A 136,191-nucleotide genomic window follows, 5' to 3' on the forward strand; every position below is an offset into this window, starting at 1 on the left:
GAGCTAATCACCCTCCAGGCTAATGACTCCATCATGAAGGGGTCACAGGCATGAGGAGATAAGAGTTCAGAGACGGAATGACCTCATGGAAAGAAGAGCAAAGAAAGGAGTCAGCCCCTTAATAATGCTGAGTTAAAGCCTCTTCAGTGGAGCCTCCACCTGCCTCTTGGGGTGCAGCCTGCAGACCCTCCCTGCTGCTGACTCCCATATGGTAAATTGCATAAGCTGGAATAAATTCTTGCTTGGTACCTGCAGGACTCGTCTCCATTATTTCTATTTTTCAGAGAGCTTGAGAACCCAGATCCGGTAACACACCCAAAGGTCTTTTTTGCTTCCTACTGGTTCCTCGGCTGTTTCAGATGGCTGTGCCAGCTGTATTAATAACTTCTGGAGAAGTCAAGCATGACCCTAAGAGCCATTTATTATTATTCATCATAAAAGTGTCCGACACGGTTAGACCTCTCACCATGTCCTCCAAGGAAAGCTCCTGCTCAAAGAATCTGACATCTCAGTTAACTGGTTCTCCACAACTGTGGGCCTAATCCAGCAAAGGTCACACTCCAGACAGGCTACAGCCATCCTGGAAATTCAGTGCAGGTCAAATCTTCCATTTGCTGGTGCTTTGGGTCCAACAGGCTCTCCTTCCCTGGGACTGGAAGATTCTAAATTTATTGCATAATCTAATCCAGCAGGTCTGAGTGCTTGCCAGTTTCCACAGTTGTGAGGATTTCAACTTCGTGTTAATAGCTTGATAAAGACATGGAAAGCCAATGGGTAAAAATCCTGACTTTGAGTTTACCAAGAAGTCATTTAGCCTTCCCATACACATTCTATCAGTCATCAGGAAGGCAGCAGTAGACAAGCCACAGAAGTGAGGAAGGAAGCAAGCAGAGGAGGCTAGCCTCAGTCCCACTGGCTTCCACCCCAGAGTGGCCTCTACCACCACCTGTTGCCAAGCAAACTCATTATGTTTTCTTCCCCTGCATGGGTATAGGGTCAAACAGTTCATTGTTGATTAAAGGAAAGAAGGGCCAAGGGGCAGAACTCAAGCTTCATCCGAAGTCAGCCCAGGGCCTCCTCAGGTGACCTGACCCCAACCCCACCCTGGGCAGGTGATCAATGGAGCCTTTTTGGATGCAATTTTCAGTGTGCAAAAGGAGTGATGATCTTAATGCTCTGCTCACAGCACAGTGCGAGGCCTCATAATTGCTGTCTGGGAAAAGCGTGTATCTTTAGATGAAAGCACTTAAAAGTTTTGAGCTCTGTTCTCAGCTGAGTCTTTGTCCAGTTGGGTTTTCCTGACTGCGGCAATAGCGCATCCTTAACTTCCCTTTGGAGAACTAACTCTATAACTCTAAGTGCCATGGTCAATGGATGCTTTTAAAAACTTTTTATGCTTTCCTCTGACTCATTTTCCATCTCATAGATGAGCAACACAGACTCCTTCAACTCTAAGAAAAATTCTTTGAAAACTTTTTATTCTAAAAATATGTAGTATACACTGGATTTTCCTAAATCAAATTGTACAGTAGCAAATCTGGCTTGCATACAAGTTTCAATTTTTCCATTGCATAGAGGATTATGTTTTTCAACAGGAATAGCTATCTTCTGGTATTTTACCCTTCTATGATCCCTTACCACATCCTCCTTCCTCCCTAGTTTGCACTTTCTAGAATTTTATATAAATTGAACTCCAAAGTATGTGCTCTTTTGTCTAGATTCTTTCATTCAGCATAATTACTTTGAGATTTATGTCATGATATTGGGTATGAAAGTTCGGTCCTTTTCAATGCTGAATAGTATTCCATAATTTGGATATTCCACATTTGTTTCTCTTCATTTGATAGACATTCAAGTTGTTTTCATCTAGTGGTTATTACAAGTAAATTACTATGGATATACAAATGTACAGCTCTTAGCATGGATATATTTTCTTGCCAATACCTAGCTGTGGAATGGTTAAGTCATAGAGTACAATATTATCTTCTGAGTATATCCTGAATAACTAGATATTGTGCTTGGCAGAAAGCATGACACACGCTTAGTGTTTACAATGGGACCAAAAGAATTTACTGTTTTCTTCTTCCTTTATATTTGGATAATAGAAAGAACTTGCTCCTGCTTTGCACAGTATACTTTTAAAAATGCTTCTGTAAACATATCCTTACAAGTAATTGTTTTCTCTAGCTCTGACTCACTCCAATTGTCTCCCTAGAGAGCAGTAATATTTCTGATACTGAATAAAGTATTCTAGAATGTTCTCAAAAAAGTTATATATCCAGACTTCCTTAATCCCTTGTTTCTCAAATGGATACTCTACATTTCAGGGGGAGCGAACCCTAGATAATCCTCCCTTAACAAGGAAGGCATTGTCCCCACCTCAAAGGTAAATTGGCCAGGTATAGACAACTCCTCTATTTTCCTGCTCTTGGCTACTGTCTTCTTTCTCTCATTTCACATATCTGCACTCATCAATCACTAGAGCTGCAGTTAATGCCTTATAAACTGTATGCCTTGACTCCAATTCTTTCACAGATAAATCCCCACTAAAAAAGACACATTATTTCTTTATAATTTCCAAACTGAATCAAATTACATGGTATTTAAGTTAGAAATAGTATTGTTTGGGAGATACATTTGAAAACCAAAGGAGTTTGTCACTGTTTTGTGCCAGACATAGCTTCATTCAATTGTTCCAGAAACATTTTAAGGAGGCCCTTCAAATCTTCACTCCAAAAATCTCAACCTGTCTTTCTTCACCCTCTTCTGCCCCACATCTCCAACTTCTCTTCATGGCATTTTTCTCTTCGCTCTTCTGTTTTCTTCTAGGTATTGGAGAAAACTATTAGTCAAACACTACAGGGAGTAACTCCAAAAAGCAGTGTTTGATTTCGCTACAACTAATCTCCCACTGCAAAAGTTATGTACTATCCCTCCCAACACAAAGATAAAACTTAAAAGGGATTTAAAGAATTATAAATAGAACTACCAAAGCATGTAAAAAATAGAAATTTTAAAAGTCATTTTAGAAAGGGAGAAGACTTCCAAAGCAAGACACAAAATCTAGATTATACACAGAAAAATTAGTGATAGATTGATTATGCAAATTTTCCATTTCTATATGGAACACATAGTAACAAAGTTCAAAAATAACATGCAGATTGGAGAAAATATTCACACTATGTAAGAAAGGGAAAAGAATACTGCTCATAATACATAAAAAATTTGTCCTTACAAGTCAAGAGCGTATGGTGGAGAAAGGAAAATTTCTTCAGCAAATGGTATTGAGAAAAGTGGACAGTTACACACAAAATCATGAAACTGGGTCACTATCACTTCACACAAAAATTAATTCAAAATGGATTAAGGATTTGGAATGTAAAACCTGAAATGACAAAATACATAGAAGAAAACATAGGTAATATGCTCCAGGACATTGGCCTTAGCAATGTCTTTGGGGACAAAAATGTAGTATCAAGGGAAACAAAAGCAAAAATACACAATGGGCTACATCAAATTAAGAAGCCACTGCCCAGCAAAATAAATGATGAGCAAATAAAACAAACAAAAAAAAATCCTAGCCATTGGGAGAAGATTTTTGCATGTCACATATCCGACCAGGAGTTAATACCCAAGATTTATGAAGAACTCATACAACTTAACAGCAAACAATCTACTCCGAAAGTGAACAGAAGATCTGAAAAGACACTTCTCAAAGAAGACATACAGAAGGTCAGCGGGCATATGAAAAGATGTTCATCATCACTTACTATTAGGGAAACACAAAGCAAAGCTTCACTGGATACCAACCCATGATGTCTATTTCAAGAAGAGTATGACAACAGCATTGGTGCAGGTGACAATGTGGAGAAAAGGAACCCTGGTACATTACTGGTGGGAATGTGCATGAGCCCAGGCTCTACAGAAAACAGTATAGAGGTTACTCAAAAAAATAAAAATAGATCTAGCATATGATCCAGCAATTCCCTGCCAGGGTATCTACCTGAAAAATAGAAAAATGCTGATTATAAAAGATACATGCACCCACATGTTCACTGCAGCAGTATTCATGAAAGTCAAGACATGGAAACAACCTACATGCCCAATAACAAGTGAGTGGACTAGGAAGATGTGGCATATATACACAACTGAACACAATACTATTGAGCTATTAAAAGGATGAACTCTTGCCATTTGCAACAACAAAGATGAAACTCAAGGGGATTATGCAAAGTATAAGAAGTCAGAAAGAGAAAGACAAGTGCCAGCTGATTTCATTTATATGTGGAATATAAAGAAACAAAGGAAATGAACAGACAAAATAAAAGTCCTTGGATTCTGACAACAGAATCTAGATTACCTGAAGGAGGTGGGAGCAAAGGGTGGAAGGGGTCCAAAGGGCCATGGTGGAGTGTGATTAGTACTCTGGTGCTGGGCATGGTATAGCAGCACATATTTAAATGAGGGCCTCCCTGGTGGCGCAAGAGGTTAAGACGCAACCTATGAAGCTATTTGAAGCCACTGTAGCACGAGTTTGATCCCCGCCTGGGAGCTACCCACCTGGGGCAGCAGACTTCTCCTGGCTCGCCCACTGCTCCCCTTGGCAGTGTGTTTCAATGAATCTGTCTGTTCTGTTCCCCACTCTGGTGAGTCTTCTCGCCACCCCCCGCACCTCTGGCCTGTACCCGAGTTCTTGTGTGCATAAATAAATATATTTTTTTTATAAAAAAAATGAACCTGTACTCCTAAAATATAATAGTGTGTAAACTGATAGTACATCAATTAAAAAATATATATTTCCTTAAGATTTTTTTTGCATTCTACTATATGCAGTTTGCCTCAAAAAGGAAAAGGCCTGTAAATAAATGTTAAATTCTGTTATCGAGGGCCTCCCAGGTGGCGCAGCGGTAGAGCGCTGGGTTGCGAAGCTGCCCGCGGCCTCTGTGGCGCCGGTTCGATCCCCGGCTGCTCCCCGGCCACCGGAGGAGGGTCCCACATGGCGCGCAGACCTCTCCTGCCGCCCGCTGCTCCCCTCAGCAGTGTGCTTCGGTCCTTTTGCCTGTTCTGCTCCCCGCTCTGGCTCTGGTGAATTCTCTCACCCTCCCGCGCTTCTGACTGTACCCAGTGCATGTATAAACAAAACAAACAAACAAATAAATAAATAAAAACACGCCTCTATAAAAAAAAAAAAAATTCTGTTATCGATAAATACCTGAAGTATTTAGTATGCTTACATATGCAATTTACTTTGAAACACACAAAAGTAAGGTGGGTTGATAAATTAGTAAAGGGATGGGTGATAAATATAGCAAAATGTTAATTATCGGTAATAAAGGGTGGGTGTGTGGATATATACTACATAATTCTTTCAACTTTCTTTAGGTTTGATACTTTGCACAACAAAATGGTGAGAGAAACCCTCCTAAAATTAATAAGAAAATAGGTATAATGCCTGAGAAGAATAAACAAAATAGGTGAACACAACATTAAAAGAAAAACAAATAGACAAAGAATATAAGAAGGGATATTCACTTTCACTTTGAATCAGCAAATAAGCTCTATAACATAACAAAGATATGTGGAAAAAATTAATGTGTAAGGACATTTATTGCTTTTTGTGTTTTTTTAAAGACATTTATTTATGCATATAAGATCTGGGGTACAGGCCAGAGATGCGGGGGGGTGGGGGGGTGGGGTGGTGAGAGGATTCACCAGAGACAGAGTAGGAAACAGAACAGGCAGATTGACTGAAATACACTGCTGAGGGGAGCAGGGGGCAAGGCAGGAGAGGTCTACTGTGCCAAGTGGGGTGCTCTCTGGCTGGTGGGGAGAGAATTCGTTCTGCAGAGGCTGCAAATTGCTTCATAGTGTGGTGCTTAACCCCTTGTGCCACCAAGAAGGCCCTATTGCTTTTTGTTTTAAGATAGAATATGGGGGTGGGGGATAAAGGGGGAAAAATAAAAGAAATCCAAACATCCTCCTTGGAGAAATGGTTAAAAAAATGACAGTGTGCCCCTGGGGCAGAACTCTACACCACAGAGGGAAAGAGCAAGGTGGTTCTGTGAGTCTGGACTTGAAAGATCCTCAAGGCCTACCATTCATTTAAAAAACAGGCATCACAGAATGAATTGCATAAAATGACCATTCACATAATATTCGAACTGTGTGTGCATGCAAATGCACAGAAAAAATGTCACAATACACACATATTCAATCCATGAATTTATCTTAGGAAAGAATGTCATTGGAGAGAGATGGAAAGGAAGCGAAAAGGACATTCAAGTTTCTACCCTGTAGACTTCTATATTACTTGGACTCTTCACAGTGATCATACAAAATTTGGTAACTTTTTTTAATTACCTAAATTGGCCCAAGATTCTAATCATGAATATTAGTCAATATCTTGGGCCTCCCTCGTGGCGCAGCGGTTGAGCGCTTGGTTGCGAAGCTGCCCGCAGCCTCTGCCCCGCCGGTTCGATCCCCAGCCGCTGGGCCAGGATCCCACACGGCCCACAGACCTCTCCTGCCACCCACTGCTCCCCTCAGCAGTGTACCTCGTCAATCTGCCTATTCTGTTCTCTGCCCTGGCTCTAGTGAATTCTCTCACCCTCCTGCACTGCTGACTGTACCCAGTGCTTGTATAAAGAAATAAACAAATCTTTAAAAAAAAAAATCTCCAAGTCACCATGTAATAAATGCAAAATTCCATCAAGAAGCTACATAATTTTCCTACCTAACATCAAAAGCATAAAGTCTTGCAGACAAGACATCTGGTGCTCTTTTATGGGATTTTTTTTTTTTTACTTTCCATTTGAATATCTCAGCATTCATGTCTACTAAGCCAAAGGGTCACAAGTTTATAAATCATGTGAAAGTTCTTTCTTCTCCCAACTGTATCCCCCTAGGGCTTAACCCAACTCTGGATGCAGAGCCTGGGCCCAATAGAAGACTCATTGAGAGAAAAGAGCTCTGAAACATAATGGAATATCTTTGAAAATGCCAGCAATTAGTTGGATCACGGAGGGGAGAATTTTATAAAAATACTGCAAGCCAAAGAAAAGAGGGGTAAAGATGGGAAGGAAGAAAAAGCAAAAGGAAGAGCTAGTTGGAGGGAGAAAGAATATGGAAAGGGTTTTGATATCAAAGTTTGCCAAAGTCTGGGCCTCCCTGGTGGCACAAGGGGTTAAGCACAACATTATGAAGCTATCCAAAGCCTCTGCAGCACGAGTTCGATCCCCGGCTGGCCAGTGAGCTACCCACGTGGTGAAGCAGACCTCTCCTATCTCGCCCGCTGCTCCCCTCAGCAGTGTATTTCAGTCAGTCTACCAGTCTGTTCCCCACTCTGTCTCTGATGAATCCTCTCACCCCCCACACCTCTGGCCTGTACCCCAGTTCGTGTATGCATAAATAAATAAATCTTTAAAAAAAAAGTTTGCCATAGTCTGACCCATGGGAGAACTCAGAAGGAATTTCACCAATGAGGCATGCACATGCACATGCACCTGAAGTTAGCTCCACTCAGGAATCCAAAAGAGACTTTCAGGAGCCAGAGAGAATGGGAAATGGTTCCTTCAAAGTGAAAGCTCTAACTTTCCAAATAGGCAGAAATGGAAAGAGGAAAAAAGAAGAGTGGAGTCGGGATATACACTCTGAAAGATCATATGCCTGCAAGAAACAAGATCCTGCCCATGGAGAACCTCAGAGCATTTTATAGACATTATTGTCATGAGTGGGGAGGGAATTTGGCTTCCTGCCCACTTGTGGCTCCTTGGATGGGAACTGGATGACTATCATCTGGGAGCTTTGAGCTGCATTTTAAAAAAAAGTACCTGTGTCCAAATGAAGATGCAATGTAACCAAGATCAGAACGTGGTCATAGAGCATGTTCATTACCTTGTTGAAGGTAAAATTCCCCTGTGCTTTTGAAGGAGGATGGGGTGCCCTGCTCACCTATGTCCACATTTTACATGGACAGTTCACTCAACATACACACACACACACACACACACACACACACTGGGCACTTAATAACTGTGAGATACTGATTTGCAACAACACATGGCATGACCCTGTTCCAAAGAATCTCACAGCCTGCTGGGTAAATATTTATGATATGATGGATATTTGTACAAAGTCAACAGAGATCAACTGCTGGGAAGGAAAGAAACCAGTCCAGATTCACAGAATGTGAGCTTTGAGCTGTGTTTTAAAAGTGAGCAGGAATTGGGCCTCCCCAGTGGCGCAGCAGTTGAGCACTGGACTGCGAACCTGCCCACAGCCTCTGCAGCGCTAGTTCGATCCCCGGTCGCCGGCAAGGGTCCCACATGGCATACAGGCCTCTCCTGCCGCGCCCGCTGCTACCCTCAGCTGTGTATTTCCTCAGTGTGCCTGTTCTGTTCTGGTGAATTCTCCCATGCTTCTGACTGTATCCAGTGCTTGTATAAATAAATAAATAAATCTTAAAAAAAATAAAAATGAGCAGGAATTCAGGAGAATCTGAAGATGAGAAAGACTGGGAGAAATTATTTGCAAATGACTAATCTGATAAGAGACTTCTATTTAAAATATAAAAAACTCAACAATAAAAATACAAATAACCTGACTGAAAAAATGGGCAAAAACCTTGCCAGACACTTCACCAAAGAAAATAGATGGATGGAAATAAGATGTGAAAAGGTGCTCCACATCATTTGTCATTAGGAAATTGAAAATTAAATAATAGGATGAACTGGAAGAATTAACATGGTTAAGACGACCATCTTACCTAAAGCAGTACACAGAATCAATGCAATCCCTGTTAAAATCCCAATGGCATTCTTTAGAGAAACAGAACAAAAAAAATCATAAAATTTATTGCAAATACAAAAGAACCAAATGACCAAACAACTCTGAGACTAAAAAAAAGAAAAAATGGAGGTATCATATTCCTCAAAGTATAGTACAAAGCAATCAGAATCAAAACAGCATGATATCAAGTAAAAACAGACACACAGATCAATAGAAATGAACTGAGAACCCAGAAATAAACCCATACATATATACAGATAATTAATTTATGGACAAAGGAGCCACAAGTATAAAATGGAGAAAGAAAAGTCTCTTCAGACCTCCTAGAATCACATCCAGAGAGTGGCTAGTGTTCTTCCAGCTTCAAATGCAAGAGGTAAAACAAATCTGGCAGGGATACCCATTCCATTCCCAGATTTTTCAGTAAATGGTGATTGAAAGATACTCTGCTCTGTGCTCAAGGAAAAAAAAAAAAGGAAAATCTCTTCAACAAATGGTGTTGGAATAACTGAATTCCACATGCAAAAGAATAAAATTAGACCACAATCTCATACCATACACAAAAATTAACTTAAAATGGATTAAAGACCTGACTGAAAGATCTGAACTATAAAATACATAGAAGAAAACATAGGTGATACACTCCATGATATGGGCCTTAGAGATGACTTTGGGGATTTGACTCTACTGGCAAGGGAAACAAAAGCAAAAATAAACATATATGACTACATCAAGCTAAAAGGCTTCTGCACAGTGAAAGAAAGTATCATCAAAACAAAAAAGTAAACTACTAAATGGGAGAAAATATTTGCCCACCATACAATTGACAAGGAGTTAATATCGAAGATTATATAGAACTCATACACATCAGCAACAACAACAACAACAAAAAAAAACTTAATTAAAAAATGGGGAATAAAACTATAAAACACTGTTAAAAGAAATAGAGGGCCTCCCCGGTGGCGCAGCGGTTGAGCGCTGGGTTGCGAAGCTGCCCGCGGCCTCTGCAGCGCCAGTTCGATCCCCGGCTGCTCCCCGGCTACCGGAGGAGGGTCCCACATGGCGCGCAGACCTCTCCTGCCGCCCGCTGCTCCCCTCAGCAGTGTACTTCGGTCCTTCTGCCTGCTCTGCTCCCCAACCTTGCTCTGGTGAATTCTCTCACCCTTCCGCGCTTCTGACTGTACCCAGTGCATGTATAAACAAAACAAACAAACAAAACAAAACAAAACAAACAAATAAATAAATAAAGCATGCCTTTATTAAAAAAAAAAAAAAGAAAAGAAATAGAAGAAGACACAAAGAAATGGAAAGACATCCCCTGCTCATGGATTGGAAGAATTAACATTATCAAAATGGCCATCCTACCAAAAGCAATATACAGATTCAATGCTATTCCAATAAAAATTTCAATGACATTCTTCAAAGAAATAGATCAATTATTGATCAAATTCATATGGAATCACCAAAAACCCCAAATAGCCAAAGCTCTTCTGAAAAAAAAAAAAGAAGGAAATGGAGACATCACACTCCCAGACTTCAAACTATACTACAAAGCCATAACCATCAAAACCATAGTATTGGAACAAGAACAGACACACAGACCAATGGAATCGAATAGAAAATCCAGAAATAAACCCACAGATTTATGGTCAACTGATCTTTGACAAAGGAGCAAAGAATATGCACTGGAGCAAAGAAAGTTTGTTCAATAAATGGTGCTGGGAAAACTGGGTCGCTACATGCAAAAGAATGAAGCTTGACCACTACCTCACACCATGCACAAAAACCAACTCAAAATGGATTAAAGAACTAGACATAAGACCTGAAACCATAAAATACATAGAAGAAAATAAAGGCAAAACACTACATGACATGTACCTCAAAGACATCTTTACAGACACATCACCCAAAGCAGTGATAGTGAAGGCAAAGATAAACAGCTGGGACTACATCAAATTAAAGAGCTTCTGCACAGCAAAAGCAACTATAACCAAAACAAAGAGAAATCCCACTGACTGGGAGAACATTTTTGCACACAACACTAATGATAAAGGACTGATCACAAAAATCTACAAAGAGCTGATGAGACTCAACAAAAACAAAGAAAATAATCCAGTCAAAAAATGGGCAGAAGAGCTAAAAAGAAACTTCTCTGAAGAAGAAATGCAAATGGCCAACAAGCATATGAAAAAATGTTCAACATCACTTGTAATCAGGGAAATGCAAATCAAAACTATAATGAGATACGATCTTACACCAGTGAGAATGGCACATATTAAAAAAACTAACAACAACAAATGCTGGCGAGGGTGTGGAGAAAAAGGAACTCTCCTGAACTGTTGGTGGGAGTGCAAACTGGTCCAACCACTATGGAGAGCTGTGTGGAGATTTCTTGACCTACTAAACATAGAGCTCCCATAAGATCCAGCAATTCCACTCCTAGATATTTACCCAAATGACACAGAAACAGTAATTCCAAGGGGCACCTGCACCCCTATGTTTATAGCAGCACTATTTACAGAAGCTATGCTATGGAAACAACCCAAATGCCCAAAAATAGATGACTGGATCAAGAAGATGTAGTACATATACACCATGGAATATTATTCAGCAATCAAAAAAGATAAACACATGCAGTTTGCAGCAACATGGATGGAGCTAGACGGGATCATGCTCAGCAAAATAAGTCAGAAAGAAAAAGAAAAATACTGGATGGTCTCACTCATAGGAATTTAGAAAACCTAAACAAGAGACCAGGAAAAAGACTAATCAATAGAAAGTAAATATCAAAATCAACAAGCAACTGTAAACCAGAGACACACTATGGGGGGGCGGGGATTAGGGAGGGGCGGGGAGAGGAAGAACTAGAGTCAAAATAAGGGGGGGTGCAATTGTACGGGGAATATAACAAAAATGAAAATGCACACATTGTGCAAAGATGAAAAAAGATGTAAGAATTATATAAAATAAAATATTTAAATTTTAAAAATGGGGAAAGGATATAAATAGACACTTCTCAAAGAAGACATACAGATGGCCAACAGGTACATGCAAAGATGCTCATCATCTCTTATCACTAGGGAATTGCAGATCAAAACCACAACAAGATATCACCTCACACCTGTGAAAATGGCTTTTATTAAAAAGACAAGAAACAACAACTGTTGAAGAGGATGTAGAGAAAAGGGAACCCTAATACACTGTTGCTTAGGTACAACCAATATGGAAAACAGCATGTAAATTCCTCAAAAAATTCAAACTAAAAATACCATATAATCCAGTTATACTCACGGGTATTTATCTGAAGAATAAGGAAACACTGCCCAGTGAAAGAATCATCAAAACAAAAAAGTAAACTACTAATTTGAAGAGATATCAACATCATGTTCACTGCAGCTTTATTCACAACTGCCTAGAGTTGGAAACAACCTAAGTGTCCATTAATAAATAATTGGATAAAGAATATGTGATATAGGGCCTCCCCGGTGGCGCAGCGGTTGAGCGCTGGGTTGCGAAGCTGCCCGCGGCCTCTGCGGTGCCGGTTCGATCCCCGGCTGCTCCCCGGCCACCGGAGGAGGGTCCCACATGGCGAGCAGACCTCTCCTGCCGCCCGCTGCTCCCCTCAGCAGTGTACTTCGGTCCTTCTGCCTGCTCTGCTCCCCGCTCTGGCTCTGGTGAATTCTCTCACCCTCCCGTGCTTCTGACTGTACTCAGTGCATGTGTAAACAAAAAACAAACAAACAAATAAATAATAAATAAATAAAAAAAACCATGCCTCTATTTAAAAATAAAAAAGAATATGTGATATATCTACACAGTGGAATACTACTTGGCCATAAAAAAGATAAAATCCTGACCTTTGCAACAAGGTGGATGGACTAAGAGGGTATTATGCTACTGAAAAGAGTTAGACAGAAAAAGACAGACACTGTATGCTTTCACTCATTGTGATACATAAAGAAACAAAATATATATAAACAAAATAAAGAAATGAACCAATAAAACAAAAATATGCCTTTAGCTATAAAACCAAATTAGTGTTTACCAAAAGGGAAGGGAGGAGAAAGAGGATGGGTAAATCAGATAAAAGCAATCAACTTTTTGGTGAAGGATGGAACTAGATGCACACCTGAAAATATAATTTATAATCCAATGTTACTTCAATAAAACACTCCTTAAAAAGAAACAAAACTAATGAACATACAAAAAAAATAAAAACACACTCAGACTATAAGAACCAAAAAGTAGTTGCTAGAAGAAAAGGGAATGAGTAAACTTGGGTAAATGGGGCAACCATATGTTGGAGGGAAACTCAACTTTTGAACATAATGTTATATATAGATGTTGGTTTATAAACTATACACCTGAAACCTATATAATGCTATAAACCAATGTTATGTCAACAAAACTGCTTTTAAAAAGAGGTCAATAACTACTTATTATTAAATTTAAAAAAATAATGAGATGACATTGCACATCAAATCTAGAACACCGATCAAAGAGAATGGTCAAAATCTAGAACACCAGCAACACCAAATGCTGCCAAGGATGTGGGCAAGGACTCGAATTTATTGCTGGAGGGAAGAATATGGAAGATCAGAGTCACTTTGGATGCTGTTTGGCAGTTCTTTTTTTTTTTTTAAGAGTTTATTTTATTTACACAAGAACCGGCTATAGGCCAGATGCCCGGGAGGGTGAGAGGATTCACCAGAGGCAGAGCAGGGAACAGAACAGGCAGACTGACGAAATACACTGCTGAGGGGAAGCAGCATGCAAGACAGGAGAGGTCTGCTGCACCATGTGGTTTGCTCCGAGGCTGGCCGGCATGGAACCAGCACTGCAGAGGCTGCGGACAGCTTCACAGCGCTGTGCTCAACCACCTGTGCTACCAGGGAGGCCCCTGTTTGGCAGTTCTTTACAAAACTAAATCTGTTCTTACTAAGTGAAGCAGCATCCTGCTGCTTGGTATTTACACAAAGGATCTGGAAGTGTATCTTCCCATGGAAACCTGAACATGGGTGTTTATAGCAGCTCCATTCATAATTGCCAAAACTTGGAAGCCACCTAGATGTCCTTCATTAGGTGAATAGATATATAAACTTTGAGACAGCCAGTGGGTTATTATTCAGGGCTAAAAAGAAATTTACATGGAGGAATTTTAAGTGAAAGAAGTCAATGTGGAAATGTACATAGTGATTCCAACTATATCACATTGTGGAAAAAGCAAAACTGTGGAGCCAGGGAAAAGATCACAGGTTTCTAGTGGTGAGGGATGGAAGGAGGGGTGAATAGCCAGAGCGGAGAGGATGTTTAGGATGGTAACACTATACTGTGTGACTCCACATGGGGCTACATGTCATCATATGATTGTCAAAACCCACAGAATATACACCAAGACTGCACCCTGCTGTAAACTACAGACTCGGTGATAACAACATATCACTGTTGGTTCATTGATTGTAGCAAGTGGAGGAGGCTGTTCGGGGGGGATAAGACATGCATGGGAACCCTCTGTGCTTTCTACTTGGCTTTGCTGTGAAACTAAAACTGCTCTAAAAAAAAAAAAAATTCTATTAATAAGAGGAAAAAACAAGGTGCAACTCTGGCTACCACACAGGTCAACATGAGCTCCCCCTGTAGGTAAGAGACACAGGCAAAGCCAAGCCCTCTGGATTACAAGTGATGCCATCATGTGAATAAATATAAAGATCTATTTTAAAGGATCATAATTATATTTGATGAGCTCACCAAGAGATAGAGGCTGGCGAAGGAAGATTATGAATGTAGAGCACTGAGCCCCAAGAATGGCCTAGTGTAAATCCCTGTATGTGGTGGCCAGCATGATGGCCCTCCATTTTGTTGTCTTCGTTGTCATCATTGTCGTTATCAACAGCATTCCAGGAAGAGCGCACACGCCTAAGGCACGGAGACAGAAAACCCTATAAAGGCGCTGAGTATTCCAAGTGCCATGTTTCCGGACACAGGAATTGAGGCAGGGAAGAGACAGGCCAGGTCTTGCAGACTCATAATTACCCCCAGAGGACTGTGGGGATCATGTTGTCGATAAGGAAATAGTCATAACCAACAGAGTGCATGGGATAAGATTCGTGTTTCTGAAAGGTTGGGGATGGGAGCCAGCCTGGAGGTGACAACCAAGGTCCGGGAGAGGAATTATGCTGTCCTGGACCAAGCAGCAAGGGACAGAGGGGTGGAGATGGACACTGAGTTGGGAGAATTGATGGACTCTAGTGACCTCAGATGTAGGTGATGGAGCCGAGGAGAGAGAGGTCTAGGATTGCATTTGATTTCTAGTTTTAGTAAATGAGAATGGTGGGGACACTTAGGGGAGGATGGAAGAGGCAGCGAGGGAAGGAGAGGCAACAAAGCGCACGTGAGCAGTCCCTCCACACTACTTCCTCCTGGCCATGGGCATCATGGCACCACCAGCAACTGCACTGGAACATTCATGAAGCACTAAGTATGGCCTAGCCACTGTGCTGAGCCTTCTGCATGCTTTGTCTCATTGAATGCTTCCAACAGCCTCATGCTACAGATACCCTGGTTATCATTATCCTTGTTTTCCAGGAGAGGAAGTGGAGGCTTCCAAACACGCCCAGAGTCACACAGCAAGTGGCGGGGCAGAAATCTAAACCTGTGCCTCTTTCTGCAAAGCCCACATTCTCCAAACTGAAACAATCACTGAACCACCACCACCTCCAGCCCCTTCTCTGTGTGACCTGGAAACAGGTGACCTTGTCTGCCAGCACAGCCAGCCCCACAGCCAGGGACCCTCAGCAGGGACCCTCAGCAGGCACCTGCCCAGTGTCCCTCATTTCCTAAGCATAGCTCCCCTGTTCTCCCCGGAGGCAGAACTGGGTGGATCTGAAGAAACCCTAAATCCATGACAGGGCTCAGCTGCCCTAGGGAGTCAGGTCCCACTCCAGCCACATATCCCTGCCCAGAGGCTGGGTCCTTTTCCACACGAGCCTCCACCTACCCTGCCTGAGCCGTGTGCACAGCCTGGAAACTAAACTAACAAGCCACCACGACAAGATGAGGTTTTCATTTAAAAAAACAAAACAAACAAAAAAAGAACTGAGGGTAAAATTGGACCAAAAAGAAATAAAAGATGCATGTGTGTTGGGTAGATTTGTCATGAAAACCTTTGCAACTCTAAGACCTGCCTTCCTCAGCAATGAGAAGCACAGGCAAAAGCTCCAGTTAATTCACAACTGACTTTTAGCATCACAGTTCTCGGGCCAAGCAAGGCGACAGTAAAGTGTCACTGCAAGATGAAATGAGAAAAATAAGGGCCATGTGACATGCCTGCATGTATGCAGGTATAACAGATATTCTAGAAATAGGTACATAGCGAATAACTTTTTTTTTTTTTGAGAACACCATATTTTCTTTTTTTTCTCTTTTAAGATTTATTTATTTATTTATACAAGCACTGGGTACAGTCAGAAGTGCGGGAGGGTGAGAGAATTCACCAGAGCCAGAGGGGAGAGCAGAGCAGGCAGACTGATGAAATACACTGCTGAGGGGAGCAGCGGACGGCAGGAGAGGTCTGAGCGCCATGTGGGACCCTCACCCGGTGGTCGGGGATCAAACCGGCGCTGCAGAGGCTGCAGGCAGCTTCACAATCCAGCGCTCAACCACTGCGCCACCGGGGAGGCCCCCAGAATAAGTTTTCTAATTGCCTTTCTAGGGAAGACCTCTTCCTTCTTCTGAGACGATCATCTTCCCATGTTTGGAGTAATTCTTACATTCTAAGCAGCAACTCCAAAATTCTAGAACCACTATTAAGGCTAGCAAACCTAATTGAATGATTTAACCAACATTTCTCAAGCACCTACTTTTTGTCAGGTTCTGGGGATGTCCCAGAGAACAAGACCAGAGATTATGCAGAGGGAAACAGGCAGTTCCATGACAGAGCACAAGGAGCCTGTGTTGGAGAAGCCCAGAGGGAGGAGGAGCACATGGCAGGCAGCATGGCTCTCTAGGGGCATCCGGGGAGACTCCCCTCAGGCATTGACGATGAGCCAACAGGATGAGCAGCAATAATTTAAAGGAAGGAGCCTGCACGGAGGCAAAAAATGGGGACCCGAAGAAAGGTGGTGAGGTTCATGTGCAGAGGCTACAGCTACATCTAGAGAGACTAAGGCCACAAAAGCCAAGTCCCCAGGATAAACCTATCTGTGTCTCCAGAGGAAGCTCCTGACAGCTTGTAGCAAAGTCACCCACTAATAAATCTCTGACGGCCACTGTGAAGCACTGTTTGATAAATAAGTGCCCAATGAGTGAGATTTGCTCACTAGCTGGCAAAGTCAGGCAAACAGGTCACTTGGCTAACTGTTCTGTGCTTCATTTTTTTGTTGTTTTATTTTTTTTATTTTTATTATTATTTTTTAATTTTATATATTTTTACATCATTTTTCATTTTGCACAACACAACGTATGCATTTTCATCTTGGTTATAGTCCCCATACAATTCCCACCCCCCTTGTTTTGATCCTACTCCTTTCTCCCCACTCCACACTCCGTAGTGTGTCTCTGGTTTATAGTTGCTTGCTGATTTTGATTTTCACTTTATTATAATTAGTCTTTTTCCTGGTCCCTTATTTAGGTTTTCTAAATTCCTGCTATGAGTGAGACCATCTACTACCTCACACCATGCACAAAAACCAACTCAAAATGGATTAAAGAACTGGACATAAGACCTGTGCTTCATTTTCTTCTGTCTAAAATAAGAGGGTAATAGTAAATAAGTTCTTGCAGGATGAATATTCCATATGATGAAGGTATATGAACTACCATTTATTGAGCACTGAAAATCTGAAGTCACTATGCTGGATGTCATCTGTATTATCAACCATCCTCACTGCAGCCCATGAGACAGGCATTATTATGACCATTTTATAGATGAGGAACTCCGAGACTCAGAGAAGCTCCAAGGTCAGGGCCTCCCTGGTGGCGCAAGGGTTTAAGTGCAGCACTATGAAGCTATCAGCAGCCACTGCAGCACGAATTCGATTCCTGGCCAGAGAGATGACCCATATTGTGAAGCAGACCTCTCCTGTCTCTGAGGAAAGCCCACTGCTCCCCTCAGCAGTATATTTCAGTAGATCCACCTGTTCTGCTCCCCGCTCTGTCTCTGGTGAATCCTCTCACCACCCACACCCCTGGCCTGTACCCCAGTTCTTGTGTGCATAAATAAATAAATCTTAAAAAGAAAAAAGAAGTTCCAAGGTCAGAGTTCCATGCTTTCTCCATCTGTCTGTGCACACGACCATGAAGTCTCATGATGCTCTGAGGTGCTGACATTGTGTTCGACAGGTATTCTTCAGCCTGGCATTCAGGGTCCCTTTGTGCCACATTTTCCTTGGCTCTAATCAGACTGCTCTCCTGAGTGGTGCACTGTGCTCGTCTCCCTACAGCACAACACTTATGCTGTTCATCTTGATCCTCCCATCACCATCATCCTCTCCCACTAGAATGAAATCAAGAAAGCAACTGGACAATGACCCAGCAAGAAAGCACACTAACGAGGGCCAGACAAGCACATGGGAGTAGAAGGGATAGGACAGGATATCTGACATCCAACTGAGCCTGTGGGAAAACCTTAGAACAGTAGCTGGGATAACAAGTTAAAGGTTATGGTGCTATGTGAGCATCAAGGAGCTCCTGTGAGTGTGATGGGGCACATCTGGGACAGAAGACACAAAGATTCAGGCTGATGCTGGCCAAGGTGGTCCAGGATGTACCCGGAATTCCTGAGACTGTGGAACTATGCTGAAGACCAAGCAGAGCACTTCAGCTCTGAGGAACAAGACAAGAAGCACCTCAAGAATGGAGTTGAAGATTGGGGCTTGGCCCCAAGGAATGAACAAGGAACCCCAAAATTGATGAGGGATGCCTCAGATGAGCCAGGCCAGCAATGAAAGTTTTCAAAGTTTTATATATTTATATATTTATTTATTTATTTTTAAAGATTTATTTATGTATTTATACAAGCACTGGGTACAGAAGCGCGGGAGGGTGAGAGAATTCACCAGAGCCAGAGCAGGGAACAGAACAGGCAGACGAAATACACTGCTGAGGGGAGCAGCTGGCGCGGCAGGAGAGTTCTGTCGCACTATGTGGGACTCTCGCTGGCGGCCGGGGATTGAACAGGTGCTGCAGAGGCTGTGGGCAGCTTCACAGCCCAGCGCTCAACCGCTGCACCACCAGGGGAGGCCCAGTCTCAGGTTTTTAAAGTACATTTGCATCTGTCTTGGAATCAGAATCAGTGAGATTAAATTTGTCTTGGCCTGCTCTGGTTCTGATCCCAACCCTGATGCCTTCTAACTGGGTAACCTTGAAGAAGTTGTTTGGAGACAGACCATTTCCTATGGTTCTCTCACAAGTTGACAATTGTTATAAGAAAGATATGTAGTACTCTTCATTTCAAATATTGATAAATATCTTATCAAGGATATTTGTATAATAAATAGCCTTGGAAGATAGTATCTCACTTTGGAACAAAAATCAGGAAGAAGTACTGTCCATTATAAGAGATTTGGGTTCCTTAAACTCAGGATTCCTCTTCTGTAACCAAACTTCCTTCCCTGGCAGATGCCATCTGGCTCACTTTGCATATTTACTCAACAAATTCAATTCCTTCCTTCCACCACCCACATCAGAGTGATGATGCAGAGCTGATAAAAAGAGCTCATGCTAAATGTCAATGTACCCCATTACCAATAAATTAACAAATAAATATTAATAATACTAACACTACACCTTCTTCAAGATTCCATCTCTGCAAATCAAAACCATAATGAGGTACCACCTCACACCCACACGGGTGAGAATGGCCCATATTAAAGTATCTGGCAACAACAAATGCTGAAAAGGGGGGGTGGAAATGCAAACTGTTTAGCCACTATGAAAAGATGCGTGGAGGTTCCTCAAAACTCTAAAAACAGCTCTACCGTATGATCCAGCAATTCCATTCCTGGGAATCTACCCAAAGGACACAAGACACTAATTCAAAGGGAAACCTGCATCCCTATGTTTATTGCAGCACTAATATTGCAGGGCTAAATGCGCTGAAAAAGATGATGGATCAAGAAGATACAGTATATAAACACAATGGAATACTATGCAGCGATCAAAAGAAGATAAATTCATGCCATTTGCGGCAATGTGGATGGAGCTGGAAGGGACTATACTCAGTGAAATAAGTCAGAAGGAGAAAGAAAAATATCAGATGGTCTCGCTTTTAAGAGAAATATAGGGAAACTGAACAAAGGGTCAGGATAAAGACAAAACTTGCAGGCTGACCATAGGTCTGAGGCATACCGCAGGGGAGGGAGAGGGAGAAGGGCCAAAACAGAGGAGGGAAAACAAGGGGCTATAGTGATGGCTCACGAGTACATGGTGACTATGATATGGGCACTGCACCTGGGGGAGAAATCAGTATTATACAAAAATGAACAACAATGTAAGAAAATTAAAAAATAAATTAATAAACAAAGATTTCAGCATTTCTTCATCTCCATGATGACCTTTTGAAATACTCCAGGACAGTGGTTAATCACATAATTTATACATACTCCCCCAAAAAAGGTACTTGTATTTCTTGCGTGTTATTTTTAGCATCCTGACTTGATAATTAGTGTTTGAGGGCAGGGACCATATCTCTCTCCCCTTCTGGATAGGGCATCCACATTTAACTTTATGGTCAAGATGCCCAGTAAACACTTGTAAATTGACTGAGTCTCATATGTCACCTTCTGCATAATGATTACCAGGAGAAACTTCAGAAAAGTCAATAGGAAGGAATGTTAATTGTTTTTAATCAGTTTGACTGTCTCTGTGGTACAGGCTTTATAGCCTGGAGAGAAGGCAGGCTGGTAAAAGCTGTTTGTGGGATGGCCAGCCCATTGACTAATCTGAAAGGCTGATCGAGCAGTTCATAGATATTTGCATCAAGTGTATTATTAAGCACAGACTTACGTATTTATAGATGCAGAGCATTCTGCAGTAGTTCACATGAGTTATTTCCAGCAACTCATCATGTAGAACAGGCCATCTGCCCACCCACAGGAAACAGTAGGGTCAAACCTCAGAAGCCACATCTTCACCCTGTTCCTGGGATCGCTGAGCCACAGAGCATGTTATTTATTCCAAAAAGATGCTAATGGAATTAAGTTCTGAGCTATTATGGTCAGCAAGCAATAATTCTTATGAGCAAAAGCAAAAGCAGTAAGAACCAGAATTAAACTGATAGGACAAATAATTTGCATGCTCGTGCCATCTCTACACATTTGGGGTACACAGGCGGTCAATTTCCTCGAAGGTATTTGTCCTGCAAGGTGGGCAGTGGTCAGTCCTCATGGTCAGTCCAACCACTTTGGGTCTGAGACACAAGGTTACCTAAAAGCTAGGCAGGCCCTTCAAGGAGTTATGCTGAAAATGCTTTGGTTTCAAGAGTCACCAGTACAAATCCCCAGTGCTACTATCTTTGGGTCTGACCATCCACAAGGTGATAGGGCCCATCATTTCACAAGCTTGCCCATAAAGATCTGCCCTCCCCAAGGCATGCCAATGCAGAAGTCTGCAGACCTGACAACATTTTCACGTTTCCATCTCCTGTGTCCTGTGACTAGAATGAATGGAGGGGGGCACACCAAGAGAATTCCCCCATGCCCTCACCAGATGTGTTCTGATCCAAGCACATTTTACCCACCATGAGCCTTAACATGGACTTTAAAATAAATCCAGGGATCTCAGGTAACATGACTACCTGTGAAAGGCAGTGAAATTATATGTAGGCATCTGATCCATTATAAGTAGTCATTGAATATTAATCCACTTCTCTCTCGGGCCTCCCCTAGTGGCACAGCGGTTGAGCGCTGGGCTATGAAGCTGCCCGCAGGCTCTGAGCGCCGGTTCAATCCCCGGCCCCCGGGCAAGGGTCCCACATGGCGCGCAGACCTCTCCTGCCGCCCGCTGCTCCCCTCAGCAGTGTACTTCGGTCCTTCTGCCTGTTCTGCTCCCCGCTCTGGCTCTGGTGAATTCTCTCACCCTCCTGCGCTTCTGACTGTACCCAGTGCTTGTATAAATAAATAAATAAATCTTTAAAAAAAAATGCACTTCTCTCTCCTTCTACCTATAAAAAAAAGTAAGTGCCACCAAATCCAAGAGGGCAGTGGCAGCAAGAGACCGCAGCCAGCTCCATCACATGCTGCCCCATCCAGCCCGTGATGTCGTCTGTGGGGCAGAGGACAAGAAACCAGGCCTCTGCTGAGGCTGGAGGGGGTACACAGGGCAGCAGAACCTGTGCAGGGAGAAGGCCATCAGAGAGTGGGTCCTAGTCTTCCTGATAGATGCAGGTTATATCCAGGGGTAGACACACCTGCAGAGAGCGCTCACCTGGGGAAATGGAGTTTGGCCATCTTTTTTTTTTTCCCACTAAAACCTGAGGGATTTGCAACCTGATGGAATGCTAATGGGCTAACCAGACTCCAGCTCTGAGAGAGCCAGAGGCCTCTGTGCTGTCGGGTCACTCCAGAACCAGGACCAGAGCACACCTCCAGCCCTTCCTGGATTACGAGTGTCCCAGAGTTCACTAAAAATCAGAAACAATGGCACTGATCTCACAAACCTCTATTCTTGTTGTTGTTTATACCTCAGAGGTGAAACTCTAACCTTGGGCAAGTCAAAATACACTCTCTATAAATTAAGTACAATTACGCCCTACACCAGATCGCAGCTCTGCCCAGACATGGAGCTTTGGCTCTTCAGATCAAAGGCTTAGTTCTCTTTGCCATTTGTGGTGTCATTAAGCAGGAATTTGGCCTTCTTGCCCTATTCCCAAGGTGCCTGTGCCTCCACTTCCCCATCTGAGAAAACAGAGCAGGAGGCAGTAAGTGCTCAGGACCTTTGTGGCTGGTTTAACAGGAGAGAAATTAAGGCTGAGAAGGAGACTCAGTGAAGCTCTGAATTTAAATCACTGAAATTTAAAGGTGACTTGAACAAAGCTAATCTCTCAGCACCAAACCTTCTGCTGAGGAGCAATTTTCTGGGGCCATATCAGATGGACGTGTGCCTGCCATACAAATGCTAATGTCTTAATGAATGTTTTTGCTGCTTTTACTCAAGGGCCTTGGAATTCTGGGGATGAAAGCTTCCAAGGGAGCCTGAAAGGGGTTAATGATAGTCTGTGGGTGTCATTATCCTCCTACAGAGACACCTGCCATGCAAGGCCAGAAGGGGACTTTGCAGCCTGAAGCACTCAGGTGCCTAAGTTTTTGCTGCTTCAGAAAACCGCCCCCAGGAGGGACCACAGCACAAAGATTAGGAGAGAGCACAGGGCCAGAGCAGGTGACAGAGAAGCTAACAGGAGCGGCCTGGTTAAGACTTAACTAGGAGGCCAGGTGCTGCTCTCAGTGCCTTTCATTTCTCTCAGACAGTAACACTGTACATCTTTCAGATGAGGAAACTGAGGCACAGAGAGATGAAGTAACCTGCTCAAGTTTAAACCTATTCTAGATTACACAAGACAGGGCTTGAATCCAAGTAGTCTGATTCTGGAAAGCAAGCTCTTGAGAAAAAGAGAGACAAAGTCATGGAGTTCTGGCCACTTTATAAAAGACCTGACCAGCCCAGGCAGGAATAGGGCCTCATGCTCCTACTTTGGCTGTATCCCCACTACCCTTCTCATCATTGATGAAAGCACCTCCTGTCAGCTGTGTCCCAAGATAATATGTGGACGGAAGCTTGAGAAAGAAGGAGGTACCTGCTGAGTGTCTGTTTCTGGAGACTAAGAAACTGAGAGAAAGAATAGCTAGAGGTGAAGGAGAACTGCACCTAGGAGTGGGCCTGCCTCCCATGCCAAAGTGGAGATCTTCCAGGCCACCCAAGATGGTGAAAGAGTAAGGGACTGCCCAAGGCGAGGAATGGCTGAAGGAACCAGAGGTGTTTGACCCGGAGAAGAACAGACTCAGGAGACAGGAGCACTATCCTCCAGCACCTCACCTGTTCTAAGGGGAGAGGGAGGCAACCCTGCCTGTGGATCCCAAGGAGAGCACTCACACAAAGACCTAAAAGCTATACTCGGCTGATGCTCAGAGCCATTAAAATACGATGGTGGGCCTCCCTGGTGGCTCAAGGGGTTAAGATGCAACCTATGAATCTATCCGCAGCCTCTGCAGTACGAGTTCGATCCCTGGCCAAGGAGCTGCTCACATGGTGCAGCAGACCTCTCCTGACTCACCTGCTGTTCCCCTCAGCAGTGTATTTCAGTCAGTCTGCCTGTTCTGCTCCCCACTGTCTCTGGTGAATCCTCTCACCCCCCACACCTCTGGCTTGTAACCAGTTCTGGTATGCATAAATAAATTTAAAAAAATAAATTAAATTAAATACAGTGGCAGCTGGGTCTTAGTGAAGATGCTTCAGCACAAACTGGAAGACACCAGGTATCCATAGCACTGACACAATCTTTCACTCTTAAGAGTCCCATGGGGTGAAGACGACTGGCCACAAGAATGGGCACAAAGTCCCTCAGCTTGGGGATAGCATGTGTAGGCCTCAAACACCCCAGAATGCAGAGTGTGTCCTTTGTATAACTGCATATCTAGGCTTTTTCAAGCTAATGGTCCAAGTCACAATTTGTCACTACAAGCTTCCCTCTTTGTGTCTCCCTGTCCATCACCTCACATGCTTGCTCCGCTCTCCTCCATCCGTGACCCCAGGCGAGCAGAGTGAACCAGCCCAGGAATGTTGTACTGGATGGAAAAGTACTGTTTGACTTGGAAATCCGTGGCATGCAGCTGGCAGGGTGGAGAAGTGGCCAGGCCCTCCGAACAGCCTGTTCTTCAGAGCCCAGAGAACTTGATGAAAGAATCCAAGTTCGAAAGGGAAGGGAAAAAGAGAAGGGGCCCGGCCTGGTGTCCCTCGCGGCCAGGCGGGACAGAGCTCTGGGACAGAGCTGTCTTTTCACATGATGGCTCTGTCGTGTTCTGCTTTGTGCTTTTCACTTAACAAGAAAACAAATCTCACACACGTGCACACACTAAATGCATCACAAACCTAGGGGCTAAACTTGTTAATTTTTGACTACCATGTATAGAAAGGGAGGAATTAAGAGAAAACTCAAGCCAAAAAAAAAAGAATGGAAAAAAGAAAGACTTTTAGAGCCCTCTGTAGAAGACAGTCATGTAAGGAGACATCAATAGATGCTCATCCAGAGTGGAAGCCAGGTCGGTGCTGCCTTAGTCAGAGGACAGAGCTCCCTCATGGCTCCTTCCAATTATGATGCTTTGATTGCTGTAAAGAAGGACGTCAGTCCCACGCAGCTCAAGAGGACTGAGAGCACTTGGCTGGGAGTCACCTGCCTCCCTGCTCAGCAAAGGGACTTTAATCACCTCATATCTGTGAGCCTCCAGGTCATGGGCCCACGTGACACCCATAGGACAGGAGCTCCAGATTGAGCTGCAATCTGAATTTTTCTAATTCAGATGTTCAATGACTCCATAATGAAAATCTAAAGGAGTTTATAATTGCTCTGGAAATGTCTTTCTCCAGGTAGAGTAATAAAATAGAGAAAAAGAGCAGGTGGGAAATTTGTCAGGAGCTTTGGAAGTGTTTATGAAAAGCAACAGAGGCAAGAAATGTAAGCAAGGAAGTTTCTAGATTTTTCCAAGGGATGCTTGGATGCTCCCTATCTTATGATTACCAATGGATGGGCAAAGCAATCTTAGATAGTCCCCTCTCTTCTGAAAATCTTGAAAAATGAGGGGTGACAGAGGGTCATGGTGACAACTGACAGTGCTCTTTCTCCTGAGAGGCAGAGGAGAAAATGGGACACCTATGTGGCAGCATCAATGATTCTGTCACCAGGCTTCAAACCCCATGGGCCAGGAGCAAGTGGGATCTAACACCATGAGCTATAGCAATGACACTAGAAGAGATCTAGCAGGAGAGATGTCTGCATAAAAGATGCTGAAAGCCAGAACAGTTGGGGATTGGTTACCTTCCCACAGGGAAATTCTGTACTAGGGTCCTCACCAGCACCCCAAACACAGCCAGTTGCCAGCTAAATGCCTGTGCATAGCCACAGGGCTCTGGGCAGAATAGCAACCAGCCAGGGCAGACACGTGATAGCTCCCGGCACATTTCCATTGCTTCAGAACAGCCAGGTTTGGGTCTGCCCTGCTCTGGAGCAATTGACACAACAATTGCTGTGAGCTGGGAAGCCAGGGCTGCTAAGGGGGCACACCCCCAAAGTGCCCTGGAAGCCATCCCCCCTAGAAGCCAGTGGAGTCTGTGATGCTTCAAATGTAGCTGATCATCATCTCTGGGCAAGAAACCTCCAATAAAGACCCATGCCCGCAGGTGGGTGACATCACCATAAAACCCGTGTATCAGGCTTTACAGCGCACACAGCTTTCATGTATGCTATCTTATCGGATGCTTACGACAACTCCATGATGTAAATAAAACTGATATTATCAGCCTCATTTTAAAAATAAGAAAACTAAGGCTCCAAGTGACCTAATGACATTCACGCTCCCACAGCTAGGAAAGTGTCGTGGTATAAACCGTGGAGTCTAAAGCCATGAGCGGCAGTACAGCAGAACCTTGACCAACATGGGTTTGAACTGCAGGGGGTCACATCTAAGTGGATTTTTCCCAATAAGTACAGTTGGTTCTCCTTATCCGCAAGCATCCATGAGTGTCTTCTTATCCTTGAATGTCAACTGGTCAAATCCGTGGATGCAGAATCTGTGGATAGAGAGGGCCAACCAACCACAAGCAATTGGTACCCGCAGGTGTATCCTGTCATGCCAACCCCCTGGGGTAGCAAGGGCTGACTCTACTTCAAAAGAGCAAGAAAGAGGCCACCATCAATCCACTTTGCTTGGCTCCAATTAGTACTTAAGGTACTAAACACCCACAAAGTCCTCACTAAGCCCTACAGGACTTGACAGTCACAGAGAAAATGCTCTTTGTTCTCAAAGAGTTTACAGTCTTAAGGGGAGTAAATGTGTATCAAGATCTATGTGGCATAAAATGCTTGACAAAATGCTGGGATTAATAGGAATCCATAACTAAGTTTAAGTGGACAATGTCTCCACAAAGGAAAAATCAATAGGAGTTGGTCAAACTAATTACCTGAATAAGCATATTGGCCTTGCTCGCTGTCATTAGTAAATAAAAACATATTTACATATTTCCAAAGGCATGCTTGGATTTTGCTAGCCTTGCATCTACTACTGCACTAATATACTGCACAATTCCTTTTAATCTTTGTAATTCCTTTTATGACAGCTATGATGATTAATAATAATAGCTTCCATCAAATGAGATGTGTATTCTGTCCTGGCATTATTAAATGAGCTATGTTTGCTATCTCATTTAATGCCCTCTAAGGAGACCGTAGTTACTATCTCCTCCTCAGATACTAAAACTGAGGAATAAAGAGACTGAACAAACTTGCCCAACGTCAAGTGGAAACACCCACACAGTCCTCACCAAGTCCTGCAGGACTTGACAGGCGCAGAGAGTGGAAAATAGAGGAAAGGTAAATTTGAAACAAGATCTGTTCTGAACTCAACGCTCCTAAGTTTATATGTCCTCATTTTAGCATGGTAACATCCTTATGGAGTAAGTAGGAAAGATTTCTTTACTCCATTCTGACAATGAGGAATGAAAATCATCCAGAGTCTCAGAGACTTAATCTCAGAGTATTGGCAACCTCATTCTCCTTACAAGCCAGCTCAGTTGCTGCAGGCCCAGCAACTGCTCACATAAGAGGGGAAGCTAGACTATCATAATTAGCTGTGAGCTTAAAGTATAAGCTGGAGTGTCGTGCACACATTTTTAAATCGTTCTTTGCTTCATGGGTGTATCGCATCCCACTGTTAAAATCACTACCCTTTACCCAGGAGAGAATGCGGATGGTTTGGCATCTTCAAAGCCAAGCTGGAAATGACCTACATTTGGACAGGTAAAAACTCCTGTCCTGGATACTCTCAACGTCAGAGATGGATGGAACCTGGAGAAGACGCCCCTGAGCCCCCACCGACCTAAAACTAGCAGTTATGTGGGAACTGCCAATGACTCAGCACACTCCACTGGATTTCCTCTCTGTTAGCCTCCACGGATACTCACGTACCCCGAACTTGTGCCATAATTGCTAAACATCCCAGTAAACTGGACCAGTATATGGCCAGGCCATGGTTGCATAGAACTCCTCTCAGAACCGCGATCCAGCTGTCCAGTACCAGAAAGTCGGGAACTGATGGGGGGAAACGATGTCCTGAGCAAACTCCATACAGGCTTTGTGGACTCCACCCCCAGGACACTGGGAACTACAAATCCCATGATCACCAAAGGGAAGGTTGTGAGGACCTGAGTTAAGCAAGGAGGCTCTCGGTTTGGGTATTTAACTGGCCATGTGGGGGGTGGGGGGGGTCGCTGGCTTGGCCACTAGGCGTGCTAGGTTTTTGCCAGCTCAGCAGGTCACTGGGATTCCAGTTCAGCTGAATGGGTGGGACGCGTTTACTAACTTATCTCCCTCTTTTTCTCCCTGAGTTATTCATTTCCCATTTCCCCTTCCCTTGTAAATAAACCTTTTATCAACCTTTTGTGTGTGTCTGCAGTTTAGCATTAATAAGTTCCCTTTAAGCACACGGGTGAGGACCCACAGTCCGGCAACCCCATTTTATATCGGTGTTTGGCCTGTAACAGTATCACTATCTATAAAGCCAATGCTCGGGTTCTTCAGGGGTAAAATATGTATAATAAACTCTGTATCTGCATGATAGGGATTCAATATTATAATAATCAGTACTGACGAGGAGTTTAAGTATATTCGATTTAGTTAAGGAGAATCTGACTAATCAATACATGCCACTGAATTCTTTTTCTTAACCGCAGAGTTCCTTTCTCAGCCAAACAATGATTCAAGAAAGAAAAAGAGGTAGAATAATTCACAATTTTCATTGCACTGTGCCTATGATGTCTGAATGGTTTGGGGGGGGAAAGACAAGGTTGAGAACCACCTACCTTCATGGATGAGAGAGGGAGGAAGAGCTTGCAGGAAGAGGCTGCATTTTTCAGACATTTGCTGTTTATGCACAGGGTCCCCCCACACACACACATACTGGCCCATGCAGTTTCGCTGGAAGTTCTTTACGGCAAACACTTTTGTCGCAAAACTCATTGCCGTAAGGCACTTTTGTCGTAAAAGGCCTGGCATCCCTGGCTGGCAATCTGGTCTGATTAGTTTCAACTGAGGCAGTACTCCCATGCTTACAGGACATACGTCTTAGCCCTTGTAATGGTCCATTCAGTCATTAGTAGCAGTTTGAAAATAATGGCTAGTTAAAAAAAAAAAAGGCAACATCTATCAACTTGATAGAAAATACAGTGATGAAGCATACGAGAAGTGTGAGGTAAGCGTGTAAAGCCAGATTGCATACTGCACAGAAAATGATGCCATGTCAGTTTGCACGTCCTTCTGTTACAGGGCAACCCCGATGTGAAATAGGTTGCCCGACCATGTGGGTCCTCACCCGTGCACTTAAAAGGGACTTATAATAAGACTCAACTGCAGGCACACACAAAAAGGTTAATAAAAGGTCTATTTACAAAAGAAGGGGAAATGAAGAAATGAATAACTCAGGGGGAAAGAGAGGGAGATCAATTCGTGAATGCCTCCTATAAGTTCTGCTGAGCTGGGACCCCAATAGCACGCTGAGAGCTGGTGAATAACCAAGAGACCCCCCCAAAACCCACATGTCTGGATTTATACCAAACTTGGCTGCTTAACTTCACCCTCAGGTCCCAGCAACCCTCCCTTTGGTGATGATGACATTACGGGATTTGTAGTCCTTGGTGTCTTGGATCTCTTTGGTCTGGAGTGGGGGTGGGGTCCATGAAACCCTTTTGTGGAGTTTATTCAGGACATCCTTTCCCCCTAACACTTGCATGAGTACGGTTGTCCCACCCACGGGTCAAAACCCAACATTTACCAAGGCATGGCAAAAAGTTTTGCCATGAGCCTGTACATATTTTAAATGTATTCCACTCTTTTATTTTCTTTTTTTTTTCATTTTGTTACTGACTTTTCATGTTTCATTGTCTTTTTTAAATAAGTGTCACTCTTTTTGTGATTTTTACATATTTCTACACCAAAATTGCCTTATAGCCAAATAATCATGCAGTGAAAATGCTTGGGGCAAAGAATATAATATGAATCTACTAGACACAGTTTCTACATGTTCAAGTTTTCATCTGCGTGCACCAATTAATCTTTTTTTTAGCAATGGTTTATTATTCAATGCTGTTTTTACTTCAGATTTCAAACTGTACCAGATTCAGCGTAAAAATCCCTTCAAGGAGATATCTGTGTTCCTTGTAAATGCCCCTTACCAATTTTTTTCCCTAAGGATTTCTTTACTTTCTGGCATAGTGTTCCAAGTTCATCTTTTACCTACCTTGACCCAGCTCTAGAATAAGCCATTTCTTTGAGAAGTTCTGGTTTTAGAGGGCAAGATTAGGTGTTCATTGGTTCTGGGTAGTCTTTGCTTGGAGGCCCTTCCAGCAGACAAAACTGGGGAAAATATGCATGCATTTATACATGTGCATACAAGTATAAAATACATACATACATACATACATATACATACATGTGTATTCATGTGGATGCATGGATAGAGATAATCATGAGTTCACACTCATGCCTATAATTCCAATCTACCCCTTCGGGTTCTTCTTGCTCCCCCCCATCCCATATTTCAATGCCCTTTCCCATATAGGAATTCCAGCACCCCCCTGCATTATCCTATTTCTTCATTTGCCCACCATACATCTAAAATAGTTTGAAAACTACTTAACTCATTGGCCACAAAATGAATATGTATATACATTTAAAAAGAGCCCAGGAATAGACTGCAATTCTCCCCCACAAACCTGGCCTAAGGCCGAAGGTAGATCGTGAAACATGGTGTCATGAGTTTCTTGCATTTGTCGTTCCTTTTGCTTTTTCCCTTCTCCTGGTTATAGTATTCACTTGAAATACATCGAATTCCTTTGTTTCCATTTGTTTTTAGTTTTAGGTTTTTCCTTTCCCTTCTCATCTTGTTTCAATTTATTTTTTGAATATGTAGAACATTAACAAGCTTTCGAAAGTCAAAACTGTACAAAAATATTCTCAGAGAAGTGACACTCCCTCCTGAATTGCTTCCATCCTTTCCCTCCAGTAAGTAATCAGTTTCATCATTTTCTGGTTTATCTTTCCTGTGTTTCTTTTGCTAAGGATAAACAGACACATGTATGTTTCACTTATCCTGCTTTCTCACACAGAAGATGACATACCATATATCCTCTTTGAATTTTCCATTTTTTTCAGTTACTATTTCCTGGAACTCATTCCCTATCAGGTTAGAAAATGTCCCTTTTTTTTTTTTTGGTATAGCTGCACAGAACTCCATTGTGTGATTGTGCCATGAATATTCAACCAATCTTATGCTTGGCGATTCATGTAAGTCTCCAATATTTTATAATTACAATGAAAGCTGCAATTAATAACATTGTGAATATATAGTTTCATACTATTGGAATTGCATCTGCAGGGCAAATTCCTAGAAGTAGAATTTCTATGGTCCAAGGATAAACGCACATGTACTCTTGTGAAATGTTGCCAAATTCTGCTCCAGAAGGTGGGACCATTCTGGATTCCCTCCAGCAGTGAATAAAAGCTCCTATTTCCCCACAGCCTCAACTGTGGAATATATTGTCAAGCTTTTTAATTTTTCCAATATGATGAGAAATGGTAGCCCATTGTAGTTTTCACTTGTATTACCCTGTTAGTAAAGTTAGACATCTTTTCTTCTATTTAGGGCCATGTCCAAGTCTCCTCTTGTGAACTGTATGGTTTCAATTTTTACCTATTTTTCCATAGGAATCTTGATATTTCCCCCCCTCATTAAAAAAAATACTTTGTATGTTCGAAATATTGGTCTATCATTGTCTTATTTATTACATATATTTCCTCCAGTTGTGAGTGGTTTTTTAATTTTGTTTACAGTGATTTTTGCCATGCAGAAGTATTTGTTTACCATTTTCAAATGCACCAACCCTTTCTTACCTATAGCTGGATTTTTAGTCATAGAGTCTTCATTTATACCCAGGTAGTAAGAGAATTTACCCTTTCTTTCTTCTAGTACTTGTATAATTTTCTTTTACACTCAGATCTCTAGCTGTGTGCAATTTATTCTTGGAGATGGTATAAAAAGTTGATACGATTTCTATCTATTTTTCACCATGGCTATCCAGTTTGTACCCATACCATTTGTTAAATAGATCATCTTTGCCTGGGGGGCTACAGATAGCACCTTTATCATATACTGAATGGCTGTGCATGACTGTGTTTATTTCTGGATTTTCTCTTCTATTCCACTGGTGGGTCTGCTGGTCAAACACATGCACTACACAGGGTTCATTATAGAGGCCAAGTGGCAAGTCTATCTGTTGGGGCTGGTCTCCTGCAGAGCCTCTCCTTTCCAGTATTTTCCTACGTGGACTTGTGCATTTATTTTCCCATATGACTTTTAATATCAACTTGCCTTGTTCTTTAAAAATGTCCATTGGGATTTGTACTGGGGTTACATTAAATTTATAAATTAACTTACAGGCAAGGACATATTTTTTTTTCTTTTATTTTTTAGCCTGGAACAGTTTATTTATACCTGAGAATAAAGGACAGGAGAAACATTCTCACCAACCATTTAGCCTATCCCCTCTAGCCAGATCATTCTCCCTGGACCACTACAGGCCAGGAACAAAGCAAATTATTCCTTTTGTTCAAGTTATTGATACTTTTAGTTTTGATGTTCTCTCTCAGATACTATTTACCTTAGTTCATTAAGTAAAATATTTATTGAGCAACAGTACTATATTATGCACATGGAAGTGAAGAATTATTTTCTGTCCCCATGCAGCTTCAAATTTTATGGAAACATACTGATGAACCTCAAGCAAAGCAAGAGTTAAGACCCCGTGTTAAGAAGTGCCCTTTGTATAATCCAGAGAGAGCAATGAGGGCTGGAATAATAAGGGAAGACTTTTGGCTGAACTGAAATTGGAACCATGTGCCCTGAAGGGTGTGTAGGATTTAGATGGGGTGGTAAGGAAGAGGGAGGAATTTCAGTGAGGAGCACCCAGGTGAAAGCTCAAAGGAAGACTGACTGGGCCACATCTCATCGGCAGAATCCTAGAATCCAGAAATCACCACCCCTCTCTGAGAGCCCTGACTTGAAGTCAGAGCTCAGTGTCAGCAGCTCTGTGTGGTGATTAAAAGTATGTTAGTGAGCATGTGCTAAGTTTCCAGATACCAGTCAAGGAATGTTCTCTACTGGTATGATCCCACATGGTAGCTACTAAGTTCTTGAACCCTAGTAATATGGCTGGTACCACTGCAAACTCAATTTCTAATTTCACTTAATTTCAAATTTTAAAATGGAAGCAGCATGAACTGTCATGCTTCGGAGGAGGAATACATCTTACTTGAACTCCTTCAGGGAAGGACTACCTCTTAAACTGTGTAAGACTTTATAAGACCTTAAGATTTCATGGTCACATGGCAGTGTGTGTGCACCTATTGCTCTGTTTTTAACGTGGCTACTAGAAAATTTTCATTACATATGTGACTCATACTATATTTCTCTTTGGCAGCACTGGGCTAGCACCTGACAACTCCATGTGGTCTACTCAGCATCTTGGGGAGCCCCCCACCCCCGGGCCTTCAAAATCTGCCATTTTACTAAGATGCCTAGGTGAAGCTTCTGCACAGTAGTAGAAGCATTGACATGGATCACTCAGAAGACATCCAGGCCTCTGGTCAGTCCCCCAGTGAGACCCCCGTCCTTCTGGGGGTGGGGAGGGAGCTCCCTACCTGCCACTGTGATGTCACAGAGCAAACCCTACGTGTCAGCCAGCCCCACCCAGACTGGCGCTGGACATCCTTTCCAGCCTCTCCAGCCCACCCCACACCACCTCACCCCTCTGCTGGCAAGAGGGGGCCTGGTTCATCTTCACACAAGATCCCCACTCCACACATCAGATCAAGATAGAGCAGAGTAGAACTGGGACATCTCTGCCTCAGACCTTCACAAGTGAATGAGCATTTCCTCTCAACTGACTCAAAATGTTTGTCTCACCCCGCAGGTAGGTGTCTTGACTCCTGAAATCATGTGAGTATTTCATGGGAAGGAAGTTTAAGGTTGTGTTGGTCATACAGGTTATAAAAATTCACCAATTTAATTTATTTCACTGGAACCCATTGTAGGATTATATGAAATGGAATAAAAATGAGTTACCCCAGCCTAGTTTTCTGGGTAAACCTGGTGATGTCCATACCTTGATCTCACTTTTTCATCTTCTTTTATTAAAATTTCCATTTCTTCTTTAATCTTACTTTTCCTCGCTGCTCTCAGGGTAGCTTAGAGCCCTGTAGCAACTTTTTTCCCCTCCACTTGTCTAATTCCAGTTGACAAAATCTGGTCCCTGGTAAAAGGCCCAGATGTAACAACAATATGTGCCCCTCAAGTGAACTAGAAGAGTAGACTTTCAGTTGTCAGAGAATGGTGAGGCATCTCCACTGTCCTGCAGGAAAGCAGCGCTGATCTATATATAATCTGCTAGAAATAAGAACTAAGAGAGCATGAATACAGGCTTTTTCTGGTCTCACACAATCTAGGAGAATCCATAGAATACTTCCAGACCCAGGACAACTCACACAGCCAGCAAGGATGTCTCGATTTGTTTAGGGTAGGGTCCACAGCTGGAAGTGACTTGCCTCCCATGTGAGAAAGTTGGGCACTGCCAACTTCCAGCTCAAAGGGTCACTTTAAAAAATCAAATATTCCTTCTCCTCTATCTTGCCTTTCCCAGGAGAGAAAAATTAAATAAGCTTACACCCACATGCACACACACAACAGAGCCAGGTGTTGTGCTGTTCACATCACCAGAAGTTAGGGATCTCAGAAGTTAGAACCCTTCTGGGACTCAGAGCAGAGCTAGTGGTGCTGAAGAGCCATCAGCATCAGGGCTCAGCTAGCTTCCTCAATTCAGAAAAGTGATTGGGTCATAACTACAAGAACCCTTAGAGTGGACATGAACATCATAGAAAAAGCAAGCTATTGCTCAGAATAATTTTGTGTAATTATTAGTTTAGTTGCCACAGAGAAACACAAAACACAGGGGAATCTGTGTTTCTCACTGTGTATCTGGGGAGCATAAAGTACACTTAATCCAGCTCCTTATTCCATGAGTTTCTAGAACCTGGCCTGCAATCTGTGCCCTGTTAAAAGTGTCTGTACCTCCCCTTTACTAAGAAGCAGCCTGGGGGGTTGTTAGGGGTGGTTTTGAGCATTGATGGCACCGTTTACTAGCATTGTGGCCTTGAACAAATCAAATGCTCTGAATCTGATAGAAGAGGCCACAATTTGCCAGTCTAGTGAGCCTGTGGGGCAGGTGCAGCTCCCTCCTCCACCCTCCACTTTTACCCTTTTGATCCTCTCAGCTGAACTGTGGAGGTGGATTTCTCTCTCCTGACCGGTGGTTCAGGAAGGTTAAATCACTTGAGTTATTTAAACAAGTCAGTAGACCCGTGGTAGGGGGTAGAGTGGTGACCACACCTCAGAGTTGCTGAGGGCTTCCTGCCTGGCCAGAAACTTCACCTGCAGGTCCACAAAAAGGGGTGAAGGCATGGCCTTATTTTACAGCAGCTTCGGGAAGCTGTCCCTGGTGGGCAAGCGCAGGCGACAGGGAAATAAATGTCTGATTGGCTTCCACAGTCACTGGCACCTCCTGACCTGGGTCTGAGGAATTTATCAGGGGCCAGTCTCCACAAGTACTAGCGCCAAGCTCGGACTTCAGCCCCACACTACTGGGACCCAGCTCCTCGCCCACAGCAGCGCCGGGCCTCGTCCCTGGCCCCACCGGGCGCCATCCTCGGCAGGGGAGCCTCTCCCGCTCCCTCTCCCTCTCGCTGGGAGGACCCCGGGACTTTGGTTCCCATCTAGGCAGGAAGACCGCGAGGAAGCAAGGCCACTGCTCGGCCCCCCCCCCCCCCCCCGCCCGGGACAGCCCGGACGCCGGAGGCCAGGGCGGGGCCCTGCCAAACAATCAAAGCCGCTCCGGGCCCGTCGCCCTGGCAACGCGCGCCCGCTGCTAAGCAACCGGGCCGCCGTAGTAAATAGAGGGTGGAAGGGAAGGCGGTATTACTCAAGCAGGAAGGGGGCCCAAGGGGAGATTGCCCAGACACTCCTGGGCTCGGGCCCCTCCGCAGCCAAGGGGGGTAGGTAAGGGAGCGCAGGAGACTAAGGGATCCAGGGGGCGCACCCCAAATGGAAACGGGGTGGCCAGCTGCGCCCGCCTGCGACCACGCCCTAAGCACCAACCCGCCCCGAGGTCCCCAAGCATCCCAGCCCCTGCCGGTCCCCAGGGCTCTGTCACCCGCGCGTGAGCGATTGCCCCACAGGATGTGCTGATGTGGCTGCCCCCCTGATTCACTCCAGCTGCTTGGGGCATGGAAGAAAGGCGGCTTCCTCTCCTGGAAATGACTGCACTAGCAAAAGCCCTCCAACAATTCCATTAAACAGCGGAAAGGGAAAAGCGACCAAGAGGAGCGGCCCCCGACCCTTTCTTTGGTCTTTCCCCCTGAACCTACTTCGAAGTGTTCCCAGAACCCTGTGCTGGGAAGACTGGCGTGGTTTTGATTCTGTGAAGCTAGGAAATCCCAGAGCTGAGTGTCCCGCAGTGATGTTCATATCGTGGACCCTGGGATTTGGGAGGCAAACCTTCCCTTCAGGGCAGGGAGGTAGAGACCTGTGTGAAGACATTCCTTATCTTCATCAGTGAATGAGTCAAACGCGAGGCAGTGAAGTAAAAAATGTAATTAGGGCTGCCAGATCTCCCAGCTTTCAAGACACATCTTGCAAAGGAGCTCTATCACTGGGGGCCCTGGGGACGGACAGGGATGCTTGCAGTATGTCACAGGCTCTCCAGCTGTCTATCCGCACCCTGGCCCCTGTGAACTACAGATAATACTGTGCATGAGATCAGTGCTGTTTTGACTTGGCTCATTGAAAAGCAGGAATGTTTCCACAGGTGGGAGGAAATGGATTCAGAGCTGATCTGTTTGATGAAACTAGGGGTCTCTCTGGATCCAAAGGCACAGGGCCTGTGGACCTAGACTCTTCCTTGGGTTTCACTGCTCTTGTCTAAGTGACTCAAGAGGAACCTTCTCCTTTAGCCACAGACGAGTAAGGGACACTTTACTCAAATCTTTACCCACAGACTTCCTGATTGTATCCAAGAGGCTCTTTTCTATAATATGCCTGGTTCATTCCCTCTTGTTAGTGCTAGGCTCTGAGGATTAACAGTGAATAAAAGATCCTGCCCAGTCACACATAGTTGCTCTATCTAGCAACTTAAAGTGAGCAGAAGAGACAAGTCACAGAACATGCAGGAACAGAGAACAGGGGCTTGCTACCTCCAGCTGGGTGTCTACTAAGTAACAGGGGTTAGTTAATAGGGCATGTCCCTCCTGGAAGAACCACAGAGATAATGCCAGGGAGGACAAATGAACTATTCTTGGGAGAAAATGCCAGTATGGATGTGGGGGAGAAGAACCCAGTGCATCCCTTAACCCCAGGCTTTGACATTAGGGAAGGGGTGGGGTGTGCTGAAGGATCTCTGCTCCACATTCTTACCCATTGTTTAAACAGCCTCCAATCTACGGTGCACTCACAAAACAAACTGAAATCCTGTTTACTGAGTATGTGTGGATGTCCCGGGACCATTGTTTCTCCTCTTCCACACCTAATAGATGTGGTTTTGTACGGTACAGGGAACCATGACTAAGAATCCAGCAAATATAGGTTAGTCCCAACCCTTGGCTTTGTGATGTCATGAGTGTTGGGACGCATGTTTGGGAGGGGGAGTGGGGGGGGATGCTGAGGTAAGAACACAGCACCATACTTAAATACTGTTTAGACATGCGGAATCATCTTGTCTGCTGAGTCATGAACTTCTGCGCCTAACCTAATTATATTTATGTTGCATTGACTAGCAATTACTTTTTCTGTTCTAAGAGAGGACAGAGAAGAAAAAACATGAACTTGTCCAAATTACAATGAAAGGAAGTGAGTGGGATGCTGCTGGGCTCTGACTTTTGCAGCCAGGCAGTAAAACTCATGTTTTGTTTTGTTTTGTTTTGTTTAAAAAAAAAAAGGAAATTAGAATTATGAACCAGGGTCCTTCGAGAGGGGGGTCTCAAGATTGGTCTCAACTAGGAGGCAGTCAGCCTGCCAAATACATCGCTTCTTAAGGAGTAGATTCCAACTTTGGGAACGCCAAAAATAATACAATTTTGGAGGTCCTGCTTAAGAAAAATAAAATGACAAGTACAAATTAGGGAACAGGGTCCTGGAAGGGGCCTGCGTAAGTGGGGGGCCACAAAGCTGAAGTTTCATTAGCCTCCCTCTAAAATCCACCTCTAAGCCTCCTCACATAACCCACTGAAGACTGCCGCCCCCTCCCCTCGCCCGGAGAAGGGGAACTTCAGGCTGATGGAGCCGCTGGGGGTGCGGTTTATGAGCAGAGGCAATAAAAACCCAAAACCCAAGACTGTGCCAAACGGTGACTCAAGCGGGATATGAGACGTGTCTGCAAGTATTTGAAGGGTGTAAGCACAGAGGAGAGAAAAGAATTGTTCCCTGTTCTTGGGTGAAAGGGGACTGAGGATACGATTAAGGAAAGAAAAATGTGCACAAAACTGATGCGGAAACAAGCTATTTTCTGATACGACAGCTTTGCATTCCCCATGGGAAGTATTTGAGGATCTATTGAGTCACAATTCTTCAAGATGTCCTAGAGGGAGAAGCCAAATGCCCCCAAGTTCATTCCAGCCGTGAATTCCAGGAGGCTGACACACGGCTTCTATAGACTAGCCTGTGGGGTGGCGGCCAAAGAAGAAAAAAGTGCAGTCCTACAGGGAAGGGCAGCCACCTCCACCCACTTTTGCTCTGGGTAGTAAAGGGAGGGGCCGGGGTGCCTGGGAGCAAAGCACATAACTGAAGAGGAGATGCGTGAGGACAGAGCGCCACCCAGCGTTGAGGTGAAACCAAGCCTGGAAACCAACAGCCATTGCAAAGGTGAAAAGTGAACACAAAATTCCTGCTCCCTTGGGATAAGGGAGTTCTGGCACAACACATCAAGGATCATTAGGCTGACACAGGAGCAGCCGAGACATAATGCACATACATGGGCATCCAATCTCCTGTTAACATCTGTCTGAGAATAGAGACATTGGGTGACAGAAGCAACATCCAAAAGTTGGCAAAGATGTGGACTAAACCAAACACTGAAGTTAAGGGGAGCTGAGTCCCTAAACTAACTACACAAAGGTAGTGAGAAAAACAGGACCTAGTGGTGAATCTGGACGAGGTATAAGAAGGGTAGGGCAGAGACAGAGGATTTCAGTAAATGTTAAACCCAAAATGAGCCAAACAGGTGTCACTGATGGTATGGTGATTCTCTGGCTACATATTAGTTTAGTCTCTTTCAAATTTTTACTTGTTAAGTCAGAGGGTGACTTTCAAGCTTAGTACATCTAGAACCGGAAACCAGAAGTCCATCCCTGGGTGTGTACTATGATTCACACTTTCTAAAATTAAAGATTCCTGGTCTCACCCTGGAATTGTGATGGCGACTTGGGGTGGGGCCCAGGAATCTATATAATTTCCTGAAGTTCCAAAGGTTGTTGTGATGTGCAGTCAGAATTGAGAACTACTGCCCTTGCATAAAAGAGAGGGCTTAAAGGACATTACAATCAAGGCAAATAACTACACTGTAATATGGAAGTGACTATACTGGGATGTAGAAAGTGTCATGAGAGGAGCAAAGAGTGACAAGGACAGAGGAGTGAACTGTTCTGTCATAAAGAGAAACATTTGCAAACAATGAGTCATCTTGGCAGGTCACTGGGTAAGAAGAGATTGACAGCATCCAGGTAGAGGAAGAGCACCTTATTAAGGATGATTAAATCTCTCCCCTCCACATGGAATTCTGAGAGGGTATCCAGTGGGCATGGCATGGGGTGATATCACCCCCATGCCATGCCCACTGGATACCCTCTCAGAATTCCAAGCATCATCAAAAGGCGCCAGGATGAAAGTCCCTGGGGTGTCAAGGGAATCACAGGAAGCTGCACAGCATCTCACACCCATGTCATCCCAATTAACTGGCACAATTTTTGAGAACAGAAAGCAAAACCATGCTTCTAGATGACAAGTAGCAAGAAGAAAGGCAATCAATCCTGTGTTGATTTGTCTCATTATTTTTTCAGGTTTAGAAAACTTGTTTTTAAAAAATCAGATTGCTCTTTCTTTTACCTGAAGACTGGGATAGAGATGATGTCCAGCCAGAATTTCCTGGTGAATTTTCTCTCCACTCCTACTCTGTCTATATCCTCACCCCCATGTCCGCTGTATACCCCCTCAGCATTCCATGTGAAGGGTAGAGATTTAATCATCCTTAATAATATACCAACTGGAGAATGGAGACCACCCCTGGCCCAAGGACGCTGCTCCCTCCACATATCTGTGAGGTCATAACACTGCAGAGTGGAGCTGATTAAAAGAATGGAGACCCCACTCAAGGGAATGGGGACTTCTGTGGGAATGGCAACCCTTATAATATTTTCTGTGCCTGCCCTAAAATCAAGCCCACTCTATTCACACCAATCACCCAGGGAATGGCAATTAGATGGAAACTAATCATGTACATTTTAGAGAACTCACCTCCTTGAATGCAGGTCCTGGCTGCCTTGTGCTTATAATCCCGGCTCCCCATTGGCAAGCTCTCCTGTGTAATCTCCCAGAACAGCTGGGCCATGACTGCATTGTCAATTATTAAATGCCCAAGTTCCCTGAAAAGCAGCATTTAATCATGAGGCACTCCCAAAACTCTAAGATTGGGGGAGGGTAGGGGGAAAGCAATCTCCATACCTTTAACATTAAATCAGAGGGATCTGGAGCACAGATGACACCTCAGGGACAAGCTGCAAGACACGGACATGGCCAAGGTAACCAGCTTCCCCCTTTTATTGTTCAGAACATAGGTGCCACACTATCTTGTACCACATTCTTTAGAGGTGTGCCTGTCTCATCAATGGGTAGCCCTCACTAGCCTTTGTGAATCCTGTTTTCCTGTCCACCTGTGTAGATGGAAGTCTCGGTGATACTTCAGCACCTGTGCACTTCCTTATCCTCTCAGCCCCTAAGTATCAGAGCAGCTACTCTGTCCCTTTTCCAAAAATAATCACCTTGCATGGGGCTGGTCAGCATATGCAAAGAAATAATTTTTCTCAGAGCTTCCACATCTTCATGATCATCCTAAGAAAATCACAGAGAAATTGGAAATTTGTTCTTCCAATTTGGCAAGTATCTGGATCCTGGAAAAAAAAAAGTATGTTCGGGGGAGAAATAAAATATGTAATGAGAAAAATTCTTGAAAGGGCTCTTGATGGGATTTCCATTCCATTATCCAGATAATTCTTGAATGACTGAAGAAGGTTCTTGGGTCCATTCTTGGTGGGCACTCCTGGATACAGCCGCCTTGAGGTTTTTTTTTTTTTTCCTTAGTTTCCTCGTTTCTTACAGTTCCTCTTCCTTAAATTAGTTCTCACCCTGGAGCCACAGAGAAGTTGTACTATAGTGTGTGATTCATTTTTATTTCTGAATGACCCACCAAATAACAAATATGTGTAACTTGAAATGGATTGGAGTTAAGAGTTAAAATCTGTTATGATATTTCCCTCATTACAAGTGATGTTGAACATTTTTTCATATGCCTGCTGGCCATTTGCATTTCCTCTTTGGAGAAGTTTCTTTTTAGCTCTCCTGCCCATTTTTGGACTGGATTATTTTCTTTGTTTTTGTTGAGTCTCATCAGCTCTTTGTAGATTTTTGTGATCACTCCTTTATTATTAGTGTTGTGTGCAAAAATTTTCTCCCAGTCGGTGGGGTTTCTCTTTGTTTTAGTTATTGTCTTTTTTGCTGTACAGAAGCTCTTTAATTTGATGTAGTCCCAGCTGTTTATCTTTGCCTTAAATCAAAACTACAATGAGATACCATCTTACACCATTGAGAATGGCACATATTAAAACAACTAGCAACAACAAATGTTGGCGAGGTTGTGGAGAAAAAGGAACTCTCCTGCACTGCTGGTGGGAGTGCAAACTGGTCCAACCACTATGGAAAGCTGTCTGGAGGTTCCTCAACCTAATAAAGATAGAGCTTCCATATGATTCAGCAATTCCACTCCTAGGTATTTACCCAAAGGACACAGAAACATTAATACCAAAGGGCACCTGCACACCTATGTTTATAGCAGCACTGTTTACAATAGCTAAGCTTTGGAAACAGCCCAGATGCCCAAAAATAGATGACTGGATCAAGAAGATGTGGTGCATATATACCATGGAATATTACTCAGCAATCAAAAAAGATAAACTCATGCAATTTGCAGCAACATGGATGGAGTTATAAGGAATCATGCTCAGCGAAATAAGCCAGAAATAAAAAAAAAAATACCAGATAGTCTCACTAACAGCAGGAATTTAGAAAACCTAAATAAGGGACCAGGAAAAAGACTAATTATAATAAAGAAAAAATCAAAATCAATAAGCAACTATAAACCAGAGACACACTGGGGGTGAGGAGGGGAAAGGAGGGATTAGGGCCAAAATAACGGGGGTGGGAATTGTATGGGGAATATAACCAAAATGAAAATGCATACATTGTGCAAAAATGAAAAATGATGTAAGAATTATATAAAATATAATAAAATGAAATTTTAAAAAATCTCTTATGATAAATTTCCAAGTTATATTAAACTAAAAATAAAACTGGAAATTTTGAATTGCCTAAATGCTTAGTTCAACCATTATACAGAATAATTAGTGTAAGGTGGTGTAGCTGGAGTACATTTCCTATTCAAGCAACATATATACATATATGTATAATTATAAAGGATAACTCAAATTGACTAAAATCAATAGCGATTTCCTCACTAAAAACAAGAGAAAAACACTCTTTGGAGGGATAGCAACATGACTCCTGCATCTGGTCATATAAGATCTTTTCTCCTTCTGGATGTTACGGTTTTTCAGTCCTTATTAAGTTCACCCATAGTCTTCCATGGCCTGACAATTGTTGGTGGAGTTATTTTGTTGAGTGCCTTTTTAAAAATCTTATTAGTAGATTGCTTTCCGGAAGTAGTTTTATCCTGTTTTGTGTATTTGTTTTTAATATATATAGGAACTTGTGTATTATTGCCGTGAATAATATGCACTTTGTCTCCGGTATGCCTTGTTTTAGTCCCTGGAAATTCTCAAGAACAAAACGTAGATTCCAAAGATAAAGTTTTCTGTTAAATGTAGAAAATGTTAAGCTAGAGATGATGAAGAAAGAGATTTGTGAGCTTGTCCCACTTAGCTATGGTTTTATTTACTTCTCTTAAGCTAAGCAGATTTAGGTCTGATTAACTCTGATATGAGATCCCCCGGGAAGCTCAAGATGGTATACTTTAGGATGCATCTGTCAGAGTCTGGGGATGGGCTTCCTTTCTGTTCAATATGTATTAACATGACAGTATAAACTGCTCCGCTACGCTTAGTGCAGAGACCTGTCACACTTCATTTTTCTAAAGCAAATCAAATCTGGCACAGCTGCCACTCACAAGTCACTGAATTGGAATGTTAAATATGATCACTTTTCAGCCCTCCCTCCTCTTTGTTAAATGACCAGGGGCAGGAGCTCCAGCCAGAGCCACAGAGACCGTAGTCTCTACTGCTGTCACACACTGTACCCACTGTGAGCCAGGCACCCTCAAGCTTTCTCTCCACCGACCAAGGGTATCCTCCCTATGGCTCCACGGCCTTGACACTGAGCGTCCAGCCTCCATGGGCACCACACAGCCACCTCCAATTGGAGATCAGTAACAGCTGCTAGAAGCTGAACCCAGATCACTAGTGTTCCACTTCTCCAGGGTTTCAACTGCCTCATATCCCAGTTGGTCAACTGCCTATCCTCAAGCCCCCAAATCCTCTATCTGCACCCCATCCCCATTTCACATAGTGATTCCACCTAACAGTCATTAACAAGGCATAGCCCCCTCTCTCCTCTTAGAGGAAGTAATGGTTTAGGGAAGAGGACACCAAAAACCTGTCACAACACCAAAGGCCTTAGCAAGGAAGACAAAACCAAAAATCATTACCTCGCAAGAGCATTTCGAAGGCTCCAATTCTGTTTCTCAACCTGATCTATGCAAGCCTCAGTGGCTCCATTCATCACCGTGTTCCCTCGCGTAACTCTAGATTTCATGAGCACAGGGCTAAGGGTCTAGCGGGCACCATGCTATGCTAGACACTGGGGGAAAATAAGCGAGGAAAGGGTGGGCAGCTGGAGCCTTGGAGGGGCACAGACATGAGCACAAATAGAAGTGATGAGCAGGCCAGTGAGGAGGGAAAAATCAAGAGTCCTTGAGGCCTTCCAAGCTGCACTTCCTGCGGGAAGTGCTAGTCGGCAACAGACACTCCTGATGCAACTGGGCATGGAGGAGGCAGAGCCTGGAGGAGGCAGAATGTCAGCAGGCACTGGCCAGCAGCACATTTGTAGAGCTCCTCTCTCATGCTCACCCCCTCCCAGCCTGGGACTAAGGGTTCCGTTAGCGGTTACAAGCAAATCCATCCCCGCTCTCAGAACACAGCCATCACTGGGTCACAGTAGCACCTTCCAGACTCAGATACAAGTACACTCCCTAGAACTTGCCGGCTGAAGGCCATGTAGACACCTGTCTCACCTCTTGAGACAAAAATGGAAGATTTCAATATGGAAGCTCCACTTCAGGGTCACTTCTGCTTCCCTCTTCAGAGTTGGTTGTCTGGTGGTATCCCTTTACTCCTGCTCATGTGGGCACTGCGTATCATACCCAGGGCTCAGTTCTTTCATTGAGAGACTTCCACACACCACCCAAGGCTATCTGTGAGGAAATGTGACTGGAGTCCGGGAGCCGCAGGGGAGGGTGTTCAAATGTCCAAGGTAGCTCTGAGCTGAGGCTGCCCCCTTGTGCTTGTCTGTTGCAGATGGAGCTCCCGCAGGCCTTCTCTGACCAGCGAACCTTGCTATATGCCATCCTCAACCTGCTATCACTCAGGCTCTTCACAACACCCCTGCTCATCAGCTTCCGGTTTGTGGACACACAGAAGGTGCCCGAGCCCCTGCTCGGGAAAGGTCTGGCAACCAAATGCTTTGACATGCCGATGCCCTTGGACGGGAGCAATGTCCACACATCAGCCCCGGAGGTGGTGCGACACAACCGGGAGACTGGGGATGTCCACTTCTCCTACCATGCCTTCCGCAATGGCATGTGGCTATCCTGTGAGGAAATCATGGAAGAACCAGGTGCCTCCTCACCCTAGCTGCCTAATTTCCCCCCAAGGAATAGTGTATGGGCAAGGAACCCCACCCTATCCCACCTGGCCTCCCCCCAGGCTGCCTCAGTATCTCCCACCTCATTATGTGCCCCTTCTCCACAGGACACCCCTTTTAATAAGATCAAAAGTCCATTTGATCTTAGCAGACTCGCTAGCAGACTCACTGGTGTAAAGTAGCTTTACCCTTCATGAGTTTCAATTAGACTTTTGACATGATGCGAATTTCCACTCTAGCCATTTTTTAAACAAAACAAGGAGAGATGAGTATGAATGAGAAGACTGCCCAGCTTATATGAATCACTTCTAGAGGCCTTGATTTTGCATTTATGAGATGAAAGGATCAGAGCAGATGACCTTTAAAGCCCCTTCCACCCCCACCCACCTCCCCAAAGGGGTGTTCCCATTCTAGGTATTACTGTTACAACTTGAAAGGGTTGGGGGGAAGAAGCCCAAGAAGGGGAACTATTAACAGATCAGGTAAGGACGCTGAACAGACCTCCCAGAAGGTCTCTTGCACTCCGCACACACCAACAAGGCGACATGAGTCACACACACTAGTCTGTCGTCCTTGGAATGGAGCCACGGACTGAGGACACCTCCTGGCCCTGCCCAGAGCATTTGCATTTACCTGGAGGTCTGGAAGGAGCACCTGGCAGTAACGTTCTCTCAAGCCCCTAATTGGGGTACAATGTGTGATCTGCTCCTTCTCCCAATTTGGGCTAAGGAAGAGGAGACGGATTTACTATTGTACCACTAAGGTTTGCCTCAAGCCCAGGCCTAAAACCATTCAGTACCATTCAGACCAGTGGCAGCAAAAGGTCATGGTTAAAACTAGGATTGATTAACCTCTCCTGACCCAGGAAATGGGAACTTGCCCTCTGAGGGTTGTCCCAGAAGACGCCACATTGCTCATTATCGGGAACTGAGGACAGAGAGTAACTGATGACCCTCACCTATGCCGTTCAGTCATCCACGTATTCTTTCCCGCTTTCAAAGGGAGATATTTACTCGCTGCCTACTGTGTGCTGGGGCAGCGCCTGGCGTAGGGTAGGGAAGCTTTCGGCCCAGTTGCCCAAGGAAGCACAGCCCTGACCTTGGACCTTGTCTGTGTTTAGGGGAGAAGTGCCGAAGCTTCGTTGAACTCACACCACCAACCGAGAGAGATGAGGAAGGACTACTGGAATTTGCCACGTTGCAAGGCCCACGTCACCCCACTCTCCGATTTGGAGGGAAGTGGTTGATGGAAAAGGCTTTCCTCTCCCACCCACCTTCAGGGCTCGTGGCAAGTACGTGGGTTTGGTAATTTAGCTGCCATTGAGTTGGGCCTTTCTGGGTCTCTCCTGTCCTGTGATCTCCTGCCTTTCTCTACTTCTCATCCCTCCTGCGTGACTAACCCTCCTAGAGCTGACTCACGTGCATATGCAGGAAAGAAACAGCAAGGATGGATAAAGCCCACAAACAGGACACCACCAAGCTCTACCCCACTCTTGTCGCCAAGCGGCCACGTTGAAAAGCTTAGTTTTTCCCTTTCTTCCTATGATTTTTTTTTTAATGTAAAAATGGAGGAAGGAGGGGGTGGGGAGGGGTAGGGCAGGAGGGTGGAAATGAAACATTGCCAAGTTAAATAAGGAAAAAGTGAAACCAATGTGACAGCTAGCAAAGTTATATATCCCTGCAAGATATATTTGAAGATTGAACCTGTTCAACCAGTACATCTCAAATTTCCCTGACAGTATTTACAGTCAAGTTTACTAAACTATCTGTTGGGTCCTGAGCAGAGTGGGAGTTGTGGGGTGATAGCCAGGAACCCCCAGTTAAGGACTGTTCCCAGCGGTTCGGGCTTGGTCTCACCATTTGCCTCTCTGGTCCTGCTTTTCACTTCTGAGGGGATCCTCCGTCCACCACTGGTTCAGTTATTTGGCTGTCAGGCAAGGGCTCCTTCTTCCTCTGGTTTCCGACAGAGACCCTATGGCTATCGCTGGGATCCCGAACTGCCCCCATTGGACTTGAATTCATCAGCTTTCTCCGGCTACCGATGGACTTGCTGCCAGCCTGCGGGCTCAAGCTGAGCAACTTTGCAGCCCTTTCCTCTGTGCTGTCAGGTGGGTGCTCCTGTCCATATGGGCGGGGGGAGGGGGCATCCTTGCCTTTGTAGGGTGGAGCCTCTGTCCTCAGGGAGTGAGGGAGGCCCATAGGCAGTACAGAGAACAGAGGCAAGAAACCCTTGAGTGAGGTGCCTGTCATTGTAAGGTGAGATTGTCCATTCGACCATTAGGTCTTTGACGATACCACTTATGTCTAGGTTCTTGGCAAGTTTCCTCAATAGTTTGGTTTACTTCTCAGTTGTGACACACACACACCTTTTCAAGACCATGGCTGCTGGATAAAGGCAGAGATGCGTACATGAAATCAAGAATAAAGTTCACGTCAGGGGAGGGGAGAAGGGCCATGGGTGTGATGTGGTGACAGGCAGCTGAGGAGGTATGAACCTGTACCCCTAAAACATATAGAGTGTTGTGAAATTACCTCCATAAAAATGATTTCAATAAATTAAAAAAGAGGCCTGAGTCCAGCATTGACTCAAACCTTCCCCACATCTCCAGTTTTTCTGCTGATTTTCTGCAATTGCTTCTTCACCTGATGTGTAGTGAGACTGATTCTGTGGCTTATGGAAATGCTGCTCTGTATTATATATATTTACGACTCAAGGTACTAGAGGGCAGAGAAATGGAAAATTAGCCTTGAAATTTGCATTGAATTCCTCCTTTGCTTGTGAAGGGCTTACTCTTGCCGATAAGGAAAAGTGCCAGCCTCCTTTCTCCATTCTTATTTCCCACCAGATAGTGTTAGAAATAAAGCTTACCTACCAGTCATTCTCTAATTCTTGAAAAACTAAGGGGTTAGATTTCTTTCAAAGAGAGCTAAGCAGCCACTCTGAAAAAGGAAATATGTTCAAAGTAAATTATTTCCCTTAAGAGTTCTTCACTTTCTCCCTTGCGTGGGTGCCAACCTGGGTAAGTGCTAAGTCCTTTTACAGTGCTGCAAAGACACAGCCTTGGGTTCACTTTTCATTGTAAAGGAGGCTTTATGGAAATACGTCTTCCGGGAGATCCATCCCTTCTCCCACTATAGTACCTGCTGTTTGATTCCAGGTCTTTTGTCCACTCTTCTGGCCATAGTTTAGCTCCCTACCCATCATGTCTCACCTTCTGTCCACGTTCCAGCTGTTCCTGATATACAACTGCAGCGTTCTGGCCACAAAGCTCACCCCTGGAGCATTCCCAGCCTGAGTCTCCTTGGCCCATCAGAGGGAACAGCTAGAACATGCAGTCCCAGCATGCGGCTTGGCTTTAACCATCATTTGGCCTCATGAAATCCCTCACTAACCTCACACAACTTCCTGTTTCCTGGGCTTCCCAGAATTGAAAGATTTGGGGGTTTGACTTCCAGATTTACAGGAATGCGTGTGATATAGTTCCCTGGTGTCTTTGCCTTTGCTGTTCTTTTTGAATCCATCCAACTTCTTTTAATTGTCAGCTTCCCTTACCCCCATTATGAACTCCCTTAAGAGCCACAATGTTTACACACCAAGCAAATGCCACTTGCGCAACCTCTACACAGCTCCCGCCCCCTCCAGATTGTAGTACATGTTCCTGAACAATTTGCAGAGTCTTGACTTTGTGGGTGCCAGGTCTGCTAAATCCAAAGCAGAGACAGAGGGAGGCTAGATGATCGCTCTTGGCATCGAAAGCATGTGAGGGAAGGAAAATCTTGACTCTCAAAGCAAGAGGGGAAGGAAGTGGTGCATCGGGCTATGTCTCAGGCTAGGGACTCTGGGAGACAACACAGAGGTAACCACAGGCTGAGCACTGAAAAATAATCAAGTCACTGGAAAAAATCCCATTAAACTCCTAGTCTGATGTCAACACAAGTGTTTCTCATGACTATGAGCCATTCAGAACATACCCCACAAGATCACATTCTCTTGCCCGCCCCCCACCCCCTGTTCCTTACCTGCAACATGACAGATGCAGCAAGCACACAGGCCCCTAATTCCCCAAAAGACAACAGCCTCATGTACCCTGGGGAAGGGGTCAGGGTGTTTTTCTTTCAACCCTGTAAGAAAGACTCTCACTGCCCGATTTTCTGTCTGTTTGTGCCTAGCATGGCCTGGATTTTCCTTCACCTGTTGTATGGCTTCAGCTGTCACCACCTTCAATAAAAACACCAAGCTGCTGCTAAAGGTCAAGTGCAAGCACAGCAAAAGCTTCTGGGAAACCCTGAGCTGCCTGCCATATCACCACCAGTGTTACCTGGCACCAATTACAGCGGGGTTACCAATCACTAGCCACCCCCAATACCTCAATCCGCCCATCCGTTTTGTCTCCGAAGGAGTTGACTTCTACTCAGAGCTACAAAACAAGGGCCTTCCACCAGGGAGTAACCAGGGCCTGAAGGAAGAGGTCTCAGGGTCATCTGTAAAGGAAGAGCAATGTTAGAAGAAAGAGCGTTTGGAGAGCCGGCTGAACCACCTTTCCGTGTTTGCTTGTTACCAACAAGTGCTTAAGCCAAACTGTGTGTCCCGAGCATGGTTTTTGGAGGCAGAACAGGGGTATCTGCATGCCTGGTGTCACTGCTCCCTCCTCCTCCGCTGCTCTCAATCTCTAGTTCACGCCCCCTGAAACCTCAAGCATGTAAAACCCCCGGCTCTCCTTCAGCTGGCTGGTTCTAGGGAAGGTCTGGGCTAAACAGTGTGTTAAAAAGAGTAACACACAGTTCTTGCTGTGGAGGATACCTGCCAGGATACCTGTTTATTGATCTGGGCACCCATCTGGGATTTGGAGGAGGGGAGGTGGACAAATCAGCAATGATGACTTGGCTCCATTTTTCCCTGGCACACTGGAATCCTCCCGGAAGTCACTACTGGGAGCTCTGGTATTAGGCAGATGTGTCACAGTGTCCTGCATCCCCTGGGGGACCCAAGGGATCCTAGATGTAGTCCTGTCTGGGATGAATAATCCTGTCTAGGATTACGTTTATCCTAGATGCCCTTAAACTAGCACATCTGAGAAGGCAGATGCAAGGAACGGGAGGGGAGGGGACAGGTTTGCTTCCTGAAACGGCCCTCAGAGGCTATTCAGATAGAACAGCGCTTCCCCAGAGGAGACCAAGCTGGAGAGTCCCACTTCCTCATCCCAAATTTTCCCAAAATACAAAATTTCTCTTTTCCATAAGGAAAAAACAAACCAGCCTGGATGGCTAAGGATGACAATGGCACACGCGTGTGTTCCTACATGTAGCATTTATTTGTTCTGTAACAATTCACATTTTAAATAGTGCTTCCTGACAATATACCAGCTGGCTCTCCTTTAATACGGGCAATAAAGATAGCAATTCACATTCAAGGGGGTTGATATCACCAGAACCACATCAGGAGGGCCAGCACATGGTACCTTCTAGGGAAAGGGGAGGGTGTGCAAGGAAAGGGAAGAGGAGAGACTGGGAGGAGAGAAAGAAAGACCCTGGCATTTGCAGAAGTCACTCCTCTAAGTAGTGGTTGTTGTAGTTTTACGGGCAACTTGTGCTGGGAGTGGGAAGAGAAAGGACCACTGCCTATCCTCACTGTCCACGAGGAGAAGGAAGTTTATTAGGGACAAATCTGACAAAAGGCCAGCAACTCGCTGGTGAGGTGAAGCTTCCTCGGTCTTTAGCCACTATTTGCACCCATTTCAAAAGAGACAAGGAACCCAGAGTTTGTATCGTGTTTAGCAAGGACAGATTCAAACGCCTCTTGTTAATGCGAAGTTAATTTGCCAAAACACCCTGAAGAATTTAGAAGCATCATTTTCTTCTAGGTTCCCCTTAAGTGTTTCTAGGGCTCCCTGGCATAATAGTCTTTACCCTCAGAACAATTCCCTGAGGTCAGGCTTTGAAGAACCGACTTTGCATTTGGTTCCAGCCTAGAGTGGCTGGCTTCCCTGGACATGCAGGAGAACCAGGATTAGGCCCAGATGGCTCAGCCAAGCTGCAGGACCACTACCCAAGTTTCAGGTATTCACCTAACTATAAATTAGTCCTTAGAATTCTCTACTAGACCAAACTACACCCTAGGTGCTTCTCCCCAGGTAGATTCCAGTCCTAGAAATGAATCTGGAATAATCCCCAAACTCTTGGGAGATCCTAATTGCCCCACCACCACCACACACATACACACACACACATACACACACAAGGCTACAATATGCTGGGCTCTCCTGAAGGGCTGAAACTGATTTTTCAGGGATTTAAGGTAAGGGGAGGTGGGTGCCCCCAAATCTGGCAAAGCCAATCTGCAAGGCCAGGCAACAAGCCTGCTGGAGCTCTTTTTATCAACTTCCTATTACAGCATGATGCCTACCAGTGGGCAATCAATATACGTTCCTTTAAATTTGGAATCCCTAACTCTGGAATCCTTAAATTTTCTAAAATCCCTTTATTAACACAAACTAAAAAGATACAGCCCCAAGTAAAGGGAGAACCCACTGTCCGCAGGGATGACCTAGGAAAATGGGGAAGAAAAGCAGCTCTCTAGCAGCTAATTTAGGGTTTTCTGCTATATAAACAAGACCTGGAAGTTCAGCAGAGAACTCAATAGAAGTAATTTTTGATAGAAAAAGGGAGATGTAAGCACTAGAGATCATTCTAAAGAACTTAACCAATTATAAAAGAGTATTTACAAAGAAATTTTTCCAAAATACAACACTTCAAAAGTTCTATAAGGAAGGAGATGTGCAGGGAAAATGGTTGCATACCAGGCTCAAGTAGCAAGAGGAAAAGTCCAGAAACAGCTTTGCTCTCATGCAAGCAAAGCAAAAATATCCCTGAATAAAAAAGAGCAGAGAGAGAGAGAATGAGAGAGAGGGAAGGAGGATACACCCGATAGGAACATCTGCTCAGAGCGCAGAGTAGGGACAAGGGCAGCTGCCTCTAGCATGCCTGACTCCCTGCCTCTAAGTGGAGAACATGAGCACTTCTGAAGTTACTGCAATAAAAAGGACCAACCGATAATCAACAGAAGAACCACCATAGAACATGGACTTTGCCAAAGGAGGATTGTTTTACCTCTACTTCTCTTCGGATAGGAATATGGTTATTCTTAGGTCACTAAATCAATACAGATGCAAAGTGTGAGGAGCCAGGATACCTAAGACAGGAGATGAAAATGCTGGGCTCCTCCATCTCCCACATTCTGTAAACCAGTCAGATGCACCTCAGAAGGGACAAGACAAGTCCCTGTCTGAGGACATATCTGGAAAACACCACAACACTGAAAAATACACGCATGTGGCATGATGCAGAACAAAATGCTCCCTAGGTGTGGGGCTTCACGGGGATTCCCCAGAAAGAGTTCATAAATTAGACACACCAAATTTAAACACTTATTCACATTTCCAAACTATCCACAGAGTGCCTACAGGGAGGTTAGTGCGGGGAGACCAGAAAGGGAGGTGAGATAGCCAAGCCAAATGGACTGCACTGTCATGAGTGGAGAACTCCCAGGCACCTTCCCAAGCGCCTCGCAACGATCCGCAGAGGTGGTGGACGAGGCTGCTGCAGGCTTCCTTCTCTCCAAAGAGACGGCAGAGAGACAACATTCTTCCATTCACTTCTTCTGAAACTGAAGAATCTATCAGACTAGATCTAGGGGGAAATGTGCTGCTATCAGTGACTTTAATTCTTTTCACGGTAGAGAAACATCTAGAGAAACCCAAAGGTCAGAATATTCCTTCTGGCTAGCCCCTCTATTCCTAAGTGTCCTTCTGGAAACACCCAAAGACTTTCCATGATAAGCTCCTGAACAGTATGGGGTGGTCATAGCACCCAAGCAAGGCAATTCTTTATGTAACAGCAGCCAACTTGCATGATATTAGCATCACTAGGCCCCACCCAGAAAATACAGCAGCATCTGCCCTCCTCAGTTGCTGTGACAATAAAAACCATGACCCCTCCCCCCATTTCCATATGTACCCAAGAAAGAAGGTATGTTCCCAGCTGAAAATAACTGAGGTTCAACTTCTCAGTGGTCATGAAGCCCCCCTAGCAAACACTGCTGATCCTAAGCACCCACAAACCCTCTTCCTAAAGAGCAAAGTCAGAGTTGGTGGGATGTGTCCTAAACCCTCAGCAGGAACCCATCGCTCATTCAGAAGGTCCTCACCTGGTAGGGAAAATCAACAAACTTTATCCTGGAGAGGAATCTCCGCAGCTCCCCACGGCCAATTTTGGGGGTGGCCTCCTTTAGCTGGACCACTTGGCCCTCCATCAGTGCCCACCGCAGACTAAGCTTGCTGACCACCAGGGGCGCTGGATGGCCTTCGGAGCCTGGCCCTGCTGTCCTGGTAACATAAAAGGCATCTTTCCAGAGGTCGTTAATTCCAACTGAGGAAGGATAAAAACAAGAGCAGTCAACAAGGACAGAAAACTTCCATTCACAGGAGAATGGGTTGGCTCAGCCACTACACTCATTCATTTACTCCATTAATTCCTGCAATAAGCCTACTGAGCCCCTCTCAAATGCCAGGCACTTAGCTGGGCAGTGGGTGCCGAGCAGTGACTGAGTAGTTGCCCACAGGCAGCCCATCCACCTGGGTCCCTGAAGCAATGTCTAAGGAAACCCCAAATCAAAAACAATGATGAGAATTCAGCAAAAAAGGTAGCACAGCAAACCAGAGAATCTGAACATGCTAGACTGTCAGGATATGGTGCACATAATCTATTTCCCTGGCTGGTGGTGCTCTAAGTCATCTTTAAAATAGGCATAACAGAAAAAGGTCTCAATTCTTAGTTGCCATTATTTGTGTTCACGGAACACAAATAATATTATTCCATTTTTTGTGTTCACGGAATATTCTATGCTAATACTGAAAAACAGCTCAATCAGCTAAAACCTCCCCACTCGGCTCCCACCTCAGATAAGTGTGCCTGCAGATTATAAATCAGCTCTTCTTCCCAATGTAACCCCAATAAACTAAGAGTCACGAGCTTTAACTTCCAGGTAAATGAGTTTGTAATCGGAGAGCAAGAGACTGTAGAAAGGAAATAAGGCCGCTTTGGTTGTCCCTCCCGCCAGCAGGAGCATCAGGCTCCCTCGGGCCAGCAGAGGCAGGCACCTCTGAGGAGACCATCAGATGATTCCAGACTAGTGGGCGGCAGTGGCTACGACTGTGGGGCCTGGTTTCCTGAATTACAGGTCTCTAATATGTGGTCCCAGCTTTGCTGCACCGTGTTATTTAGAGGCGTATGTGAAGTAGACGAATCCTTCCAAGATGTGCACAGTGGTTATGAGTGGTCAGATTATGGCTGAGTTTTTTTGTTCCCTTGGTTTTTCTCCTGGCTCCCACTTCCATGCAAGGGCCATGTTTACTTTTACAGTGAAAACAAAGTCTCCGCTGATCCTAAACTAACACTCTGAGAAACGTTATACCTCCATCATTTCCCTCAAAGTTAATTCCAAATCCTGAGCTCCCAGAGGATGCATTCCAGCATCTGGCACAGGGCCTGGCATGCAGCTGATGCTCAATAAACTGAGCAAGTGCCAGCAAAGATGCCAACACTTTAGGGCCCCCTAGGAACCCGGCAGCACTTTCCCTCAGCTTTCAGCATGTTCACAGGATAGGGATCCCAAGTATGGGAGCCTGCTGCTCCCCCCAGAAGGAGCACCCCTGCAATGGCCCCGGACACCAGAGACACCAGGGATGTGCACAGGAGTGGTCCAGCACACACATGCCTCTGTCATCTGAAAGACATCCCTCCCTTGGTTGGTCACTGGCCGCCTTGCACAGCCCACTGCCCCACCCATGCCTGCCCCAGCACTGGGACTCACCCTCCGAAGCTGTGACCGTGCCCGTAGCATTAGCCAGATCCAGAAGAATGGAGGGGAAAGCTGGATGCAGGAGGTAAAGATGGTAAAATCCGGGTGGCTCGGTTCCGAGGGTGCCCTCCTGACCCTGGGAAGCAAAAAGAGCAGAGGTGAGGCTATATCCCACACACAATAGTCCTCAGATGAGAAGCAGGGGAAGAAGTGCTGATCACCCCCTCCTCTCAGAGCTAACGCCTGAGCCCAGCTCCAAGGCTGTGTGCACCCCCATGTCAAAGAGCTCAAAAAACTACCGCCTTCAAACCACTATTGCTAGAAAATGCTCTCTACCTTTATCAAGGATTTTTAAGGACGAAAGGAGGAAAGTCTGGTGGCGAGCCCTCCCTGTGTGCTGCAAGGGGAGCACTGGACACAGGCCACCCCTGGATCAGGTGGCTTTGTGAAGACAGAACTGTATGTGTGACTGCAGTGATCAAAGGCATTTCCTCTCACTAGATATTAAAGCCAATAGCAAGTCTCAGGCTAACCATGACAAAAATCTTATTTCCTAAAATGCACAGAACACTGACCAAGCAGAAGCAAATCATTAACTGCAAAATAAAAATGCCTCGGCCTGAATGTCAGAGTCAACCCGTAGACACACCCTGGAGCTGGCTGCATGTGTGACATTGAGTGGGGGTGACACTCGTGGACACACACGTGGGCTGCCATGCTGTCCACAAGGACTGGAAATATCAGCCAGGGGTCAGGCAGTGACTCTCAAGTGGGCCCACCTGGGCCTCCCCCATGGAGGAAATGAACTCCTAAGGGATAGATATCACCCTTGCTTGCATTATCAGCACTGGAAGGTGCCCACTAAATGAAGAGAGATAGCCAGAAAGCTTGCCACTCACACCTACCACAAGTCACAAAGCCGAAGCAGGCTCTCTGCACACCACCTCAGGACCCAGAGCCAGGCCTATGGGCAGGATCTGTGCTGGAACACAGGCAAACTCCTTCCTCACTGCCAATGAATGGCACCCAAACTCCTCAGCATGGAAACCAAGTCTGACACCATCCAGCCAAATCCGGCCCCTTGCAGCCTCCTGCTAGAGTTACTGGCCCCAGACCTGTTGCTTCAGGAGGCCTGATTATTACCTAAATACGCTTCACTCTGCTCCGCTAGCCTTGGCCAGTCTAACTCCCCCCTCAGATGCCTAACTATCCTCTCCTGTCCATCTCCACACATTAAGACACCTCTCAATCTTATGTCCCTGGCTTGCACACCACCCCTTTTATGAAAAGCTCCTTCATCACCCCAGAAAACAGGGTATCTCCCTCGTCTTGTGCTGCCATTTAAACTTCATATTTGTACCTCCACTAGAGCATTTGTAACACACCTTTGCTTTGCAGTGATGTTCTTACATTTGACAGTCATGTGGTCTGGTGCAATCCCCTTATTTTATTAAATGAAAAAGCCAGGAAGTTAAATATTAGATCAACTGGCCAAGGCCAAATGTCAGGACATAGCAGAGTTGGGTCTTTGATTTAGATTTTAAGTAAATCTGATCCTCAAATTGAAGGACTACTGTCGCACGCCTACTTATGAATGAAGAGCATGAGACTTGGAAAAGCTAAGTGATTTTCCAAGAGCACATGGTGGATAAATTCAGGACTTTCCCTCCTTCAGGCTCCTCTGTCATCTGGGACCATCTGTCCCCTCCACAGGACTGGTTCTGCTTCCAGTTGATTCTTAAGTTGCTACAAAGAACACTAAGTGCCTACACATAGTAGGTGTTGTCAAGATGTGTTTAATAGCACTACGTCAGAGTGGGTCTTAGTAAAACTTAGTACAAACTTCCTCCTGGGAAGGCAGCATAAGTGGCATCAGCCTCAGCAACCCTAATCAAATGCTGTGGGGAGCATAAAGACTTGGTAACACCTGCCTCTGCATATCAGACCTCCTCTCCCATGAACACCCCGGGTTAAGGCTCAACCTCGGCCTGGTAAATGGCACTCCCTGTTCTGCCATGCCTGTCCCCACCCATTTCTGCAACTTCAGTTTATTCATCTTGAAGCTCAGCCTCGCACCTGCATGAAACGCTCCCAGCCCACCGCAGACCAGTCATAATTGTTTCTCTCCTCAACAGTGGCAGCACACATGAATCAGCTAAAAATATCGACCCGGGCCTCCCCGGTGGCGCAGCGGTTGAGCGCTGGGTTACGAAGCTGCCCGCAGCCTCTGCAACGCCGGTTCGATCCCCAGCTGCTCCCCGGCCACCGGAGGAGGGTCCCACATGGCGCGCAGACCTCTCCTGCCGCCTGCTGCTCCCCTCAGCAGTGTACTTCGGTCCTTCTGCCTGCTCTGCTCCCCGCTCTGGCTCTGGTGAATCCTCTCACCCTCCCGCGCTTCTGACTGTACCCAGTGCTTGTATAAATAAATAAATAAATAAATAAATAAATCTTTAAAAAAAAAAAAAAAAAATATCGACCCGACATCTGGAAAGGATGTTTATCCTTTAGTGTCCCAGGGCTGCTAGCCCATGACGAGGGGCTGCAGGCAGCTCCATGCTGCAGGCCTAAAGGTCGCAGCTGGAAGCAGAGCTCAGGACCAAGCATGGTTCCTGCATGGTACTCCCAGCTTGCTCTGTTTCTACCTACAACCTCCTGGCTGGCCACATAGCCCTCCAGACCCCAGTCTGCCTGTCGCATAGCTGCCATTTGACAGTGAAGAGACCCTCCTGGCTCACTCACAGAACTGGGAGACACGGCTGACAGCCCTTCAGCCCAGAAGAGGAAGACAGACTTCCGGTCGGAGGTGACTGCTGAGGTGGTAGGGGTTTCTTTCATGTGACATGGAACACTGTAACTCCAAGCAACAGAGCCTGAGTCCCCATCCACCACCATGATCTGCAAAAAAGAAGGCAGAGAGAATGAGAGAACAGCTCAGCTTCAGAAAGGCCACAGGCAGAAAACATACACGCACATACACAAATATTCATATAACATAGAGTAACAGATTAAGCTTTCTAGATCTGAACAAACTGGGCGCTCAAAGAACAACTCTAGAACAGGACACAATTTTCTGCAGCCTCTGTTACTGTTCATTGTTTTAAGAACTAGAGAATCCGAGTGGGAAGAGGACATGAGACATCATTTGGTCCATGTCTCATTAGACAGATGAGACTATGAAGGCTCAGAAACAGGAAGTAATGAGGTGGTTCCATGCTTATGACAGTCCTCAGAGCAATCACTATGAAGAGGGGCCCCAAAGCCAGCTGCCCAAAGCAGCACCTCACCCCTGCTCTTTCCTGCCTGCCACCATGGCAGTCACCTAAGATACTGATTCTGTGAATGCTAAGGCCCCTGCGCTATGCTGAGAGGAGAGCATGTGCATTTGACTGCTGATGTCTGCACCTGTATCTATAGCTCAGGCCTGCGGCCACCTTAGATATAAAAGAGCACAGCCCTCTATTCAATCCAGTTATCCCACTTGTGGGTATTTAGCAGAAATACACAAAGAGGTATCTGCACCCCCATGTTCACTGCAGCACTATTTACTACAGCCAAGAGTTGGAAACAGCCTTAGTGCCCGCTGGCTGACGAATGGGTAAAGAAGAGGTGGTCTACATGCATAAAGGAATATTATACAGCCTGCCGTTTACAATAATATGAATGAGTCTAGAGAGCATTCTGCCATAAAAATGTGAGATGAAGAAAGACCAGACACTGTGTGGTTTCATTCATATGTGGCCCATAAAGAAACAAAACCTTGGCACTGTGAGACTGACTAATGGTGACTGCAAGGGAAAGGAAAAGGGAAAAAGGGACAGTGGTATGGTGAAGCATAGAACTGGACTTTTAACAGTGAACTTAATTCTCAATAATGCACACCTGGAAATTATGTTATAATGCAAACACTGAATTTTTAAAAAGTAAAAATAAGAAAATGAAAGAGCACAAGCCAAAAAGGCAAAACTCACTCCTGAGTTGCATCTCTCAAAGGGTAATGAAGGAATTTGAGTGATAATCTCTGGTAGCCTTTATATTTCTTTTCATCCCAAACACCTCACACCTCATTTCTAGAGTTTCTCATTTGCCAAAATTCCCAAGAAACTCCCCCTGTATCCCTCCAGCCCCATGTCTACTTCTCTGTTCCCCAGCAGTGGAGGGGCTGCAGTGACAATCACAGCTCCCGCTCCCTCTCAGTCTCAGGTCCTGCCCTTGTCTGCCCACACTGAGACTGGCCTCACAAAAGGAGCAGGGCCACCTAAAGAGAGAAACAGGCTAGCAGGGCAAGGATCCCTGTGGTAATCCTGGGAAGCAGAGAAGTCCAGACACACGGCACCAAACATTTTATTCACACATATTCTTCACTAGACTGTCACAATATATCTATGAAGTGAGTCATTTCTGTTACCCCTGTTTTACAGAATGCAGAAACTGCTAGTAGGCAAATTTATGTAATTTGCTCAAAGTCACCAGTAATTAGGGGGCCCTGATTTAAACCCAGTTCTGAAACCCTAAGCATCTCAGCTCTTAATGAACCCACTATATACCCTTATTCCTTAACCCTCCTAAGAATGCCAATGATAATTCCAATCTTTATCTGAAATTCCTTTCAAGTACAATCTCAAGCACAATCAGATACTGCTTCTTTCGGAGAAGCAATGCTAGAAGGCTCTCCTTGAAGGGCCGTTTGTTATCGGCTGTGTCCTCTCCTTGTGACCAAAAACCCCTACTGCCTCCAATCCACGTTTCCTAGCATGCCTTCAGAGCCCTCCATCAGCTTTCCCTGGTAGGAAACCCCTCAGTCCACCCTCATCAATCCTCCGCTCTCGAATTTCTGCTCCTAATCCCTGATCAACATGAAGCCTCCCTTAATCGAACCTGGGGGAAAACCAGAGTGACTCCATCTTGTACAGACGCCACTTCAAGCCTAGAACAAGTAACTTCCCTACGCTAGGAAGACAGCTGACGTTCCACTGTTTCTTTCATGTACACTAACCTGTATTCATTAATCTTAGCAGAACAGACTTTCGTGGCATCCCCCCAGATATCTGGCATCACTAGTCTCACACAATGACCACACATACTCAGGCAGGGTATAGGAAGACCGCTGGCGGGGTGGGCGGTGTGGCTCCTGCCTCGACCCAGAAGACCTGATTGGAGCTGACAACTCCTGTATGTAAGTTGCCCTGAAACTTTAATTGTGACTACGGGTGTGCCTGCGTTGTTCTTCGGACTCAAATTACCTTCTCAATTTAGAGGCACTTACTCATTCCCACATAGCCCACTCCCTGCACTGGCCCTCACCCCATCCACTACAGAGGTCAGCCCGCCAGGTGCAGCAGTGTGCACGCAGGAGCCAGGTGACCAGGAGCCACACAAGCTGGCCTGACTTCACAGATGCTGTGTCTCCGCGGACGGCCCCTGTGCAGCCAGCACGGGACTTGCACACATCAGAGGCAAGGACCGAGAGCTGTGTTCACTCTCAGGGGACAGTGTGCCATAGATAAATACATATTTCATCATACAAACTAAGAACCTGAGTCAATTATTACAAAAGGAATTTAAAAAACTGCCTGTAATGTCAAGGGAATGAAAACTGCTCTCCAATCATTATATTCTTACAGTATGTGACCTCATGTAGAATTAGAAAGGCCTCTTCAGCAGCTTGGGAACCCTCTATACCCACCTAGCTCTGGGCTCTGGTCTTGCTGTCCTGCCTCTTCTGCATATAAATACAACTCCATCCACTCATTTTTCCCAGCTTCAAAAAGGCTTCCACAACAATCCAGCTACCCTAGATAACCCACCTTCTCTGAAATCTTAAGTTCCCAAGAATTACATTTATTTATACCCACCATTTCCCACCATGGGACTTCAGAGGCTCCGAATGCCTCACTGTGAGTTAGAAATCCAGAATGAACTCCTAGTTGGGAAGGACGTTAGCTAGAAAAGCCTCCAGTGCTATAGTCGTAGCACTGAATGGTGAGTTTACATTCTCCCCATTCTGCCAGGGTTGGAGTACTTTAAAGGAAGAAACTATATTTTAGATTCTTATTTTCTACAGCACCTGGCACAGGCTGGGTACAAAGCATCTATCCACTTTTTGTTCTGATAGATTTGAGCCCCCAAGTTTTACCTTTTTCATCCCAACTCCATCCTGGATCTGCAGAAGGAAGTCTAACGTCTGATCATCCGTGAAATACCCAGGAGTAGGCTGGCTGCGAGTGAGGCAAAGGAAGCAAGTGAGGTGAGAAAGAATAGGAGCATAAGGGGCTCCCCCGCCATTCTCGTGCACAGGCCCCAAGTATCAAGCGATTATTTGGGGCAATTTTTAGACATAGGGCAGGGGCTCAAAACAGCAATTGTGAGGAGGAGTACACTACAAACCTGTGCAGGCCTTGAAGACTCAATGTCCAACAAGGTGTGAGATTCTGCCCCCGGAGCAAGACCAGGCTTTGCGTGGTTGTAATCAGGAGGTTGCTGCAGTTGGAATCTGGCGCCTTCACCATCTGGAGTAGCTCAACACCGTCACTGATCAAAGGAGACCCCAGTGTTAGTCCCTAGTGTGGATGAGATTCCTCACCCATGTCTGTATATACTTGTTTTTCTTTTTCACTATTATGTACTTAATACTTAGAATTTAACAGGTACTCAAGAGCACTTAGTGAAGGAGTGACCTGGGTTTTGTTTAATTGTCCTTTTCCAGGGCTTTTGTGAGCTCTCCAAGCTAAATCCAGCATTCACATGTGCCTTCCCCCAGATTTCGTTTCCCACCCTGCATTCCGATCTTTTACTCTTAATTTTTTTATTAAGAATTATATCCAAATACTCTCTTCTTTTGGCCAATAGTATCATAAACTGTTCTTTCTTTTTAAAATTTGTTTTCCGGGCCTCCCCGGTGGTGGCGCAGCAGTTGAATGCTGGGTTGCGAAGCTGCCCGCAGCCTCTGCAGCACCGGTTTAATCCCTGGCTGCTCCCCGGCCACCGGAGGAGGGTCCCACATGGTGCACAGACCTCTCCTGCCGCCCGCTGCTCCCCTCAGCAGTGTACTGAGGTCCTTCTGCCTGTTCTGCTCCCCGCTCTGGCTCTGGTGAATTCTCTCACCCTCCCGCGCTTCTGACTGTACCCAGCGCTTATATAAATAAATAAATAAATAAATAAATAAATCTTTAAAAAATAAAATAAAATTTGTTTTCCTCACCACTATCCTTTGTACCTTTTCGGCCCTTTCTCTCGCTCCTCCACCTCCTTAGGCTCTGAAACCTCACCTCACTTACTAGCATCTGCTAGTGTTTATAAGTATTTTGCTTTGATGGCTCATCGCTATGTAAATGCCCAATATTTGTCTTTGTCATTCTGATTTGCTTTGCTCCACATCATTCCCTTGAACCCTTTCATTTTGCTATAAATGGCAACATTATGTCTTTCCTTATGGCTGAGTAACATGCCACTGTGTGGCCAGACCACATCTTATTGATCCAAGCCTTTATCTGTGGGTACTTGGGTTGTTTGCAGGTTCTATGTCCTAGCTATTGGAGAAAGTCCTGCAGTAGATACTGAAAAGCAAACAATTCTTTGAGTGAATGGTTTCATGTGCCTCAAAGTGGCCGCAGCAGTTCCCATCCATGTTGGTATGTAGTTTTGTATTCTTTCCCCACCGTCTCTTATCAACTGGGATACTCTGTCTTTCCAATTGAAAGTCTGGTTCTGGACCTTTAGAAACCAAGTGTCCCTAGAAAATGCATTGCAAGTTCAAAATGAACCCAGAGAAGTGCTACAGAGCAGAGCTCTCACAGAGGGCAGTCTGGGAAAGGTAACAGAGTTGAGGACAATGGGGTAATGGCAGGGAGGGCAGATGGGGATCTGCAGGGAGGCCTGAAGGAGTCATGCCTCTTGGCATCAACTCAAGCCATACACTTCATCGAATTATTGGGTTGTCAGAAAAGTCATGACATACTTTTTCTACAATTTTTGTTGCAAAAAATGCACCATGGCTTTTCTGACAACCCAATATCTTTCTAAAACGGGGACTATTCAATCTAATATCTGTTGAATTCACCGAAGTAACATGATATTGCCTAATAAAACGCTCAACTATGATTTGTACTTCTGGTAAAAAAGAATGAAGACAATGATGACTCAGCCTGGGGTTAAATGTGTAAAATGACACACTTTTAGTAAAGAAATAAACAAGTGGGGAAAAAAAAAAAAGCAAGGATGTTTGCCTTGTTTCTGCCAAAATGATGCTTCAAACTACCAGAAAGATACAGGAGAAAATACTAACAGATACTTCAGCTTGGCTTTATAAGCAGTTATTTTAAATAAATCTATCTCCCCAAAGAAAGGTTCTCCAGTCTCATCCTGTCCTGATCTCACTTGGAACCCTAAGTAAACACCCTTCCTTATAACCTATCTGTAAAATGATCACAGGTCTCAGTCATCAACACAGATAGCAACACATTATATTACCAAGAACAGAAAATTCTCACGCCCATTAACCAGACCACACAATGGGCTATGAAGGCTAGCACTGCTTTCCCCAAACCTCACCCACATATTCACCAGCCCACCCACACTCAGACACTCCAGGGCACCAGGATCTCAGTGTGACAAGGTCAGACACCTGCCCTACCTGTAAATGTCAATGAGCTCAGACAGGTTGATGGATCTCCGCTTCTCCCATTCTGGTTCTTCTAACTGCAGAGAAGGTGGTGAGCTGTCTCGATTTTGGGCCTGAACAAAAATGTCCCGCAGGGCGACAGCTTGAATATTTCCTAGCACCACAGGAAGAACCAACACTGAGAAGCTGGATTTAACAGAACTCTCCCAGGTGAAGATCTGAGCAAGAGACAGGGAACCTGATCAGAAGGGTCCGATTCCTTCTGACTGGGGCAACCCGGAGTGAGTGGGGAAATGAGTCAGTGGACTAAACAAGGAGTCATCTCTTTGGAGAAGGCAGCAAGGGAAAGCAGAGTTAATAACCTGCAATGGGTAGGGGGAGGGAGAGGCCCCTGCCATAGAAGGTGACAAAAGGCCTGGTGTCAGCAAGTCCTATCTAACTGTACACCAATGGGGACTGGGAGCAAAGCTTGCCTTGCTTCTTACCAAAGCCAAACAGGATGTAGACAGCCCCACTGGTGGTGATGTAAACCTGAGGGCCAATCAGATTTCCCACTCCCACGATGTTGTACTTCACAGGTCGGCCCACTGGACTCCCTGTCCGGCCAGACACCAGCAGAAAGCACAGATCTGGCTGAAGACATGAAGAAAGGTAGTTGAATCAATAGAAGTCCAATCATTTCCTAATCAAATAATTTCTCCCAACAGTCACTGTTCCTTACTAGATAGGGGTTCAGAAACACTGAACCTTCTCCCAAAGTTGGAATCACAAAGCCCAACCTGCTTCCCTGGAAATAAGGAAGTGAATCAACCTTCAAATGTCCTTGTCAGACACTAGCAAAGGGCACCTTCAGGGATACCTCAGGCAATTTCTCTGAATAGGAGTCACTGCTGAGCAGACTCCAGAAGTACAGATTTCTTGCTAGAGTTAAACAGAGGACAGCTGACCTCTGGGTCTACTTTCATCCCCAGAAATCAATGCAGGCAGCACTCTCTTATCATAGTATTAAAGGTCTGGTGTGACACTATCAACCTTACTTTCAAGCAGAGATCAGTAAACGTTGTCTGTGAAGATGGTAAATATTGTAGATTTTCCAAGCCACTCTGTGACTAGTGTGGAAGAAGCCATAAATAATACAAAAATGGATAGGCGTGATTGTGCCCAATAAAACTTTATTTATAAAAATAAACCATGGGTGAAATTTGGCCTGCAGGCCTTGTTTGCTTTAGAGCATTTTCTTTGTAGAGCCTGCCAGTTGGGAAATATGGGGACTGTACTGATAGATTTACATGGGTAAAGCTTTAGATAAAGTTTATTGTCATGAGTTCCTAAGGGACATATAAAGTGGTATGTTTTTCAGTGTAGCCAGAGAAAGATGTCAACCCAGAGTGAGGTTTATAGTGGGAAGTCACTGCACTCTATTGTCCCATTCCTAGTAATCATTTTTTTTTATTTATGCATACAAGAACTGGGGTACAGGCCAGAGGCATGGGGGGTGAGAGGATTCACTAGAGACATAGTGGGGAACAGAACAGGCAGACTGATTGAAATACACTGCTGAGGGGAGCAGCGGGCGAGGCAAGAGAGGTCTGCTATGCCATGTGGGTAGCTCCCTGGCCAGGGATGGAACTTGTGCTGCAGTGGCTGCAGATAGCTTCATAGGTTGCATCTTAACCCCTTGCACCACCAGGGAGGCCCCCTATTAATCATTCTTATCAAAGACATGAATGAGCAGAATTCAAGCTTATCACAAAGCTGAGAAGAGTAGTGAATATGTTGTATAATATACTCAAAACTGAGAACAGTCTTAGGCTAGAAGATGGGTCAAAATACAGAAGAAGAAATTAGACCACTGATTAATTGGTTATTTAAAACAATGGTGTTTTAAATGATTACAGACAGTGATTCTTGGGAAAACTACAACTTTGGCTACATCAAAAGAACTAACCTTTTCCTTACATTGACATATCTCATTACATACAAACAGAGCACTGTCTTCAGACATGGGTGCCACATTTTAAAAGACATCTGGACAAACTGGAGCACAAAGCGAAAGGAACCAAGGAGGAGAAGGGTCTGGACTTTATGGTGCATGAGGAACAGAGTAAGAAACTGAAGATTATTTATTGCTGAGAGTGAGCAACAGGCTTAAGGGGACAAGGTTAATGGCTAAAGGGCTTTTATACAGAAAGAGGCTTAAATTCATTCATAGTAGCTCTGAGGGCTGAAGGGAGACTAATGAATGGAAGTGATGAGAAAGCAGATTCTCATGAATATAACAGAATTTTCTACAGCTGACCAAAAATGAACTGGGCTCACAAATGAGTGCTATTCCCATCAGCGTGAGTCCTTAAGGAGAGAATGGGGCCAGTGTGTCTGGAATACTGCATCAAGATTATAGTATGGAGGGAGAGGGTGATACATGGCTTTCAAGGTTCTTTCCACTAATGTTCCAGAACAGATCAGTTCCTCTAATCCCAAACCAGCTCCCAGCCAACCCCACTCCACCCCAGCTCTAAGAACATAATCACTTTAACTCATAAACCTAATGTGCTTCATTGCTGGTGAAGACAGCTTTCCACACTGGCAGCTTACAGTAACAGGCTCCACAGATTCTTTGTTCACAGAGAGGTCAAAATAGGTCAGTACAAAGATGGAGATACTGCTCTAAACCCAGAGCTTCAAGATTTGTCTAGTATAGTTTACCACTTTTCAGGCAAATGGAAACTGTTCCATATCTGTACACTATTGTGCAAAGGACTAAACTCTATGAGGCAAGCTAGATAATCGCTGACTTTATTTTCTGGTGGAGACAAAAAAAAAAAGGCACAACGTAGAACTTGGTAAGAAGCCAATTCCTCTAACAAAGACCCCTACAGAGGGTCCCAATCTCCACGGATTGTCCCGTCAACCACAAAGAAAAGAAGCTAGATGGCGTATTGTTCAGGATAAATAATTTGTCTAGTTAGGCTTCTGCTAATGGAAATTCCATTAAATAGAATCCCTCCCCCTCAGACTTTCCATGTGGATGAATGGAATCATCACACCCTGATGGACGGAATCACCGAAATTTTCATAGAGTCAGGTCTCCATTCACAGTAACTGGGATAGAAAAGACTGCTAATAATGGCTGAAGTCATGGTTCAGGTCTACTTTGAGACCAAAGAGATGAAGAAAAACTTACAGAAAATACCCTAAACACTGATATGCCTCATTATGTATCTTCTCTAATCTCACAAACCTAAGAGGGGTCTCCCGGTGTCTGAGAGCAGTACTCCTCAACACTAGTGAGTGTGGGGCACCTTGAGTTAGCGTGTGCTGCTCTTAGCAGAAAACCATAAGACATTGATAGGTTTAATTCTATTCTAAAGCATTATATTGGCAGGTTTTATAATTCTACTCTATGTAGGCATTGCAAAAAGCAAAACAGCAAACACAGGGTCTTTTAAAATTCTAAATAAGCTATCAAATGTGGCAAAATGATCTTTATCCACATGTTCCCACAAATATTCTTTGCCAATTGTTCATTTCTTTTGTCCACAAGCATTTCCAGGCCAACTCACACCAGGCAGTCTAAGAGAAAGTCTTAGAAAAGCTTTCACAGAGCATGGAGAAAAACTTCAGCAATAAAAACGTTAAGATGGAGATAATTTTGTTCATGAGTGTATCCTTTCCTGTGATTTAGGGGAAAACTACTATTATCTGTGCACAGAAATAACTAGTTGCAGTGTATGGGGGCTGCAGCAAAACATCCTTGAGAAGCCTGTATGAGACTCAAAGTCTAAACTATGACTCTCCTTTCTTCATTGTTATGACTTGTTTCAACTATAATTTTTTCTATATATATTTCATAAACTTTCTATCATTTTAATTGTTCATGATTGAATTTAAAGTTAAATATATATATATAATAAAGTAGAACTAAAAATACACACATGGTAAAAAAAAAATAGGCATTACTCTAGGCACTTAAAACATATTAGCTCTAACTTCTAGAACAATCCCGCCAGTAGATACCACATTTCCATTTTACAAAGAAGAACCAGGTGCCGGGGTTTGCACGAGGCCACAAAGCTACATGAGGCAGAGCAGAAATTCAAGCATATACCTACCTGGCTCCAAAGTTCTACCCTGCCAGTCAATGGAATCAAACCAGCCAAGAAGATGGGTTTGTGATGGTAATTTATTTATTTAATGTCATGAAGAGAACTGACTTAAACTGAAGTGCTTATAATAAGGTTTCAAGCAGCATTTATAACTGTACTAGGAGCTGGGATAACTGGAGTTGAAGCTTCCCTATAAGAAACAAGAACCACTCCACAAAGAGCGTACCTGTGAGTCCCCAATGGCCAGAACCACAAGGTCTCGAACGCCGTCTTCATCCACGTCAGGCAGCACCACACCTGGGGCAGCCAGGGTACCGTTGGATAAGTAGTTTGAGTTTAAAGTCCAAATGACTTTCCCTAGGGAAGGACAACAGGCTTACACAGTTACACCTTTCTGCCTCTGCAAAGGGCAGGTGCAATGCTGAATGACAGCAACCCCTACTGACTTTTTCCTTTAGTTTTTATCTTACTGAGGAGAAAGGGGCAAGGAGTGTGAACTGAAATCCTCACATATCTGGGTAACAGAAACAAACCCATGAAATAACTTCACATCTAGATTGTTTTAGATAGAATAGAGGTGCTGAAGTCTTTCCAAGAAACAGGAGCCTACTTGTCTCGGGCAGAGCAATTGATCTGTTAGAGATTATCACAAAGATCAAAGGGCCACAGAAGGGCAGCCAACCAAAATCCAATTCACTTTCCTTCTAACATATGTTCCCACGAGTAGAGAAATTATGGGAGGTTTTCAAGATGACTTCACTTCTTGAGTTACTTCACCTCCAAAGCATCACATTGCCAAACTCCAAAATCTAAAGCTAGAAAGAATGATCTTTCTTCAACTTCACTTGAGGCCACAGAGCAATATTATCAAGCATATTGGCAGGATATGTACAATTCTGGATGAAGCATTCAGTATACTGGATTCTTTTTCATTCCTTCGGTCATGCATGTCTAAATGCAGTAAGTCAAGGTCCAATCAATATGACTCCACAGACTTCAGTTTCTTCACTGACATGTTTAAGTAGTAACAGCCAAATTTTCATATGGACACCACGCAGATCAACTAGGAAGAGACAAGCCTTAGCTGCCCTAGTACTAAGAACAACAGGGACACTGTTTACAAACCTAAGGCCTCACTATTTACAAACAGTAGGGACACTATTTACAAACCTGGTTTCCCTTTGGATAACTCAGTTTAGCCCCATCTTATTACCAAACAGGTTGAACTATAGATGTATTATTCAATGTACTCAAACCCTTTCCCTTATTTCCCTTAAATCCACCTTCCAGAGTAACAAATCAGACTTCCCACCAAGAAAGGGGAGAAAGGTCCTCTCCCCACCAGATTGTCATGATGGTGATGAGGGCTCACTGTAGCTGACAGCCTTTGTGGCAGTGACCTTTACCTGATGTCGCATTGAATGCACTGAGTATCTTTTGTGTCCCTGTCACAAGGCAGATGGTTTCAGCACTGCTTCCTGGCATCAGATCCAAACATGTGATATGGCGGGCCTCCTCAGGGAGGGGACTGGACCAGAGCGTGCTGCCATTCATCCCCGACAGGCACACGAGCAGAGCAGCTGGCCTCGGGGCACCTAAGAGTACGAGAGAGACAGGAAAGAAGAGGAGGGAGAGGGGATGAGCAGTAGGGGTGAGCTGCAGACTGGAAAGCCGCCGAAGTAAACAGTGTAAGGCAGCAGCTCACACCTGTGCATTCAGCTCCCTTCTGTGTTTCTGGCAACAAGGTCTGAAAAGAGTACCTGTCACAGCTGTTCTGTGAACACAGCTCTCATGGAAGACCCTGTGCTGTGGACCTCCACAGCAACCTTGACATCGTTTCCAAGCAGTCACTCAGCCTCACTAAATAGGGACAGCCTTCAGGATAAAGACAGTAGCTTTCATTCTATATCATCAGTGTTTTGCAGGGCACCTAGCACATATGGCAATGATTAACAATTGCTTGCAGAACAGAAGACAGGAGCAAAATCAAGACAAGGGGAAAGTGATTGCTGAGAACAAGCAAAGCAGGAGGAAAGGCCTGCTCAGAAAAGCAAGACTGGTCTAGGATGTGTGCAGAGAGGGAGCAAAAGACCTGAACACTTCACTAGCAAATCTCCCTGCGGGCAGAAAAGCAATTATTTTTAAAAATAAACCTGACGATTATACTTAGCAAAGATCAGCAGGTCTTTCTGGTCCAGAGTGGAACAGAATCGGATGATTTGGCCCCAGTATAGAGAAAATAGGAAAACTTAGCACCTATATAGCAGGTAAAGGATTAGAATAACACCTCTTCAATAAATAATCCTTTGTGTCATTTAATTAACTTGTCAGTATAACTTCATCCTCTGCCAGTTTTACATCCACTGTCAGGAGAGGGATACTGATGCATGGCACTTCCAGCAAAGACCAAGGAGGTTCAGGAAATGTAGGTTTTAGAGCCTCAATGTATCTATTCCTCAGTGCTGCCAACTAAATACACAAGTGACAAACTGGTTGTTTGTCTGTTTCAGACCTTGTTGCCAAAATCAACGATACTCAGGACAACCCACAGTTAACAAAGGTAACTTCCAGACTCCCAGGGAAGCTCTCATTAAACGTCCTGGGCTGTGCTTCCTCCGTGAGGGACCTTGACTCCTTATCAATCCTCTGACTCATCTTTTGCCAGGTGGTGCTGACTCTCCCTTCCCCACACATCTGGTTTAGCTCAATGTAACAGCCCAGCTCTAGTAAGCTGCACACCAGACCTTCGTCACATGACTGTTGAATGAATGGAAGAATAAACGCACAAATAAAAAACAATCCTTCCTATTCTCGGTGGTATAGATTTGAATCCACTGGCTAGGGTTATGGGCACAGTGGATTGACAAAATGTCAAGGACATGACCTTGAGAGTCAGACTCCCAGGACTTGGGTCCTGGGAGTAAACAGCTCTGCTATTTACCATCTTTGGGACTTTGGGCATCATGTCTTTTTCCACATCTGCAAAAGGGGATAATAATATTAGTCTGCCTCATAGGATCTGCAGATAAAGTGGTTCATAACAGTATTACAACAGTGCACATCATATAGAAAGCACCAGATGTTAGCTATCATTTTTATAATCTGTGCTGGTCCATCTTGTGTCCTACCCCATGGCCTTGCCATAATGAGTTCTGTTACACAGCAAATCATGTAAAATACCAAATGACTAAAATAGCTCTAACTTTAAAAGTGGATGGGGAAAGTTTTTATTCCAAAGGCTAATGAGTCACAGGCAGGGAAGAAAAAAAAAGTAACTAAGGTCCAGTTGCATATAAGTCAATTTCTGGGTGGAGATTTCTCTATAACAGACCTATCTCCAAGCTGCTTCTACATACTGCACCAGCACCAGAAAGGTATTTCTAATAACATCAGAGACGTTGCAGCCTCAGAATTCTCTAAAACATAGCTAGATGTTCATTCCAGGACCTGAATGACTAAAAAGCAGGTGTTCTCATCCTCAAACTGAAGTTCCTGTATCCATTCACAGACTGCAATTCGAATGTACTTTAATGGAGGCTGCAGGACAAACCCCAAACCCCATGGACCTGTGCTGAAAATACCACACTCTTTCTTTTGCCTCATTAGCTTGTGGAAGGTTTAATAAAGAGACTATTTACAAAGACTACTCAGGGTATAAAGAAATCACAACGGACATGTAGTCCCTTGTGTACTACATGTGTACTACCACTCCCAGGCCCAAAGGGACAGAGGAGGAAAAGAGGGTCCTGCGAGAGGACAACCTCGACAGGAGCAGTGACTGGTGCCCAGGGTGTAGCCAGCCAGCGGGAATAAGGACCCACCCCTCGCCCCTCCTCTCCTCCAGTTTCTTGCCTCTGCTCCCCACTGGCCAAACCCAGCTGAACTCCATAAGCGAGGGAGCCTGTTAACATAAACCACACAGGTCAACCTCCCAGAACAGGATGGAGAGTGGAGACAGAGGAAAACAGCCAGCCCCGATGTACATGTGTGAGGTATGTGTGAACATTAAGCTCTCGGCTAGGGTGAGCGGGGAAGGACAGAGTCAATGAATTTTAACTTAAGAGGCAATGGAAAATTCACCAGGACCAGGCTCAAGAAGCCTAAGATACCCAATGTTCACTGCAGGTATGCGGGCAAGTCACTTCCTCTCTCAATCGCAGCTTCCTCACCTGCCTCCCTGACCACTAAAAATTCCTGCCAGCAATGCCGCTCACTGATTTCTTGAAACGAGGTTGATTTGCAGGCGCTCTTTCATCGGGCTTATCATGCAGGCCTGGATTCACTGCAGACCCTTTTCTACAGGGTACCTCGGAGCCGACTGCCCCTCCGTCAAGGAGCTTCTCCTGCAGTCACCCCAAGACACGGCTCTTACCAACAGCGCTCCCATTCCTTGAGGTCACAAAGGAGAGAAGCACGTCGCGCAGGCCGTCTCCGTTCACATCGGCCAATTCCAGTGGAGACAGGTCCCCGCCTGATGACATATTGAAAAAAGAAAGAAAGTCCTGAGCAAGTTCCCCCAAACCAGTGCTCCACTCCAGGTTAGAAAGGGGGTGGACGCGGAGCACTGCAGCACCACCATAGAGAGTAGGCAAACGTGCGGCCCCTTGATAAGGTGGAGTAGACAGCCAGGCCAGTTCCCACACTAGGAACAGCTGGCGAGCTGCCATGTATACAAAACAAAGAGAAGACTCTTAAAGGTGGAAGAAAGAGGCAGGCCAACTAGGGACCATGAGACCCCAGGAATGACAAGGTAGGGACTCCCTTGGTGTTTTTTTGTTCCATGTATCTGAGATAGGATATTGGAGACACTGACAAGCCAGAAATGCCCACAGGAATAGATAAAAAACAAAAAAAGCCCCAAGAAAAGCTGGGCCTCTAGTCAAAGGGCTGGGAAGGGCATGGCCTAGCCAGACAGAAAGGCTTTAGAGAATAACTGCTCTGCACCAACCAAACACCATGGATGACACCGTGGCCCCATTCCATGGCAAAGGCCAAGAGGGGGGCCTAGACCTCCACTCTCCCCAGGCTATGACAGGCACCCTTTCTCCCCCACCAGAATCAGAGAAAGCAAGGTAGGGAGGCAGGGTGCCCCCCAACCCCCACAACCTGGCACGAGGCCCTCCACACACAAGGTGCTACAGTTGTAGCCCCAACCCAGAAAGAATGAGGCGGCTTTCCCACACCCCACCTCCCACTCCCGCAGGGCGGTGGCAGCAGAGGCCTAGCAGGAGCCTGGACTTCCACCTGTCAGTGACAAGGTAGCTAGTGTCACACACACACTCTCTCTCTCTCTCTCTCTCACACACACACACACACACACACACACACACACACACACACACAGAGTAGAGTCAGAGGATGCCTGCAAGCTTTGAAGAAAACTCACATCGGGCCAGCAGAAAACAACTGAACAGAAACTGCTAGTCCTCAACAGGCACACATCCGATGAGGCAGCAGCTTCATGCCGAGGTTTATGCCCTTAAGAAATTCTTACAGCCTTTTCCGTACAGGACTCTTCATCACAGCATTATTTCTCTTTTTGGAAATGGAAGCTGCCTAATGTTTACCATGGATAGTCACACCACAAAGAGATGAAAATGAATAAAGTCCAGCTATGGATGAACCTCAAAAATAGTATTTTAAAAAATAAGTTTTAAAAAAGCTAGTCACAGAAGACTATGATATATATAAAATTCAAAAGTAGGCAAAATTAAAGAATGTATGATTGAGAGCTCTATGGTTAAAATTTTAAAGACAAAAAGAGGCACAATCAACCCAAACTCAGGACTGTGGAGTCCTTTGGAGAGCATAGAGGACAGGACTGGGGGGCTATGTCTTTATAGCGTCCTAATTCTTAAACTGGGACGTGGCCACACTAACAAATTGTTATTCTTTATACTGTAGATAAATTGTATAATATCTCACTTAGAAAAGTCAAAAAGCAAGGAAGAGGGGGAGAGCTATTGCTCATGATAAGCCCATATGTAGCATATGCTGCATCCACCCATTTCTGCCTAAAGATGAAGTAGAAACATGAACTCAGCACACACCAGAAGCTAAGTCAACCAGAATCAGAGGAGTGGCAGGGAAAATATTTCTAGATCAAGGTAATATAAGGATCTGGGAAGGGAAATTTTCTCTTTGGAAACTCCCTCTTAGGATTTCTAGCTGGGACTGTGATAAGGCAGATGACCAAGAGAAAGGATTCAAGTTTTATTGAATAAAATTGAACGTGTACATGGGAGTCCCCATAGAAAATGCAGGCCCAAATAAGAGGCCAGGCCCAGGTGCTTATAAACTAGGTTTAACTATGTAATCAAAACAGATGAGGAGCCTAAAGGAAGAGAGGTCATTTTAACAATGTGGGTTTGCACAGATTTCTCTTGGTCTCAAACCCGATGCACAGATGACCAGCTTCCTCCCATATAGAGAGGCCACCTTCCCCCTAGCAGTTTCATCTCCCAATTTCAGCAAGAACTGAAAGGCAGAGTCCTTTTTGCATCTGCTCTTCCTCAAGTTCCTTTAACCCCAAATAATCATATGCCAAAGCGGCCTATTTCAGGGTGATGTGTTCTGAAACCCTTCAGTCTAACCTGCTGACAAGAGACAGGACCTCTCAGCACTGAGTTCAGACACAATTCTTATTCTTGACCCAGTGTAAGCTACTTTAAAGAAACCTGCTCCAAAGTAGACAAAATCATCTTTAAACTACCCTAACCATCAGCGCAAGAAAGAAAAGTTGCTGCAGGAAAACAACTCTCTTTTGCTTGAAATGAAATTATTTTAAAATTCAAATTCAGCCAATTTCCTTTCAAATCTAGGTCTGGCTATCATCTATCATCAGGAGTGCTGGGGGTCCTATCAGCCACTGGCCTCTGGACTGGCCAGGCCTGAGCTTCACTCTTCTCTGAAAATGGCTTTCCCACAGCTCTGCACTCCCCTGATTCACTGTGGGCTGCTTAGCAGATTCCAGCAAACAGTGCTCCATCCTATTTGCATCTAATCAAGACCAAGGCCAAAAAACCAACAGGCAGTGATCTTCCCAAGCTTCTGGAGTTGCACCCACCCATCTTTTTGTTGCATTTCTAATCTCAGTCCCCTAACCACCACCACACACACAGGGAGGGAAATACCATAGAACACAAATTTATTTTAAAGAACCGGAGGAGACTTTTACATAATCAGAAGTTTTACAGAATTAATATGTAATGATGGCGACTGAGAGAAATGGGAGTGAAAATCCTGCCACTCACCTCCTTGGGGGCCCAAGTGGCGACTCCAAGTGCTATGCAGGTCCCTAGGGGGACAGGGGATCAGAAAAGCACAGACGAGCACCAGGATCATGGCGATCACCACCGTCAGCAGGAAGAGAGAGGTGCGTGCATAGGAGGCAACAGAGGAGGCTGCCTTCTGCTCCAGGCCCCCCAGGGGTTCTGAGGGGTACCCCTCCGTGGTGACCTCTGACAGATGTGGCTTTGCAGCCCCTGCGACCTCGGCATCCGAGTCGGGCTCCGGGGCATCCCCCAGAGGACTCTTGCCATTTTTGACCCCTCCATTCTTCTGTTGCAAGTTCAAGTTCAACACAAGATCATCTTCACTTTCGTCACTGTCCGCCTGTGTGAGAGGGTCATACTCCCCCAGGTCTGGGCTCTTCTTCCCTGAAAAGACAGTAAGACAGCCCATCAGGAAGCAGGAAGGGTTAGCCACTTGCAGCAACATGGATGGAGCTAGAAGGAATTATGCTCAGTGAAATAAGTCATAAGGAAAAAGAAAAATATCGGATGGTTTCACTTATAGGAGGAATACAGGGGAACCAAATAACACATCAGGGGGAAAAAATAACAACAATACAAAATACAACACAACAGACAATTATAAAACAGAGATATCCTGCAGAGGAGGGAGGAGCACAGGGAAGGTGATGGTGATGATGCATGGGCACATTGGTGAAGGAAATTCTATGGGGACTACACCTGGGGGGGGGGAAGGAAACATTGTTTAAAAATGAACAATAATGTAAAAAAATATATAAATAAAAATAAAAATTTAAAAAATAAGTAGGAAGGAGAAGCCCTGGCCAGGTATACAGAAGCTGTAAACACCTAGAACAGAGGAAACAGCACAAAGTGAATGGAGGGGACAAGGCTGGCATTCCTGGCTATCTGTAAGCCAGTGCTGTAGAATTATTGTTTTCAGGAGTTTAAAAAAATTGAGAGCAAAGAGAAATTTCAGCTATCTTTTTAGTTAAAAAAGAAAAAAAAAAGTTCTAAATGTGCCTGAGTCTCACTCATGAAAAACAAGCAGTCACAGCCGCTTCCCACCTGCCAGGGAGCACGTCTCCTCCCATGTTCTTGAGTGGATCATGTCTCCATCTTTCCAGGGACTTCCCTAAACTTTTAGAACCACTGTTCTCTATGCTGCTTCCCACAGCCCATTATTTGTGGCTTCGCGGTCGTTTCTATGGAAATAGCTTAGAAAGTTGAGCACTCACTGTCATCTGCACACATTTTGCTGCAAACTCCCTTCTGACAATCTGCTTGTGAGTCAAATGCACCAGGAGTGGGGGTTTCAGTAAACAGTGTTTACCACCCCCACAAGGCTCCTGGGACCTCTTTGCTGGGAGGGCAGGGATAGAGCAGGATGCAGAGGTGGGAACGGGACTGGAACCTGGTTTACACAGCAAGCACTGGGATTTTACTTAGCACGTTTATTTGGGGAGGCTGAAAGGTGAAAAATTATTGGAAGGCTGGTGCAGCCAGCCTCCCTACAGCCCTGCTGTGAATGACTGAAAGATTTCATGCTTCTATTTCACACTATAAGCAAAAAAAAAAAAAAAAAAAAGTCAAGAAAAAGTTTCCATTTTTGGAAATTACCTGTTAAAATGTAAGCTCTACTGTTAGTATTTTGTTAAGGAGAGTATGAAAAAATATATATAAACCAGCTAATTAAAAAGGAAAAATAAAGAATTCTTGATACCAACCTCTGCCTCCCATCATATGGGTGACAGCACTTCATATATTAGGTCTCAGTTTGCTTGAGACATAAAATGAAGCAGTAAAACATGATGAGACCAACATGGGAAGTAAAATCCTTAGGGTAAAGTTCAGTGTTTGTTACATAGAAAGTCAATAAACGTTTGATTAAAAAACAAACAGCCCACAGAAGTATTCTACAACATAAGGACTCTGCAAAAAAACACACAAAAGATACAAGAAATCTGGCATTCTATTAACCAGAAATTCCTATTCATTGTCATTTTCAGAACTATTCATTTTGTCTGCTAAATACTGGATTTGATATTTTTTATTTTTTATAAAGATTTATTTATTCATATAAGAACTGGGGTACAGGCCAGAGGTGTGGGGGGTGAGAGGATTCACCAGAGACAGAGTGAGAACAGAACAGCCAGACTGACTAAAATTCACTGCTGAGGGGAGCAGCAGGAGAGACAGGAGAGGTCTTCTGCACCATGTGGGTAGTTCCCTGGCCGGGGATCGAAATCGTGCTGCAGTGGCTGCGGAGAGCTTCATAGATTGTGTCTTAACCCCTTGAGCCACCAGGGAGGCCCCTGGATTTGATTTTTTAAAGGCACACATTATAAGAAAATAAACCCACCACTAGAAATTTAATTCAAAACAGTACTTCCAGGATGTGCCACATGGTCAGCACAGATTCAGGCTAGACTCCTGAATTCTTTCATTCATTAGGGCACACCAGTCTCTAACCATCTCAGATATTTTCATTTATAAAAATATGTAAACATAATAATAGGTTGTTGTAATAATATTGATTCTAATAGTTTTTAAGTGTTTTTTTTTTTAACTTAAAGAGGACATTAACTAAGAGGATGGTTTAAAATGCAGCATATACATTCACTGGAGTATTTAAAAAATCAGGCAATCCTGACTTGATACATCACAGATGAACCTGGCGCACCTTACACTCTGTAGGAGAAATCAGCAGGTCACACAAGGATAGGCATGGCAGGAGATTCTACTCATATGAGAATATAAAGCTGTCAGTTCACAGAAACAGAAATTTCCAGGGTCTTGGGGTGGGGGCAAATGGGGAATTAGTGTTTAGTGGATATAGTCTCAGTTTTGCAAGATGAAACATCTCTGGATATTGGCTGCACATCAAAGTATATATACTTGATGATACTGAAATGATTTCAGTACTGTTTAAAATGATCAAGACAATAAATACCAAAATTTTAAAAGTTTAATTAAAAAAAATACACCTCATAAAGATGAAAACATACGTAGCAGCCCCAAATCTCAAGGTTGGAAGAGACTCTGAAGATCACATTGTCCAGCTCCACTCCTCTTCCAAACTTGCCTCTCCTGACAAACATGCACCAGGCAGCAGGCACTCAGCTCACACCTGTACGTGAGCAGTGCTGGGGAATTCGCTGCCCCCAATCTAGAAAACAGTCCATGGAGAATCTATATTGGGGCATTTGCCAACTCTGCACTAGCTTTAATTTCTGGGACCCTCTTCTGCACGCAAGTCCTTCAAATATTTGGAGATGCCAATCACAAGAAACTGATGATATTAGAGCTCAAGTCTTTACAAGTCAACAAAAAAAGTCAAAGCTTGGCTCTCTCTTTTATTATGTGATCGCAATTAAAATTCTCCACTTTAGTAAATCTTAATTTCCCCACTTAAGAAATGGGATTGTTCCTATTTCATATGCTTGTCATGAGGAATGAATAAGATTATAATGCCCAGTTCTTAGTGCCTCGCTTATAGTCGCACCCAATAAATTTTAGCATCTATTGCTATTGTTGACATTGTATCTCCCAATTACTCTCCACCAGCCTTCTCATCTCAAGTTAAAAGTCCCCACTACTGGGCCTACCCCTTGGCATAGCAGTGATGCGCGCTGGGTTGCGAAGCTGCTGCAGCCTCTGCAGCGCAGGTTCAATCCCTGGCCACCGGGTGAGGGTGCCACATGGCGCGCAGACCTCTCCTGCCGCCCACTGCTCCCCTCAGCATTGTATTTTGTCAGTCTGCCTGCTCTGCTCTCCGCTCTGACTCTGGTGAATTCTCTCACCCTCCCGTACTTCTGACTATACCGAGTGCTTGTATAAATAAATAAATCTTAAAAAAAAAAAAAGTCCCCACTACTTTCAACCCATCCCTTGAAGAAGTACTGTCTCACGTGTCCTTGACTCCTGGTCACTCTCCTCTGATCACAAAGTGCCACTCAAGAACAGTCTCCTGGTACTGGATTCCCAGAGCGCAGTCTGACCCGTGCAAGCGAGGGCAGAGTGGGGCCCTCCCCAGCACAGAGAGTTTACTGCAATTCAATTAACTGTAAGGTGGAGCTTGCCAGCTTTCTTGGCAGTCAAATCACACAACTGATTGAACTCAAGCATTTTCTACACATACTCAAGCCACCCTATTGCTGTACAACTGGATTTCTAGCACTAAGTAAAAAATTTAGCATCAACACTAATAAACTTGATCTTTCTAGTCAGTTTTCATCTTGCAACAAACATATCAGCCAAAAACAGTGCCTTTGGCACAGTAAAATCATTACTAAAATACTGGCTAACAAGATAGTTCAAAAGAAATGTACTTTCATATCATACTAGTATGATACTATCATATCATATCATACTATCATACTAGTATGTGATATGAAAATACATTTCCTTTGAACTCTTGTTAGCCAGTATTTTAGTAATGATTTTACTGTGGCAAAGGTACTGGTAAAATCTTTAATAAATTGATAAAAACAAATTGCAAGTATTCTTTGAAAAACAACACTTCTATTGTAGTTAGTAAGAGGATATGTTTCTAAATAATGATGGCAAAGAAAGGCAATTCTGTCTCTCTCTTCCCTGAAACCAGGGGGGAAATAAGAAATAAAAATAGAACAGAAAAACAGGAAACAGCCACACTTCCAAATTACAATTTATAAAAAATTGCTGCTAAATGCAGTGAACACTGTATCCAGTTGAGGGAGTACAGTAAGAGTAGACACCTACACCTCAGATCTCCAGCAATGTGCTGGGTTCACAGAATTAATGACAACAACAGTACAATAATGATGGTGACAATAACTGGAAATGTACCTAGTCCTGCCACCCCAGGCACTGGTCCAGGCACTTGCATGTATTACTTCACTGAACTCCAACAACACTAGGAGGTAGGTATTATAATTATCCCACTTTATCCACAAGAAAACTGAGATTTAGAGAGTCAAGTGATTTGTTACACACTCTTCCAAACTGTTCCAAGATCACAGTGCTAGCAAGAACAGTCAGCAGTCAAGGCCAGATGATTATATTACAGAGTCCATCGTCCTAATCAATAAGTCATTCTATCTCCCTTCTTCCAAGGGTATATAACTAAACCAGAAATCACTTACTTGGAAAGACAAAGTGTGGGACCCCAGAAGCACCAGTGAGCCCCATTCAATACCACAGAATCAAAGGTAAGGAAAGATTGCATGAGAAAAAGCAGGAGTCTATATCTTTACAAGAAGCAGGCTGTCAGCTGGCAGGTTAGACAAGTACTGCAGGCACAATCAGTCCTGACAAGGCTGATTTTTTTTTTTTTTTTTTGACAGTCTGGGTCCAATCAGACAGAAACCAGACAGAAATGCAACGCTTAACGTCAAAGAAATTATTTAACAATGATAACAGAAGAAATATAAAAATGGGACAAATAATGAGTAGATACTTCCCATGGAATCCGGTAAATAGTTTTTGTGAAATAAGAGCTCATAGAAAGAACTATACTTCTAAGTAGAAATGACAATTCAAGAAAAGATGAAAAGTTAACATGTAGGTCTCAGGAAAACGACCAAAGAAAATAATGAAACAATTGCTGAAAATATAGCCCTTTGGGGATCAGTAAGAAGAACAGATATGCCTAAAGAGAAACTCAGACCTAAAAGATAGACGTGAAAATCAAGCAAAAAAAGAAATGGAAATAACAATCATGGCTGGTAGTTTTAAGCACTTACAATGCAGAACTCTAAACCCTTTAAACGTCTTATCTCAATAAATCTTTATAACTTTATAAAGTGTCCTGAGCTTTGAAGCATGAATTTGATGCTTCTCATCCTGAGTGTAACTTTAGGCAAGTCAGTGTGCTTTATATTTCACTCTCTCCTGTCTTTCTGTGATTAGGTAGAGAAAAAAAATCTTTACTTAGGAGTTCTCTAATCAAACCTCAGTCTGTAATAATTAAGCTGAAGTTTGTCTTTGCGCTCTCTGAAAAAATGCATGTTAATAATGTGATAGTAAATATTTATCCTTCTCAAGAGTTTGCTCAGGAACTGATCATAGTCTTTTATGATCTTGTAAAGAAAGACTCAGAGTAAAATAGCCTGAGAAAGAGGTAGAAATAGAGAACAAATGTAATCCAATAAATGCATATCTGACAGAAAAGAAAATGGAGTAAAAAACACACCCAAAAGCCCTCTTCTTCCTTGAGGGAGCCACATAATTATCTCCATTTCAGAGATTAAAACGGAGAAGTTTAGAAGTTTAAGTAACTGGCCCAAAGACAAGCAGGTGATCGTGCAAAGATTCAAACCCAGGCAGTCTGGCTTTGAGTTTGTACTAACTATGTATGTTGCCTCCCCCCCATGGAAAAGATCAAGGCTTTCAAAGAGCGAGAAGCACAATGGACTAGTACTCAGCTATTAAAGATGAAACTGCCTCTTCTGGAACAACAAGGATAGATTTCAAGGTGGTATGCAAAGTGAATGAAGACAGACAGTGAAAGACCAATATTGAATGACTTAACTCATTTGTGGTAACATAAATAACCAAAGAAAACAAACTGGCAAAACACAACAAAAATAACCCCTAGACTCTGAAAACTATGGTGGTCACCAGAGGGGAGGGGAAGAAAGGTAGCAGGGGCAATGTGATCCGGCACTGGCACTGGAGTTTTGCACGTGCACTTACCAAGATGTGAAGTTGTACTCCCAAAACTACATACATAGTTATAGATACAGTAAATCAATAAAATTTGATTAAAAAATAAATAAGAGGATGAGAAAGAGATAGATATTAAAAAACAAGGTAATCCAATAAATGCATAACTGAAGAAAAGAAAAGAAAATGGAGTAAAAAATAGTATTTAAAAAAATCCCCACAATAAAGCAATACTGAAACCTGCAGAACAAAGGCCATACTGAGTCCCAAGAAAAATTGATACAGACTAATCAATACTGAAATATACCTGGTACAGACACTGAATGTCAAGGACAAAGACATAAAAGCATTCAGGCCAAGGGGAAAAGACTCAAGTCACTTAATGATAGGAACAAAAATCAGGCTGACTTCTTCCCAGTGACATACATTTTAAAAATTACTGAAAGATTATGGAGCAATATAGAGAAAGTCTTCAGCAAAAACAAAGGTGCAAAGTCCAAGAACTCAGGCTATTTTACGCTAAGTCTTTCTTTACAAGATCATAAAAGACTATGACCAATTCCTTGGCAAACTCTTGAGAAGGATAAATATTTATTTTCACACTATTAACATATATTTTTTTTTCAGAGAGACAAGGACAAACCTCAGCTTAACTATTACAGACTGCGGGTTTTGATTAGAGAACTCCTAAGTAAGGAGTTTTTCTCTACGTAATCACAGAAAGACAGGAGAGAGTGAAATACAAAGCACACTGATTTGCCTAAAGTTATACTCAGAATGAGGAGCTGGACATCAAATCCATGCTTCAAAGCTCAGGACACTTCAGCACTCTCTTCTCTGCTGATTTCTGCCACCACCCAGATTGTTAATCAATGAAAGATTTTCAAAGAATAATAAGAGAGGGCATTGATTTCATAACACATCAATATAAATTAACTTCCCACAACTACATCACTTTCCCATTTAGAAAGACTGAAGATTCTGAAGATTTAGCTTCTCCTAAATGGCATAGTGAATGCATAAATAGAGCTGCAACTCAAATATACAGGAAAATATACTATACTGTATATTATTTTATAACACATTATACTTTACATAGACTCTACACTCTACTGCAATTAAAGGCACAGTTCACATCAGGGATTAGTTTAGGCAGTGGAACATAATCAATCTAACTTACACATAATAAAACAAGCCAACAATAAATTATGCTCTGATAATCACTTCAGTGTTTGACCTTCAAACTTTTAAAAGGACTAAAAAATAAATATACTTAAGAGATAAGGTGCCCAAGCTGCTTTATGAATACCACATTGTCTTTCTATTATTAATTAACCCTTCCATACATGTGAGCCAAACACTTTCTAATTTCCATGATGAGCTTAATGGAAAGGCATGTAATACATCACAACAACTGCTTTTTCTTCAGGGAGTAGTCCATCTCTGTCATTAGTCCATATGACATCAGGCCTTCCTGCAGGTATCACACTGTGATAAATGATCATGGTGCTAACAGTGATAATAATAGCAGCTAACACAGATTAAATAATTAACATAGGTCAAAAGTTAACAAACCTCCTAAGAACTTCCATCTCTTGAAACATACCAAATAACTCTGCAAGGCCAACATGCAATCATGTATATGTACATAATACATGCTCCATGACAACATTATTATTATTATATTCAAGTCAATGGATTTGAACTCAAGCCCGCTCTTAGTCACCATCGTATGCTGCTTAGTTTCATGTAAAAATAGTGAACGTATTGGGCCTCCCCTGGTGGCGCAGGCGGTTGAGCGCCGCGCTGTAAAGCTGTCCACAGCCTCTGCAGTGCCAGTTCGATCCCGGCCAGCCAGCCAGGGTCCCACATGACGCGTCAGATCTCTCCTGTCATGCCCGCTGCTCCCCTCAGCAATGTATTTCTTCAGTCTGCCTGTTCTGTCCCCCACTCTGTCTCTGGTGAATCCTCTCACCCTCACGCGCATCTGGCCTGTACCCCGGATCTTGTGTAAATGAATAAATCTTTAAAAAAAAAAATAGTGAACATATTAACCAAGGTGACATGAAGTAGTTAACTAAGATGACATGAGTAGTTCAAATAGACCTAATTAGAGGATATCCAAAAGAGCCCTGAGAAAGCAACTTCTACTAATATAAAAGTTAAAAAGTCTACTTTGTGTGGGAAGAGGAAAGGCACTGGGACAGGGAAAAGCGAAAGAGTACAGGGAGTGGAGGGGAACCCACATTACATAAAAGAACATATGGCTATAGTAGCTAGGCACAAAACAATGCCAAATGTCCCCGAACATTCAGGCTCAAGCTACCTTCCAACTGCTTTTCAAACTCCCCTGTCGGCTGACCAAGTTGCTGCAACTGAGTATACACCCAGAAGTAATAACACCACAGACTCATGATGTGAGAATGCAAAAAAGCTCAACAGTTCCAAAAGCAAGATTTTCTTACATTCCCATCCTAGGAGAACAGTAATTACCTACTCTGAAAAGAAACAACCAATCTATAAGAAAAAAAGAAATACAGCTTAATGTCTGATATGACACCCATGGGCGCTAACTGTCTGACATCTCATCACTCCCCCTGGGAGGCTGACATTCTACATTAATGATACACAAGGCACAAACCTTGTGTAAAGAATTACACAAGAATTACATTAATTTTACGTAAAATTACGTTAAAGAATCCCAAGGTAAAGGTACATTTAACTCCAATGTTCCATAACCATAAGATAGATATTATCAGTGTGTTCTTTCCAATGTTCTAATGAGCCAGTGTACAACAAAATCTGAGGTCATAAGGGGTGGGGACAGAAATGCATATTCCTATCAAATTTATTTCCAGCCTGGTTTCATCCAAGCCACAATGCACAGACTGGAAGTTTCCTGGGAACAGGGTTCCCAAGTCCCCCCCAGCAGCCTCATGCTGATCTCCACCAAACACCCAACCAGCCCTTTTAAACAATGCCACTGAAAGCAACTTCTTTTCCTCTAGCATCTTATCTATCAGAAACAAATGTTGATAGCTTGAAGTTTTCAATTTATTGATGTAGAACCCTAAAAAAAAAATTAAAACCTTCAAATTTACTTGGGCAAAATAAACAAACTTATGAAGAGCAGTATTCTAGCAGCACAAACCTCCATTCTGGAGGTTTAAGGAGAAGAAGGAAAAAAAAAAAAAGAAAAAGAAAAAAATAAAACTTGGAGCTGCTGCCCAAAGTACTGAATTCGATCTGGAAGTTGTCATCACCACTAGTGCCTCCTCAAAGAATATCCCACACTTTACCAGCAACTGGCAGGGCCAAATCATTTCCCTCATACATGCTTATCCTCCAGGCTGACCCGACAGAATGAAAAGGCCAGGATCTAGAGTCTGAAGCCCCCCTCAAGGCGTTCCAGTCCAGGCTTTCCTCTACTCTGTGCGACCTTGGAGAAGTCAATTAGCCAAACACCTACCTCTCATTTTTCCCTTTCTGCAAACTAGGAGGGGAAATGCCTGTGCCACCTACCTCAGGGCTGCGTCAATGCTGTCACCGAGTGGAGAGGCTGCTCCTGGAGGCCACTGTCCGACCCGCGGCTCCCGGCCCCAGCCCAGGTCCAGCCCCGACGCCAGGCGCTGGACACCCGCGGCGCCCGGTGCGCGGCTCTCGGGAGGATGCTTCCCTCCCCAGCGCTGCCCTGGGGACGACGACGACGCGCGCTCCGACATTCGCCGCGCCCGCCCGCCCCGGGGCCACCGGCCCGCGCCCTCCAGCCGCGCCTCCCCGGGCGTCCCCCAGGCTCGCCCCGCGCGCGCGCCCCCCGACCTGCCGGGAGCCCCTCTCGCCCCCTGCCGGCGCCCGGACCCCAGCCCGCGGGGGCTGCACCCGCTAGCCTCCGCGCCCCTGCAGCTCCGCCCGAGGTGGAGCCTCACCCCCCCTCCACCGGCTTCTCCCCCAGACCCTAGTCTCCGGGCCTTCCCCGGCCTGGCGCGGGTGGGGTGGTCGCGAGACCGCGGCTCCTTACCCGGGAGCTTGAGCGCCCTGGACAGCACGGTCGCCATGGCGGAGGCCCCAGTGCGCGTGCGCGCGCCCGCGGCCTGCCGGGAAGTGTAGTTCGGCGGGGTGGGCGCGTGGCCGCGACCTGAGAAGGTGGGAGTCGCCCGGCGCCCACGTGCGCGGTTCTGCAGGCGCTTCTCCTACCTACTCCAAGCCAGATGCCCTGCTCCCGCCTGTCCCTTCGCCTCTAAGTCTCACTTTCCTCCGCAGTTGAAGGGGGAAGGGATAACCACCCCACAGACTTGTCGTGGAAATGGAAAGAGATGACAACTGTGAACGCAGGCGGGGGTTGTGAAATGCCTGTGGGCTTTGGAGTGAAACTGGATTTGAAGCCTGACTGCATCCATTACTACCTGGGTCCTCTTGGGCAAGTCTCCTGGTATGACTAAGCTTCAGCTTCAATTTTTAAATGGAGACAATACTGCCCACTTCACAAGCTTCCTGTGAGAATTAGATAATCACTTAAAAACACACAGCACTCAGTAGGCATCTATTACAGTAACTATGTTTAGGTTTCTTGGTTGCGCTTTCCTGGAGTTCTAGAGTCTCCTCTTGTTACTACTACCTCGCAGCTTTATTTATTAATTAATTTATTTATTTAATATATTTTTACATCATTTTTCATTTTTGCACAATGTATGCATTTTCATCTTTGTTATCGTCCCCGTACAAATTTCCACCCCCTCCTTATTTTGATGGTAATCCCTCCTAGCCACCCCCCCCCGTGTGTCTCTGGTTTATAGTTGTTTATTGATTTAGATTTTTCCTTTATTATAATTAGTCTTTTTCCTGGCCCCTTATAGCAGCACTATTTACAATAGCTAAGCTACGGAAACAACCCAAATGCCCAAAAATAGATGACTGGATCAAGAAGATGTGGTTCATATACACAATGGAATATTAGTCAGCAATCAAAAAAGATAAACTCATGCAATTTGCAGCAACGTGGATGGAGCCGGAAGGAATCATGCTCAGCGAAATAAGCCAGAAAGAAAAAGAAAAATACCGGATGGTCTCACTCATAGCAGGAATTTAGAAAACCTCACAGGTTTTTGCTGGAAGTTTCTAGGAGGCAAACTGAAACGCAGGAGTGCAGAAACGCTGGAGATGTTACTGATCTTAGAAGTGGAAGGGATGGTGGGGACCATTTCCTTCCACCCTCCTTGTTTTTACTGAAGAGAAAATGGATCTAGAAAGGTGATGTGAATTTTAGTGTCAAATAAAAGCTCTTAGATAACTCTCACTGGAGGCCCATGAGGAACTGTCAACACTAACCACCCCCCACCCAGTGTAACCCAAGAGACTCCAACAACCATTCCCACACCCCATTCTCCATGAAAACCTGTCACAGACCCTGACAGAGCCTGGCCACCTGAGTTCAAACCCCAATTCCACCACTTGCTGGCTGTCAGACCTATAGGGTAGTTGCTAAATCTCTCTCTGCCTCAATCTCACCTGTAAAATGGGGACCAAATCATTCCTATTCCATAGAGCTGTGCTGAAAATTAAATGGATACATGCAAATACTGCCTGATAACTACTACATGTTTTTAAAGGTTAGCTCTTCATTTTATTCATGATTTATTAGTGCTTTACAATTTAATAATTTAGCTTAATAGCAAACTTAGTAATAATTTAATGGGTTAATTGTTTATACAGTGATTCTATCAGCGTCTTACAACACTTGAAATTCCTCCTTTGCCACTTCTCTGGAGATAGAATTAAAAACCATATTTTACATCTATGTAGGTCATCATGTAGGAGAAATACTGCAAGTCACAGCTAGCCAGTAGTGTTTTGCCATGGGCAGGTTGCCACACATTCTTGAGATATGAAGACAGAAAAATCACCTTTAAATGTGATAAGGTATAGGAAATATTGGTTAAGTGATTGAATTTGCATTTCTAGGAGAGGGTGTGGCTAGACTGGAAGAATCAGGTTATACAGGGCAGGCAGAAAAGAGAACATCTTTCCAACTTTTCTGAGATGGGGTATACTCTAGGAGAGTTCCTTTTTAGGGGATACATTGGGAGTAAAATTAAATTCTATGAAGTTTAAAGTTTGATTAAAACTTTACTTCAAACTATATAGTTACCCAGAATGCCCATGTGGGTACATACACTTATAAATATGTATGAATGGGCATATCCCAGAGATGTGTCATCTCTAACCCCTCAGACGCCAATGTCTGTCTCTCTGTGGCATTTCCACTCTCCCCATAACAACCCCAGTTTTTGCTGATGTTTATGATTTCAGAGAGAAGGAAGCAGATGCCTCCCTCCCAGGTCCCCCTGTCTCCCTACTCTTTGCCTGCCTTGTCCCCTCTGGAGACCTCTTCCATCCCTCAATCATTTTTTCCATGTTAACACAGCAACTGTAGTACTTTTAATTCAGTTAAAAGGAAATACTCTAAGCAGTCACCCAATGAATCAGGATCCTTGCCTGCAAGTTCCTCTTCAGTTACCTGGTAGCAGGTGAGTACATTGGCTGTCCCAATACCTGCTGTGGAAAATGCAAATGCCTGGGGCTTCCTGCCTTGGCTTACCTCCCCTGCTCCTTCTCCAGGAAGCAAAGCCAGGGTGGCTGGGGAGAGCCACCTAGAGACAGCCTTGCCTGCTGGTTGCTGTACCGGTTATAAAGACAAGAAATCCTTCCTCTGAAAGTCTGTTCTTCCTACCCTGATCTGCAGTGGGAATATTGTCCCAAACTCCCCAGCTGCCAATAGTAGAGGAAATCCAGATTTGCTGCTTATTACCTTTGTGATATCCCAAGTATGACTCAAAATTTCTAAGAGTCCTATGTGGGCTCTTGATCACAACTGCTCATGTGATACCATTTCCTGGACCCAGTGGCCACTTCTGCTGATTCTGGCCCTCCTGCTAGCTTTCCCTGCTTTTTCTTGGAACCAGTACCATCATTTCCTTTCCTGGTACCACCGGGACTGCCAGGCCTCATGGCTGTTTCTGCCTCCCCTCTAATAATGCTTACTTCTTCCTGTATCACCCACCAGCCAATGCCATTTCATACCTTAGTGCTCTTAAAATGGCAAAGCTACCTCATAGATCCAGTAAAAGGGTAATATCCAAAATATGCAAAGGACTCAGAAAACTCAACAATAAAAAAATAAACAACCCATTTCAAAAATAGGCAAAGGATATGAATGGACACTTCTCCAAAGAAAATATACAGCTGACCAACAGGCACATGAAAAGATGTTCATCTCTTATTATTAGAAAACTGCAAATCAAAACAGCAGTGAGACTGCACACTATTTACAGTTGCCAAAATATGGAAACAAGCTAAATGCCCCTAAGATGAGTGGATCGAGAAGATATGGTGTATACACACAGTGGAATGCTACTCAGTGATCCAAAAAGGTAAACACATGCCATTTGCAGCAACATGGAAGGAGCTAGAAGAGATTATGCTAAGCAAAATAAGTCAGAAGGAGAAAGATAAATATTGGATGGTTTCTCTTACATAAAAAATATAGAGAAACCAAACAAAGGATCAGGAAAAAGACAAAACTTGCAGCTGACCATAGATATGAGGCATAAAGCAGGGCAGTGGGAGAAAGATGGGTCAAAACAGGGGAGGAAAGAGCACAAGGGACCATGGTGATGGATCACGGGTGCTGTGGTGTTGGGAGAACCATGGGGACTACACCTGAGAGAAGAAATCAGATACTTTCCAAAAATTAACAACAATGTAAGAAAATAAATTTAAAAAGCAATGTTTTTTAAAACATCTAATAAGTGGCAATACAAAAGCCCAAAGCATCGGTAAAAATCAATTTAAAGTATAAATGAAGTTTTCTGAAAATGTTATTATAATGCAAAATTAAAATGAAGTTCAGGGCCTCCCTGGTGGTGCAAGGGGTTAAGATGCAACCTATGGGGTCTCCCTGGTGGCACAAGGGGTTAAGCACCGCACTGTGAAGCAATTTGCAGCCTCTACAGCACAAGTTCAATCCCCAGCTGGCCAGGGAGAAACCCATATGGCACAGCAGACCTCTCCTCTCTCGCCCGCTGCTCCCCTCAGCAGTGTATTTCAGTCAGTCTGCCTGTTCTGTTCCCCGCTCTGTCTCTGGTGAATCCTCTCACCCGTCTCTCACACCTCTAGCCTACACTCCAGTTCTTGTATGCGTAAATAAATAAATCTCTAAAAAAAAATTAAACATAGGAATTCCATTCGAATTAGTTATCCCACTTATGGGTTTTTAATCCCAAAATGCAAAAAACTAATTCAAAGAGATATCTACACCCCCATGTTTACTGCAGCACTATTTACAATAGCCAAGAGTTGAAAAGAGCCTAAGTGCCTATTGACTGACGAAGGGGTAAAGCAGATGTGCTACACATACATAATGGAATACAGTTCTATAGAATTAGTCCTTGAACAAAAGATGAGGTCATGCATTTGCAACACCTGGTGTGGCCTCAAGTGCTTTATGCTTACTCAGACAAAGACAAACACTGTATGACTTCACTCACATGTGGTATATGGAGAAACCAAACAAACAGATGAACTAAATTTTTTTAAAAGTGAATTTGGACTGTAAGACCTATGAGTGGTTACCAGAAGGAAATGAGGAAGGGGATGGGTTACCTCTAAAAGTCAAAATCTATCCTTCCTCTTGTCATTTTCCCCTTTTCTGAGCCATGAAATTGTTGAGTTCCCTTGCCCTAGTTTTAAAGACCAAAAGTGAGTTGCTTTAAGACGAGATTTTACATAAAGGTAATCCCTACTTTCCTGAAATAAATTGTCTCATTTTATTTCTTTTTCTGACTTATAAAAATCTGAGTTTTGTTCTTTACCTGGGAGAATTTTTGTGGGTTCTTATGAGCTAGCTACTATTTGGCCACTCATGGGCAACTGTAACCTATTTGCTATCTGCAAATCACAGCAGAGATTCCTTGACTATCTACGTAGTACAGCTCATATCACGAGGCAGGCCCAGGGACACCAAGGCCGCTGTTGACCCGATTACGTGACTATCTCCATGGTGGTCTCAGGATAACTCTGCCTGTGATAACATCAAATACTTCGCTGACGCAAATGGACCATGATATCCCCTTCCCTGTCCCTTGTAAAACTTTGTCCCCCATTCCTACCCCAGCCTCCGAACTTTATTCCTTATACCACTTTGTCCATTGATCAGCATTTACTAGCCTGTGTGCTTTCAATAAATGGCACAAGAACTTCTGCTCAAGTAGCAGAGTATTCCCTTGCTAACCTGCTCTATGACTGCTGTGTCCCTCAAGTGGCAACAAAGTTACTGCAACAATTTTACAAGAAGTTGATCTTTTCCTCTACTTTCCCTCTCTTCCAGCCTGCACTGATCCAATTTTAGATGTTTTGTAATGGGTTTTTACATTTTCCTCCATCGCTTTTGGGGGAAACACTTATTCAACAATTGTCAGATTTCCATGGGCAGGGTTTCCACTAGAGAATCATGGATGAAGAAAGTTTTCTGATTGGGTCTCCCCTGGTGGCGCAGCGGTTGAGCGCTGGGCTGCAAAGCTGCAGGCAGCCTCTGCAGCGCCAGTTCGATCCCCGGCCACCGGCAAGGGTCCCATATGGCGCCACAGATCTCTCCTGCTACGCCCACTGCTCCCCTCAGCAGTGTATTTCATCACTCTGCCTGTTCTGTTCCCTGCTCTGGCTCTGGTGAATTCTCTCACCCTCCTGCACTTCTGACTGTACCCAGTGCTTATATAAATAAATAAAATTTTTTTTTAAAAAAAGAAAGTTTTCTGATTGGTGAGTTCAGAAGGAAGAAGGATATGCTTAGCATCACTGCTTCCTCTTTGAGAATCACTCATTCATTCATTCTTTAAATGATTTGTTCCACAAATGTTTGGATGAGCATCTGTTTCTGGGCCCTAGTCTGGATACTGGGATACTGGGAAAGAAACAAAACAGGTACAAATCCTTGCCGTTGTGTTGTACAATCACATCAAGCAAGGGAAAAGATAATTAACTAAATAAAATATATTCAAATCAAATGATGGTGTCAAATGATGATGAATGTGATGGAGAAAAATAGAAAAGGGAAGGGGAAATTGAGGGCGTTGAGGGTGTTGGGGTGGGGCAGGATGTCCAATTTTAAACAGGAGGGGAAGAGAAGGCCTCGGTGAGAGGTGACAACTGAATGAAATGTATGAATAGCAAGTGAAAAGCCTCAGAGGCAGGAGCAAACCTGGCATGTTTGAGGACCAGCAAGAACGTTGCTGGAAAGGGAGGTTTTAGGGAAAAACGCATAAGAGATGAGGTCAGATAGGAACAGCACAGGAACAGGTTTTGTAGACTTGGTAGATGTAAGTAACGCTTTGAGTTTTGATCTAGGTTAAATAGGAAGCCTTTGAAAGCTTTTGAACATGGAACTGCTGACCTGACTTAGATTTCCAAAAGATCCCTTTGGATCACATTGCTGTTCTGAGAATAGACTATGAATGTGGTAGGGTTGGTGAATAGCTTTGTGGCTATTGCAATGGTCCAGGCAAGACTTGATGGTGATGGATATGAAGGTGGCTGTGGATTTGGGGCGAAGTGTTAAGATTCATAATTTATTTTGAAGGTAGAGCCTGTAGGATTTGCTGGCAAATTGAATGTGAGCTGTAAGAGAAAGCGGAATCAAGGAGACATTGAGACTCTTGCCTGAACAACTAGAGAAGGGGAGATACAGGAGCAGCCTAGAAGGGGGAGACCAGGGTGTGATTTTGGATGTGTTCAACTGGACATCCAATTGGACATACAAGTAAAAATGATGAGTAGGCTATTGGATATAAAAATCTGAAGTTTAGGGAGAGGTCTCAGCTGGAGATTCAAATGTGGGGAATCATTAAACTAGAGCCACATTTGAATGAAATCACTAAAGGAGTGAGTGTCCTGGAGGACAGCAGGGAAGGGGATCAGGGAGAGTGAGCCCCACTGCATTCTAACAGTCAGTGCAGGGAGAAGGGCCAGCAGAGGAAACCAGCAGGAAGAGTCAATGACATGAAAGGACACCCTGGAGAATCTGATGTCCCTGAAGCCAAGAGAAAAAAGTGCTTGGGGCAGGGCATAATCAGTTGTCTGAAATGCTACAGGAAGGTCAAGGGAGAAAAAGCAGGAGTGAGCTGCTAACCTTCAAGTATTTTGGTCTAGTCTGCTGTGCCTTTAGGGACCTGTGGTTGTCAAGCTTTTCACCAGGCTGGAAAAGGCTCTAATTCAAAGAATATGAAGGTCCTTTTGGCCACAGGTCTAAATCATGTCATTCAAGACCACTTTCTTTCAGTAGTAAAGCTCATGTTTGCATCTCCATCTGCCCATTTCTTTGGTCTAGTCTCCATTCAAGAAGAGCTATGCAGAAAAAATGGGTATTGACGTTTTGAACACCCTCAACCCGCAACAATCATAAATATTCCTTTTTTTGTTTTGGTTTTCTTGTTTTAGTCCCTTTACAATCATAAATATTCTTTTTGTGTATCTCTGCATAATAAATGTGAAGTTTTGTTCTCCTATAGAGTGGATTTTCCTCATGACAGTTATGTTCGCTTCTTCCTTGCGCTGTCTTAGGGGGTCTCCCCAAAGCTAATTTCTTCTTCTCTAGTCCAGCCTTTAACACCTCTCATGGAAGTTACAGAAACCCTGATGTGGAGACAGAGCCCCCAACACAGCCATGTAGTGATTTTTTCTTCTCCCAGGAAGCAGATGGGATACCCAGAGCACTACTAATTATCGTTCTTAACTGAGGAACTGTAATTTCCATCTCTTCCCAGAAGCCAGGCTGTACAGCTGACACAACGAAGAAGGTAAAATTTTTACAGCCTCACCCTTCAAAACTCCCTCTATAGAGAAACTGTGCCTCTGTTTTCATGTTTCTAAGGAGATGGGAATAAATGTGCCTCCTGGGACCCAAATAAAGTAGAGGCTATGAAGAAAGATCTCCATGAAGCCACAGTATCTGCTCTGAGCAAAGTAACTGATGGCATAAAGACAATCCCAATCCTTGGAAAACTCACCGGGTCACATCTGCAGACATTCCATTGCAAGGGGATGGACAACTCCTCTGTCTCATGCATGTCCTGACAGACAGACTCACCCAGTCTGGGCTCAGGGCCTCTGGAAGTTGTAAGACAGGCACTGCAGGCAAAGGGCAGGAGCCTCAGGGGAAGTCTCTGATGACCTCTGGCCCTTGCTGTCTGAAATTTCTCTCCAAGATCAAAAGCTTCAAGGTACAGTTAAGCAGACTGCCTAATTTTGGCAGACCTAAAAACAGAACCAAGGAGGATTTCTTAGAAAGAGAATGGGGCATGGAGCGACTCTTTGATGAGATTAGACATACATATTCTTCATTCTTTCTTTTACCTGGGAGTTAAAGTCGTTTTACATTTGTTGTTGTTTGCCTGATTAATAGCTTTAAAGTGGGATCCTTAGATTTACATGAAACCATTTTTCTTATTATCATCAAATATAGTTTATTGTCATTCTACTGCCCTCCCCCACCCCCAACACACACACATACACACTTGGAGGTAAGAGTTTATTTTTCTATTCAGGACACTGTACTTGAAGTTACTTTCTCATCCCTGTGAAAAACACTTATTTTTATGTTTCTTTTTATACCTTGGCCCTAAAGTAGTGAAATTCTATTGTCATATTCTAGAGATTTTTATCTACATAAAACTACTTTCTCTTTCACTCATAGAATCTTTAAGAGAAGTAGGTTTCTGATAAAGGATGAGTCTCATAGCATTAAGTTGCTTCTTAAGAATACACATTTCTTTTTTTCTCAGCCTAAAATACTTAATCATCAGAGTCTTTATTTTGTTTTTGTTTTTGTTTTTTTGCATACAATAACTGGGGTGTAGGACAGAGGTGCGGGGGGGATGAGAGGATTCTCCAGAGACAGTGTGGGGAGCAAAACAGGCAGATCTACTGAAATACACTGCTGAGGGGAGCAGCGGGCGAGACAGGAGAGGTCTGCTGCGCTGTGTGGGTAGCTCCCTGGCAGGAGACCCAATTCAGGCCTCAGTGGTGATAGCATTGAGACTTAATTCCTAGGCCACCAGGGAAGCCCCTGGTCAGGCTCTCATTCTTTTTTCTTAATTTAATTTAATTTTATATATATTTTACATCATTCTTCCTTTTTGTACAATGCACGTTTTCTCCTTTCAGGTGTAGTCCCCACAAAATTCCCATCACCATGGTTTCACTTATAGCAGGCATATGGGGGAACCAAATAAGACATCAGTATAAAAAAATAATAACAGTACAAAACACAATACAACAAAATGAAAACAGACAGTTATAAACCAGAGACATCCTACAGGGGAGGGAGAGGGAGAGGTATCAGAGGGAGGGGGTAGGAGCACAGGGGACTGAGGTGATGGTGCATGGGTACATTGGTAAAGGAAATTCTATGGGGACTGCACCTGAGCTGGAGGAAGCAAATATTGTTTAAAAATGAACAATGATATAAAAAATCCCCATCATCAATTCACCAGTAGTCCCTTATGTAAGAACACATTCCCTTATTGAAAAAAATCTATATGCATCTTCTCTCTTTCACCTTCAAACTGTAGCTAGAAATATTAGACACTAAAGAATTCATTACCCTTTGGCTTTATTTTAAATAATTCTTTCCAAGTAGAATGACTATTCAATTTTCAACCTCTCTTCCATTACACCATTATCTCAGGGCTCCCCAAGCTTTTGCAGGATCTTCCTTGAAATGTTCTAAGACCCTTCCAGACCCTGCGGCCAACTGGGGGGTGGCGTCTGGGAGGTGGAGGAGCCCCTGCCAGCTCCTCTGTCTGACCCCGTCCCCACCCTGAATTCTGCACGACTTTAAATCAAACTGTTTGTCAATATAAAACACAACAAAACAAAAACAGACAGTTATAAACCAGAGACATCCTACAGGGGAGGGGGAGGGAGAGGGATAGAGGGAGGCAGGGAGGAACACAGGGGACTGAGGTGATGGTGCACAGGTGCTTTGGTGAAGGAAATTCTATGAGGACAACACCTGAGGGGGGTGGGAAGCAAATATTGTTTAAAAATGAGCAATGATGTAAAAAATAAATAAAAATATATATCAAATACCTAGGAACCAACCTAAAAATAGATGTATGTGGTCTATCACACAGAAAATATTAAACAACTTTTTCAAATAAAAATAAATAAATCAAACTGTTTGTATTGATGAGGATCTGCTACAAATACCTCCTAAGACACCCCCCCCTACCCTGCTGAAGGGGATTTGAATACATGTGTCTGTTTCATTTAACAACATTGCTAAAGTGTTGGAAGAGACAACATATTATTAAATGTTCTGGGAACCCCAACCCTCCCCACTCAACAGACAAGAGAGCAAAGCCATCTGCATGGATTTGAAGGCCCTAAAGCAGTTATGCAAAAATGTGCTTCCTGTGAGTAAATCAGCCTTTCAATCCCCCACTGATGAGGAAGGAGCTTGAGGCAGAAGATTGAAAGAATGGGTGTGGCCTCCACCGCCTCCACTGTGCCTTCAGAAATCAGAGAAGTAGTTCAGACCCCAGCATTCTCCTTCCTCTATACATAGCTAGCAGCTATCCTAAGTTAGGGCAAAATAATTCAGGACCAGAAGCCCCCTCCTCAAGAATAATTACATTATAACATCTGTTCCTCATCGTTCCTAACTGTATAAGCTAAACTCAAACTTGTGATTGTTGGGACAGTTCTCCCAGAATGAAATCTGTTCCCTGGAGTTCAAATACACCTTTTGATTATCTAATAAACTCTGTCATTGAGATTTTCACTCCAGACAACAAAAGGGATCTCAGAAGTCTGCAAATCTTATCCCCATCAAATGGGAATTGCTTCTGGGATCCCCAGCGGCTAATCTCTGCTTAGATAGTATTAGCTCCTGGGCTCATGCTATGTAGCAAATATTCAATGTTAGATGATAAAGCTGTGACCATCACCCAGCACGACTAATTCTCTCCTCCAAAGCCAGGGGACCATAGTTCAAAACGCCCGCCCCAACTCCAACACCCCAGTCCCACATGGCAAATCCTTAAAAATGCCTGAAACACTGAGGCTGGGTTCTTAAGAAATAATATTTAAAGTCACTTCCTCTTTTTTGTCAAAAATATCTTTGTTTGTCCCCCCCCCCCCTTCCTTTCCCTTAACTACATGAAGTTTTGTCTCCTAATGCAAGAGATTTTCCTTTGATATTTTTTCTCTATGAGCAATCAAGCCTCACATTCCTTACAAAGTTTTCATGGAGTGAATTCCTCCTTCCTCTCAGAACTTTTTTTTTGTCAATGCACAGGCTTATGTTTTTAAAAACCTTAGCTATATACTCTAAAGCTTAAAAAATTTCCATTTCTACTAGTAGAAGCTTAAAGACCAAGAATCGCTTGTTTTTAGAAAAGGGAACATACCCAGAGCTACTTGGTCCTTCCCATTATAGTACTCACTCTTGCTTCCTGCTCTTTCTGTGCTTCCCTCAAAGACTGAAGCTTTGTTCTCATTTCTAAGAATGAAACTCCTTTCTCCTTTACTAGGTCAACCTGCAAGAAGAAGAAGTACTTAGAGAAAGAATTTTTGCACGAAATTTTTCTACCTATTCTGTATAATCCCTTTCACAATCTTTAATTTTTATCCTACACCTCTGTTCTTTTATCAGAGAAATTGTTGATTCTATTTTCTTATACTTCCCAGTTTTAAAGATCAGAGATGCAAGAGTACTTGCTTCTGTTAGGAATGTATTGCTTTCCACACCTTTGTCGTGTATGTGGATTTGTTCTCCCTTTTCATAAGTGGCCACAAGAGATACAACTGGTGATACAGCAATGAAGGACTTGTCTCTTTTTCTGTCCCACCAGATAAATTCTACCATTTCCTCTATTTATTCTCTAAGCTTAACAAACTTTGCATTCTACATTCTGAGGGAAAAGAACATCACTAGGAAAATAACATCTGAATTGCTGACCACCAGGTGATAGCAAAAGCAAGCTGGTGTCATCCAAAACATCCAGATTCCAGACCCTGTGTTGTAAGAAATTTCTTTTGTTTATAAACCAGCCAATCTCTGGCAAGCTCTATTTCTTTTTAAATTCTATCTGAATGGACTATGACAGAAAAGATAAATACAGAACTGTACAAAATAGCTCTCTCTGAGAGAGCTGTGTTTTGTCCATGAAAAGAGAGAATTGTCACAGGGGAACTTTCACCTACGACTCCATATTCATTTATACTATTGCACCATAAGTATAGGTTTCTCGTGGAACATTTTAAGAAGCCACCAGGACAAAAATAGACAACAAAAAAGAAAATATATTAAAGACATAGAATAGATGTTAATTTCCATCCAAGTACTTTTCTAATACCTATTTAAATCTTACTAAATGCAATGATCTCAATGATCTTGTCTAGCTTAATTTTATAGTGTTATAATTTTATAATACTTTTACGTATCTCTCCTGTTTATGTTGGTGGTATGGAACATTAATTGTGTTAAAACAAGATAAGAGGTCCAAAATGGAGTCACTGAGGCCAAGCCTCAGCTAAGTAAGAGGTAATCACTTTTGGCTTTCCTGGAAATGGTATCTCAAATCTGTCAAGCAGGAATCTTCTGATTACCACCAGTTAGATCATCTTCCTGAGAGATCCCTGGCAGCCCTTAAAATCCTTAAACCTGCCCACTTTTTGCATGGTACAATGTCCTTGTTCTTTTTACTTTCCACCTATAAACGCCTTTCATTTTGTACAGCTCCTCGGAGCTTCTTCCTACCCACAAGACTGAACGCTGCCCAATTCATGAACCATTGAATAAATTCAACAAGGTCCTTAAAATTGACTCTGTTTAATTTTTTGTTTTTTAACAATTGTGACTTTCCTCTGAAACAGGATGATCTCTGATATGGCTCCTTTTGCAAACAGTAGACTGGTATTCTCCTAAGGAGTCACACTATACATATTTACCCATGGTAGAATTTCAGTTTTTTGTATTATAACATTTCTGTGGAGAGAATACTTTTATTCCCCTAGCATTTGCCATTTTTTTAAAAGATTTATTTTATTTATTTATGCATATGAGAACTGGGGTGTAGGCCAGAAGTAGGGGTGGGTAGAAGGATTCGCCAGAGACAGAGTGGGGAGCAAGACAGGCAGATCTACTGAGATACACTGCTGAGGGGAGCAGCAGGTGAGACAGGAGCGGTCTGCTGCACCAAGTGGGTTAGCTCCCTAATTGAAGATAGAATTCATGCTGTAGTGGCTGGTGACAGCTTGATAGCACTGAGTCTTTTACCCCTGCCCACATTCATCATTTTTTGTGTGTGTTATCTCATTCAGCATGCTGTTCCCAGTTTTGGTGAACTGTTAGTGGGCAGATTGAGGGGCACCTCAGGATCCCCAAACTTGCATGCTCTAATGGGGTTCTTCCATCTGCCCAATACATACCAAGCATACTCTTAGTGCATAAGACCTTTAATAGAAAAGAACATTAATAGGGCCTCCCCAGTGGCACAGCGGGTTGAGCTCAGCACTGTGAAGCTGTCTGCAGCTTCTGTAGCCTGGGTTCGATTCCCGGCCGGCCAGGGAGAAACCCACCTCTCTTGTCTCGCTTGCTGCTCCCCTCAGCAGTGTATTTCAGTCAGTCTGCCTGTTCTGTTCCCCACTCTGTTTCTGGTGAATCCTCTCACCCTCCCACACCTCTGGCCTGTACTCCAGTTCTTGCATAAAAAAAATAAATAAATCTTAAAAAAAAAAGAGAGAGAACATTAATAGAATTAGTGTGCATAGAAAGAGAAGAGAAAAAATACAGTTTCTCAATGAATTACCCAAAGTTACCCATCCCCTCAAGGGTAAATGCCCAGCCAAGTCTAAGGCACCTTCTGGCGGGGACCCACAAGAAAGGGACAAAAGGAGCCAGGCAAGTCTGGGACAAAGGAAAAACCCAGTGTGCATGCTTTTGAGAAAAAGAAGTGGGTGACTAGAAAACTGGCTGGATGGAAATTCTTTCTGATCTATCCTTCAGTACATCTGAATTTTTGAATGAATATTTTATTCCAAAAAGATGAAATGCTAAAGTTTTCCTCTTGTCTCCCCCCACAAATTCTGACTTGGGGCCAAGGAATCTGAATTCCTAACAGGCTCCCCCAGTGATACAGGAGCCTCAAGGCTAACACCGAAGTTTTATAAAAGAGGAGTCACAAAGCAACGTGGATGGAGGGAGAACAAGGTGACCTCCAGATTTTGACTTCTATCGAATGAAGAAAGTATCATCTAGCTTTCAAAAGATGAAATGGAAGGGAATTTTCCAAAACAAAGGACCTCCCACCCCTATAGATATAATTAGGAAGTGGGTGCTTTTGGCATTCTAAATGCAATCATGCAATCTCAGGAGACACTGTGTCACCAGAAGAACAGCTGACTTTATAACAGAGCGATAGTCCTATCAGTAGATTTCCTCTCTTTAGATTCCTCTTTTTCTCCAAAAGTGCTGATTTGAGTTTCAGCTGCTGATCAGTGATGCCAGGGAAACTGACTCCCTGGACAAAGGACTCAGAGCAGGGCCAAGTGGGTTGTCAGCCTTTGAGCCAGGGTTGACGATGCAAACCGTTTGCTTTGGGGAAAAATGTTAATTTTCCAAGTGCGGATTTAGACTGTGCTGTGGCTAAAAATGAGTGGTCCTTGGAGGATGAAGGGTGATTATCTGAGGCAAAGAAGAGAGCAGGAGAGACAGACACATCAGCACCCTGAGCCCAGGAAAGTGCCACATAGGTCACCACTGCTGCTGTCCTACATATTGTGTATTTAAGCTTCTTTGTTCTTCCTGGTGGTCAGATCGAGCACCTAACAGTCATCCTCATCACCTCACACTCCCTCTCACCAGCAAACTCCTATTAGTCATCCTCCAAGTTCATCTAGAACCAACAAGTTCTCGCTGTCTCCACAGTCCTGACTGCAGATGCCTGTCTGAGCCATAAACATCTCTCACCTGCACGGCCTCAAGGGCCTGCCCCGGCTCTCCTTGCTTTGCCCTGGCCTCTGCCATCTCTGCTCAACCACACGGCAGCATGAGAGGTGCTGCTTTTAGATCTTTTAGACCTTCCCAGGGCTTCCCATGTACTCGGAATAAAGATGAAGTCCATATGATGAGTGACCCACCACATCCTACAAGGTCTCCCCAGCATCACCTCATCTGTATGAGTCAGGGCTCTAGAGAGACATACATAAACATACATGTGGCTGCATATGTGCATGTGTATGCATGCATGTGTATACATGCATATGTAAATTTATATGCAAATATATTTAAAAGAACAGGTTTATGTGATTATGGAGGCTAAGTCAGCAAGCAATGATCCAGAAGAGCCAGGGGTGTCATTCCCATCCAAATCCTGATGCCAGAGAACCAGGAGACTCAATGCTGTGAGTTCCAGGTCAAGGGCAGAAGACCAGCCCCCCCAACATTTCTTCCCCTTACTTACTCTCCATGAGTGAAATAAACCCATCCACCTTGGGGAGGGTGATCTGCTTTACTCTGAGTGCTAATTCACAGCTCAATCCCATACAGAAACACCCTCTTAGACACACCCAGATTAATGTTTACCCAAATATTAGATTGCCTTAGGACCTGATCAAGTTGACAGTCATAAAATTAACCATCACCCCATTCCAAGTCATTACCCCTCTTTTTTGTTTAAGATTCACGTACAAAGCACTTGATGTGTGTCAGGCACTGTTCTAAGGACTTTACAATCGTTCATCTTCATAACAAGCCTATGATACAGGCATGATCCTTAGCCCTAATTCACAAACGAGAACTCTTAGGCAGAGAGAGTGCAAATGACATGCCCCAGATCACCCAACTTGTAAGCAGTAGAACTGATTCCCAAATGCATTTGCTACTTGATCATGCTGAGTAGTAAGTTCCTCTTCACAGTACCCTGATGAATAACTGGAGCAGATGATTAGATCTATTATCAAGAACAGTTTTGTTAATCATTTCACAGCTATTGAGCAACCCCTGAATTGGTAAGTGAGGGAAAAGCTAAAGAAAAATAGATATTTGCACTTAAGAGATCAGTTTGTAGTAAAGGAGGCATGGCTATACTCAAGGACTCTTCTTACAAAGCAACATGCAATCTCTTATGACGCATAAACTGTGCACTGTTTCACATTTTAATGTCTCTGGACACTTCCAAATCTATTGAATGGCACTGTTTACTTGGTAGCATTTGCTTTCTTTTTGGTAGCCCTTAAAATAGCAGTGTCTCTTTAAGTAACAGCGTCTTAGAGTCAAGAAAATATATAAAATAGAAAGAAAATATATAAAAATAATTAAATGGCCATTTATTTTATAGCAACAAATATTTACTTGCCAAAAAGAAATCTTCCTGTAGATAGTTAATAAAGTTACTCTGTTACTATAAAACTAGAGGTCACCATTATCACCACTACTGATTCCCACTGCCTGGTTTCAGTTCAAGGTCCCCTTGCACAAGCATCTTGTACAGCAGGAGACCCCTCATTGTGGGTTCCTGCAAATTAGGTTAACAAGTTCAGATGACAATGCAATTAAGGGGTTACACATGCATAAAGAATCCTCACACAGGTAGGACATTTGAATATAAAACTTGGTATGTGAGTTCAGGCAGGAGGATTACATAGAGTCCTGGAGACTCAGTCAAAGGTGTACTTGCAGTGAAAGCAAATTTCCAGGGTTGGGTTAGAGGGGGAAGAAACCCTGATAGAGGAACTAGGGTAACACAGAGTAAGAAACTCATAGAGGGTATTTGAGGGCAGTGCTGTATTGGGGCGGTATTTAGATCTGTCAAAGGTCAAGTGATAGGGTTCAAGAAAGGTGTTATGGTTACTGACACTGAAGTCATTTTTGGAGACATTGGGTTCAGAGAGCGGGGTCCTTGGGTTCACTCTGGGAAAATTTTCACCAGAGCTCCCCTTTCAGCGACAGTGGCAAGTTTCCCATGGCACAGAGACCTTAGTTATCTGAAAGTGTAGGTTTATTATGAAAAGAGAGGGAAGGAAAAAGACACTTGCATAGACATAGAGGGCAGAAAGAGCTACCTCTGAAAGGGACAGGTTGGCTAACGAAAGGCCTGCTTGGTTGCAGGTGGGCGGCCTTGCAGAGAGCTGCCTCTGCTGAGGGAGGTCAGTGAGGAGAAGCCTCTGCCTGGTACAGATCATGGGCAGGCAGGAGGCTGCTGCCCTGCAGAGGGACAGAGTTGGTGAAACGAAGCACCTGTACAGGCACAGGTGGGCAGAAGGACTGCTGCCCCGTGCCAGTGCAGAGATTGCTCTGATATAGTCTTCTTCTCTTTGGGAGGGGCTCACACCTTTGTGGGATTGTTAAGTGCAGTTAAATTAAGTTTTTTTAGGGTTGGCCTTAAAGATTCTTTCTCTATTTGCTTAGACTAGGTCAATTGGGAAAGACCAATGATTCTTTTACAATGGCCCTCAATCTCCATAGCCCCACCTCCAGTCTGCGCCTCCGGATTCTTTACTTTTCTATATAGTTTGTTTAACGACTGTGTTCATTATTTTTACCCCTATCTCCAGCTTCTGGCCTTGTGATGCCGTCCTTCCAACTTTTCTATTCCCATCCTCCATCAACACCACCGACATGGATTCAGACCCTGACCAAGCCTCACACTGGTTTTGGACCTTCAGAAAGTCACTTAATATTTTGGATCTCTAATTGCATCTTTATAAAATGGTTATAAAATATTTTTGTTTAATGTCATAAAGAGCAGAGATAATGTTTGTAAAATACTTGGCAGAGAGAGCAGGCACTCATGAAAAAGTGATGCAAGAGGATAGAACAAGAGTGAATGAGCAGAGCCCGCTTTGGGAGATTAATGTGGGACATGTGACCACAAGGATTGGAGGGAAGTAGTCAATGGGAAGTTAGTTAAGATGCTTTTCAATTAGGGCCTCCCTGGTGGTGCAAGGGGTTGAGCACAGCACTGTGAAGCTATCCACAGCCTCTGAAGCACAAGTTTGATCCCCAGCTGGGCAGGGAGCTACTGGCATAGTGCAGCAGACCTCTCCTATCTCGCCCGCTGCTCCCCTCAGCAGTGTATTTCAGTGGATCTGCCTGTTCTGCGCCCCTCTCTGTCTCTGGAGAATCCTCTTACCCCCCACACCTCTGGCCTGTACCCCAGTTCTTGGATGTATAAATAAATCTTTAAAAAATATATTTTTTAAAGATGCTTTCCAATCATACAGATGAGAGTTAACGGGGGCAAGGGATGGGGTCCTAGTAGAGTACCCTGAAATTATGCCAGTGGGGTGGCTGCAGAGACCCTAGGCTATGCGGGACCTACAGCCTACAGCGCTGAGAACACATTGTAAAATGTTCTGGGAACGTCCCCCACCCCCTGACACCCCCATACCCTACCACAACCACCCCCAGCCTGTGTTCTAGCAGACAGAGAGCAAAGCCATCTGCTAGACTTGAAGGCTGTGAGGCAGCGATGCCAAAACCCACCGCCACAAATGACCAAGGAGTCAGATAAAGATTTCATCCATGGGCAGTGGCCTCTCTGCACACTGTGGTGCATTCTTCAGAAGCACAGCCCTGACGCCACAGCATTTGTCTCCTTGCCTAGACAGCATCAACATATCTTAGGGCAAAATAGCTTAGGACCGAAAACCATGAAATAATTACATTTCTGACATCAGTGCCTCACTATTCCTAACTCTATGAGTCAAACGCAAATTTGTGGTTGCTGGCACCTTTGCCACAGAAGGAACTATCAGGCTTGCTTCCCCAGGCTTCAATCCTCACTTCCATTATCTAATCAACTCCCCGTCTAACAACAGTCCAAACTTTTATTCCAGCCAACAGAGCCTTAGAGTGGAGGCTCAGGAGAGCACAGATGAATCTGGGGGCTCTGAAGTTTGGTGCCCAGAAGTTTGGTGCCCAGGTTCCCCACCCCATCCCCAGAGAGGGCCAGTAGTGGACCCCTGAAGGGGGCTGGTTTAGTAGGACATTCTCCACCGCCTCTTAAACCTCATGCTTGGGAGACTCTGCTTCCAGCCGCCTCCCGCCTGCAGGTCAGACTCGGTGCAGGTCCCAGGGCCGCGGAGCCCGAGGGGTGCGGAGGGCGGCCGGGAGGAGGTGGCGCGCGGCGCCCGCACTGCCCTCCCCGCCGCTCCCGCGGCTCCGGGTCGCCCCGCCCCGGGCCCGCCTTCCCGTGAGCGCGATCAGGCCGGGCGGAGCCCCGGGAGCCCCGGCCCGCCCCTCCCGCCCCGGCGCAGGCCTGTCGCCCCTGTCGCCAGCCGCCCCGGCCACCCCGCAGCCGCCGGTGGGTCCGGAGTCCCCCGCAGGCGTCATGTTGGGCGTGATCAAGAACTCGCTGTTCGGCAGCGTGGAGACGTGGCCTTGGCAGGTCCTGAGCAAAGGCGGCAAGGTAGGCCGCAGCCTGGCCAGGGCCTGAAAGGGGCCGGGCCCCGCCCCACTGGACCTGGTGGAGCGGGTTCTTGACCTGGAGGCGCAGGAGCGAACTTGCCCCGAATGTGCGCAGGCTCCTACCGGGCGGCCCTCCAGAGCCCGGGCTGGGTCCGGGAGGCGGGGAGGCGGGCGGAGGAGGTCTGTGGAACCTGCGGCCCGAAAGGGGTTCGCAGCGAGGAGCGGGGACAAGGTGGGTGGATTTGAGGGGCGAATCCCAGCTTAGCAAGATTGAGGCACCTGCTGGATGCATGCGTTCATTAACCGTTCCAGACATTTGTTTGCCGAGAGACCTTAGGTTGCAGGAAGACTAAGTTCTTGTTCTTAAGAAACGCAGAACTGGGGCCTTCCTGGTGGTGCAGGGGGTTAAGCACCGCACTATGAAGCAATCAGCAGCCTCTGCAGCATGAGTTAGATCCCCGGCTGGCCAGGGAGCAACCCACATGGCACAGCAGATCTCTCCTGTCTCCACCGCTGCTCCCCTCAAAGTGCATTTCAGTCAGTCTGCCTGTTCTGTTCCCCACTCTGTCTCTGGTGAATCCTCTCACTCCCCACATCTCTGGCCTGTACCGCAGCTCTTGTATGCATGAATAAATAAATCTTTTAAAAAAAGAAAAGAAAGAAAGACAGAAACTCAGAACTCTGGGAGCAGTGAGTGTAAAACAGCAGGATCTGTGCCCCGTAGGAGTAAATGTGCAAGATAGGGAGCATGGGGAGGGATCATTCCCTTCTGCCAGCCAGTGATGAGAGGGCCCTTCCCAGGGGAGTGTCCTTGGCCTGCAGGGATGCGTAGGAATGCAGAAAAGAGCACGTGCGGGGGCCCAGGGCTGTAAAATGGCTTGTGGGCCCAGCGGCTAGCTCCTAGGGTCCAGTGTCTACAATGCAGTGAGGAAGTCTCAGTCGCTCTATCTTCCCAAACTGACATCACTGCTAACACAGGCATACGGGGCCTTCCTCCTGAAAGCAAGAGTATGAAAATCCATGCAGACAGACACTTTGAAACTTGGTGATTGCTCAGCTCCCAGCTCACTGCCTCATTTGTTAAAGGACTGTGTTGTCTGGGGGTCCAGTTCTGGTACCACGTGCAAGGATCACACAGAAGCTCCCAATTCATCTCCTCCAGTGACTATAGCCAGGTTACTTCATCTGTCTGCATCTCAGTCTTTGCTGTAACAGAAGACAGCTTCACCTTGATGGAGGGGAACATAATCAAATGCCTAGGAGCAGCCAATGCTAGTGGAAGTGAATGAGTCTGACTTTTAAATAATAAGGCAAAGGAGGGGGGGTGCTGAGGGAAATCAGAGAGAGCTCTCAGGTCCTCCTCTGACAGCTGGTGCCATGTGATGATATAGATCAGTTTGGCCAGATTTTTAAGGAAAACCAGAAATCCAAGTTCTTCATGTGAAATCTCCAGCTTAAAATCCATTCATTCAACAAACACCTATTTGTTAGCACCAACCTCATGCCAGCCTCCCTTCTAGACAATGGGGATAGAGCAGTGCACAGATCTGACCCAAAAAAGCCCCTGTCCTCATGGAGTTTACATTTTAGTGGTTAATGCACAAATAGAGACCTCAAATACATTGTATATCAGTTGGTGGGAAGAAAAACAAGCAGGGAAGGGGAGGAAGGAATAGGGAGGGTTTGTGTGAGGCCTGGAGTTGAGCAGGGCAGCTGTCTATGTATACTAGAGCCGGAAGGATCTGACTGTGGCCAGAATGCAAGGTGCCTGTGCCCATGCTGGTTTGTCAGCTCACCTAGATGATCTTGAGGCCTCTTAGTGATTGTTGACCTCAAACAGAAAGCAGCCAGTTATTTCACCAATAAAATGGGTTTGTTGGTAAACAGCAACAAAAAGGCAGTTTGGAAAAGTACATTCTGGCAACGACACACACATGCATGTCCCTAGAACAAAAGCTAGTACCCCCTTTTATAGCTTTTAGAGAGGACGCTCTTGGGACAAGAGGCTCCTCCTTCTTCCCAACTCTGGGGCCTGGAGGCAACATCACTTCCTGTGAGAGAGACAAGGCATGTTGGGTCCTGCAGCTTGCTGATTGTGCAAGAGTGGAAACTCTTTTAGCCTCCAGATCTCAATTAAACAGGGTTTCTGTATATGTGTTTTCAAAGATCCATGTAGCAAGTTTCACATTATATTGAGTGCTGCAGTTCCCATCATTTTTAAAGGACAGAGGGGGAAAATGAGAAATAATGGCAAATAAAATATTGCAATCCACCATCTCAGAACATTTTTAATGGTGATTAGAGCTTGGAGTATTTGTTGCTGTTTTATTTTTTTTAAATGCTACAATTTCTTTCCTTTTTCTCTCTCATGTTCACATTAAAAGAAAAGTTAACAAACTCTTATAATTAAAAAAATGGAAGAATCCAGGTCTTACCAAAGCTCCCAGAGAGCTTTCCTTTCTGTAATGGAATCAGGCTCACTTAGTTTTAAATTTTGAGCTGATGGCCTTTGCCCTAGGTCCCTGGCCTGCTCGCTGGGGTCTCACTGCTGCCCCCTGCAGGCAGGTTCCCGGGCACCGGTGTCAGCTGGTCCCTTAGCGGTTGACCCCGCCGGAGGCACCAGTGGCAGACCTGGTCCGGGTAAGAAAGCTCCTGCTCCTCTCTCTTATCAGGTAGCTAGCACCATAAGCTTCCCTGTGGCTTCAGCTCTTGCTGGTCAGGTCAGCGTAAGTTCCAGTTTCTACCAAGAGAGCAGGTATCTGAGCTTAGAGAACAGATAAGCCTCCTTCCTCTCCCTCCTAGCATGCTTGCTAACCTCTGAGCTGCCCCATTGTCCTCTGGCATCTCAGCCTCTATGATCTATGAAATCAATCCCTTGTCTCAAGGTGCCTCTATTCAAAAGAGCCCAGTAGATTTTGTTTCCTGTTAGACCCTTAGTGTCACCTGCCTCTGGTTGGTGCCCCAGGGATAAATGCAGTTCCCAGAGAAGCTCTTCCCTCAACATTTCATGGAAATAGGGGACAGAGGGAGTATTCTAACCAGGCTGAAGCAAACATTTAAAGCGAATGAACCTCAGTTTCTGTGGTGGTAGTATGGGTATAAAAATATCATTCCTTTCGTCTCCCAAATACTACAAATATTAAATTTTTAAAAATGAAAATGCTTTATGAACTAATATGCCATGCACCTGCAGTAACACCCTTATGTTCCAACTCATCTCAGCCCTATCTCATCTTTCTGTGTGGTCACTGGTAACTTACTGAACCTCTCTGAAGCTAATCATGAGGAAAAAATAACGATTCATATCGAATAAGAGTGTTTTAAAGTTTACATGAGATAACCAATTGTCAGTTGTTCAACAGAATCCCTGGCAATGGTTGGCTAGTAACTGTTAGCTGGCCCTTAGTTTTACAGGTCCTTTCGGGTGAGCTACTTAATCTCGTCATCAGTCTAAATCATAAAATTCCTCAACTCTAAGATGCCTCTGTGCCTCTGTGCTGATTAAGTATTAGGTGTTACTTGTCAACTTTTCTTTTTTTTTCTTAATGTGCAAATTCAGTGTATTCTTATTTTGTAGAACGCCTCTCTCTTCAGTTATCTCTCTTACCCTAGAGAGTCTGGTCAGAAATTGTCCATTCTCCTGAGAAACAGGTGGCACATGGCATACCTCATGTAGTGTGGGTTCAGGCTCAACAGATGTTCAAGATGATTCCTGGCCCCTGCTAAGGCAGGACCTTATCAAGGGCCTTCAGCACTGCTTGGGGAGGAGGAAGACGCACAACTATCTGGGTTGGGTGGGCCGTGTGGGTGCTGGGAACAGGGCTGATATTAAATAACAGATAGCATGGGATCTGTGACCAGCCTGTACCCATGGATTAGGACCCAACCACCCATTCGGCCCCATTGCTTGCCCCCAACAACTTATAGATCTTACTTAACCTCTTGTGCTCATTTCATCTGAAATTGAAGATAGAAACACTAACTTCTTTACTAGATGATTGGAGGGATTGAACAAAATGAATCTAGGTGAAGTGTTTAAAATAACACCTGACACTTAAAAAGTACCGGGATGATGAGGATGATTTTCTTATAATAAGAAAGCTGGTTTCCAAAATCTGTGTTTAGACCCATCACATCAGGTGACAAGGAAAAAAATTAATCTTGCAGAGGTCCCATAGCAAAAGACATTCTTGTAAGATCTGTCTGGGACCTGAACGTGATCTGGGCATTGAAAATTGGTGTTGTGGCCACTGGCCAAATCCTCCTCTGGCAGGTGATAAGAGCATGGGCTAGCTGGGCAGGAGCAGATCTGTTACTACTATGTTCCATGTAACCTGAAAACCCTAACAGTGTTAAATTTGAAGAATCAAGACTACATTAACTTAGGTGCTTTTTTTCCTGCAAAAATAGACCCTTATTTAAATTCTGTTTCCTGGGGAACAAGAACTATTGTGTCCATCTCTCAAGCCTAAGTTTTCACAGTGATCCAGAGGTTCAGGTAAGAGGCTCTGGACACATGTCCATGGAGAGGTGGGCACTGCAGTAAAACCACTTTAAAACATTGTGACCCAACTTTTCTCCAGGACAGATGTAATCAGACTAGGTTCTTGCCTGGCCACCCAGCTATGGCTATTGTATTCCTCGCCATTATCGTAAAACCAGGTTCGTTTAGTGCCCTCCTTTCTTACAAATACTTCTGAAATGCCCAGATGCCAGAAGCGCTAGATGCCAAGAGAGATGCATGGCAAACAATATAGGGATCATCCTGACTTCATTCCAACCATAAACCCCATGGAGGTTAAATACATTAAATCATAATCGCAATAAGCACTGTGTTGCAAAAAACACAGGGGCCTATAAAAAAGATCTTGGGGAACCTGTTTTCAGTTAGGATCATGTCAGAGGAGCCTTGGTTTAGGATTTAGGTTGAAACCTAGCAATTGAGGAGGGGCTCCTCAGGCACCCAGGAGAGGAATCCTCTAGGCAGGGGAAGTTGTGGGTATAGATACCCTGGGGCAGGTGTGGCCACGGCATTGAAGGAAAAGGCAAGGGGCCAGGAGGCGGCACTCGAGGTATGGCAGGTAACACTGGCAGAAGCTGGGTATTACCTGCCTCTTGTGGGAGAGGGTAAGAACTTGGTAACAGAAGGCTGTTAGCAGGGCATTAATTACATGATCTGATGTATAGAGAATGCTCTATAGATGTAGCTTGGACAACCTCATCTCATTCACAGTTCCCCCTTATGCTGACAACTCCCCAGTTTCTATTCCTGTGCTGGTCTCCTGTTGAGCTCCAAACCTGGGCGTCCAGGGGTACCCTGGAGAGTTTGTTCATGTCTAGCAGGAGGCAGCTGAGCTGATGGACACACAAGGCAATTCTGTCTCCAGAGTTACCTGACTTTGGGAGTTCACAGGAGGAGGATGTGAAATTGAGTGAAGGTTTAAAAGGCTGGTGGGGGCCTCCCCGGTGGCGCAGCGGTTGAGCGCTGGGTTGCGAAGCTAACCGGCCTCTGCAGCGCCAGTTCGATCCCCGGCTGCTCCCCGGCCACTGGAGGAGGGTCCCACATGGCGCGCAGACCTCTCCTGCCGCCCGCTGCTCCCCTCAGCAGTGTACTTCAGTCCTTCTGCCTGCTCTGCTCCCCGCTCTGGCTCTGGTGAATTCTCTCACCCTCCCGCGCTTCTGACTGTACCCAGTGCATGTATAAACAAAACAAACAAACAAACAAATAAATAAATAACATGCCTCTATAAAAAAAAAAAATTAAAAAAAAAAAAATAAAAAATAAAAGGCTGGTGGACTCATCAGCTTGAGTCTCTCAGTCAAACTGGGTTATTTTATTGGCTGCCTTTCTTTCCTTGCTGTGGACTCTGGCCAGGGAACAGGCTGAGCACACAGGTCACCTGCACAGCCCCCAGAGTGCTCTTCTGCTCCAGGGACTCTCCCCCTCAAAACTCAGACACACTAGCCAAGCCCTGGCTTTAGATCACACGAGACAGCTGAGCTTATTTACAGTGGGTGTGCCTGACCTGCTTTCAGGTCCTCCTCCTTGGACTAGTGCTTACAAACCCAGCTCCCAGAACAGCCTGCAAGTTCTTCTGGGATCTGGTCAGACACTCTGGCCTCCTTGCTTGCTGTGCCCTGCTCGCCAGGCTGCTCCAACCACTAGAAAGCACTTGTTGCGGCAGGCTGCACCTCCCATACTGTCTCTTGACATGGTCTGGGCATTGGGGGAGACTCCCGAGATGCAGGGAGTTCCTGTGCTCCCCCGAAGAGGGAAAGTTGTACTTCCCAGAAGAGGGGAGTTCTTGCACTTCCCAAAGATCTGAACTAGGGAGTCTCCATGGCAACGCCTGCTAATGCTCTCCTCTTTGTTCTTGGTTAATGCAGAAGTTAGTTAGTCATTAATTGGCATATGAAAACCCAATTTGGACCTAGACGTTAATTGATTTGTTATTCTTACACTTGAATCAGTATCAAAGAAAGTGAAAAAATGCTAAAGGTGTAGCTAGGAAAGAAATGTTCAGGCCCTGAGAACTATGGAGAACAAGCTGCCCTGAACCAGCTGTGCTTGGAAGCCATAGCCTAACATGGAGGGGGGTGGGGTCGGGTGGTGGTGGAGTGCATGTTTGGGGCAGCAGTACATTTCCTGGTATTTGCAAGAGGTCAATAGTTCGCTGGCCGTGTGGAGGTTAGGAATTTCTAGTTAAGAGTTAGACTTCAGTAGAACTTACTTAAATTTGATGAGTTGTTTCAGACCACTTTGAAGTAATCAATATATTAGCCAAGTTAATTGAGTGCTAGGAGATAGATTGATTTTAGTAATTGAATATAGACTAGGAATTTTATACCCACTTAGTAACTGGGAAAGTTTAATTGTTGCCAAATGTTGTGCTGTCCTGTGTGATTGATCATGTTAGTAAATGAGCTGTACCTAGGAAACTCATTGTTCTTAAGGCTACCAGAGAATTGCCCTTTAGGTGTGAAACCTAGTCTTTGCTTGTTCATGAGAAAATATGTATTGATTGTTTCTGTTCTGCCTCAAGGCTTACACTGATGTAATCCCACCGCTCGCCTTAAGATATAAGACCCGCTGAGACCCTCAGCAGGAGATACTTGCACGAAATAAGGTGTCTGTGTCTTCCTCACTCCTACCTCGCTCCACTTCCCCTCAGCCCTCCGAGAGAAAAACTTCACCGACTCCGTCCTCTCCTTTCTGAGATCCCTGACACGACTTCTAGCTGGCGCTGGTCTCCAGCAACTTGTAGTCTTCACCATCATCCTGCTGTTCACCCCTCCTCCTCTGTTCTGGGGTGTCCCTGGAGCAGTGCTGTCATAACTATCCAAGCATTTTACTGCATTGTGTAATAATCCTCCGTGTAACTCTCCTCACCACCTTCCATCTAGACTTCATGTAGTCTCCAAGTCTGTAGCACCTGCCAGAGGTTTTCAATAAATGTTCTTTCCATAAATGAAGACATCTGAGCCTCCAGTTGGATGATCTATAAATACCTCAATAAGCCTGATCTACTGAAATGTGAACATACCCCCCACATTACCCCAAACTAACCTAAGTAGCCTTCTCATGTGCTCCCACACTGCCCAGAGAATCCTCGCCTCTTAAGCCTGTCATCAGGTTAAAATCTGTTTTCCTGACAGCTTCTCATGGGACCACACGCTCCTCACACCAGAGACATCTGACCTCAGAGACAGGGTTTTCATCTCTGATCACAGAACCTGGCATGATGCCCAATGCATAGCAGGTGTTCAATAGTTCAACAGAAGGAGAAAGAAAGACCAAAGGAAAGAGTCAGCCCAGCAAGGTCTTCTCTAATAAGATCTTATTTTTGGTTTCTCCATTGTCAGAGAAGTAGCTACATTAAATGACTTTTGATGCCTCTGTCCTGAGTTTGACACAGGCCTATGAATGTCTGTCAGAAGTAACTAAATGACTGGCTAAAGAAAGAGGTAAAAGTGCTCCCTCCACCTCCCACAGCACCATGGGGTCTGGAGACAAGGATTAGACTGGGTTTGGGTACTGGACTCCTGGCGCCAGTGTCACCATGCAGTAGCTGCGTGATCTTGGGTGACATACCCAATCTCTTGATTGTTCTTTTCCTTTCTGGTAAAATGAGTTTGATTAGGTGAACTTAAAAACTCTTTTCAGGTCTAAAATTCAGTAATTCGTAGAATGGCATTTTGGGAATTCAAAACATTGCAGGTGGCAAGACTCAGTGGGGCCGCCACTGAGGGACACGGTCTAGAATTCTCTGTTGTGACACAGCCAGAGAGAGCAAACACCCAAGTTTACATAAAACACTTGGCTACTAAAGGCTCCCTGGAAGTGCTAGACTCTCCACAGGCCCTTGCAGTTGGCAGGCACTGTGTACCAAGGTCAAGGCCGATTTGTGCTCTGGATGCTTGATCTTAGTGCAGCTTCCCCCCTTCATGTGAAGGGAAGTTTGGCATGCAGGGGAAAGTCAATACACTGCTCCAGAGTCCTGGCCTCCTCCAGAAATGCATTATTCCCCCTTGGGAGTCGAGAATCTTCCATCTTGGATGCTTCAATAGACCAGCTTGGGGTAGCCGGTACCTCTGCCGTGTCTACTTTTCACAATCAGTTTAAGGGAGTCAGTCCTTTCATCCATCGATAAATAGCTCTGTGGTATAGTTCCTGTCCACAAAGACTTCACAGCACATTTTTCAAATTGCACTTGTGTTCTGTTACCAGGGAGTAAAATCAATGTAGAGCAAGTTTTGCTTTTTTTCTTCAAGGGAATAGTATAAAATTCAGTCAAGTAGAAGTAAGCAGGATAGAAAAAAAAAAAAAAGCAAGCATGAGAATGTACCCTGTCCGTAAAGGTAAATAAAGTGCTGTTTTATGAATTCTTTCCATCGTGGTTATGTTCACAATGGGACACCAGATTAGTTGTGACAACGTGGATGGGCCGAGAGGGGATTAGATTTAGTGAAATAAGTTAGAGGGAGCAAGACGAACACCATAGGCCTTCACTCAGAGGTGGCACTCAGAGAAACCAAAAAAAAAAATCAAACAAAAATAAAATTTTAGATTATAAGACCAATTAGTGGTGACCAGAAGAGAAAGAGAAGAGGGAGGGAGTAATTTAGGTCAAGGACTCAAGGGTCTGGCACAGGATGGGAGTGAAATGGGGTACAAGAGCCAGGCCTGGGCCTGACAGTTTATGAGAAGTAGATTCCGGGATTACCTATGGAGAGACAGTGGGGAAATTTTATATAATGGATATTGCCAGAGAGGACATAGGATACTGCCTCCAAAGTCATGCAGACTACCCTCAGGATGCTATGCAATGTGGGACGTTCATAGATCAAAGAGTTCTTGGAAATGAAACATAAAACAGAAATGAAAAGTCTGGTAGAAAGGTTGGAAGATAATGGTCAAGGAAATCTTTTAGAAAGTCGAGTAAAAAGGCAAAGAAGTTCAAAGAGACAAAAAAAAAAATCATAGGATCTAGCAAGGAGGTCCAACATCCAGAAAAAGAAGGAAAAACCTGGAAAGGAGGAAATAAAGAAATATAATAGCAATCCGCATGGACAGTGTCCTCGCTGTTTGTGCCTCTTGCAGCTGGACTGTGCTGCTTCTAGTGATGGTGCGGGTCACTCCTTTATCTCCTCAGCGCTGTTGTCCCTTGTGTCTGTGTCTAGGAAGAAGTCTCCTATGAGGAGAGGACCTGTGAAGGTGGCAGGTTTGCCACTGTGGAAGTGGAAGGAAAGCCAGTGGATGAGGCTCTGCGGGAGGCCATGCCCAAAGTCGTGAAGTACGTGGGAGGCACCAATGACAAGGGTGAGTGTCCCTGAAGGGGGTGGCTCTGGTCTCAGAGGTGAACTAGTGCAAAGTCACTGCGTAGGAGACATCACATAACGGGGATGGGGAGCAGGTGGAGGGGAGTAGCCTGAGTCTGTGTGGGTGGCCTTGGAGGTCTCACATCTCACATCCGTGGGGCGCCCGTCCCTGCCTGTTTCAGTGGCATGAGGACTTGTGTGCTGCCTGAGCCAGGAAGCTCTGGGGAGACCACAGTGACTGCTTCCCAGGCTACCACTCCCTGGATGAATGAAGGTGTGAGATCCTTAGGTAGCCAGCTCTTATTAAAGACAATGACCCCTGCTGGCAGCCTCTCAATTGTTAAAATGATAGGTACCCAGTGGGCTTTAAACCGTATTTCAATATAAATTGAATTCCAGAAGCTCTATCACTTGGCTGACATTTAAAATCACTGCAAACCCAAAATAGTTCAGAAAGCCAGGCGAGAAAAGAGGTGCCATGTTTAATATTTAGGCTATTTCTCAAGCAAGTCGTTTAGGAAGTTAGAAACTGGGATAAACTTTAATGACATTTATTAGGACTAAAGTAATCAGGCTTTGGACAATAAATCAATCAGGAAGGGGTTGAGAAGAAATCTTTTCTTTCTTAACACTGTAAATATAACACTTCTTCTAGAAGAAGAAAATAAATATATACATACAAATTATAAAACTTCTTAAAGATAATGTGAAAATATAAAACTGCAGCCCTAATCTCTTTTTTTAATACAACCATTGTCTTTTGAATGTATTTCTGTATGGCTTTTTCATAGACCTTTAAAATCTAATACCATTTGTACCTTTGTCACTTATTATTTCATAATTATCTTTTCACTGTTGCTAAAGACTCTTAAGCATTTTTTTAAAGATTTATTTATTTATCCATACAAGCACTAGGTTCAGTCAGAAGCGCGGGAGGGTGAGAGAATTCACCAGAGCCAGAGTGGGGAACAGAACAGGCAGACTGACGAAGTACACTGCCGAGGGGAGCAGCGGGCGTGGCAGGAGAGGTCTGTGCTCCATGTGGGACCCTCGCTGGTGGCTGGGGATTGAACCGGCGTGGCAGAGGCTGTGGGCAGCTTTGCAGCCCAGCGCTCAACTGCTGCACCACCAGGGGAGGCCCAGCATTGTTACTAATAGTTACATTACATTGCATCATTGCCTGACATGTATTTAAACATCTTCCTATTTTGAATATTTGTATGACTCCCAGGTTCTCACAATTATAAATTCTGCTGCAATGAATAACCTAGTGCCTAAAGACTTTTCTGTCTTTCACATTATTTTCTTAAACTGGATGTTTATATAGGAAGGCCATAGTTACTGTCTTACTATATACACTACCAAATTTTTTCTCCAAAAGTGTTGAATCATTACACTCCTATGTCCAGTGCATACAAATAGTTGTTGTGGCTGTTGTTGTTGTTGTTGTTGGTGGTGGTGGTGGTGGTGGTGGTGGTGGTGGGGTGTGTGTGTTTGTATGTGTGGCCATATAGTTTTCAGACCTGGAAAGTTTACTAGGAATTTCAAGAACAAACAGCCCGTCTTGGAAGGAGAACAAAGAACAAGCCCCGCAGACCCTCCCTGCATGTTCAGCATGTTCTGACCCTAACTCAGTCCCTCACTCTGGGGGGGTGTTTCTACCTGCAGGAATTGGCATGGGGATGACAGTGCCCATTTCCTTTGCTGTGTTCCCCACTGACGACGGCTCCCTGCAGAAGAAATTAAAAGTCTGGTTCCGGATTCCAAGCCAATTTCAGAGCGACCCGCCTGTTCCCAGCGACAACAGCATTAAGATCGAGGATCGGGAGAGCATCACTGTCTACTCCATGTAAGAACACACTTCTACAGGTGCCGGGGTGGGCCAAGGAGAGGGGCCCCGTAACCACTCCTGAATCGTCTCCAGTGAGCATCACCACTGAAGTTGTATTGTTGATGAATTAAGTTCAGTAAGAAAAACTGAGTCCTGACAATTTCTCACCTTCATTCCTTCAGCCTAAGCCCACGAACGCAAGCACTGTATCTGAACCCTGTGCCAGCTGACTGAGTGACTTGGCCCTAGAGAGTTTGCCCTGGGCTCAAATGGAACTCCTGCCTCCACAGTCATGGGAGGGTCCCGGGAGACCTGGAGAATGTCAGAGTCATGCTGTGGTTTGGGGTCATGGATTCATAGGAAGCTGGGGCTATGTCATTTCACTCCTACTCCCCTTGAATGCCAGAAGGGTAGGAAGCATTTGCCAGTGCCTGGCTGCCACTCCTTAGTTGTCCCTGGTCTATGGGCCCTTGAACAGGTATAGACATACCCTGCTATCATTCTAGTCATTTTTACCCTATTTTGGGCCATATTTCCTTGATGCCAAACAATAATAGCTACAAATCACTGCCTCCACTCAGAAACCAAGTGTCTTTTAAATAATGAGTGATTCCCCATTTATTAAAATCCTACTGTGCAACAGACACCCAAACACACACAGGCAGAGACCAGAGCTTCCCCACTAGGAACCAGAGCACAGGTGGGGCTTTGATTCCCTTCTGGAACAACCTCATGAAAAATAAATCACAGGCAACTTTGCACTGGACCAAGCTTTTGTCCGTTCCCTCCGAACTTAGTTATCTGGCTGCCCTGCTCCAATTCTGCATCTGAGTCAAGTGCAGGCTTCCCTGGAGCTAACACAAATGCTGAGCAAGTTCATTCAGCTGATGCTCTGGGCCATCCTAGGTGATGCAGTGCCCCCCAGAGGACATCCAGTGTACTGCAGCTCAGCCACGAGAGCCTCCCAGTCTACTCCAGTTCTCTTGATACTTCAGCCTTCACTGCAGAGGCTGCAGAGAAAGCAAGTGCTAATGAAAAATATATCTTTTCCCAGGGCAGGGACTAGCATGGAGAACTGAGGTGCCTGGATGCCAATGTGAGGCACTGACTCTCTCAGGTGTGCTGAGAGGGCGCCCCTCCTGAGAGATTGCCTCCCTCTCCCCCTGCCAGGTCTCAGCTGTCTGACCCACTTCCTGCTCTGTCTTTTCCATTGTCTTTCCTGGGTCTTGGGAGGCAGGCTGGTGTACGGTAGTGAACAAGTATATTTTGGTTGAATCCAGCTCCAGGATGCTGTATGGGAAGTCACTTGGTGGCACTAAGATTGTCACCCATCTCTTAAGTCCTGATGATATATCCTGCCTCTAGGATTACTGTTAGTAATTACTAAGATGCTATTCATAAATCAATTTATGACACAATTCATACATTGCGTAGTTTATGGCATGTAGTAGGTGTCAGCAATTATTCCTTCCCTTAGCCCCTTCTTCCTTCACAAGGAATGAGGTTGACATGTAGAATCAATTCACACGAGACTTCAAGCAGATGGGCTAGTTTCTAATCACTTTTCTAATCCAGACCAAGGATAATGAATCAATACAGTATTTTCCTTTTGTCTTTATCTTTTTAGTGTAGAAATTTTCAAACTTTCAAAGAGAGAATAGATAATGAAACCTTCTGTCCCCAGCACTCACTTTCAACGATAAAATTAACTGGGGCCCAATTTGGCATCATGTTCCTTGACACCTTCCACGGAGTGGAATCCAATCCACTGGCATTATTTTTAAGTGAATTCCCGGTAGTGTTTTATTTCATTCAGTGTGACCACTGAAGACTTTTTTAAAATGTAATCATCCTATTTTATTACTCCTAAAATGTTAACAGTCTTCATTAAGGGTGTTAATACCTTAGAATGTCCAGTGTTAAGATTTCTTTCATTGTCTCAGAACTTGTTTTGTACAGTTTGAGAGAATCCCTCCCCATTTCCAAAGTAAGGCAGTATTGAACTCTGTTTTTTGAGTATCAGTATACTATCTGTAAACACAATTGATGTGTTTTCGTTCTTTGCTTTTATTTTTCTTATGCATGCTCAAAAATTGTCCCATCTTTGAGCAGTGGGAGCCTCTTCAAGTTCATTTTTTAGTCCTTTGGACATGACTCTGAGGCCTACCGTGGCTTCCTTGCTTTCTGGTGTGACAACAGGTCTCAGCACAGCTTGACATTTACTCCAGATAGAACTGGAATTAGCCATTACTCTAAGGAACCCTGGTTCCTGATGGTAGAAAAAGATACCTAATTAAAAGGGACCATTAAATCAAGGCCTGTGGAAGTTTCCTTTGACTTCTCTGAACTCTAGACAGACGAAAGTAGCAAATAGGGTGTCTAGACAGTTTTAACCTCATGTACTGTCCTGAATTAGCACAGGGTCATTCCTTAACTTGCCACCTGGTGTCGCTGCCCCACCAAATGTGCCTCTAAAACTACCTTGGGTGGAAGGCCGTTAAGGAGGTGTGGCAGGCAAAAGGCCATTTCAAATACACAGTGAGCGCATTACATGACAAAGTAAATTCTAAAATGAAGGCCTTGCATCCTTAATTCTGTCTTCCTTTTTAAAATAACCTGATGGGGCCTCCCTGTGGCGCAACGGTTGAGCGCTGGGTTGCGAAGCTGCCCGCAGCCTCTGCAGCGCCTGTTCGATCCCCGGCTGCTCCCCGGCCACCCCGGCTGCTCCCCGGCCACCAGAGGAGGGTCCCACATGGCGCGCAGACCTCTCCTGCCGCCCGCTGCTCCCCTCAGCAGTGTACTTCGGTCCTTCTGCCTGCTCTGCTCCCCGCTCTGGCTCTGGTGAATTCTCTCACCCTCCCGCGCTTCTGACTGTACCCAGTGCTTGTATAAATAAATAAATAAATCTTAAAAAAAAAAAAAAATATTTAAAATAACCTGATGAAGGGAGGGTCACAAAGGGAGCATGTGTTTATTTGCAGTATTAACTCCACGTGCTTTTGTGATGATTAGAAGGGTATGAAAAAAAACATGCAGTCAGAATATTCTTAGTATTCACAAAAGGCAATAGAATCATCACCAGATCCAGACTGCTGTCCTCCCTTATGTTCTGTAAAGTCCACCCACCCTCCTCAGCGTCTCCATAAAAGGCTCTGTAGAATGGAGAGACATGGGAGTGATTTTTTTTTTTTCATTTTAAAATAATAGAAGTGCACAGAAGAATTGGGGTGTAGGCCAGAGATGTGGGGGGTGAGAGGATTCACCAGAGACAGAGTGGGGGCAGAACAAGCAGACTAACCGAAATACACTGCTGAGAGTTGCAGCGGGTGAGACAGGAGAGGTCTGCTGTGCCATGTGGGTTAGTTAGCTCCCTGGCCAGGATCAAATTCAGGCCATAGCGGTGATAGTGCTGAGACTTAACCCCTAGGCCACCAAAGAGGCTCCTGGGGTGATTTTAATGAAACTTTCAGTTTTACTGAAATGCCTGGGTATGAAGGAAAGAGTTGGCAAGGACGAGGTCATTGTCAGGGTGATCTGCGCTTGATCCCAGCTGTACCATTTAATGGCCACAGGACCACTGTGTGTTACCAAGCTTCTCTATGCCTCAGTTTCCTCCTCTGGAAAAGGGGGCTAAGAGTACCTTGCCCTTTGGGTTGCTGTGAGGATGAAATGTGTTACTGCAAATGCTCCACAATTAGTGTTAACCTGTTCTCTTGACCTCACCTCCCTCTGAGAATTAGATCAAGTTTTCTTAGCATGAACAACTAAACAATCAAGAGACTACAGATTCGAACCTCAACTCTAATAACTATGAGCTTTATAACTTTGGGCTTTCTGAGCTTCTGATTTTCTCATCTGTAAGTAGAACATAGGACGCTTTGTGGCCAGGTTCCAGTGAAGTTGCATGTGTGGCAGAGCTTTGCAGCTCTGGGGCAGTTAGGGTTGGCGGATTGATAAATGAATGAATGGCTTGGTCCTCCCCTTCTCTGAGCTCCTCTCTTTTTTGCTCTCTTCCCTAAAAGTTTTGCTCCCCCCTCCCCATAACTTCACTGTCACTCTTGTTTCAGCAATTCCCCAAGCTGACTTCTGTCCAGTGCCTTGAATGTCCTCTCCCTCATCAGACTCAAGGGGAAGGCTACGGCAAGGCCATTCACACACTCATTCATTCATTCCCCAAAATCACATATTTATGACCCACTCACTCTGTACCAAGAATCATTTTAGGTGCTGAAATTACAGCCAGAAACACATAACGTCTCTGCTCTGGGAAATAAGGGAAACTGTTCAGTGGCAGGGGGAAACAGACAAAACATAAATATCTCCAGATATTTCAGGGCTGGGTTTTTCCAGAGTTAAGAAGTGGTGTCCTTGGACTGAAATTACAGGGAAGTATATTTCTACTCAAAAATAAAAGCATTCTGGCATCAGGGGTCTAAGAGTGAAAGGGAGAGAGGATGAGGCAATGAAGTCCTCGCCAGAGGCATTCAGGTACCATCTGGACAGATGCGTGACAGTCGTACTTTGAGATGTTTGGCCCCAGTGGGAATTGGGTTCCACTGGACAAAGGTTTATTGAGCACCTCTGATTTCTAAGCCACCTGGCCTCTAAGAGTCCCACCAATGATAAGCTTCTTTACAACCTAAGGAATCACCATTCACTACCTGCTTCCACCCCCAGCACCCCCCATACAACTGGGCAGGTGCCCCATAGTCTTTTACAAAGTGATACTTGGAAGGGACTTCGGTTTCCATTTCTCAGTGGCCGAGCCCAAATCAACAAGGCTGGTACTGCCTTTTCTCCCAGGCAGCACCCATTTCCAGCTCCCCCGGAGCCACCGCCACATAAAGGCAGCTCCCACATCTACTCCCCTCTGAGCTGTGCCTGCCCTGCCTTCCCGCTGCCATGGTCTTCACCTCCAGGCTGAACTACAACAGCCCCAGAACCCAGGTTCTCTCTAGTCTTTCCCCCATCTCCCCTTCTAAATGGTCCTAAAGCACGGGACCCATCCCACCCCACCCCTGCCTCTCAACTCTGACTGTGCGCTCGCTCAGCACACATTAGGGCTGGGACCAAAGCCCAAGTCAGTCATCAGATGAGAAGGGGCATGGGTGGGTGACCTTGGGGTTGGGTCCCTCAAACATTCAAGCAGGTACAAAGCCTAGTAAAAATGCCTGCTCACGCATTACTCTCCCCCTCCACCGCATGCCTGCACTGGGTGTCCTCCTGGTCTCAGAAGTCCCCGAAACCCCAGCACCCCCCCACCCTGACACACACAAACACACAACACACACTTCCATACCATCACTATGCTCACCCACTCCTTTCCAGCCCCTGCCCGGCCTCTGCCCATGGGAAGCACTGTGAGAAGAGGAATTTGGGGCATGTTACTCATTGCCAGCAGCCAGAATGGCTGCTCAATAAATAATTGCACAAGATCACCCCTCCCGCCACGCCTTCCCTTCGTGTGCTAAGTCAGACCCACTCACTCCCTACCCTCCGCCGTGAGCATTCCCTGTGGGCCTTCCACCGCCATGCCCCTGCTTCCTGCTGCCCTCTATAAACTCGGTGTGTCTCTCTGCCCTGCCCACTACAGTTAGACCACACAAGAACAGGAAGCTGCCTTTGTCATCTTTACAGCCCTGTGAGCTTGGGTGTTGTGCTCATCTTTACAGCCCTGTGAGCTTGGGTGTTATGCTCCCCTGCACCCTGCATGGAGCTATGCATCCAGCTGACTCTCCACAAATCTGCATGGACCTGTGGGTTGTTAAAGTTCTAGGCCATGTTTTCAAGGTTCAGGACATTCCAGTCTCTGTCTCCCTGGCTACTGGCCTGCAGGAGGCATCCCTAATGTGTCATGTCCTGATGATTTGGATGATTTGCCTGCTTAGACCACAGCTGAGGGTTTGGGGGTTGAGGGGTCGGGTGTTAGCTCATCCTGGCCCACACAGCTCTTGCAGCCCTTTTTAGTCTGTTCAGTTTGCTTCAGGAATCCAGGGAGGGTGTGGCCTTTCTCATTTCCCCTGGTAACCAAATACCCTTGGGAATACCCAGCTCTGACTTGGGTGACAAAGGCATTGCCCTGGGGGGAGCTTGTTGAAGGTGGAGACAAGAGACTTGTTAACAGGCCGACAAAAATAATGCACAGAAATCATGTGTAATTTTTTTTTTAAGAGCTCAAAGCACTTTGCGAATCTCCTGGCACGCCAAGCATGTGCCAGTGAGTCTGGGAGCTGAGGCCCCGTGAGGAGTGCTGTGTGCGCAGCTGGGGGCTGAGGCCTGGGACTGAGTTCCTTCCTCCTCTGGCTGTGTGCAAGTGGGGTCCTGTGCTTGGGATGGGAACTTGGCTCTGAGAAGAACTGTCAGTTCCACTGTCCCCACCCCTCCACCTCCCTTTGCTCGTTTTCCGGTGGAATGCTTCCGTGGAGCAAGAGGGACATTATTATCCTTAGTACCAGCATCTCAGTCAGCCTGGGAATAAATACAGAAGTTGGCCTCCCCCCCACCCCATAATGGATATAGGAATCCCCAAATAATGACCTTTTCCCATCATTCTGTCATGTCTTCTGCTCACTGGCCTCCCCTCTACCCCCTCTTAGGGACTGGCCTCCCCCCACTTAGAGACAAGGATGTCCAGGCGTAACCATTGACCCTCACCATCTACACCTCGCCTCCTTCCTGACCGTGACTATAGCCACCACTGATGCACTGGTGACACCCAAATGGCTGTCATTGACCCCCTCTTTCCCAAACCCTATTTCTGATTCCTGTTCTTTCCCCAGTCTAAGGAGGTTTGCACAGTGCCCAGCACACTCTCAGGTACACAATAATTGTCTTGTGAGTGTATTTCACAGAGGCACCTTCGTATCTTACAATTCCCCAGCCCGCCTTGTTCTCAGGATTTTGCTTGGTGCTCAATGTTGCTGCTGGTCAAGCTAAAATATAGAGTCAGGCACGGGGCCTCTCACCAGGACAAGTCTTGGTATGAGGATATCTGCTGAAAACAGCAGGCAACATTATGGCCAGATTAGCATAACCAGCTAGACCACCTGGACAGGAAGTTAAGTGTAAACAGGGACTAGAGATAGGATGGTTTGATCAGCAGCAACAATGGAGACCCCCAGGCAGTAGCCCCTAGTCACTGCATCCCTATCTTGTACCAGACAATTATGCATCCCCAATCTGCATCCCCACCACACACATTCCTCCACACATTCCTCCACAGACGTGCCCACCTCCCCTGAGTCTAATAACAATTAAATGTGAGACAGGTGGGGAGGGGTGGAGTGGGGGGAGCAAAGAAGGGGCTGCATCTCCATAGGTGTAAACCTCTCTCTCTCTCTCTCTCTCTCTCTCTCTCTCTCTCTCTCTCTCTCTCTCTCTCTCTCTCCTTGGCCTTTGAGTTGTCTTTCCTCCATCCTGCACAGCTCCCAATACTGCTGCCCTACAAGGTGACCCATATCAAACCTGCCCCGAAACCAAACTATTAACCCTCCCACCCCTTCCCAAATGGCACTTCCGCCTGGGATGCCTATTCTGGTCCACAGCTTCATTCTCCCTCCAGAGGCTTAGCTGGAGGCTAAGCCCCTGGCCCCATGTCTACTCCAGGTCCAGCCACCTCTCACATTTGCCTTTGTCAGCTCATATGTGGCTACTCCTGGCCACTGACAACTCCATCCCCCATCCCTCCACTGCCACCGGAGGGATTGCTCCAAATACAGCCTCATCATGTTGGTCTCTTACTTTAAACCCCCTTGGTAAGCCCACCTTCCCTCTAGGGTCAGGTTCAAAGTCTTTAGCATGGCATTCAAGGCCCTTCCCAATCTGGCTTCAGTCAATCCGCTTTTCCTGTTTGAATTCCCACCACTGTCTCCTTAGTGTGTGCTTCAGAGGTTTATTGCATGGCTGAGTGGCCTGGAGGCTTAAGTGCTATCATGGTTAGGTCTATCAGCCTGAAGATGGTAACTGCTATTGTTTATCTGACTTGTACATTTAGCAGCGGGGTCTGATGTGTGTCAGAAGCCATGTGGGGTGCTCTGACACCCAATCAGTGAGCAGAACATAACAGAGATCCCTCATGGAGCCAACTTTCTACCAGGGGACTCAACACCATAAGCAATGAACACAATAAATAAATCATCTAGTATGTTAGAAGGCGACAAGTGCTGTTCCAGAAACAAAAAGGAAGGAACAGGAAGAGGGAGAGATAGACAAAGAGAGAAACAAAAACGGAGAGAGAAATAATACCCTAAAGCCACTTGCCCATGGCCAGATTAGGAAGTGACAGAGGTAGAATATGAGCAGACATTAGCTTAATTGCCTCTGCTGATGAAGGAAGATATTTGAGGACCACTCCTTTGGACCTTCCCCCAAAACAGCTGCTTAAGAGCCAACACCATGCATTCTCACAGAGAAAGATTCAGCATCACAGCATGAGGGGGCTCCAGGGAGCACTCAACACTTGCTCCCACATCCAGGTCTCAGTCGTGTGGACAGGTTCTTCCCAACCGGGAGACATTCTTGGAAAATAATTCCAACACCTTGCAAACTTTTATGGCCAGAAAAATCCTTCCTTAATATTCATCCCCTGTCTGCTAACCCAGCTACCTCTCCTGTGAGCTGCAATGAACCTAGAGCTCGACTTCCTTTGTCTGCTGTCTAATCTTTCTTCATTGTGTTTAAAGAATCGAGCCTCCTCAATTGCAAATTGACTCAGCACTGGCCATGTTCTGGAGCTGTGTCTAGACACCTATCCCTTAGAGATGAAATCCTGGGTGTTTTCACATCAATAACCCTGTAATCAACCTGCTGGATGCTTGCTGAGTGTGACTAACCGTGTATAAAGGAGCCAAGCGTGAGTCAGCGAAACCCCCAAAATAATGCATTTGCCCTAATCTTGCCTGGTGCAGATTCAGATTTTTGAGTCACAAAGCTCATTAGAAATGGGGATGCATTGGACTCTAATAAAGATTTTAGTGCAACCCACATTTAGAATGGTATATTTAGGGGAGACTGCGGGATGAATTCTGGAGCGTAGGTAGATGATGTAAGGAGAGAAAAATCATCTCGGGAAGACATGCTTTGTTGCTTCTCTCCCCACCTTCTGCCGTCAGGAGAAAAGCCTGATTTAGGAAAAGTCTCTTCATTTACTCAAAAAAGAAGGCTCCTGTGATTTGAGCTGGAGGAGAGGTTTATTAAAGAGGTTTATTATTTCTTTATGGGGGGCATGTTTAAAGCTTGCAGAGGGGCCCTCCCAAGAGTTCCTTGGATCCCTGCCCTTGGCAGCTCTGTTTTTTGACTCTTTTTATTGAAGTAAGGCAGGTCTGTAACATGATATAGGTCTCGGAAAGACAGCACTGCTACTTGACATCTGTATGTACTACATCGCGATCCTCAGCAGAAGTCCAGTGTCCTGGTTTTTAATGCGCCCGTCCCTACTGTGATATGATCAGTCTGTTGTGAGAGAATCCACAGCCTTAGCCCCACTGACACCTGCTCTTTTCCCAGCTGAGGATAGGGGCAGATACGAGAGGCCACCAGAAGACGCTAGCGAGCAGGGTGGTGGCCTGGCTTTGAAGTCGGCCCCCATCTCTTGGGGGAATTCAGAAAGGAAAGGAAAGCAAACCTTTAGTACACGACCACCACTCCAGGTGCTGCGTTAGAATTTTTCCCATCCGTGATTGCAGGAAACACTTATCACACCCTTGGAGGAAAAAGAAATCACATTTCCATTTATAAATGAGGGGCCGAGGCTCAGAGAGGTCAGGGCCCCCCATCTAGGTACAGATGGGCTGTAATCTTAGAGGGCAGCCTGCTTGTCCTAGCAAGTTTGCTGAGCTACTTCTTAGAATCCCCTCTCTCTGGGAGACCCTGACCTTTCTTAACCAGTCACTTGCTCTTGTGCCCTCAGGCAATTTGGTGGTTATGCCAAGGAAGCCGACTACATCGCTCAGGCTGCCCAGCTGCGCACAGCCCTGGAGGGGACGGCCACCTATCGGAGCGACGTGTATTTCTGCACCGGCTACGACCCTCCCATGAAGCCCTATGGGCGTCGCAATGAGATCTGGCTGGTGAAGCCATGAGTGGGCCAAGAGCCCAGGTGTCCTCCTCCGTGTCCACGCACTCCGGGTGGGAGGGGGTGGACGCTCCACCTGCCACTCACCTCAGCCAACTTTCCAAGCCAGTCACTGCCAATGGTCTGAAGTGAGCGTGTGCCCTACACTGAGGCTCTTCTCCCCGGGTTGGGGAGAACCAAGTCAAGCTGGGCAGCATCCTCCTAACTGATTTAGAAAATTCTGTGGTAGGCCAGAAAAATCCCAGCCATGTTTTTCCAGCTCTCTGGGTCACTATGAACTGATGTTTTTTAAGTATTGAATCAGTATTTTTATTGTTGATGGAAAGATGTGATTTTTGCATGTTCTTTCATCTGTGATTCTTATAAGAGCTTTGTCTAAAAAGAAACTAAAAAGAAAATAAAGATCTTTGACTTAAGCCACTGAGACAAATCCTAAGTTTTATTATTTCCAAGTTTCTATAGTCTTAGAGATAATGGAATTATGAGGATTATTGAGGGTGCTACAGGAGCCCTATTTTGAGCTCCAAATTTCTCTAGGATGTAAACCCAAAGATCCTGGGTAGGGGGATATGCACCCATGCTTGACTGTCCTTATATCATCAATGTTTACAGTAACCACCAACCTAATTCAAGGATCAAATTTCTAACTGGGGTTCGCAAAGGATTCCAGGAATGAAGAAAAATTAGCACTCTAATGCACAAGTCTGGAGATGGGAGATTTGCATGGAAGATTTATTCAGGGTGATGAGGTGAGATTAGAGAAAGCAGAGGTCCAGTTCCACTAACGGAAGAGGAGAGAAATTAAAAAGAATGTGTAGGTTGGCCTGCAGAGCAGGGGAGGGGACCCCAGGAGGTGAGCGGGTGGCAGAGAAAGCAGTTGAGCCAAAACAGTGTCTCAGGAGGACTCAGCGGGGGTGCCACCCTCCCGCCATTGCACTGCAACCCCCCAGGTACTGCGGACAGGTTCTCTGGAGAAACCCACCTCAGCACTCCTTTTGGCCACTACACGGGCAGTGAGGGCTCATCAGGGGTGGTCACAAGGGAAGGAAGAAGAAAATGAGCTTTAATTCTCACCACGAATTGTTCTCACATCAAGCAGGGTTTGCTAGAGAGAATGACAGCCATGTCACCACCTTTCCTGGTGGCCGTCCAGCATAGTAATCCCCTGAGGAATGGGCCTTGTTGATCACACCTGCTGCTGAGCCTCAGCCACCAGCAGACACCATGTGGGGGTGCTATATGTGCATCCCCATGTTCCCCCCTACACACATGCTCTGTGAGGGAGCATGTGCATGATCCCCATATAAAATGAGGGGCTCAGGGCCCCACAGGCTCAGACACTGGACTCAGAGCCAAGACAAAGGTGTAGCCCCAGGGGCCACGGGGCCTATCAAGGAGTTTGAACGTTATCTTATGAAAAATGTAAAGTTGGTGAATCACTTTGAACTGGAACATGACACCATGTTGATACATGATACCAACATGATTCTAGAAAATTCTGTCCACAGTGTAGAAAGTATATTGGAAGGAGATGTGATTGGAGGCAGGAGACCAGTCACAAGATTCTAACTAAAAGGGATGGGGAGAAGTGGACAGTTTGAGAGCAAAACAGGATCAGTGGGCCCAGGGGCCAATATATGAGTGAGAAACAGGAAGAATGGGTAAAGTACAAGGTCAAAAATTGGGGGGTGGGGGGTTTTGGGGGGGGGGAATATGCTGCCTCTCTCTGAGATGGGAGCACCAGCAAGCAGCAGGCTTGGCTTTCCAGTCTCTTTAGTGAAGAGCAGCAGAGAAGAATGATAATCAGAATGGCCTCGGGATAGGTAATCTACAGGTTTCCAGCAAGAGGACACTGAGCAGGTGTGTCTACGTGGAGTCAAGATTTGGGGAAGGCAAGAAGTGAGAGAGAGAGAGAGAGACGCAGAGACAGGCTGAAGCCAGATGGCAAAAATTCTACATCCTCACTTCTGAGCCAAAGCAAATATATGCATCAGGAGCACTTTGCTGCCTCCCCTCCCGATTTCTCTGGTTTACCCCATCTCTACTCTCTCCTCCTTTGAAAAATCCAAACAAAAGAACTTCATCCAGGTGAAGAAGGAGGAATGGTTTTCAATGTCCTACCTCACAGGAGGACTCAGGAGTGGCTGGATGGTGGTGATACAGTGTATTAGGAAAACAGAGGGGCAGGACCTAAGGAAATGAATTGTTTATCCTCGTTCTGGATTTAATCATCCCAGACAGAACCCCAGAGTCCGGGGTATCTTATTGCCAGCCTGTGGGTGAAAAAGCAATCTTTGTTCCTGACTCCACTTTGTCATCAGTATCTTTCCCAAAATAGAAGTTGATGGGAAGACCCTCTGGCTCCACCTTCTCAAGGTCTGGAGCAGAGGATATGGCTAATATTTTAGGTATTCCTATAAGCTGGGAAACAGTAGTGAACTGAAATTAACAAATACTTAGCCAGGGCTCTAGGCTTTGTGGTCAGGATCACAGCCTTGCAGCTGCAGCCTCGCTAGAGCTGGATAAATACGATGCTCTATCTCTGCCGGAAGCCACATTCCCCGGGGCCTTGGAAGTCACGTGAACTTTGCCTGCCTTGGACCACAGCGCAAGCCACACCCTCCTGCTCACAAGAGTGCTTGAGGGTCATGGGGTGATTGTGGGTTAAACACAGTGGACACTCAGCTGAGCTCAGAGGTTGGTCATCCCTCGTTGAAGGGAGACCTCCTTTATTTACACTTGGCTTCTCCACTCTTGAGTAACATCACTTTGATCTTGAGTACCATAATTAAGACTTCCTAGGATACCACATCGATGGGTATTTATTTGATTGAAGGCTGCAGATTTTGCTTTGAATTTGTATCCTTGACTAACTCTAGGTTTTCTCTTTACAAATGTTTTGTTCCTATAGCAACCACCCTCTGATCAGAATTTGCGAACAGAGCCATTCCACGTCCATAAATGCAAAATTAAGAATCAATCCACAGGAGGAGCTGGTGTGAGTCAGGAAGCACTACCTCATCATCAAACTTCTGGTAAAACTGAAGTTTTCCTTGGCAATGAACTACAGTGGTCAGAACTGCATGGGTCCTCTTATACGCGGATTTTTTTCACTGAACACACGAATATATTTTTCTCTTCCTTGTGTTTTTTTTCATAATATTTTCTTTTCTCTAACTTGCTTTATTGCATGAACACAGTATATATACTGCATATAACTTAGAAAATATGTGCTAATCAACCATTTGTATTATCAGTTAGACTTCTGGGCAACAATGGGCTATAGGTAGGTTATTTTTGAGGGAAGAAAGTCACAGGGATATTCAACTGCTCAGGGCTGGTGGTGTCCCTAACTCCTGGGTCAACTTATCAAACCTTCATCAAAAAACCACGTTATCCAATCCCAGCCTCTTCTTATATCAAGCCTCTTCCTCTCTGCTGAGTTCCTTATCCTCCAGGATCACCAGAATAAAGGCTCATTCCTCTAAGATGCATCCTTAAATTCTTCCTTGATCCCTCCAGTTACACCCCTCTGCTTTGTGGTTAGTAATCCCCACATCATCCCCCAAATCATAAGGATATGCACACAGTAGGTGTTCTGTCTTATGGATGCATGGGCTTGAATTTTTTACTGAAATTATTGACTGCTAATTCGCATTTATTGAGCATTCACCATGTCCCTGGCACTATGCAGACTCATTACATGAATCACTTTATTTATTTGACACAATAACCATATGAGATAGTGACAGACATTGCCATCTCCACCCCATTTATAGGTGAAGGGGAATGGCTTGGGGAAGTTCATTAACACGTTCCAGAGCTAGAATTTGAACTCAGGCGGTGTAACCCAAATGCTGCTAAACACTCAGTCCAGTGATTGGTTTCCTTGTCTGGCAAGCACGCCTATGTTTATTGGAGCACTATTTACAATAGCTAAGATACGGAAACAACCCAAATGCCCAAAAAAGATGACTGGATCAAGAAGATATGGTATATACACAATGGAATACTATTCAGCAATCAAAATGACCAACTCAGGCCTCCCCTGGTGGCGCAGCGGTTGAGCGCTGGGTTGCGAGGCTGCACGCAGCCTCTGCAGCGCCAGTTCGATCCCTGGCCACCGGCGAGGGTCCCACAACATGGATGGAGCTGGAAGGGATTGTGTTCAATGAAATAAACCAGAAGGAGAAAGAAAAATATTGGATGGTTTCACTTATAGGAGGAATATAGGGGAACCAAACAAGGGATCAGGAAAAAATAATAATTACAATAATAAAATAAAATCAATAACCCAAATGTCCAAAAATAGATGACTGGATCAAGAAGATGTGGTACATATATACACAGTGGAATATTACTCAGCAATCAAAAAAGATAAACTCATGCCATTTGCAGCAACATGGGTGGAGCTAGAAGGGATCATGCTCAGTGAAATAAGCCAGAAAGAAAAAGAAAAATACCGAATGGTCTCTATCACAGCAGGAATTTAGAAAACCTAAATACGAGATCAGGGAAAAGGTTAATTATAGTAACATAAAAATCAAAATCAACAAGCAACTATAAACCAGAAACACACTATGGTGGGGAGAAGGGAGTAGGATCAAAACAAGGGTGGTGGGAATTGTATGGGGACTATAACCAAGATGAAAATGCATACATTGTACAAAAATGAAAAATGATGTAAAAGTATACAAAATAAAAATTTTTTAAAAGCATTAAAAAAAAAACAAAATCAACAGGCAACTATAAATCAGAGACTTTCTGCAGGGGAGAGGGAGGGAGAGGGATCAAAACAGGGGAGGGAAGAGTATAAGGGACTATGGTGTCGTTCACAGGTGAATTGGTAGTGGGAATTCTACGAGGACTACACCTAAGAGGAGAAAACAAACATTGTGCAAAAATGAACAATGATGTAAAATATATATATATATATATATATATATATATAAGTAAATTTTAAAAAAAGAAGAAGAAAGGAAATGAGGCAGAGATGACTCAATGAGTGAGTGAGTGAGTACTTTGGGCGGCTGCTCCCTACGGAATTAATTTGCTGGCTGAGCCAAAGTGGCAATGGGATAATAATCCCCATGCCCCCAGGGTATATGCAGCTGCCTGGAATTCAGATGAACAAACTCCAAGAACTGAAAGCTTCAGCCACTGCCCTGTATGTCTAGCAAACACCTGTCAAGCCAGCAATCCTGTCTGTCTTCTCTCTCTCTCTTTCTCCCTCTACAGATTAAATCCCAGTTAAATCTTTCACCACCTCTACAACACTGACTATGCCCTGCCTTCAGGGAGAACAGGATGGGGAGGGGTTACACATTGGGGCCTCCCACCTCAGTTGACATCGCAAGCCTATGTAGGATCGGCAGTGTGCTTGATATGTTAAAACATGGTATAGATGTCTCCAAAAATTGTAGCTAAGAATGTGCCCTAATCAACTAAAAAATGCACTTTTATACAGATAGTCACAGATATCTACTATCCAATTACCTTGCTCAAAATGTTTGCCAAATCAAATAGTTTTTCAATTTGAGAAATCTAAATCTTATTGCTGAATTTTACCTGTGACAACCAGGATTCCAGCCAAGAGTAGGTGGCCACCGCCAGTGCCAACATCTACACAAAATACTTCTAAAAGCTTGGTTCATTGGCATCTCATCTGATTTCAATAAATCCATGAGATTCAAGTAAAAATTGCTTTAGGTGTAGCATTTTATGATGACTGTTCATCATTTTCTGTAATTTTTCATAATTCTGCCATATTTTCTAGTCATTTGTATTGTCCATGCTTGTAATTCCTCTACAGGGTCTCCAGTTTAAATAATATTGAATTAACAATACTTGGAGACTATCTCTAATCCAGTTGTAAACAAAATTGCATCTAAACAACAGAAATATTACCTTATAAAAGTAGTATACCATTCTAAAAGAAAAATACCTGATGGTCTCACTCATAGCAGGAATCTAGAAAACTTAAATAAGGGACCAGGAAAAAGAATAACTATAAGAAAGAAAATATCAAAATCAACAAACAACTATGAACCAGAGACAATCTATGGGGGTTGGGGGGGCAGGGAAAGGAGGAATTGGGGTCAAAATAAGGGGGTTGTAATTGTATGGGGAATATAAAAATAAAATGAAAATGAAAAAAAAGAGAAAATAAGCTCAATAATCTGTTATCATTTTCCATCTTTAATATGTGAAAACAAATATTAAGGAAAGAGTTAAAGTTATTAATACTCTGTTCTTCAAAAGAAATTCTGATACTTCAATGTCAATTTAAAAATCATAATATTTTCCCTGGAAACTTTAGGGTCAGAAGATTCAAGATGTTGAGCATATTTGTGAAATATTTTAAGTAGGCTACTTAAAATCATACAAACGTTCTTTGTATTATTATTAGAGTAATAAACAGTTTTGATTTTACAAACTGAAAAAAAAAAGTAGTATACCATTCTAACCCTCATATCTATCTAAAAGTGTTAGCAACTTAGAATACCAATCAGTGCTTTTATCAAATGGAAACAAAAATCTATATAAGACTTAAATTGCATTAAAACATTGCTTCTCTGCATTCTATTGTACAGATTTGATGAGACATAATGGAATTCTAAGAGGCATAATGTTTATCTGTCAACTGATTTACCTTGTTATTACCAAAAATCTAATCCATGCATCCTGGAAGAACCATTTTTAGGAGCTTTGTGATTCATCTTCTTTGTTGGACCCTAATATACTACTCAACAGATTATTATAAGGCTCTATCACTCATTGTCGACAGCTTAGAAGGGACTGATTAACTTTTGTATTTTTCCTTTAGAAATACATGAGGGGCTTATTGACAGGAAATCGTGTTATTTTCCCTGGTATGTCTTTAATTTGGAAGGTTTTAAGTTTTCATTAGTAAGAACTTCATTACAAATCATCTGTCAAGTCTATCATGTCCACTAAGCTTTGTATATTTTATTAAATCATATTTAAATGATCTTTAAAGTCCTACAGCTACTTTTAAGAATGCAGATCAAATAAAATCAAATTTTATTTAGCATCAATATTAGTCTCAATATTATCAGATTTACACATCCAGATTCAGCAGCTGAACTTGAACAAAACTGTATCTTCTACACTATCTGCTTTCTTTTTATAATGATAAAACAATGCAGTATAAGAGCAATGCATATACTGTTCCTAATTTTATAATAGTCACAAAAAGTGCCAAATAACCCAGGCTACAAAAATACCTTCATACCTTCACCTGTGAATCCCAATGGAGAGACTTTTTCTGACCCAGACAAAACACAGTGGTACTTCCAACAACTACAAATTATATTAAAATAAAGCTGATAGGAAATTGATCAAATTAAAAATCATATACCAGAAAATCAAATGAGAGGCTTGAGGCAGTCCAGTGCAAAATAAAAATGTAGCATCCTGTCTAGACCTGGGTAAATCCATCACTACTTTCCAAGGGCCCCAGCCCAAGGCAGAGCATGCTTGCTGTCACAGGACAGTGGCTGAAACAGAGAAGCCAGGTGAGCAGGGCACCAAGGGATTGGTGACTGAGAATGCATCTCAGGGAGGCAGAGAGGCATGTCAGCCAGGGCAGCAAGTCCCCAGTGCACTACTGTCCCATCTGACTTGACTTACAAAACACAAATTCAAAGAGAATGTTAAGAATTTCAAGGCGGCGACCACAGAGCATTGAACCCCAGCACAGGACTCTTCTGAGTGGTGGATCCTATACAGCCACACCGGTTGCACCCCCATGAAGCCAGACCTGCAGATGCTAGCAAGCAAAAAGAACAAATGATCCATTCCAAGCCAATGCACCCCATTTCATGCAGCCAGGCAGGAGAGCCGCGGGATTTGTAGCAGGATAAAGAACATGCACCCTCATAATCGACCAAAATGGCCCATAGGCCATGTGGAAGGGCCTGTCACTCTCCAGGGCTGTCCTTAGGAGGAAAGGGTGTCAGGACAGGCAGCCTGGTGGCAGCATGAATGAGACCACAAGCAGGCAACCTTGGATATCACCCTAATATGTCACCCCTCAATACCTCCCTTCATCTCTCAGGGCCCTGGTTTCCTTATTAAATGCTGTATGTTGCAATGTTGGCTTCCATACTGTTCACAATTAATGAAAGGGTAGGCTAGGTGACCTCCAACATTCCCTCCAGCTCTGTTTCCCCAGAAGGAAACAATCCAACTAGGTGTTTAGCAAAAGGCGTTTGGCCTCTTGACTGTTTTATCTCCATATTTAATGAACTTGTTGTAATCAATATACTTTGATTCATCAAAGCCATATCTGAGCCGCTGGGTGTGATGTTGCCACATTAAAGCCCAAAGAAACAAGATGTGAGTAATTTGGTAAAAGAGGGCCCTCATTTCCTAAAGGCCTAGCAGCAGATGGGTTGATTCTTTAAGCCCAGATTTTAAAACAACAATAATTAATACTTGAAACAAAAGCTTTTATCTGAGGTGCTCAAAGGGCTTTGTGGTCATTAACCCAATAATTCCACTCCTCTGGTCAGGAGCAATCTCCTCAGAAGACAAGCATGCCCCATGACAGTGAGGAATGAACGTGACTAACTAGCTGGAAGCGGGTGGGAGGGGGTAAGGGTCACGGAATATCTCTCATGGAAGAATTACCTAGGAGCCTCCTGTTGGGCTGACAGCAATTTTACCTCCACCAGGGTCCTCGCATGGATTCTCATGGATGGCACACTTCGCCACCTGGAAGTCTCTTTTCCCTTCACGTAGACTTCAGACTAGTCTTTACAGCTTCAGACAGACCACAATTATGCCCCAAGCAAATAATAAAGGAGAGAACATTCTCCTCTCAAAGGGAAAAGAATGGCTTTTCAAAGGTAGGGCATCTCTGTAGCTAAAGCACCTCCTTAGAATCAACCTGTCTAGGCTTTGTGAAGGACCTGACTTATTAACAGGTGGTTTCCATTAAAAAGCATCTGCTGGAAAAAATAAATGAGTAAAAAATAAAAAGCATCTACTGGAAATCCACACAGCTAAGAGGTAGCTTCACAAGGCCTGGAATTTTATCACCAGAATTATTTAATTATCAATCCAGCATCCCCTCAGAGATGTCTCTTCCGAGGCAGGAGCTATGGGAGCTTAAAATTGGAAACTGACCCCAGGTAGCTATCAACCAAATCAGAGGG

At 44.5% G+C, this 136,191-nt stretch overlaps 3 protein-coding genes across 3 annotated transcripts; 2 read left to right on the forward strand and 1 right to left on the reverse strand.

The window, feature by feature from the left end:
* Nucleotides 1-33,758: 33,758 nt before the first annotated feature.
* On the forward strand, nt 33,759-49,942 carry GSG1 (germ cell associated 1). Its single transcript, XM_037514313.2, has 5 exons — nt 33,759-34,011; nt 44,999-45,317; nt 46,465-46,635; nt 47,311-47,451; nt 49,514-49,942. Exons 1-5 carry the CDS (start codon nt 33,964-33,966, stop codon nt 49,846-49,848), a joined length of 1,014 nt encoding a protein of 337 aa, XP_037370210.1. The 5' UTR covers nt 33,759-33,963; the 3' UTR covers nt 49,849-49,942.
* Nucleotides 49,943-50,599: 657 nt separating this feature from the next.
* On the reverse strand, nt 50,600-85,886 carry FAM234B (family with sequence similarity 234 member B). Its single transcript, XM_037514312.2, has 13 exons — nt 85,842-85,886; nt 75,176-75,580; nt 72,295-72,393; nt 69,329-69,517; nt 68,149-68,279; nt 64,302-64,449; nt 63,829-63,970; nt 61,584-61,727; nt 61,333-61,414; nt 57,939-58,094; nt 55,212-55,335; nt 53,547-53,767; nt 50,600-53,029 (listed from the first exon to the last, which is right to left on the reverse strand). The coding sequence occupies exons 1-13, from the start codon at nt 85,876-85,878 to the stop codon at nt 53,024-53,026; spliced, it is 1,884 nt and encodes a 627-aa protein (XP_037370209.1). The 5' UTR covers nt 85,879-85,886; the 3' UTR covers nt 50,600-53,023.
* A 19,237-nt stretch (nt 85,887-105,123) lies between these two features.
* Nucleotides 105,124-127,451, forward strand: HEBP1 (heme binding protein 1). The gene is made up of 4 exons (XM_037514314.2): nt 105,124-105,288; nt 114,969-115,107; nt 116,775-116,955; nt 126,845-127,451. Exons 1-4 carry the CDS (start codon nt 105,211-105,213, stop codon nt 127,014-127,016), a joined length of 570 nt encoding a protein of 189 aa, XP_037370211.1. The 5' UTR covers nt 105,124-105,210; the 3' UTR covers nt 127,017-127,451.
* Nucleotides 127,452-136,191: the final 8,740 nt, after the last annotated feature.

This window comes from Talpa occidentalis, unplaced genomic scaffold (assembly GCF_014898055.3).
Source record: "Talpa occidentalis isolate TD23 unplaced genomic scaffold, MPIMG_talOcc4v2.1 talOcc4.16, whole genome shotgun sequence".
NCBI classification, from domain to species: domain Eukaryota; kingdom Metazoa; phylum Chordata; class Mammalia; order Eulipotyphla; family Talpidae; genus Talpa; species Talpa occidentalis.

Excerpts from the sequence above, each read along its gene's own strand:
- GSG1 (XM_037514313.2), top strand. The coding sequence starts at position 33,964 with ATGAGCATTTCCTCTCAACTGACTCAAAATGTTTGTCTCACCCCGCAG. Across the intron at positions 45,318-46,464 it reads GGAAATCATGGAAGAACCAG|GGGAGAAGTGCCGAAGCTTC; the intron begins GTGCCTCCTCAC and ends GTCTGTGTTTAG. Across the intron at positions 46,636-47,310 it reads ACCTTCAGGGCTCGTGGCAA|AGACCCTATGGCTATCGCTG; the intron begins GTACGTGGGTTT and ends GGTTTCCGACAG.
- FAM234B (XM_037514312.2), bottom strand. The coding sequence starts at position 85,878 with ATGGCGACCGTGCTGTCCAGGGCGCTCAAGCTCCCGG. Across the intron at positions 68,280-69,328 it reads TGCATTCAATGCGACATCAG|GGAAAGTCATTTGGACTTTA; the intron begins GTAAAGGTCACT and ends GTCCTTCCCTAG. Across the intron at positions 53,768-55,211 it reads CACGGTCACAGCTTCGGAGG|TTGGAATTAACGACCTCTGG; the intron begins GTGAGTCCCAGT and ends ATCCTTCCTCAG.
- HEBP1 (XM_037514314.2), top strand. The coding sequence starts at position 105,211 with ATGTTGGGCGTGATCAAGAACTCGCTGTTCGGCAGCGTGGAGACGTGG. Across the intron at positions 105,289-114,968 it reads TCCTGAGCAAAGGCGGCAAG|GAAGAAGTCTCCTATGAGGA; the intron begins GTAGGCCGCAGC and ends GTCTGTGTCTAG. Across the intron at positions 115,108-116,774 it reads GGGAGGCACCAATGACAAGG|GAATTGGCATGGGGATGACA; the intron begins GTGAGTGTCCCT and ends TTCTACCTGCAG.